This window comes from Engystomops pustulosus, chromosome 9 (genome assembly GCF_040894005.1).
Source record: "Engystomops pustulosus chromosome 9, aEngPut4.maternal, whole genome shotgun sequence".
NCBI classification, from domain to species: domain Eukaryota; kingdom Metazoa; phylum Chordata; class Amphibia; order Anura; family Leptodactylidae; genus Engystomops; species Engystomops pustulosus.
Window position 1 is genome coordinate 94,520,950 of NC_092419.1, and position 114,233 is coordinate 94,635,182.

The window sequence follows — 114,233 nt, forward strand, 5'->3', positions numbered from 1 at the left end:
ACGGAAGACACCGGCCAGTTACTCCTGCCGGCTGATCAAGAGGAGTCTGGACCAGGGAGACCCAACGCTGAGGGGGATGCTACCCAAATGGAGCTTTCTCCAGCACCCACCATCAGTTAGTATATGTACTATACAGCACTGGTTATATAGGCTGACATTTGTTAGGCTGTGACCATCAATGACGTCTATTTCACAATTTATTTTACAGCTTCTCTGTCTCCTGAGCGAGCAGAAGATTCTGATGCGCTTACTGCAGTGAGTAGTCAGCTGGAGGGCTCGCCCATGGATACCAGCAGCCTTGCGTCCGGGCCGCTGGAGGAAGGAGTTGGAGAGCCATCTGGGATTGTCCCTTCCGAGCAACCTCTAGTGGTCACCACCAGTATTGCAATTGGCCAGCAGCCTGTAGAACCTCCAATTGCTAATGAGGGTCAAGTGGTGTCTCAGCTCGGTGATGACAGGTAGGGGCATACACATGAACAGGTGTATTTGCTTTTTACTTTTACATTGTATAGGAGAGAGTGGTCTATTCCTATGTCACTTGTGCAACATAGCTCATGCACAGAGCACTTATAATTGGTGTCTTTATTACCCGTCTGCTTTTTCTGTAGTTATATTTTCTGAATTATTCATGCATATATCTTGCATTAGTTCTCTAGCTGCATCCCCGACTGATATGCCTTCCACCAGAGACCCCAGTGTAGCCTTGTTAGCCACAGATGCTAGTGGCATTCTGGAAGAACCTTTACCATCCACAAGTAGTGAAGAGGAAGATCCATTAGCAGGTGAGAGATGGCAATTTCTTAGCACACGGTCTGTATTTTTATGTAGAGAATCCACTGGCTAATACAATACCATTCAATTGTATACAAGAAAATCTCATATATTCACAGGAGGTCAATTTTCTTTTGCTGTCCTTATACAAATTTCTATTAGTAATTATGTATTTTCATAAACTGCCATTACAGAGCATTGCCTCTATCCCTTCATTGTCCTTCTACATACTTGTATACTTAAGCAATGAGGTCCTAAAGCTGTATGCAAATGACCTTTGAGATGTCCAATGAGTCATTATCATATTCAAGCTGTCCGGGTTATTCATAAGTTGGAGGTACAGCCACACCCCCAGTGCATGACTGACAGCCTGTATAATGATGTAATGGCTCCTCCATGTGCTTCCTGGTGCTGGCACCCCCTGCAGGCTGTGTGTGTGTGTATAGGATAGATACAACAGCTCCAGGCAGCCATGTTATAGCAGAACATGTCAGGTACTTGTGTAGCTCATGTCTGTGCCTTAGGAGGATGCAGCATGTCAGCAGATAAAGCACAGACACTAGCAATGCTTTACTATACATTACACACAGACATGAGCAGGGCGAAGGGGAGGGGTAACAGGGGTGACATCACTGCCTCTGACCATGTGACCAGCCTCATTTGATTTTAGAATGATTAGTGTATGAATTGACTAGTTAACGGCTGGGATGGATCCTTGTGAGCTGCTTCAACAGGTAGTAGTGACAGGACAAGTGACACAGACCTGAAGACAGGTGTCCTTTAAAGATTGAACTGAGCTCCAAAATCTTTGTCTAAATCATCACATGCTAAAATTGGATTTGGTCACACAGATTTGATTGCTGACCTTGACTCGACAATCCTTATTGTAATAAATTGCTTTAAGTATTTAATTTTGCCCACATTTTTACATGCTTTTTTTTTTTTTTTAAAGGTATTAACTTACCTGAGGGAGTGGATCCATCTTTTCTTGCTGCTCTTCCAGAAGATATCCGTAGAGAGGTGCTACAAAACCAGCTTGGCATCAGACCTCCAGCGCGGGCACCACCTACTGCTGCCCCAGTCATACCTCCACCTGTTGTAGGTAGTGCTGGAGTCACTGAAGTCAGCCCAGAATTTCTGGCTGCTTTACCACCTGCAATACAGGAAGAGGTGTGTGTATATATTTATATATAAAGATGCTTAATGCTACCTTTTATTTTACTACTTTATTTTCTAACTTTAATCCTTTTCTTGTGGAAAGGTTTTAGCTCAGCAGAGAGCAGAACAACAGAGAAGAGAACTGGCGCAGAACACAACGTCTGATACCCCGATGGATCCAGTAACTTTCATCCAAACTCTGCCCTCTGATCTGCGCCGCAGTGTCCTGGAAGACATGGAGGACAGTGTTCTGGCTGTGATGCCCCCGGACATTGCGGCTGAAGCTCAGGCTCTGCGGAGGGAACAGGAGGCACGGCAGAGGCAGCTCATGCATGAGAGACTGTTTGGGCACAGCAGCACATCCGCTCTCTCTGCCATCCTCAGAAGCCCAGGTTAATATTCTTAAAAGCTTACTTATGTACTTGTCCTCATTTAACCCTGAAGATGCCCATTTTTTATTTATTTTTAATTTTTTTGTTTCCATATTTTCTCCCCTCCTAAAAGTCTAATTTTTTTTTTTTTATGTAATTTTTTTGCAAATGCAAAAATCCCCCCCCCCCCCATATACAGCGGCTCATTTAGAGCTTGTTTTCTGCCTCAAAAATTGTACTTCCAAGTAATGGTCTTTATTATCCCATGCCGTGTGCTGGGAAGCTGCACCATTTTCTTGTTGGCTCTGTTTTTACAGCTTTCACTTTGCCCTGAATGACAGCTCCCTTTTATTCTCTGGGTTGGTACGATCAGATGGATAACAAATGTGTATATATTTTTGTTTTTTAAAGAGTTTTTTTTATAGATATTAAAAATATTTACCTAATATTTGGGTGCTAATTTCCATTACAGGGTTCACTGCTGAGAATAACCATTTTTAATATTTTGCTATATTTGGACTTTTGAGACGTGGCAATACCTAAAATGTTTTTTTTTTTTTTTAAATCTGTTCTTGAGAAAGAGGTGATTTGAACTTGAAAAGATTTTGAGCAAAAAAAATTTTTTTTTTTCCTCAGGCCCCCTAGGGAACACTATATAACCCTACTGGTTTTGTCGGTTCCCGTAATGTATTGCAAAACTACAGTGTTGGTGTAGATGGCACATTTGCACAAAATCTGTTTCAATCCAGGGCATGTGGTGATTGCCTCGCTTAGTTGGAGGCTAAATGGTGGGAGACTTGAACACCTCTCCATTTATTCTGGTTCTGGAGCCTGCCTTGTCTTGCAGAGTAAGGGTCCTTTCAGAAATGGAGTTTCTAGAGTTTGATATTGGGTCTTAGCACATTGAGTTTCTTTGGAAAAACATTTGCATTTTTATGGATTGCGCTAACTTATCCTGTCCTCCTCAGCATTTACAAGCCGCCTGAGTGGTAACAGAGGAGTACAGTACACACGCCTGGCAGTGCAGAGAGGAAGCACTTTCCAGATGGGAAGCAGCAGCACCCACACCAGGTATGGTGGATATCTATATCCCCCTAAAAATATTCTGCAAAGTAACTGCTTTTTGTTGCAATTGATCATACCATACACTTAAGAACTACTGCTGAAGTGGCCTTTAAATTTCTAAAGGGAACATTTCACTAGGGACCTCATTTTCACAGGTTACAGAAGCCCATTACAGCTGCATTGCAAATCTGCCTTTCTGCTTTCTGTAAGCATTTGCATTACAATATAATTGTGTGTTATAACTTGCCTTGCACCCTGACAGAATCTTCTGTGTAGTCCTTGGGGTTGGGCTTTGGTTTGGATGCATTTCATAAAACATGTGACCTGTCTGTGCTGCAGACTTCTCTGGTCTAGGTCTCCACCTTTGTGCTCCTGTGCAGCTCCTCCCTCCTGCTCCTTCAGAGGTCACAGCCTGGTGAGCTGACATCAGTGGGGGAGGGAAGAGCTGTACAGGAGCACAAAGGTGGGGGCTGAGGAGTCTGCAGCTCAGACAATTCACATGTTGTTTTTTTTTAAATACATCCAAACCAAAGCCCAACCCCTTGGGCTACACAGAGGATTCTGTCAGGGCGCAAGGTAAATTATAACACACAATTCTATTGTAATGCAAATGCTTAGAGAATGCATAAAGACCTATTTGCAATGCAGCTGTGATGGGCTTTTGCAACCTATCTTTAGTGAAAATGAGGTCCCTGGTGACAGGTTCCCTTTAATAAATATTAAAAAAATTACTATAACATATGAATGAAGATGTTTGTGGTAGGGTTGTTGCCCTGTAGTTGGATATAACTTACCCCCACTAAACAGATGATTGAAGGAGCTTGAACATATAAAGGAGAGCACTGGGTTCATTATTGGGCCAGTTCTGTTCATTCTGTAGCGGTGATGACCAGTCTACTACAGTCATCCGGTTAGTGGACCTTGCAACTGTACCCTGATATTTTTAAATAAGGAAGTTATTCTGACTTTGCTTTACACAACTTCAATGCAGATCTTTGATTGTTCCTTGCATCTCATCAGGCCTGCAGGCAGCAATGTGGACAGCTTGCTGCGTCTTCGGGGACGATTGTTGTTGGATCACGAAGCCCTCTCCTGTTTGCTCGTTCTGCTTTTTGTCGATGAGCCGAAACTAAACACCAGCCGTCTGCACAGGGTCTTGCGAAACCTCTGTTACCATGCGCAGACCCGCAATTGGGTCATCAAAAGCCTTTTATCCATCTTGCAGCGAAGCAGTGAGAGCGAACTCTGTATAGAGAGCCCCAAGACTTCTCTTGGAGGAAGTGATAAAAGGGCATCGGCCAAGGCTTGTTCTTCTGCCCATGACGGTCGCCCCTTGGAGCTTCTGCACAAAATGGAATCCAAAAACTCTAACCAGTTGTCCTGGCTCTCTGTCTCCATGGACGCCGCTCTTGGATGCCGAACAAACATATTCCAAATCCAGAGGTCTTTAGGGCGCAAGCACACGGAAAAGCATGCAGCCTGCGGCTCTACTGTTCACATTCACCCACAAGCTGCCCCTGTGGTGTGCAGGCATGTGTTGGACACTCTTATTCAGTTAGCCAAGGTATGGACTTCTTTGTAATAACTTTATCTTTCTGTACGGCTTATATACAAGTAAAGTTTATGGATGATTGGCTTGGGGCATCCGCTGTTATGACCACCACTGGTCATCAAAGGAATTGAAAGGGAAAATATTAGAAATGATCACAGGGTAGGGCAATAGTAATCTGGTCATTTAAAGGGATATTCACACAAACACAAGATTCTTAAATGTACCCAGGATAACAAAATAACATTCTAATTCAATGTTAACACAATACAGCATTTTACAGATATAATTCCAACCTGTACCTATCAGTCCTGGTGTTTACAATTTTGGTTGCACCTGCATCCAACTGTAAATCTTCTGACTATGGTCTGATTCGGTTTAAGAATAGCTTTTCTTGTCTGCCCACAGCACTACTCTCTGTCTACTGCATTACAAGACCAGCTCAGACACAGGCACTCCCTGTGGACATGCAGCTTGCAGAGACTTACTCTATAAGCTACAGGCAGAAATGGTCTTTATAGCAGGGAAAGGAGGCATATACCAGAGCTCACTGTGTGTTTTATTGATTAGGTGAGTTAGCCGAGATGAGAGTACCATTGTGTTATATCCATCTCATGGATCTCCTCTTATCTCTGATCTCTCTATTTCTATGTGTCAGATACTAGTACAATGTTCAGTAACTTCATAACAATATAGATAAAGCCTGAACCCCGATAATCTAAGCACATTGTCAGCTCACAGCACAAGAGGAATCATAGTGTCTGGTTAGAGAGTCCCCGCCCACACCCTGGAATCTTACACTGATAATCATAGTGATGGGAGCTTAAAACAGCAATAAAACTGAGCAACATAACGAGGTTACAAATGATCTTTTATTCACTAGGGGATTAAAATTTCAGAATTTTTCTTTTAAGGATTTGACTGCTGGGAGCCCCCCCACTGATCGCGAGACTGACCCCCCGCAATTCTCAAGAACAGCAGTCAGAAATATGTGTGTTGTGTGCTGCTAATCCACCTTCTTATCTTTCTTTTTCCCTTTGCAGGTGTTCCCAAGCCATTTCACACAGCAGAGGACCAAAGAGTGCAATGTAGAGAACAGTGAAAATAAAGAGAGGAGCATCAAATTGACTTGTAGCCCCTGTCCTACTCCCTCTGGTAACAGTGGGGCAAGTAACATCTCCACAGACTTCTGGGACTTGTTAGTGAAGTTAGACAATATGAATGTGAGCCGCAAGGGGAAGACGTCTATAAAGTCTGTGCCTGTAAGTTCTGGAGGAGAAGCGGAAAGCTTGCAGTGTAGCCTGGAGGCCTCTCCTTTGGGACAACTCATGAATATGTTATCTCATCCTGTCATTCGACGGAGTTCGCTGCTTACAGAGAAATTGCTCAGACTCCTCTCTCTTATATCTATTGCCTTGCCTGATAATAAATTACCAGACAGTATGGCTAATCCAAGTAATGCAATTGCACCTGCCCCTGCCCCAACGCCTGCAACAGCACCAGTACCTCTTCCTGTACCCGCTGTAACTGTGCCAACAGTTGCCAACACAAGTCTTGTGACAAGTAAGTATTGGTTTGCCTGCAAGGACTTTTAATGTCAGACATTCAAATCTGAATGCTAAATTGTCCAAACCAATTACACCGGGATCAAAACAATTGATTCTTTCTTTGCATCTGCATTTTCCTTGAAATTAGCCGAGCAATACTATGTGAGTGCTGCAGACAGTAATCTGGGTAATGGCCGCTTCCCACGTCATTGCTGAAGCAGAAGGCAGCAGAAGAGATGCATAGAAGTCTCAGAAGTGTAACTTCCTAATCACATTATGTATCATTCTTTCTGCATAGATTGCAAACTTGGCCGAAATTGCCAGTAGAGGGAGCTCAAGAGCTTTTTGCATACACTTTACCACATGCCTGGTCTGTATATTTTAAAGAGATCAGGTCCTATGGGCTAGTAATGTATAGTTTCCGGGGCACAGCAAGAATTAGACTAGAGTTTATAGTCTAAAGGTCAGCACAATTTTTTAGAACGACTATTTTCAGACCTTCATTTTAGATGTAATATTTAGATATGTTTTGGGTTCAGGCAGACTTTAAGCTGCTCATGCTAAAATCACAGCGAGTGATGAAATTAATCGGGTTTAGATTTCTGCTGAGTGTTGTGCTTCCATCGTAGGTTGTAACATGATCACTGGATCACAAAGATGCTGTGTAACCCGTAAACAATTAAACATGGACCTATCCTTGTCATTGATGCACTGTGTGATGTGTACAGTCAGGACACAATATACTTGATCCCTGGCGGATTGGTGAAGGAGCTGAGGGTTAAAGGGGTGAACTCGTACTAGCTCTAATGTAAAAATCATTCAGTGATTGTGGTATTTCGTTTTGCCAAAATACGGTTGGTGACATGTGTAGTTTGGAGATATACGGCACATTGGGCTTTCCATATGAGGCCAATGTGCCAGAACCAAAATGGGACGTGACATCCACAGTATATAGTGGGTCGGTTTTTCCATTGTGATCTACAAATTGACCAACTATCCAGACAGAACCCCCTGTAATAACACTGAACTTAAGGCTGGTGAATAATGCATGTTTAACATGTGTACGTGTTATGTGCGGGACTAATGCATTTTTTAATTCTTGAAGCTGTGATGAAAAGTACGAAGTCTACAGCAAAGTCAAGCGAGTCCAATGCACCGGACAAAATGGCAGCTTCAGGACTCACCGAAAAACAGCTGCAGCTTTCTGTGGAGGTAATTTATGCTTTTATTCTTGGAGTTCTGGAACCTTTCAATCTACATTTGACCTAAGGAAATGTATTGTGGATGCGTCCACCAGAGTTGGAGCTTTAGAGGTGGCCTCCATAGATGCATGCTCTTATGCCAAAGGTTTGGATCATGTGAAGAAGAACACAAGTCCATTCTCAGGGGCTTTCTGATTCAATGTCTGATTTTGATATTGATGTCCTATCCACAGTATAAGTCATCAGTTTCTCACTGACATCTAAGACCCTCTGTGTTCACCTGTTTGGCAATGACCCTTATAATGAGTGTGGAGGGTGGTCAGAGGGCTCCATCATTTGTATAGAGCTGCTGTTAGGAAGAAGGAGCTTTGCTACAGTTCTCCAATAGTTCTTACACTATTATTTAAAGAACCATCTCCTTCCATACAGCTACCCCCAAGATGGAGTATCTCCCCTCTGACCGGATCTGCTCTTCTTTTAGTTTCTTATAGCCTTGTTTTTGCCCAAAAAAAGCTTTAAAAATCATGCATAATCATTATTTTTTTTTTGCAAAAACGAGGGAAAACAAAATACAATCTTTCATCCTTGTGGTAGATTTCCTTTAGGGTCTTGGGTGTCCATGATGGGCCCCCATAGAAGTCCCTGTGGTCCATTGCGCATCATTCGTATTTTCAGTGAAACAAACTACATTTTGGTTTTCTCCCTCATGGATATGGCGTCATCATATACTGAGCATCCTGAATTTTTTCACAATCTTTTGAACTGGAATGCTATAAAATGGAATGGAATTCATTTAAGGGTTTTTTTTGTCTTTTTTACCTCCCAGGTGTTAACCTCTCACTCGTGTTCAGAAGAAGGATTAGAGGACGCTGCCAATGTGCTGCTTCAGCTCTCCAGAGGTGACCCTGGCACACGGGACACTGTTTTAAAACTGCTGCTGAGCGGTGCCCACCATCTAGGATACACCCTGTGTAAACAAATAGGTAGGGAATCATCAGTCTCTGGGATCGATTTGGTCATATTTAGTTTTGCTGACATTTAATTTTACATCTGCAAATGTCCTAGGCACATTGTTGGCAGAACTGCGAGAGTATAACCTGGATCAGCAGAAGCGCATGCAATGTGAGGCACTCTCTCCCGATGGCATGCCTGAGGAGCAGCCGCATAATACCAAGGCCAAGGGCAAGATGCAGAGCAGGTAAGTCTCAAGATCTGTGCTCAATATTGTACAACCAATTACTATTTCGCATTCTGGGCATAATTCAATCTAAATTGTCAGGTCTCTCCCCACTCCATCCCTGCGATCCAGGTTTGATATTGCAGAAAATGTGGTCATCGTGGCCTCACAAAAGAGGCCCCTTGGGGGCAGAGAGCTTCAATTACCTTCAATGTCTATGTTGACATCTAAGACCTCCACACAGAAGTTTTTCCTGCGAGTATTACAGGTTATCATCCAGCTCCGAGATGACACCAGAAGAGCCAACAAAAAGGCCAAGCAAACCAGCCGACTAGGTGGGAACGATTGATTTATCCTTATAGTGTGTATGCTTTCACAAACCTCAAATTCTGAGACCTCTATAGTCTCCTATTTAAAGGGATTATTACCCATCTATGTTATAGGTGGTTGTCCAGCAGATCCTAGTAATGGGAGGGGATTGGGTTAAGTATTACTTATTTAGTATATTGCGTTGTTAACATAAAACCAGTAAAATAACTAATGTTAGATAAGCACATTGTACTTTAATGCAGAAAATTTTGCTAAAGGTCACACACACACTATATTGTCCTTTTGAGAACATGTGCTTCTTTACTAGGATTTAGGCTGCATTTACACTGAAGTATACCGCGCGGCTAAGGCCAGGCGGCATATGTCAGCCGGGATGGAGAGGAGGGGGGGTGACCCCTCTCCATTGTAATGCATTAGGTACGGCCCATAACACGGGGAAAGATGGGACATCTTGTATCTGGGAAAGTGCGGCCATTGCCTTTTATGGGGGAAATATCTATGGCTGCAAGCTTGTTACAGTACATACATCCCCTGTACGGCCATGTGAATGCGGCAGATGTCCCTATGGCTGAATTCACACTGCCGTGTGTCTGCCATAATGTAGCACGGCGGACACACATCGGTGCCGTGCTGCTCTCCCCCGCCCCTCTTCATAGAGGAACATTGCGCACAGCGCCGAATGTTGTATCTTTTCACGAGGTACGGAACTTGTGCGGCACCGTTCCGCTCCCATAGGGCGCTATGCGCGCATTTGTCATCTGTGGGGGTCTTATATAGGCAGCATATACGGCCCCCATATATGTGCATGCAGCCTAAGACTGATGTTCCATGAGCTGCAAGTCATTGGGAAATTCACGTATGTGTGGGATTCACGGTCATACCATGGAACCACTGCCTTCTATAATTGGTCTTGAGTGTAATTTGTCATGGCAGATAGTGGGGTGAGGTTGCTGGCTGAGGGGCATCCTGGGACAGACACACAAACTATATTAGATAGATTCCCCATGTGAAGTGATGTCTTTGCTGGAGTGCACGAATGTTTTCTCATGGCACTCTTCTTCTTGCAGGGGCTGCCAGTCTGGCCTCGGCTAGCAGCATCCAGGCAGCTGTGCAGCAGCTGGAGGCTGAGGCTGATGCCATTATACAAATGGTACGTGAGGGTCAAAGGGCGCGGAGACAGCTGCAAACTGCAACGGTTAGCATGATGACTGGCGCTGGCAGAACATTCATCCTTAGTTTGTCCCCCCCCCCCCCCTTCTTTTTATTTAATTTATTGACATTTACCCCTTCCTATGTGTCCATCTTCTATCTGAGCCTCATTTATATGTATGTCTGTCTTGTGCATGTTTCCCATGATCCATTGCTTTTGCAGACATCGGCGAGCAATTGTCTCTGTATTGGTTGCATGACGTCTTCCTTCCCTGCGCTGCTTTGTGTGTGTCCTTTATCATTACCAGCCTCTTTACGTTTCCATGTGGTTCCTCCTCTCGCTTTTCCGCTAACTCTGTTTCTGCTGTTGTTCAGGCGGAAGGTTCTGCTCGGAGGGAGGAATCTCCTATGGATGTGGACCAGCCATCCCCGGCCACACAAGATACTCCGTCTGTCGGTCAGTGTCCGGATGTTGCGTGACTTAGAGCTTGTACTTGGTGTTTTCTTTGTATAAATCGTGAATCTGGTTATTTGTAGCCTCTGAAGGATCTCAAGCTGCTGAAAAGAAAGAGGAGGAGCGTCTGCCGGAGCTTCCCCTGCTGAGCGAGCAGCTGAGCCTGGATGAACTGTGGGACATGTTGGGAGAATGCTTAAAGGAGCTGGAGGAGTCTCATGATCAGCATGCAGTGCTAGGTACACAACCAGGAGGCTGCAAGTCTCAGCTTCACATTGCTGTTATCCTGTGGATATTCACTTTCCTCTCTCCTCTTTTTGCTCTGCAGTCCTTCAGCCGGCTGTAGAAGCGTTCTTCTTGGTCCACGCAACGGAGAGAGAGAGCAAGCCTCCTGTGCGGGATACACGGGAAAGCCAACTGGCTCACATTAAAGATGAGCCTCCCCCGTTATCACCTGCACCACTCACCCCCGCTACACCTTCTTCCTTAGATCCCTTCTTTTCAAGGGAGCCTTCAGCTATGCATATCTCATCTAGCCTGCCTCCTGACACCCAGAAGTTCCTACGATTTGCAGGTAGGAGTGCGGTGAGGCTTTGGGTATGGTTTGGTCAATGGGTCATGCTGCCATAGACTATATGACCCCCTGTGTATTTGGAATAGGCGTCTTTTAGTGATGCAAAGTAAAAGTCTTTATGTAATGTTATTCACAGAAATAACACATTTTGTGATCTTTCCCCTGCAGAGACACATCGCACTGTGTTAAATCAGATCCTCAGGCAGTCTACTACTCACCTGGCCGATGGTCCCTTTGCTGTTCTTGTGGATTACATTAGGGTCTTGGACTTTGATGTTAAACGCAAGTAAGTATGATCCCCAAAATTTCCTTTAACCCCTTGATATTCAAGTGTGTGATATTGTTGGTCAGTATTATTATTTTTTTAATGTTAATATAGTTGGCATTATGTGTTGTGTATTACATAATACTTTGTTTTCTCTGCTATATCTGGCACGTACAGGTCTCTTTAGCCACACCCAATCTGCTGCTTTATAGCACAATCCTGTATGATTAAGACACTTCATCTATGTAAAGATCCTACAGAGTTTGCACATGACACTAAACATGGCATTTATTTGGTGCAATGCAGGTACTTCCGTCAAGAGCTGGAGCGGCTGGATGAAGGATTGCGAAAAGAAGACATGGCCGTACATGTGAGACGAGACCACGTGTTTGAGGACTCTTATCGGGAACTGCACCGGAAATCCCCAGAAGAAATGAAGAATAGATTGTAAGCTGCAGATATTAGTGGATTCTAGCATTATGCTAATTCCAGCTGTCTGATGTTGAGAGATGTTATTTATTGTTCCCTCTCTTCTCTGTAGGTATATAGTTTTTGAAGGGGAGGAAGGCCAGGATGCAGGGGGGCTTCTCAGAGAATGGTACATGATCATCTCCAGGGAAATGTTCAATCCTATGTATGCTCTGTTCCGCACTTCACCTGGAGACCGGGTCACCTACACCATCAACCCCTCTTCTCACTGCAACCCCAACCACCTCAGCTACTTCAAGTTTGTCGGGCGGATAGTGGCTAAAGCAGTGTATGACAACCGGCTCCTGGAGTGCTACTTCACACGGTCCTTCTACAAGCACATCCTGGGCAAATCCGTCAGGTAGGAATTTCTACTTCCAGAGCTTTTCAGAAATCTTTTTTACTGTCATTTAAAAATCTCACAGAAATTATAATTCAAGGGTCTTGAAAGTATGTAGTATGCAGATACTGTGTACTCTGTAACCATGGAGCACAAACTGATCTTGTGTAGTCTGCTTCTGCTACCATCATATTCACTTTCATCTGTGAACTATAATAGAAAGAATGTAACACAATGGTTGCCTGTTCTGCCTTGCAGATACACGGATATGGAGAGCGAGGATTATCACTTCTACCAGGGGCTGGTGTACTTGCTAGAGAACGATGTCTCCACACTGGGATATGACCTAACATTTAGCACTGAGGTGAGTAAATATGTGATGTCATGTTGTTAAGGGGAGCTTGTGATTTATGTATACACTTTGTCATTCAGCATTGCTGGTGGCTTTTATCAATGGATGAAGTTTAAAGGGGTTTCTAGAACTTTATGGTGGACGTCTTCTATGCTTGGCCTGAGATTGCATTAGCAATCTCCTTTTATGGTCTATACATACCCTATGCCATGCATACAATTGTGACTGTGCCTGGTACTACAAGCTCTCTAGTCTCCTTTTACTCTTCTGTATTAATGATAAATGTTGCCATATTTGTAAATCTTTGTGTTATTGTTGGCGTTCCTTTCTGCTCCACATAGTCCAGAATTGTCGTCTTCTGTTCATTAGGTTCAGGAATTTGGGGTCTGTGAAGTCCGAGACCTAAAACCTAACGGCGCAAACATCCTGGTTACAGAAGACAACAAGAAAGAGTATGTTCACCTTGTGTGCCAGATGAAGATGACAGGTACTGATGTGATGGTGATACTGTGTGCGGTCTCTGTGGCTTCCTAGTCACCGAGTTATGTTCCTTATGTTCTCTCCTTTTTTTTATCACTCGTCTTTAAGGTGCAATCCGAAAGCAGTTGGCAGCTTTCCTTGAAGGATTTTACGAAATTATCCCCAAGCGTCTCATTTCCATCTTCACTGAGCAGGAACTGGAGTTGCTAATTTCCGGCTTGCCTACCATAGATATCGATGACTTGAAATCTAACACGGAATATCACAAGTATCAGTCTAACTCTATACAGGTGAGGGTTGTAGGTAGACATCGCGCCCCAGAGAAAATCTCTGTAAATGCCCAAGCATTGGGTTAGACCTTGTATAAGATGCCATAACGGTGGTGTCTGTCTGTAATGGGTGACTTATCTTGCCGCCATGTTTTTCTGCAGATTCAGTGGTTCTGGAGAGCGTTGCGCTCCTTTGACCAAGCGGACAGAGCAAAGTTCCTTCAGTTTGTCACTGGAACGTCCAAGGTTCCCTTGCAGGGCTTTGCAGCTCTGGAGGGAATGAACGGCATTCAGAAATTCCAAATCCATCGAGATGATCGATCTACGGACAGGCTGCCTTCTGCCCACACTTGGTAAGACACGGCACCGCCTGTATTATAGCTTCAATACGACATATAGAATGGCAATAGGACGAGGTGGTACCACAATTAAACAAGAGCCCAGGATGGAAACAAGGCACCTCGTGCTCCTCCATCACAATGGAGTAGAACGGACTACTGGCCTGTGAGCCACATCTTAGAGGGAATCGGGTGCTGAAGTTACTAAAACACCTTCGAGTCGTGAAGTGATGAAACCTGTAAGGGAGGTGTTAGGGGGCACATCACTTTAATAGGGACAGTCTTGGGACTGCTCTTTTTAAGGGTGGAAGCAATTAAGGGGATGCTGAGGCAGAACAATGCATGTTCCCCTCACCATACCCTACACCAGTAATGGTGAACCTTTTAGAGGTTGAGTTCCCAAACTGCATCCCAAAACCTGCATATTTTTTTAGCAATTCAAGCAGTAACTTATTGCAGTCTTCTTGCTCCGTGCTATACCACAGCTTTCAATGGGCCGGAGGGCACCAATATCTTTGTCAGAAGGAAAGGAAATTTGGATAGCCATTCACAGGGAGATTCAGGGGTCGCATAGAAGGAGCTCCAATGATAACCTGACCCTTTCCACACCTCCACTCTCTTCCTGCAGTCTCAGGTAGACCGGGATACTTCACGCTAAAATAATGCAAAGCCTGGCAAGTCCTGGGACTTCAGCAGGATCCCTGTCTGGTGAACTCTGCCACGCGGCAACAGCCAGAGTGCCCACTGAGAGGGCTCTGAGTACCACCTTTGGCACCACTGCCCTACACCAAAACGCCCATAAGACCATTGATGAGGTAGTGTGACTCCTCTGAATCATCATAAGATTTTCCCATATACATTGATGTACATTAAAATTTGGCTGAGAAGGCCCCTGGAGAGGCAGAATTTCTGTGCATATTAAACCTTGTATACAATGTAGATCACATAAATAAAAGTTGTTTTAATTGTGGTCCCACCTGGTCCTATTGCTATTCAATATCAGTCCTTAAAGGTGATGATTTACAGGTATGTGGAGAATAATGGAATAAATTTCTACTGTAAAAGTTGATGACTACATAATATCAGTGGATAAACTACTCTCACGTTTGTTCCCTCTCTCTCCAGTTTTAACCAATTGGACCTTCCAGCCTACGAGAGCTACGAGAAGCTACGTCACATGCTGCTTTTGGCGATTCAGGAGTGCTCCGAGGGGTTCGGCCTGGCTTAGGGTTTACCCCGCCACCTAATGTTTTCTACTGTTGGACATAAAAGAGAGGGCAAAAGCAAAAAAACCCCAAGCCATGCATCTATCTCGCTCACCCTGCTGGCACCGACAAGAGGGACTTGCCTTCTAAAAGCTGCCGCACGTCTCCGGTTCCCTTCCAGCAGCGAAAGCGGCTGCGCTGAGACTTGAAAACACTGCTCCGAGGAATGTAGAGAACGGAGAGGAGCAGGGGGGAAATGATATAGTATATAAATATATTTTTTCTTTTTTTTTTTTTTTGCTTCAGTTTTGCCTAAGGAAGAGTTAAGTTGGTTTGGCTCTTCTAAAAGAAATAAAAGAAAAAAAAAAAAATTAAATAAAAACCTCTGAATGCAGGGTAGAGAAGCTGGAGAGATGGGCTGAGAGGTCTATAAATATGTGAAAAGGAAACCAGTGGAAGAGGAGAAGACTTGGAGCACTCGTTCAGAGATGGCCACTATTCCAACGCTATTATTTTTCAGCTTCAATTAAAATACTGAGGTGTTTACCTGTAAATAAACCACTGAACGGAAAATACCCCATCCATGCAGTTTTTTTGTTTTTTAAAATTTTACGCCCCCTGGTGGCAGTCGAGTAAAACCGCAAAGAGTTGAAAACTGAAGAGAGTTGTAAGCAGCAGATGAAGCCTACGAGGGGGGTGATGTATGCTGTGTATATTCCTCCAGCCATAGAGAATTGCATTCTGGGATCTAACGCCACATATCGGTGGGGACAGTACAGTATGCAAATAGATAGATGTCACATGGCCCCGCCAAGGTTTATACCCCCTCCCCCTACCTGATATTTATTCATTTTCCCCTCTCATCATGATTTGAGGTTTGGATTGCTAGGATTTAGTTGTTTTTTTTTCCCCCTGAATTTCTCTTAAAATAAATGAAAAGAAAAAAAATATTTGACTTTAGTCTAAGCGTTCTGCAACTCTGGAGAGAAGTGGCTGGGGAGTGTTGTGGAGGGGGCAGCGCTTGGCCAGGAGACAGGTTGTCCCCCCCCCCCCCTCCTTTCTAGGAACCCTCCCTCATATGCTGGGGTGCCCCTGGTCCTCGCCTCCCTCACATGCTGGGTGCTCCTAGTCCTCCCCCCGCCTTACATGCTGGTGACACCCCCATTCCTCCCCTGCCTCACATTCTGGGGGCACCCCTGGTCCTCCCCCGCCTCGCATGCTGGGGGGCACCCCTGGTCCTCACATGCTGGGGGGCACCCTTGGTCCTCCTCTGCCTCACATGCTGGGGGGGCACCCTTGGTCCTCCTCTGCCTCACATGCTGGGGGGGCACCCTTGGTCCTCCTCTGCCTCACATGCTGGGGGGCACCCTAGGTCCTCCTCTGCCTCACATGCTGGGGGGCACCCTAGGTCCTCCTCTGCCTCACATGCTGGGGGGGGCACCCTTGGTCCTCCTCTGCCTCACATGCTGGGGGGGGCACCCTTGGTCCTCCTCTGCCTCACATGCTGGGGGGGCACCCTTGGTCCTCCTCTGCCTCACATGCTGGGGGGGCACCCTTGGTCCTCCTTTGCCTCACATGCTGGGGGGGCACCCTTGGTCCTCCTCTGCCTCACATGCTGGGGGGGCACCCTTGGTCCTCCTCTGCCTCACATGCTGGGGGGGCACCCTTGGTCCTCCTCTGCCTCACATGCTGGGGGGGCACCCTTGGTCCTCCCCTGCCTCACATGCTGGGGGGGCACCCTTGGTCCTCCCCCGCCTCACATGCTGGGGGGGCACCCTTGGTCCTCCCCCGCCTCACATGCTGGGGGGGCACCCTTGGTCCTCCCCCGCCTCACATGCTGGGGGGGCACCCTTGGTCCTCCCCCGCCTCACATGCTGGGGGGGCACCCTTGGTCCTCCCCCGCCTCACATGCTGGGCGCAACATAATGCACTTGTGTCTTCACAACTCCTCAGAAGGAAAGGAATGGTTGAAAGTGGATAAATAAAGGTTTAGTTTGAAAAGCCAAGAAGTTATAGTTTGTGTTTGTATGAAAAGTTGTGCAATTCTTTAAAGGGAAGGTAGACATTGATGTGGTCAGGGGTCTACAAAGACACAGGTCATGTGAGAAGGTTTGAGGACCCGTCACTTCTCCTGCATAATCTTCTGACACAAGCGAGGGCACAGTTTGTAGACTAAGCTTGGCCCTTACGCTGTATATTTGGTGTTACTATTCCCCTGTCCTTCCAGAGTTATTCATGATTGGACAGTGTAAGGTCGGGGCTGCACAAGAACGTGGAAACAGACTCGTATGCTGGTCTTATCCTACATACATTATGGGGAGTCCCTGCATCATACAGACATGATGCAAGGACTCCCTGCATGCTGGCCGGTAGGCTAAGAACTGTTAGTTTTGCTGCTGCAGTACAGCTGGCGGCTTTTTAAGGTGGGACCTGAACCTCTCATCTAGTTTTTGGGGTACAGAATGAGGACTGGCATTTCTTGCTCTGTGTGAAGTTTTAATAAGTTTTCGACTTGGTAAAGTTTAACTACAGAATAAGGGAACAAGTTGTGCATTGGTGGGAATCGCACACCTGCCTGGGCTTCCCGCTGATTATGTTATCTTTATAGTGTTGCAGTGACCCTCAAATTTCACACAGACTACAAGGTCCCCTGACGGCCCTTTTCATGATCACCAGGAAGCCGCCATCTTTATAACTGCGCCATATTGTCACAAGATGACACTTTCCTTTCAGATGAGCGTTCATATAAAAGCCTCAACTCTTCATTGTGGCTTCTGAATGGGGGTCTCAAGCATTGGGGGTGCACTCCCTCATGTGCATATGTTCCAGCTGGGGGAAGGACAGGTCTATTGGTCTTTCCCATGAGATCCAAGGGATGCAGGAATATTCTAGATGATACACAATCCTGGAGATTTTACTGGATTATTTGGTTCCTTATGTGATCCCGTTTGAAGATGTGGACTGAATTGATGGCAAAATTTTGTCAGAACTTGGTCTTCTGTATTGTGGGGGTGTCCACCCTTGAGTTACCCAAGATTTGGTGTGATGGGTCGTCCTCTGCCACCATCCCTGATGACCTTTCCTCTTGGATGTTGTCCGCACTTCATGGTTTCCAGGTAACTGGACCACAATTTGGGCGGCTCCTGGTGATGAGTTGTGACCCAAAATCTTGTATAAAAACTCCTATGAATAGGACCTGTATGAGAGTGACCTGCCGCCTCAGAGATCTGACAATATGGAAGAACAGACAAGTCTCCCATCAGTGCCCGGTCCTGCTCCATGTCACATTTACATTGTAGGTGCAGAATCCAGACTGCACATGTCGCGATAACGCATTGCACAGTCCTAGTGTCCAGTAAGACGCTGTTCACACTTGTGTTAGATCCTCTGCAATTAGTTATGTTAAACATGGAGCCACTACTACAGTGACTGGTCAGAATAGGAATATAATTGGGCATCGCACACATGCTGGTGCATAGGGGTTCGTTCACACTGTGCATTTAGAAACGCACTTAGCAGCTGGGGGCAGATTTTTTTTATTGTTTTAATCTCTTCTGCCGCTATTCTATTTATTTAAAAAAGGGTTTTATTTGCAAAACGGTGAAATAAACGCACGGTGTGAGCCCGGCATAAAACAGGCCTGCTAACATGGCGGCTTGTGGGATACTCGGACTCTACAGCGCCGGGTTATAACCCTGACTGAATACCGCAGGAGCTCCCTGACCCCTGTACACACTGTACATAACAAGACAGGGAGAGCCGTGCAGGTCACGTGACTCGCCCAAGTATGTCCCCGCCCACTTCCCGACATGCCCCGCTCTCACACAGTCAGCTGATTGGGGAAGTTCGGATGAGTCTGGGTGTTGTACTGTGTCAGTGCGGGACCCGGAGCCATGCAGGTGAGAGCCCCCTGCCCCATGTACCAGCCTGTTATACCCTGCACGGCGGCCACAACCCGAACCCTTACCGTAAAGTACAGCGACGCAAGTGCTGGAAACTACAACTCCCAGCATGACTTGCGGGTGCAGTGCATCCTATAACTCCTTCCCCGGGGAAAATGGGCATCTCTCTTTTACTCCTACTGCTGCATCCAGTGCAATGTCTAGGAGTGCCCACCCACAATGTATCAGCCCCAGTACACACCTGCACTAACAGCGCCTGCCATAGTACTGCATGAAATCTGCGGGACACCTCATACTTCCTATGTAATATTCCATGCCTTGTACTGGGAAGCTGGAAACAAAATCCCACATTCCCCTTATTCTTGGGTCACAGAAATGCCAAACGTATATAGTTTTGTTTAAACTATTGTCTAAAGCTTTTCACACTTTGGTGTATGAATCTGCGTAAGGTGTCATTTTTTTAAAGTGTCGAGTTGGCGTTTTCATCGATCTATTGGGGACAACAATTTGATAAAAAATTTTATTGGATGCAAAATGGCAAAAATTGTGACAATTACCAAATGGAATAGTTATCTTTATATTATTATGATGGATGTGGGACGTGTGGACACTCAACATGTTAGTCATCTAGTTTACATGATTATACATGTAAAGGAATGATTTGAATTTTTCCCGATTTTAAAAAGCAAAACATTTCCAACTATGCCTTTAAAGGGAACCTGTCACCATGAATGTCATTTTTAGGTGGTGACAGGTCCCAGCAGCCTGTGCTATGCTGATTTTTTTTAAAAATGCCTTTTGTCAGTATTCTGAATCAGTTCAGTACATTACATAAGTTTCATTCACATTACTTGGCTCCATGCAAGTAGAGTGTGGTGAGTCCCTGTTGCAGCCTGTGTCTCCTCATACATTCTTCTTCTCCTCCACACCATCCCCATCTCTCCCCTGCGTGCTCAATACACATGACAGGAAGGGGAAGGGATGAGGAGATTGACACAGCACACACAGACTGCGGCTGTCCCTTCCCTAGGACTCACCACACACTGATGGAAGGGAGCCAGGTAATGTGAAATAAAGTCTTATAAAGTACTGAAATGATTTAAACCGCTGACAAAGACATTTTTAAAATCAGCAGGAACCTGTCACAAATAACATTCCTGGTGAAACGTTCCCTTTAACTCCCTGTATTTCCGCTTCTGTAGACCACAGAACCACATGCCTGATGCCAGCTAAAAGATAAAATTCTTAGTTTTTATATGAAACCAGCAGCATGTTTCTAGGTACTACCAAGTCCAAGATAGAGATGTCTCATGTTACTTTCCCCCTGCAGCCTCTAAACTTGTCTCATCTCAGATGAATATGACTCATCTCTGCCCATTATCACATGAGTTTGAAGGAAATGTTCTATATGTAAATTGTTGTAAATTGCATTGTTATTGGATTTTATCTGTACTTTATATTGGGGTTCTTATTCCTACTTCACTTCCTCATCCATTCAAGGTCAAGGTTGTTGTTGTTGATCGCTAGTCTTCGCAATGAATAGACTGGTAGTGGCCACATCAGGTGACAGACGGCCTATTGCAGGATAACGGACTGATCCTTATCTGTATAGTTCTAGTCTTTGCTGCAGAAGCCCCTGTACTCCTCATTTCATGTCAATTTCCATGATGCTTTCTTCTATTAACAGCGCCCCACCTGACTATGGGTAGCAGGTGGTATTGCAGCTTAGCTACAGTCATCACTATATATAGGCACCTGGTCAGGTATGGAAGAAGGTGCCATACTTTTTTTGGCATTTAGGATGGCTCATAAATTTCATAATCAAATATTGCATGTAATAGAATACAGCACAGAGTGTGGCTATGAGTATGCTGTATTCACGAGCAGAGCCACGCTTGTGAATTCAGCAGACTCATAAGTATCAGGCTGCTGTATTTTGAGTTGGTTTTGTGCTTCTGAGGATAATAGTGTATACTTGGAACCGTTCTACTTTACTAAGTATGAGAGATTATTATATAGGAATTAAAGGGGTTGTCTACTTTAAGCACAATCAAGCAAAAAATGTATATTGTTTGTGCCATGAAAAGTTATAACATTTTCCAATATACTTTGTGCATCAATTCTTCACTCTGTATCAATTTCTAGATCTCTGCTTGCTGTCATGCAACAGGAAGCTTCATTGTTCCCTTTCTGTAGATAAACACCAGTCATGTGATATCACATAGATGCACTCAGTTTAATCAGATCTGTGTGATGCAACGAGCCGCGCACCTGTGTGACATCACATGACCTTGGACCGGTTTATCTACAGGAAGTGGACAATGAAGCTTCCTATTGCATGACAGCAAGCAGAGATCTAGAAATTGATACAGAGTGAAGAATTGATGCACAAAGTATATTGGAAAGTGCTATAACTTTTCATGGCACAAACAATATCAATTATTTGCTCGAATTTGCTTAAAGTGGACAATTCCTTTAACTGCTAGACCCCGTTACTTGGCGTCGCTTTGTTTTTCCTGACTTTGTAGTTCAAAAATCTATGAAGCGCTTTTACTTTTGTGGCTTTGACCCGACAATTTTATTCACACAATTTCTCCTTTCTTCCTCCTCAGATGTATTTCGTCTTCTCGGAGCAGGTGACCTTGTTGTTTGACTTCTGGTCGGTCCAGACCCTGGCAGGTAGGAGATGCCGTTCCTAATATTGAGGACACAAGCGCAGCGGGCAGGACCTTCTCCTAATGTCAGACGTGATTACCCGTGGCGCTTGCGTTGCAGATATTTGGAAGTACATCTGTGATTGGGCCAAGGCCCTCCCCCAGTGCCACGTTTGACCACGCCCTAAATGTTTGCAACTGGAAACGGGCAACAACGTGAACAATCCAAAATTCCCAAACGGAACCATTTAGGTGCTTGTATTGTGTTTCTGAACACATCATATGAATGCTCTCAGGCTGCAGTCACACGTGGCGTTTACTTTGCACTTTGAAACGTAATACAGCAGCGGAGGTTCACAGCTTTTAACATTTGTGTTTGCAAAACACAATGTTAACATATATGTTACAATGATGTCAACAAAATGTACACATTAACACATGTTAATATTTCATTAACACAATGTTAACATTGGGTTATGTAAACGCAAATGTCAACAGCAATGAAGTAGGAGTGAAGAATAAAAATCTTCTCAGCTGTTGTATTGCGTTACCAAACGCAGTGTAAACGCCTTGTGTGAACGCAGCCTTAGTGTGGCTGCAGTATCAGAGATTTAACTAGTGGGTTCCAGGAGAAGAGCCATGTATCATGTGGGCGATCTCTCACCCTGTATGAGCTCCACCTCGTTTTTCCCACTGTTCTCTCCAAACGACACCTCCCCTTTATCCTTTGGGACGGTATGATCATGGGGATACCAAAATTTGTCATTGTCGTCATGCTTTTTTTGCATCACATACAGACTTTTCCGACTGTCACATCTACGGATCATCCTTCCCCTTCTTACATCAATCCGTCGCTACAAAAATCGTCTTTTGTTTGGCCCAGGAGCCATATGCAAATGATGCCTGTGACAGGATCTTTTGGATTCTTGTAATCCGTCCCCCAGGCTGTCTGGATACACCCTCCCGCTCCTCTGCTTACCATAGTCACGCCCCAAATACCTGGCAAATTCCACCCTCTGATCCGCCACTCATTGGTAAGTTGTTGTCACAGGCGACTCTGTGTAAACAAAGCACATGGGCGGTGCAGGATAGGAGGGAGAATCGAGGAGAAGACCGACATCCAGGGTGCAAGAGCAGAAGTGAGAGGAGTGAAGGGGCGGATAGTGAAAGGAGGCGAGGGGAGATCCTGGACGGACTCCTCATGACTAAGGATGTAGTCACACGGTGCGTTTCTAAATGCATTTTTGCTTCTTTACCCTGTTTGAATCCATTTTTCTTAATTTCTGGAAGTGTAAGCAGCTGTGTTAAGACCTTCACAGCTACTTACACTTGGAGAAAGGAAGAAAGACTGATTCAAACAAGCATTTAAAAACGCCCCGAGAACGCACCCCTGCTGAGATGAGTTATTTGTTGTGAGTGGACAACCCCCTTAAAGGGAACCTGTCACCAGGGACCTAATTTTCACTAGAGACAGGTTGCAGAAGCCCTTCACACCAGCAGTGCAAATCTGCCTTTCTGCAATTTCTAAGCATTTGCATTACAGTATAATTGTGTGTTATAACTTACCTTGCTCCCTGACAAAATCCTGGAGTAGTCACAGGGGCTGGGCTTGATTTGCATTTCAAAAAACAACATGTGGCTTGTCTGTGTTACTCACTCCTCAGATCTCAGCCCCCACCTTTGTGCTCCTGTACAGCTCCACCTCCTGATCCTTCTCAGAGGTCACAGCCTGGTCAGCCTGACATCAGTGGGGCAGGGACAAACTGTACAGGAGCACAAACATGGAGGCTGCCTGCAACTCAGACAAGTCACATGTTGTTTTTTTGAAATGCATACAAACCAAAGCCCAACCCCTGTGACTACCCCAGGATTTGGTCAGGATGCAAGAGTAAGTTATAACACACAATTATATTGTAATGCAAATGCTTAGATTTCTGTCAGACTTTGTATGATAAATGTGGTGCACGGTCCGACTGAGCAGCGGAACGTCCATTTCAGTGCCGAAAGTGCAGCCGCGACACAAAAGGGTCACATGTGGCACATATGTGGTATGGACGCTTTGCACATAAAAGAACGTACAAGAGTCTGACCAGGGCCGGCTCCAGGTCTTAGTGGGCCCCTGGGCGACAGAGCCTTAGTGGGCCCCTCCGTGGGCCGCCCTCCAGTGGCCACACTGCCCCCCCCTCCCCTGCGGACACACTGACCCCCTCACCCCCCTGCGGACACACTGACCCCCCTCACCCCCCTGCGGACACACTGACCCCCTCACCCCCCTGCGGACACACTGAACCCCCTCTCCCCCTACGGACACACTGAACCCCCCCCCCTCCACCTGCGGACACACTGACCCCACCTCCGGACACACTGAACCCCCCCTGCCGACACACAGACCCCCCCCCTCTCCCTCCGGACACACTGAACCCCCCCTCCGGACACACTGAACTCCCCCCTGCTGACACAATGACCTCCCTGATGACACACTGACCCCCACCCTCTCCCTGCAGACACACTGAACCCCCTCCCCTCCGGGAAAGAAAATAAAAAAAAAGAATTCACCTTTCCTGGTTCCCCCGGCGCAGCGCCTGCAGCTGTCTTCGTCCAGGGCCTCCCGTACGCGCCGGCTCTAAAGCCGGCACACATGATCCAGTGACGTCATCATGTGCGCCGGCTTCAGAGCCGTCGCATACCCTGCGGAGCGCCGCATCGTGGGAACCGGGACAGGTGAGTTTTAGATTCTGCCTCTATGCTGCGCTCCCCACCAGCGCAGCATAGAGGCAGAAAAGCGATCGATCCGGATGGTGATCAATTGTACCAGTGTCTTATAACGACACTGGTACAATTGATCCGGGGGCCCGAGTGGGCGCCTCCAGTACCCCGGGGCCCCGGCACTTGCCCAGCTTGGCCGGGTGCTAGCGCCGGGCCTGAGTCTGACAATAAATTTGTGCACGGCCCTTAGTAAATGTGCCCTAATAAGTCGCTATCAGTCAAACAGTTAAATACTTGTGGCTGCGTCTTATGATTTCTTATCACTTCCTCTTTCTTTTCATATGAATTTCCACTTTTGCTATAAACTAATATTCGTTAATAGTTTTGGGTTAGGTTCATATTGTGAAAAACTTGGCCTTAAAGGGATTTTCCTGGTTTGAGATATTGGTGACTTATCCATGAGATGATGGGACTGCAGCGGAGCTTCTACTATTATTGATAATAAGTGGATGATACAAAAGATACAGAACAAATGATCCGTTACTAACAGCTGATCCACCTTATACACATATTCTATATCACAGAAGAGACGGGGTGTCCATACACATAGACCCAAAATGAAACATTTAAACAGAACCTGTCGTACAAATTACCCACCCAAAATAAATACTAGTTAACAACTATGGTTATAAAGCATTGCCCTTATTCCTAATGGTTCCTCTCCGTGGCTGCAATGTTACAAATATCAGTTTGTAAACTTCTATTCAAATCCCCTGATTCCAATATAAAATAACCATGCGGGTGCTGTATATGAATAACTATGGGGGGACTGCATATAAATAACTATGGGGGGGGCTATATATAAATAACTATGGGGGGGGGGGGCTGTATATAAATAACTATGGGGGGGGCTGTATATAAATAACTATGGGGGGGCTGTATATAAATAACTATGGGGGGGCTGTATATGAATAACTATGGGGGAGGCTGTATATGAATAACTATGGGGGAGGCTGTATATAAATAACTATGGGGGGGCTGTATATGAATAACTATGGGGGAGGCTGTATATGAATAACTATGGGGGGGCTGTATATAAATAACTATGGGGGGGCTGTATATGAATAACTATGGGGGGGCTGTATATGAATAACTATGGGGGAGGCTGTATATGAATAACTATGGGGGAGGCTGTATATAAATAACTATGGGGGGGCTGTATATAAATAACTATGGGGGGGCTGTATATAAATAACTGTGGGGGGGGCTGTATATAAATAACTGTGGGGGGGGGCTGTATATAAATAACTGTGGGGGGGGCTGTATATAAATAACTATGGGGGGGGCTGTATATAAATAACTATGGCGGGGCTGTATATGAATAACTATGGGGGAGGCTGTATATAAATAACTATGGGGGGGCTGTATATGAATAACTATGGGGGGGCTGCATATAAATAACTATGGGGGGGGGCTGTATATAAATAACTATGGGGGGGCTGTATATAAATAACTATGGGGGGGCTGTATATAAATAACTGTGGGGGGGGCTGTATATAAATAACTGTGGGGGGGGGCTGTATATAAATAACTGTGGGGGGGGCTGTATATAAATTACTATGGGGGGGCTGCATATGAATAACTATGGGGGGGGCTGTATATAAATAACTATGGGGGAGCTGTATATAAATAACTATGGGGGAGCTGTATATAAATAACTATGGGGGAGCTGTATATAAATAACTATGGGGGGGCTGTATATAAATAACTATGGGTGGGGCTGTTTATAAATAACTATGGGGGGGCTGTATATTAATAACTATGGGGGGTCTGTATATAAATAACTATGGTTGGGCCTGTTTGGGATGATAAACTTGATGAAATATTTTAGGGAACAGGAGACTGAACTCTTAAAAATTCAGAAACTAAAACAGTGACCAACTGAGGTTCTGCCGCCCAGGGGTCTACTGAGACCTGGAGCCGACCCTAAGTGGAGTAGGAGCACCTTGTCTCAATGATATGTTTGAATGCACCCTGAGTGAGTCCAATTTATGGGTTACTTGCATTGCCCCGCCTCCTTGTTCCTGATTGACAGGTCTCATGCTATGACATGCTGCTATGTGAAAAATTGAGAGATCACTCTGTTACATCATTGACCACTTCATGGCTTTTGACTATGGTGACATATCTAAGGTCCTGTTACATTGACAACCCTGTGTATGTATCTGATCACATGAGACCACAGCAGCCTCCATGGAAGATGGGGAGGAGTAGACGTCAATGGAGGCTGCTGTGAATTCATGTGATCAGATACATTCATGGGGTAGACATTGCAAATGTAAATGGGTAAAGGACCTTACATTACATCACCCTGGTCACATTACATTAAAGGGAACCTGTCACCAGGGACCTCATTTTCACTAAAGACAGGTTGCAAAAGATTAATACACCTGCATTGCACATCTGCCTTTCTGCCTTTTCTTAGCATTTGCTTTACAATATAATTGTGTGTTATAACTTACCTTGCATCCTGCCAAAATCCTGGGGTAGTCACAGGGGTTGGACTTTGGTTTGGATGTATTTAAAAAAACAACATGTGGCTTGTCTGTGTTACTCCCGCCTCAGAGCTTGGCCCCCACCTTTGTGCTCCTTTACAGCTCCACCTCCTGCTCCTTCTCAGAGGTCACAGCCTGGTGAGTCGTATTTGCCTGACATGAGTCATGTTTAGAAGCTACAAGAAACTTTGCTTCAGGTGGCCATATCTTCAGTTTTATAGTGCTGGGGAATATGTGGTGTCATGTTAAATATAAGAATATCTTCATTGTATCTCTGGTTCTGTAGCTCACAGAACCACAAGCCTCATATGAAGATGAGATCCTTATCTTAAATAATAATAATAATTCTTTATATAGCGCCTACAGATTATGCAGCGCTGCACAGAGCTTGGTCCCTAAATATGACACAAATTCATGATTCTAGGTGGTATAAAACTGAAGACAGAGACGTCTGCAGTGACATTTCCCTGCAGTGACTCGTTTTAGGCAAAATGTGACTCTTCTCTGCTCATTTTCACATGACTGGAGGAGATTTTTTTTATAGGTGAGCCTTCTCGTTAAAGAGGGAGTCTTATAAAGGACATTTCATACTCTACCTGAGAGGGCGAGTAGTTTAGTCAGGTAAAAGGTGTCAACAGGTTCAGATTAAATCCCCTTCCCGTGCATATAACCTAGACGGACAGACACACAAAACTGATTTTGCAGGAAGAGCTGAGCGGTCCTGGCGTTCACATTTGGCTGTGTGTCCTGGACCTATTGCTAGATTAGTGGCCAAACAGCCAATCCGGCAAATTGAGACCTGGTGCCCTTGGCCAATCACAGCCGGGGAGTCAATTCACCTTATTGGCTGTTCGACCGCCAATAGGTCTTGCAGCCGAACTCCAGGTCCGGTCTTCTATGTGTCCGGGATCGGGTGTGAGATGAGTAATGTTTTGGGGGTTTCGGTGTATTACTCCTGTGATTTTTCGTGTTCCCCCCTCCAGGTCTCATGCTCTCCTTCGTGGTGGTCTTGCTCCTCACCGTTCTCTACGAACTTTCAAAAGTGTGGAAATCCAACCTTCTCAGCCGGGTTATCCGGACGATACCAGTGACACCAGACGCTGCCCCTTACGCCCCACTCACCTCTGACACGGAGGCGAACCTGCCTGCGACCTCTGACCCTGGACACACCCATGATCCCTTGTTTCCGGGGGAGGACTCTGTTCCTCCTGTGCAGATCTCTTCTTCCTCTACGTGTCGGTAAGTGCCGGGGGTTTGGACCCCTCCAGTTCTGCATCCCCTCCCCCACTCACTGCTCTCTCTACACACAGGTGGTGGTTCCTACACTCCTCGGTCGCCCTCCTGCACACGGCCCAGGTTTTCCTCGGATACGTCTTGATGTTGTGTGTCATGTCCTACAACGCCACCATCTTCATCGCTGTGATTATCGGCTCTGCCCTCGGATACTATGTGGCCTTCCCTCTAATCACCAGATACCCAAAGCCTCACGATTTATAGGGGGCTCCCGGAGAATGAGCCCCACGTCTTCCAGACACTGACGGACAGCTGTAGGGGCACACGCTGGGGTAACGTGGGGTCTTCTCCCACTCTGACCGGTATAACCAGTTAGTGTGGGGTTTGGTTCTGATTGTGAGCTCTAATACCACGGTTCGGTGGCCTTATATTTTTAGTGTTTTATGGCTCAATTCTATAACTTTTTTACTGTTTTTATGATGCAGATGTAAATATTCATGTTCCTCGATAAATACAGACAATATCTTGTATCCTGGAGCCGTTGGGATCCATTCCCGGAATAATGAAGAAAACTTCCCAAATATCTTCTTTTTGAAGAATCTGTTTCAGATTTTAATTCTAAATCCAAAGCTGCTGCTATGGGGCGAGGCTGCTGGCGCCTGTATTACACATCGATGGCTGCTGCATGTAGAGCCGCAGTACACCCAGGTGGCCAGATATGTCTTACTCCATCACAAAAAATAGAGGATTTTGGGAATGTTTTCTTTGGGTTATTTTCACATTGCTGCTGCCTCTACAATTAAATTCCTTAAAGGGATTGTCCACTTTCAGCAAATATGTGATACTGTTAGTGTAAGGAAAAGTTCTACAATTTCCCAATATACTTTCTGTATCCATTCTTGTGGATAAACACCAGTCATGTGATTTCACACAGGTGCACTACTCGTTATATCGCTGGTCATGTGATTTCACACAGGTGCACTACTCGTTATATCGCTGGTCATGTGATTTCACACAGGTGCACTACTCGTTATATCGCTGGTCATGTGATTTCACACAGGTGCACGGCTCGTTATATCGCTGGTCATGTGATTTCACACAGGTGCACGGCTCGTTATATCCCTGGTCATGTCGCATCGGTGCACGGTTCATCACCTAGGATGTTTCCTTGAATATTCTGTCATTGCTTAAGGCTACGACTAAGTGCAAAGGACCCATTGGTCCGAAATTCACACCGGGTAATCAAAGCTGTATCACGTGACAATGAACACAATGAGCCTGTGAGACATCACATGGCCAGGGATATAATGAGCCATGCACCTGTGTGACATCACATGACCAGGGAACTGCGTTTATCCACAGGAAGTAAACAGTAAAGCTTCCTATAAAAATGTTAGGAGGCTGAGATCTAGAAAACTTTGAGAATTTGATAAAGAAAGTATATTGGGAAACTTAATTGATTTTGAAGTATTATAAATTTTTTCAAAAATTGACAACCCCTTTAAGAATTTTCTTTTTGGAGGGGTCTACAGTTCTGTACAAAGCAATGTATCTCCATGGTAACAGTCATCCAACAATCCCTGTGTAGTCTGATGCTGCATCCTAGTATCTTTCCCTCCTCTGCCCTCATGGTAACAGGGTAGAGGTACAGATCCTGTGTAGTCTTTCCCTCCTCTGCCCTCATGGTAACAGGGTAGAGGTACAGATCCTGTGTAGTCTTTCCCTCCTCTGCCCTCATGGTAACAGGGTAGAGGTACAGATCCTGTGTAGTCGCTCTTCTACGTCGGCTGCTATCATGGAAATGCAGGAGCTGCAGACCCAAAATCTATTTGTAATGATTAATTTGTTTTACTTGTAGCATTCTGTGTAGTGAGCGTCCCATCCTCTCGGCTCCGGTACCAGTACATGTATTTATCTAACACTTTGCACTGGATGGATACGCGTGCCTCTCTCAATGGAGAAGTTCTCCCTCCATGAATCCACACAGAAAATGTGTCACACGACCTTCATATTTCTTATAATAAAAGGTTTTATTTATTATTAATTAGAAGCTTTTTTCCTTATTTCTTTAAAACATTTAAAAGTTTTAATAAAATATATTTAAAAGAGGAAAATCCGCAGGTGTGGATCCGGATAGAAGGCACTGCTCGGCTTAGGACGTGGTGTGTGAGTGCTCCCCTAGGGTCAGTGACCCCCTCCGGTTACGGAATGGGCGCTCTGATTACCTGTGCAATGCTACACACAGGAACCAATAAAGATTTAGGAGGTAAGTGGTTGTGCTATAGGAATAACCCTTCCTCTGGAATGACTTATCTGCCACATTTTGGCAAATGTAACATATGTGATCCTTCCACCAGGGGGAGACACTGACGTTGGGGTTAGTGTTTATACGGGAAGTGAAGGTGGCAGTAATGGTGTAAGCTCTAGGACTCTGATCACCGGGAGGGTGGAAGTGAGATTTAGTGACTTGGTGAATCTATTGGCGTGACAGGACATTATAGAGCAGAGGTGCGACTGTGCTGGTGAATATTGAATACTTCCTCAAAAGAAAAGGGGGGAAAAAAAATAAAGCAAAAATAGCGTCCCTGGCACAGCAGAGAGTAGCAGAGCCAAAAAGCATTTAAATAAGTAGTTCTGTGCCCAGGAAGGAGAGCGTGGCGCTGCCCTCCAGAGAAGTTCATATACAAGCTCAGTCCCATGTTACCGGTCCTCAGAATTGGGTGATCACCTCATCGCGCTTGCGTGGAGCGGGTACAGGGATTTCTCTGTAGCCTTCTGCGTCCTCTTCTTCCTCGCTGAGGGGTGACTGGAAGCCGCTATCATCGGGTGTGGTGTGCACTGTGTGTGTATCGGGAGACAGCAGTGGCGGCGGCGGTGCTTGGCTTTCTTCTGTAGGGGTGACAAGGGAAGAGGTTTCCTCATGGCTTCCATGTACTGCCTGCTCTTCTGCTTCGGTTTCGTTGTGTTCAGCACTCGCACGTTCCAACACCAATTTAACCAGTTGCTGTGCCGCCAATGAGCTCTCCCGGGCTTGGTGTTGTTGCTCCTCATCTACATGGTCGCTGGTCTCCTCCTCAATATCTTCAGGCCCACGATGACCTAAGACGTCTGTAACATTGTCATGTTCTTCTATCTGCTCATCCTCCGGAGTTGCCTCTACACGTTGAACATCTTGCACATGGTCCTGAGAGGGCATCTCCTCTACGTGACTATGATCCACCTCATCTTCACAAGTCTCATGAGGTGAAACGTGCATTTCGGTTTCTGGCTCGGCAGGTTTCACTTGCTCTGTTTGGGAATGGTTCACATTGGTTGCCTCTTCTTGGGGTGTTTCTTGAGAAGATCCGTCTGCAAAGTCCGTAACTGGAACTTCCACATTAAATTCTTTGACTAGCATGCTACGGATGGCGTGGACATCGCTGGAGCCCGGTTCCTCAGGGATGTCTTCATTAGCTGGTGCCTCCTGACATGATTCTAAGTATTCGGGTGCCTCATCATCTTGTATGATGGAAACCACTTGGCGAGATCTGCCGTGCCGATCCCCAGCGTGGTCATTGCTATAGTCATCAGTCCAGTTTATGGGAGGCCCCTCGCCAAGAAGATGGAGGTTGGGGTCACTGTTGTGCATCACCATACTGTCCCGGTACAAGTTGTGTTTGCGCTGGGTGGCGGCGTCCTTCACCGCTGAAAATGATGAAAGATGCAAACAATTTAGTAAATAATACAGTTCCACCTCCACCGCTAGAGTAAATCCAATGCTTGCTCCAGCTTTACCTTGTATAATATCTCTCATCACAGTCTGTAGTACAACCTCTTCATAGATATTCTCCACCAGCACAAACCGCGACAACTCCTCAAATATCAGTTCCTGGTAACGGGGGAGCTCCTGCCGAGGACACAGAGCACAGTTATATGAAATGTCTCGCACTGTACCACATGGAGTTACAGATAACACGTCTGCAGTAAGTGAGAAGTCATTTATTAGCTGCCCGATTGGCTTATCCTGCGTCAGGAGGAAGCTGTCAAACGCTGACAACTATTCTGAATGTTGCATTTTGCTGTTGGGTTTACGACATTCTCATTCATTCAAAGGATTTTCACCCAATGAGACCCTAAAGCTCCACACAATTTTTTAGACATCTGAAAAAGGGGCCAAGGGCTTGACCCATTTGATATACGAATCGAGGTCTACTGATGTGTCCAATCTAGTAAGAGGCTCAGTATATAGAAGGCGAAATCTATATCAATCCCATTGGGGCTGTAGTGACGTTACAGCTAATTGAAGCCCCCTCCCCACCCACTTCTGGGTGATAAATCTGCCCCATTGTGTTTGGACTTCTGCTTTCTAGTGGTTTATAGTCCTGTTCTTCTTATCACGTCTGCCCACTGCTTCCTTTCCACTTCCTTCATCCTCTTATTTCCTCCCTTCACCCCACACTCACGGATTTGCAGGTCGGAGCCAGCTTCTTCAGTAGAAAAGGGATGATGATCTGTAGTAAAGCTTCTTGGAAGAACTTCTTCCGGACGGTGCTGCTGTCGTAATCGTATTTCTGTGAAAAGCGCAAGATATTAAAGTCCTCCTTCTATGAATACTCAATGACTTTTCCATCTGGGGTTCAGAAAGTATTTACTAACGTCTATATCACTATGCAGCTGTACACAGGACATGGCGGCCGGTCTCTCTGTCAGTCACTTACAGTCTCTATTTACTTGTATTACTGTAAGGCTTCTTTCACACAAACGTAAGCTGCGCCCAGGCATCACCTAAGTTCCGGTGAAGAGGCGAGCCCTCCTCACCCCTCCCCTCTCCATAGGGAGCCATGCTGCCAGGCCATACGTACTGAAAAAGATAGACCATGCACTATCTTTTCCGGTGACAGAACAGGTGAAACGATGTGTACTGGGCCGTGCACTATGCACTTATATGACGGCCATTCATATGTCTAGCATACAGTCACCATAAACGGTCGTGTGAAAGGGGCCTAACTGTTTTGAGAGCCTTTTTGCCACTAATATGCTGGATAGAATGCCAGTGCAGCATTTGGATCCAAACAGGCACCCCCCTACTTAAGAACACCCGACTTACAGACAACCCCTAGTTACAAACGGACCTCTGCATGTTGGTGATTTACTCTACATTAACCTTAGGCTACCATAAACAGCTGTAACGGTTATCACAGGTGTCTGCAATTAAGCTTTATTGTTAATCCTGGTTCTTATGACAATTGTCACAGAGACCAGAAAAATTTTGGCTGGGGTTACAATGATAAAATATACAGATCAAATTCAACTTAAGAAAAAACCTACAGAACCTATCTTGTACGTAACCCGGGGACTGCCTGTATTCAAGCCGAGATGGTGAGTATTTTTTTTACCTTCTGATTTGTGTAGTGGACGTCTCTTACCTTGAGAACACGTTCTAGTATACGCTGGATGTCTCGGCACAGGTTCTCCGTTCCTTCAGATTTGGCCAGCTCCTGATGTATGAGCTGCTCAAAGGTGAACGCTGCATTGTCTGTTTGCTATAATGGAAAGAGATCACTTTATTACAAGATCTTTTATAATTTTATTGACGCTATGAAGATGGATCAGAGGTCAGCAACATCTTCCCTGGTATTTGGGATTCACATTCAAAAGTTGCGGCCGCCCAGTATAGATGTGACGTGAGGTATGTGTTCATGATGATACTATCACACACCACCACTGGAGGGCGCCATGGTTCATCATTTCAGCAGGACAGAGGTGGATTAGATCTCATTATACACTGGGCCTTGTGTTTCTTAGCATTTCCTCACCTCTCTCATAAGAATCTGTGCCCTCTGCTTGAAAACAGAGGGACTTCCCACATCGAACCTCTGCTGCAGGCCTTCTAGGTTCAGGTGATCCATCTTCTCATAGCACTGCTGCATTTTCACTGGATGGTACGCCAGCTGGGATATCTTTTCCATATGCTGGGGGCACATACATATAAAAGTTATAATGACGCCTCACCTTGGGACAATTATCTCAGTTTGTAATCACTTGTAATGACCTTACCTCGCCCAGCTTGTCCCGTCCTCCCTCATTCACCAGGTTCTTGTTCATTTCTGTGGCCTCAGTGAAAACCAGCTCTCGGACTTCGGAAAAACCTTGACTTGTTGGCACCATCAAAGCTTCGAGAATAGATGGGATGTGCGACTGGACATGGTTTCTCACGCACAGTTCGGCTTTGGGCAGCACCGAAGCTGGGAGACAAAACAAGTCCAGTGAAGAGTCTAGTACAGTGATGGCGAACCTTTTAGAGATCGGCTGCCCAAACTACAACCAAGACACACTTATTTATTGCAAAGTGCCAGCATAGCAATTTAAGTACCGTATATACTCGAGTATAAGCCGACCCGAGTATAAGCCGAGACCCCTAATTTTACCACCAAAAACTGGGAAAAACTATTGACTCGAGTATAAGCCGAGGGTGGGAAATGCATTGGTCACAGACCCCCTCAGTATATAGCCAACCAGCCCCCTATAGTATACAGCCAGCCCAGCCTGCCCCAGTAGTATACAGCTTGCCCCCAGTAGTATACAGCTTGCCCCCAGTAGTATACAGCCTGCCCCCAGTGGTATACAGCCTGCCCCCAGTGGTATACAGTCTGCCCCCAGTGGTATACAGTCTGCCCCCAGCGGTATACAGCCTGTCCCCAGCGGTATACAGCCTGTCCCCAGCGGTATACAGCCTGCCCCCAGCGGTATACAGCCTGCCCCCAGCGGTATACAGCCTGCCCCCAGCGGTATACAGCCTGCCCCCAGCATTAAAATAAAATAAACTTATATACTCACCCTCCGATGTGCAGCGCTGCTCCCCCGATGTCGGCGCCGCTTGTCTTCAGGCGTCCGCGCCGCTTGTCTTCAGGCTTCGGCGCCCGTCTTCTTTCTTCTGCTGGGCGCCGCCATGTCTTCCCTCCGGGCGGCGCCTAGTGTGACGTCACCCAGCAGAAGGAAGAAGACAGGCGCCGAAGCCTGAAGACAAGCGGCGCCGACATCGGGGGAGCAGCGCTGCACATCGGAGCCACCGGAGGGTGAGTATATAAGTTTATTTTTTTTTAAGTATTTTTACTCGTATATTTAAGTATATTGACTCGTGTATAAGCCGAGGGGACGTTTTTCAGCACATTTTTTGTGCTGAAAAACTCGGCTTATACACGAGTATATACAGTAGTTATTTATTGCTACCTATTCTACCACAACTTTCAATTATATCGGCCTCTTGAGGATAATAAAAAGAAGGGCACATTTGGACTAATGTTGTAGCACCTCGCTATGATCCCCCTGTACAGGAAGAAGCCTAGAGGAGCTCTAAAGATACTCCTCCCCTTTCCACATGTTCTACCTCTTCCTGCAGTCCCAAGCAATCAAGAAAGTGTTGCATTTCTTGAGTCGCTTGGGACTGCAGGATGATTCTTTGAGTTCTATGTGGAGTGCTATGTTGATGGCTTGGGTGCCCAAAAATAGAGCTCCGAGTGCCACCTCTGGCACCCGTGCCATAGGTTCGCCACCACTGGTCTAGTAAGTGTATAGTGATCCTTAGGAAACTATAGTTGTAAATCAGATCAAAGTATAGGAACGATTGGGAGTGGTGGACAGAAGACAAGACATCAGCAACTCACTACAATCAACCTAATAAACATCCATGCACACTCTGCTGAACCGTGCTTGCACGTCTATGCGGAAGTCAGGAAGAATAGCTGCTGGGCAAAGGAGAATTTAGTAAAAACTCTGGAAAGTGTAAATCTAGATTAAAGAGGCTTGCTAGAATTATGTTATTCCCAAAAGGCAGTAACTGTAAGATAGTGACTCATTTATTCCAATACTCCTCAGGGCCACCATTAGTAAGCTCTGCTTTGGCTGTAGTGATAATGTCTCCACATGGTCGCTGCAGCCAAACATCAGCCAAACAGCTTTAAAAGGATTGTAAATCAATCACACTGACATACTAGTGTGTGCCCCTCTGGCCTTTAAAATTATGCAAATGATTCCTGATGGCCTCCAGACTCTATTAACATCTATGGAGCCTGGAGCCCCTCAGGCTCATTTACATAATTTTAGAGGGGCTCCAGGCTCCATAGATGTTAATAGAGTCTGGAGGCCATCAGGATCATTTGCATAATTTTAAGCACAAAACACAAAGGAGTACAAAGCTTAAAAGAAGAGCGGATGCTACCAGAGGGATCCCACCTGGATGTCAGTATACTTGGTTTACAATCCTTTATCCTGGTGGTAGATGTCCTTTAAGGTTTTAAAAGGATTGATATTGTTTGTGTAATGAAAAGACAATTTTCCAATACACTTTCTCTATCAATTCCTTAAAGTTTTCTAGATCTCTCCTTTTACCTCGAATCTTGTTGGACACATGCTCCTTGCAGGCGATGATCTGGTCCATGTCGGTTCGTATCTGACTCTCCATCTGTGCTCTCCTTTCGCTACATTTCTTCTCCAGGCCTTCATAAAACAGCCGCGCCTGCTCATGTACCATCCTATACACCGTATCAGAAATCTGAGAAGAAGAAATTATTTCAGTGACATATTTCTGTTGTATTCCAGACCAGCCTTTGTCTTTTTACAGACGTCTTTTTGATAAACTTGTGTGTTCAGCTCGGCCCGTGCTCACGTGGTTATGTCCAAGTAGATAAAAGGTGGAGCACAGGTAGATTATATATGGAGACAGCTTATCGCAGCGGAAAACTTGTAACGAAAAATCCAATATAATTAGATGTTGCCCTGTAAGAAGTTGACCACCAGTGGCATCGGTGACTTGCAATTTGCAAACATATTAGGAGTAAGAGCAGCCAGACGTATAGATTGATGCTAAAAATTAGTCTCCTAGAAAAATCTGATGAACCTGGACGGGTAGACTATTCCCAGTCTCTTTCTCTTCCATATAAATCATGTTATATTGTGTGAAAAGCTCTTGTGTCAGTGAAGTGTGTCCTCTCGTCTTATCTCGCTGAGCACCGTACTTGCAGATAATAGCCGGCACATACTTGAGCCTCATACAGCCGTATCAGGAAGAAGGGAGAAGTCTCAGGAAATCAAGTGACAGCCTCAGACATTTCTTCACAAATGACTTTAAATGGCAAATTCTACATAACAGGTGCAGTCGCCATTCATGTACGATGACACTGAAGCTGGCGGATTTATCGTACACATCAGCGTTAACCTTTACATACATCAGTAATAGGATATTTTGTCTGAATGTGTAAAAAAAAATAAATAAAATAAAACGACCAGGTTATGCCACAAAACATGGCATTAAAGGAGTTGTATCAACTATTTAAGTCTGTGAAAGCTGCAGATTCAGGGGTCTCTTTCAGGTTGTGCTGCTTCATTCAATTGTAAGGGGAGCTTTGGAAATTGGTGAATGAGCAAGTAAACTCAGTCTAATGTAGTAAATGTATTCTACCGCTTTGTAGTCTGGGCATTGTTACATGATAAATATTGTTACATTGTTAGATTAGTGCATAAAATATGAAATGTTGCAATCTCTGCATCTTATGTTATTGACTGCAAGCGATTCCCATTGATTTTCCTACAGTTTCCACAGGAGGAATCTATTCTAGAATGAAAACTAGAACAGAGGCCGTATCCAATATCTGAGTGTGGAACTAATTCCTGGAGAGCTTGGATAAACACATGTGTCTACTCGCTACTCTCCGTGTTGGGTCTGAGCTTGCAGCAAAGCATCCGGAACCCTTCCCCTAATCTTCCATGTTGTCATCATGACATATGGGGGCAGATTTACTTACCCGGTCCGTTCGCGATCCAGCGTCGCGTTCTCTGCGGTGGATTCGGGTCCGGCCAGGATTCATCAAGGTAGTTCCTCCGCCATCCACCAGGTGGCGCTGCTGTGCTGAAAAGCATCTGAACGCGCTCAACTTCGCCGAGCCGGACCAAGTGAAGGTAAGCGCGTCCCAAGCGACACTTTTATTGTTTTAAATGCGGCAGTTTTTCCGAATCCGTCGGGTTTTCGCTCGGCCACGCCCCCCGATTTCCATCGCGTGCATGCTGGCGCCGATGTGCCACAATCCGATCGCGTGCGCCAAAATCTTGGGGCAATACAGGGAAAAGTCGGAAATATTCGGGTAACGCGCCGGGAAAACACGAATCGGGCCCTTAGTAAATGACCCCCATGATATGTTCCCTTGTGTATCATGAGACAGAACTTCTTGTGACAAAAGTGCTCACACAGACAAAAAGTCAGATGGATGCTCACAACATGAACTAAAATGTGAGGAAAGAGAAGTCCACATGGATCCTCACAGTTCACAAAGCCATAGGGGCTTCCAATGCACTTGTGTAGTATAGGAGGATCTGTAAACGTATATGGAATAAACTATATATGGAAAAGTCATCTTTATTAGCTCCTATAACTTTGTTTCATTTCCCCTGCACATTTTCTTTCTGCACATTTTGATTAACAGGAACTGATCCAGTGACTCACCAACAACCAGGTCCTCTGTCGTTCTTGTGGTTTTCCTCTTAATTTGGGGCCAATGATGTTTTTCAAGTCAGGAATAAGATCCTCCATCACCAGATTGCTGAGGACCTGAACCAAAGAAGGCAAAAACTTAGTATGTTTGTATGTTGTATCATAGTATATTGTATGAAGGCATAGCAATGGAGAACATACAGTAGAATTCGATTATGCAGCGCTGAACGGAACTTGCCAAATCGGTCCCTGTCCCTATGGGGCTCTCAATCTAATCAACCTACCAGTATGTTTTGGAGTGTGGGAGGAAACCGGAGGACCCGGAGGAAACCCACGCAAACAAAGAGAGAACATATAAAAATCTTTGCAGATGTTGACCCTGGGACTTGAACCCAGGTCTCCAGCGCTGCAAGGCTGTCCCTTGGGAGTCCCTTGCCCGGTACTGTGCTCAATTCATGTAAACCTAGAGATTGTAATAATGCTCTGTACCTGTACTTGGTTGCCACACAGCATGTCCCAGGTCCCATACTGATCCCGTGTTTGCCTATAGAGCCTGACAGAGTCTGTGAAAGCTGCAGATTCAACGCGAGCATCTTCAGGGATACCTGACAGGGAGAGAGGACTTGGTTATTTAACTCATGTATAGGCAAATACTTTATGTCATGCTAAAAAGGTGCTTTCTGTTATACAATTTCCCTGTCCCCTTGTAAGGCCATTGCCCCCAGACCAGGGAAAATGTGTGAATGACATGAACCCCGGCCATGCTCTGTACAGATATTAGCCCCCTCCTAGTAGTACAAAAAAAAAGTTTGACATTTACTTTAAAACAAAAAAAAAAAAGGACAGAAGAAAACGATAGCATTTCACCCCTGTGTGTATCAGGCCCTTCCGTATCACAGGTCTCCACCCCCTGCAGACGGGGGGTTTGTATTTACAGGTGTGCACTATAGAAGTGTAACTGTGTGTATCTAAGTATACAGCGGAGAGCACGGCTGCGGAGGACACGGCGGAACAAGTGGGAGATAAAAGAAGACAATGGTCTAGTGAGATAACAATGTACGGTTCATGGAGTGGGTATGTAGCAAGGAACAAAGAATCTTCTCCTATTGTCATGAGGTCAAGACTCGTTGACCATGAAATAAAGTAGATGCTGGGCTTTATCTGGTCAAACCTGCACAATCTGAAGGAGAAGGTGGGGGGGAGGGGGGCTGTCAATATTAGATTACGATGAAGCAATGTTTGCACCAGTGGCATAACAAGATACCTATGGGCTCCTATAACAACTTTGGTCCCATATACCTAAACTCTTGCTGACACCGCTCATCCCGCACATTACACTTGATAATACACATATATGCTACATATATATCATACTTGTGCACCATAGATTATATAATATATATACTATCCAGCAGCCTCCCCTCATTAATAAAATGTCTAGAAGCAGCGTCCCCTCCCTCTTTATATATAAAAATGCATGTATTCATATATGTCCATACACTCTGCTTGCGTACTGCATGATGAGGCGGTGACGCTGTCCGATGACATTATACATTGTGCGGGGCAGAGTGCACAGATGTGTGGCTGCCTGTGCCCACCTATAGTCAATTGTATGCATATATTACACACATACAATTGATTGTTTTCTACCAGATGGCAGACTGCGGGCCCTCTCACTCCTGGGGCCCGGTCGCAGTCGCACCCTCTGAGTCTGCGATCGTTACACCACTGGTTTGCACTATAAAATTAAAAAGGTCCAAAGAGGAGATCCATTTAATAAAGGTCCCAGCTGGGGTATAAACATAAAAAACACCCAAAACTCAACCCCCTCCATCTCTCTGGTTCAGTGCACCGCCACCAATCACAGTCAGTCTCAGTTTGTATACACACGCTCAGCAGTGATGTCATTTCAATAGCTGTGCACCTGCTACAGACTGCAACTGCTGCTGTAGCACATGTGGGCTTGTTGACACTGCATCACTGCTGAATCTCTGAGGCTGGGGATGATGGAGGGTGCCATGCTGAACTGAATCATTGAAGCTGTTTGAGTATAGCACCCCTGATCACAACCCCTTTATTTTTCATGTTTCTATTACCATCTCGATTTCTCCTAATGAATGCAAGTTTGAAGTTTCTTTCTCACCATTATTGCAGTGACGTATGCAGTCCTGGAACACGGCGCTCCACCGCTGCTGCTCACGCTCGGTCATAAAGCAGAAGTGGTAGTGACGGCAGTATGGGTGCCACAGGATTACAGGGAACTCGGTTGCACATTTCATCTGTGAACCAGATGCTTTCATTTTTACACCTAAAAATAACAAAAAGGGAAAATCAAGATAAACCTTCAAATGTATCCACTCTATTTGGTCGAAATTACAACCTTACATGCACAACAGAACTTGATTGTGATCGTGTTACATCAATGGTAGATCATTAGAGGTCTGACTGCTGACAACTCCACCAATGAGACGATGAAATATATTTGTTATAAAACAACAAGGATGACAAAAGATGAAAGAACATACCTGGACTTGTGTTATTAAGCATTTCCGTGTACTGATCCAGTGAGGTGAGAACCTTGTATCCAGCACAGTTGACCCCAGCTCGGGGTTGCAGGCCGCGGTCATAAGCCTAGTATGACGAATACAATGTTAGGTCGCTAGGCCAGACTGTAGGTTAGTGAGGAGGACAAAGGACTACACTTACTATTTTGTTGTCATAGAGCACTGGTCCATAATGGTGAGGAACAAGGCAGAAACGGTTCCTCCACTTTTTTGTATCCTCCAGATACTGGAATAGGTTTCCGGAGAAGATCACCCGATCTTTTAGTGGGAGCTTGTAGGGAGAAAAAGGACACTTTTTCTACATCCAATACATAGAATGACCATCACATGACAATCCACCATTGACAATATTCTAATTCTTGGTGTTTTTCCATTTTTACCTTCCGGTGAAGTAGTTGTGTCTGTGGACCTCCGTTCCCTTCAATCTCATAGCGCACGCTATTGAACAAGGCCACTCCATATTGCTCCTCGTAGAGCTTCCCAAATTCTGCCAGAAGTTTTCCTGTCCGTTCTGTAAGATCAAAAAGCAGACAAGTGGTCAGCATCTTATATAATAGGTTCAGAATTTCATAATTTTCATGGACTCTATGTCACAAGAACCTCTGAGGAGGGGCTCATTTACCATTATATGATTACATGACTATTCACACAGACTGAATGGAAAACACAAGTTCTTTTTATTCTGATTTATAATGAATCTGCAACACTGAACAGCAGTATGTATGTATGACCTCAGACATCGCACATCGCTGGAGATGGATGTGATTCATCCGATCCAAAAGAATACACGGGGACAGGGGCTTAGTGTAGATGTCCCAGAAGAACGGCTCAGAAGGATTAGCTTTTGACTACTGTAAGCAGAAACATAATCCTGGCAGCAGCTGAGGCAACGTGTGAGCAGACACCATCTCATATAAGTACCGGTGTTCCCAATCCACCATCCGTCCGGACGGTATACATCACTGGTCATTGCCGATTCCTTCATGAATAAGATGCAAAACATCCGAAAATTATTCAGTTTATTCACTACATGAGTAAATCTCTTAACCAGCTATAGAATTCACAGGAGAAATAGGTATATGGGAACTCCTCATGCTATTAAGAACAGGCTGAAAACATGGTAGAGGGCAGCACGGTGGTTCAATGGTTAGCACTATAGCCTTGCGGCGCTGGGGTCCTGGGTTCAAGTCCCAAGTCTTTGTGTGAGTTTCCTCCGGGTCCTCCGGTTTCCTCCCACACTTCAAAACATACTGCTTTGTTGATTAAATAGTGAGCACCATGGGGACAGGGACTGATTTGGCATGCTCTGTGCAGCGCTGTGTAATCGGTGTGCACTATATAAAGAATTAGGAGTGTGTTACCCAAATGTATTCTATGGCACACAATGCAGTGTACATGGCAGGGTGGTCTTTGGACCCTCATGTCATGCACAACCTCCTGCAAGACCCTTCATACAATAATTTCTAGGTGCGGAAATCACATGTATTGTGCAATTCACAGCAAAGTACATGGCATATTTCCCATGGGTTACACCCTGCTTCCCTGAAATCCCAAAAGGGAAACATCACCAGTTAAAATGTCAAACCAAAATCTCAGCCCTAGAAGATTTCTGCGGGTTTGTAAATTAGGCCTAAAGGAAGAAAAGCAACGTATAAAGTCCTTTCTGTGTTACAGATTGCATTGTTCCCACCTCTTGCTGTATTAACAATACCCGATTATATGGCTACATGTTCATTATCACATTAATCTGAGCTATAATTGAGCCCTACCTGCCACTTAACACTGTCACACCCCCTATATATTGCATGACTGCTCACAATTCTTGTCTGACACGCTGTATTAGGTCTACATGAAATGGCCGATACCATCAGAAATGTGTCAATAGTGAGGGCAGGCTACACCATGAGAGGGTAGAACGCCAGGGCCCAGTTCACACCTTGTGCTTGGGAGGTGGTTTCAGAGGTGCCATATGTTATGCACCATCCCTGTCATACTTCTTGCTGGATCTTCAGGGTAAAAAAAAAAGATATTTAGATTTTCCAGCCCAAAACTTGCAGTAATTACTAAATACCAGAAACTTAATCCTGTTATATAACAAGTGTAACCCTTCCCATGCCAACTCTTCCAGAACCCCCTCCCCACTGCGCTCCTAAACATATTATTCAGGGTAGTCACAGAATTTCTATGTACCATGACTCAGTATAGTAACATGCGAATAATCCAACTAATGCTAAATTATTTCTTGCATCACTGCACCCGAGACCAATCTATGGACATACAAAATAGACTAATACCAGGCTCATAATTCTCACCAGGTCCATCCCACCTAATGCCATGGTGATATCATGAGGTTACGGGGTCTACTGTCCCAAATAATGGGAACATATATAAAGTGATTGTATAGAGACATAAGAGACGAGGTGGTTTTGTGCCTGAACGCCTACACACATACAATAGAAGATGGAATATAATGAGAAGCAGAATATCATCCTGATGTGGCCTCTGCAATATTACATATGGAGGACAGATCTCTGGAGCAGAGGAAAACAGCACAACCCATAAATAAGTAGAACAAGTGTATGTAGCCTCATCTGGCGATCAGTCACCAAGGTTAAAAAGTTCCCTAGGACTGAGGTTCCTCTGATATCCAACAACTGCATTGAAGGTAGGGGCGTAACTACAGGGGTAGCAGCCATAGCAGCTGTTATGGGGCCCACAGCATCATGGGGGCCCCGGCATCTGGGTTATTGGATGTGAATATGCTGTATGTGTGTATATGTGATGTGTATATGATGCATGAGTGTACGTGGTATTGTATGTATGTGTGTATATACTGTATGTATATTTTTAAGGGGTAAGTGGGGCCCCATTCAAAAGTTTGCTGTGGGGCCCTGCCTCTCATAATTACGCCACTGATTGAAGGCCAATGAAGGACATTGTTTTGTTGTCTTCCATACATTCAGTGTTCCAATGTTATTACCTCCAATCCCTAATTAATCCAACAGATCCTGAAAAATCTTCAGTATTATGTAACACGACCAAAATGACAATCATTAGATGGTTATATCGTCATCTGTATTGGGATCCGAGAATGAAGATGACGGGTAAAGGTGAACCTTGATACTAGACATATTTTGAGCAGGTCTCGCTTCTTTTGGATGACCTCTTTACTAATAACCAATGAAGTTGCAAGCAGAATATAAAACCATTCCAAGTACCCTGTTTCCCCTAAAATAAGACATCCCCCAAAAGTAAGACCTAGTACAATTTTGCTCCGGCTTAGAAATTTAAGGCCTCTCCTGAAAATAAGACCTAGCTGTCGCCATTGCTGCAGCTCCCCCCGCGCCATACATTAGTATTAGGAAATCTTTTAGATGCTGAAGAAGGATGTGACATGGGGAAGAAATCATGGAAGTAAATCACCGGCTGTTGTGCTGCAAATGTAATACCAGCAGCTTCCAGGATAAGAAGGGTCATTTATGGAAAGTGCTTTTACTAAACATGAGAGATTGGGGCCAATGATTCTATTAGAAAAGGAGTCACAAGAAATACAGCATGAAATTCAGAGTTTGGAGAGTCATAAGAGAAGTAGATTTTTTGTTCAACGATAAATGTAAATTCTTGTTCATGGAAAGATAAGACATCCCCTGAAAATAAGACCTAGTGCCTCTATAGGAGCAAAATTTTATATAAGACACTGTCTTATTTTCGGGGAAACAGGGTATTTTGGAAATTACAACATGCTAGAAGCCTCCCGCCCCGGCCATCATGACACATATACACGACAAACACTACACTCATAAAGGAAGCTATTACCTTGTCCCCCGGCCCGGAACAAGACCCGAAATTGTTCTGTAATTCGACACAATTTTGCAATTCATCGTTCTTTGCACACAATCTACAATGTCCATCTGTGGGTGGCGGCAATATAGGATATTGTTGGCAAATCAAAGGTGTTTATCTAATTTGTTCTGTGTTGTACGGTTCTAACCACTTACTCTTCCGGTTCTAGAATTTATCAGATTATCGATAAAGCCGGGAAAACAAAGTCATGTCAGCCAGATCTGCCATTGTGCCGCTTAAGATTTTACATGAAGTTACTTTTGTTACAAACATTTTTGGCAGCGCTTCAATGCTCCGTCGTGGTCACATTTACTCACATTACTGCAGGCGTCTCAGCGTGACATGCCGCCCTGTGGTCTAGCAACATAAAATCTAGATGTCACCCCAGCCTAAAGGTAATCATGTATTGGGCTATTGCAGTGATGGGCAACCTTTTGAGCTTGGTGTGTCAAAATTCGCCAAAAAACCGAGCATAACTCGCGTGGTGTGTCACCTTCACAAAAAAAAAACATAATTTTGTGATATTTATAGTTTAAATAACAAATATGTATACCATTTAACTTCTAGGGTACTTTAACCGTAGGTTGTCTGATTGATCCTACCATGTACTGCCATACTACATTATGGCAGTATATGGGGATTTTCCCAATCATCTATTACAATGTGTAAATCGCACATTGTAATAGATCGGTTACAATCAGACAGGTGTGGAAATGCTTAGTAACCTGTGAACTTTCAGTCATGAAACTTCACAGGTTATAGCGAGGGCGCAGACGCCGCTGTCTGCATCTCCCTTATGCCCTCTTGGCATGAAGAAGGTGTGAGGAGCACTGATGACGGTCTTCTATCATACAGTGCACTGACCTTACTTACTATATGATGAGAGTAGTTGTCCTCCCTGGTCCCTGCTGTGGAGATGGTCAGTGTAGAGGTGGCAGCTGCTGGGACATCACACAGGGCAGCAGCGATGTGACCTCTGACTGTGCTGCCATCCTCCCCCCATCACAACTATCAGGAGCTGCAGAGGAGCCTCCTGGGTGTATGGCCGGGTCACCTCTTCTGCTGTGCCCCATGCTGATACCTGTTGTGACTGGAGACACTAGGCACAGCTCACACATGGGGAGAGGTCGGCCCGGGGAGGAGGAGGAGGGGGGGGAGTGCTGGAAGCTCAGTGCAATCTTTCAGCCTCCCGGCTACGGCACCTGGTCATGTAGGATGAAACATAACTCTCAGGCAGCCGCGTGTCAGTGAAAATGGCTACGCGTGTCAGCACTGACACGCGTGTCATAGGTTAGCCATCACTGGGCTATTGTGTACAAAGCTGATACAATATTGGAATTGTCACTGTATTATCTCTAAGTACGGACCGTTCTTGTGCAGGGTGTCCCCATTCACTGAAATTAGGCTGGGATGCCACTATGTAACAGGTCTCTTCATGTTTAGGTGTATTTTGGGAGGTCCTATACATCAGACCTGCATTAGGACGATTAGAAACGCTCCATAATGCTGAGTTGCAACACTACAAGAGGCAGAGTGACGCATGGGGTACCCTTGGTGGTCAACGTTGTCGTGCCCAAGAACCGAAAAGCAATAACAATACACGATACACGTTGTGTATGTAAACAATGCAAAACACGTGATCGGGCCAAGACCCGCCCCATTGCGTTCGAATAGCGTTTTGAAACAATCTGAATACACCATATGAACACGGCCTAAAGTGGAATAGGCGGTTAATTTTTTGGCGCCTGTAATATTACAGAGATCCTGGAGAGACCCATTTAATAAAACACATTCAGGAAACAGAGCACATAAAGTATTCATGGCAGAAGTAACAGTATCCCATAAAGAATAACTACGAGAAATTAAGGAACGTTCAGCATTCACCGAAGTTTCTTATCTTAAATCACAGGGCCTGAAATATGTAATATTCTTGGATGTTTACCTTCTGTGGTCACATGAAGAATAAATGTTAGATGGGGGAGGTGTGGAGTTTTTTATAAACTCTGCTCTGATCTATTCTTGGTTCCTGGGAAACCACAAAAAAAACAGCCACATAAAAACTCAAAAAGTGGTTAAAATGATCTCCACCCATCCACCTACACCTGCAGGAGCTTCCTTACTGGTGTAAGGTATAAAAGGCTTCTCTGCCAACAATACAATGTTACTAAATATCTTTATCACAAAGTGTCCCCATAATGGGACCAACAGCTCCAGGTCAATCCTGTAGTAATCATTTTGCTGCACATGTGAACAGAACCTAAAGAGGTCCAATAGGTTTCATAGACCGAGCTAGACCTTAGCTGTAGACAATCTCATATTCTTCCCCTTTAATTACCTGAATCTCTCAATCTCCTCCTCCGGGGAACCATTAAGTACCAAGTTGTGAGAATGCTATTAATGGACATCCCCAAAGCGAGAATTAAAGCGGGGATCCCTAGAGTCTACGCCATTTTATTGTTCACATTCTCATTGTGTGATAGGATAAGTTGCATAAACCATAAGCTTTATGAAAGCAAAATGGGGAACCCCCGGGAAGGAGGAAGGTTCTCAAACTAGTAACACCTGCAGCTTAACCACAAGCGGCAAGTTCTTTCATTTTTAGAATCAATAGATGTCTCTGATGTTATATATGCAGCTGTGTATATCATACATACATATATATATAATATATATATATATATATATATATATATATATATACACACATACATACATACATACATACATACACACACACACACAGGCAGTTCCCGGGTTATGTGCATGATAAGAACAAACCTATAGAACCTAAGTTGTATATTTATTGTTGTTATATATATTGTAGAAGTGTTAATTTGTATGCAAGTCAGAACTGTATATTTTATAATTGCAACCCCAAAGAAAAATATTTTGGTCTCGTGACAATTGGATTTTAATTGGATCCACATGCTGGATTGTCATAAGAACCAGGATTAACAATAAAGTTTAATTGAAGACACCATTGATAACTGTTACAGCTGATCATTGTAGCCTGGGGCTAAATTACAGTAAATTACCAATATCCAGAGGTCCGTTTTTAACTAGGGGTCGTCTGTAAGTCGGGGACCTCCTGTACTTGAACAATTAGAATTACTAAAAGCCCCCAGCTGAATGTAGTTGCACCATGTGTGATACAAGCGCAGACTGACAGCAGGATCCACTGATGGGAAATGTATATTTAGGAAGGACACTCATGCACATCTGTGATGCAATCTTATAGCAGTGATAGTGACTCACATCTTCATCATCCTCGCCATCAGACACGCTGTCACAATTTTATCTAGTGTCTTTGAATAAATGGATTCATTGTTCCCGATCCACATGTAATAGGGAAAAACAAGAAACATATTGACAAAAGAAAACTTTGATTCGATATAGAGATGTTTTTTTGGATGAATGAGGCAGGAAGAGGGAGTTATACTGGGCGATGTGATTCACTACCACCCTCATCTGACTCATACAGACATCTGTTCCTAGTCCCATGACCGACCAATGGGTGCAGAGTCATGTAAAATACAGTGTATGGAGAGGAGACCTCACTATCAGCGGTCCATGTGCAGAGGCTTGTACTAGGCAGCCAGGAGCTATTTCTGGCGCTGTATCTGTATAGGTGCGCCCTGTACTATGTCCACACAGGGACACACAGTAGCCCTACTGATACCCCGCTGTATGTGTGGCAGCGCTTATCCCCTCTCTCCCTGACTAGAGGCACATAGACAGGTAGAGGCCCAAGTAATGAGATGCAGCAAACATGCCAAGAATGTAACCTTGTGGCAGAAAGGTCAGAGACGGGATGGGACAGGGAGCGCTAAACACGGAGAAAAACATTGTACTAGTCTACTAATAGACCTGCCGTCAGAAAAAGCAAAAGATGGAACGGCACCGTGTAGAAAATAGGAGGGTGCAGGTCTTCGTCGGGGTCCGACCAACCCAGTTAGTCGTAGCAGTAAACAGTAGACCTGCTGTCAGATGCTCAGATAAGGACCTACCTACCACCCAAAATATATAGGGGAACAGTGGATTTTATATATGTGCAACATCCCCCACCGGGGCCTGGAGGCAGCCGGGGCCCAGAATATCGGAGTGGCTGGCGGTTGCGGCCTAGGCACACTAGTGTCACGGTGCTTGGTATGGGGACCGGAGGGCTGTCCTACAGCCTGGCAGTGCTCCAGCAGGTGGTGTGTGCAAGAAATTAGGTGAGGGAGAGGCCGATGTACTGATTCTCCCTGGGGCAACCCCTTAGTGTCTGTAGGATGAGTCCCTGGGTGATAGATAGGGGCACCCTTGATGGTGACAGCCGTAGCTGAGGCAACGTTGTGCAAAAATAACTTACCGTTCTTTATTCGAACCAACAGCAGGTAACAGGCCAAACAGTTCTGTACAGAGGCAGATTACTGGGAGTGCTCTTGGAGAGTGAACCTCAGGAGTTAGGTCGCCAGCCTGGTTGCAGATGCAGGCTGGGATGTAGCTGTGTCCAATACTGGAAGCTGCAGCTTTGTCCTGGTTGTTCTGTGTGAGCTCACTAGAGGCGTGAGGCACATGCTGTCTCTGGTCACTCATTGTAGGGTTGCTTTGCTCCTCTGTCAGGAGCTGGGTTCCAAGAGCTTGTGCTCTAAGAAGTTTCTGGAACGCAAGACCTCTCTGGTGAGAGGTGGCTGGAAAGAGATGCTCCTCAGTCAGGAGCTGGGCCTAAGGGTGCATTCACAAGCGGTATGCCCGCCGTGTGGGCATACCGCCGTGTGCTGGAGAGGAGGTGACCCCTCCTCCCTCCATAGAAAACAGCGGCGCACAGCCGCACACTCGCTGAAAGATAGAGCATGCTCTTTTTGCGGTGTGCGTGACGCTATTGCCGTCTATGGGGATGTACATGCGGCCGCATGTACGTCCCCGCAGACGGCCATGTGAATGAACCCTAAAGAGGATTTGTCACTTCCTGTCCAGGGGTTTTGTTATTCCCTGGTTAGGCGGTCTCACTCTACAATCACACTCCAGTTCACAAGGAAGCATGTAATTAGACAATAACATTAATAAACAAGATTAACTCTTGCCTATCCAGGCAGAATCTACCACTGCATATTACCTCTGTATGTACTGTATGGTACAAGGGGCTTATTTGCAAACACTCCTCTGCCTTGCGCATTGGCAGGGGTGTTGCATATGCAGCCGTCAGAGATGAACAAACCAATCCCATCATACTGCTATACATCATTAAAGGGATGGTCCCAAGTGTAATTGGGATAACAATATGATTGGTCGCTGTCCATTCAATGACAATAGGAGGGATAGAAGTTGATGATGGAAGTGCCCTATAGATTCTAATATTTAGTCAGAACGGGGTTATCCACAATTGTTCTTTGCAGATTGTGTGTGGTTGTGCAGCTCAGCCCCATTCACTTCAATGCAGGAGACATGTAATACCAGTCACAGCCTGTGGACTGCTGTTTCTGCCTTGTTAAACCAGTACAACCTTTATGACCAGTCATCAACGTAGGATCATACGTGAATGTGTCGCTCCATGTGACTAATGTAACAAGCTTTCTTGTCCCTTATCTGACCTGGGATTGATTGTCGCACATAGCGCATGCTATACGGCCTTAGATCTGACCCCAGTGAATACAGGCAAAGAGTTTATACAAGAAAACGTTCCATACACAAGAATGTCATTTCAGAACTATTTCAAGGACTCTACATTTTTAAGGACTCTTGTGTCAATCTCTCCACACCCCACACTTTCCCCCAATCATATATATTATTATGGGTTTTATAGAAGCTACAAAATATTTCAGAAAATAATGCGAGACCGAGATCAGGAAGAACTGAAGAACTTTACAGACCTGTTCAGTGTTTGACAATAGGAATAACATACAACACAAGTGACTCCAGGCAATTCCACTATACCAGGGTCTGAAATTCCTAAAATAGCTCCTGTGTGCTCCTCCTGCTTCCACATCTACCCGCGAAGCAATGATCATGCAGAGAGAAGAAAAACATATAGAAAATAACCTTGAACCTACCTCAGCCACAAGGAGAGTGTATACAGGTCTATAGAACGGATATAGATCGGGCCTAAGGGTGATGTCACACATGGCGTTTTTGGGCCGTTTTTAGTTAGTGCGTTTTTAGATCTTAAAAAATGCATGCATTTTTGTCTGTTTTTCCGAATTTGTGCAATCAAAAACGGACAAAAACGCATGCGTTTTCAAAAAACGGAAGCGTTTTTTACGATCTGAAAACACCCAAAAATGGCCTAAAAACGCCATGTGTGACATCACCCTTACTAGGAAGATTTACCTTTCAGGAATGGTTGGTAATAGGTTCTGCAATAGTGGCCATATTGGTGGTCACCCAGCTTTCTCAGAAGAAGATATGCCCGCACGGCTACTAGTGGGCATACATCGGGAGCGATCGAGACCTCTCCCCTCTCCATAGAAATGCATGGCATATGGGTTGTATACACGGGAAATATAGGACATGTCCCATCTTTTCCCAGTGTATGGAGAGGTACAGTGCCGCACGTGCGTGGCACCATATCGCTCCTTGCGGCCATACGTACATACGCCCCCCCCCCCCCCCATACAGTCGTCTGAATGCAGTTTATTCAGATTAATATTCCAGATTTCTGCCCTCATATGACTCCTCTGGCAGCGGCTTATCTTCCTTTAGAGCTATGAATGCTATCAATTCTTCTTGTCCCCCAAAATCTGCTTTGGATGGGAGTCAGGATCCCCTAGATGGTTAATCGTTCTTACGATGCGGGTGTGAAAATTGGAATCCCTACTAAAATATGATTAAAGCAACACATTTTAGTCAATTGTTTAAAGTTGCAATACCATGTACAGCCACTACACACTGTACAGCACTGTGCTTGAGCAGTAAGAAAACTGGTGATTGGTGGGAATCAGGGGAGTCAGACCCCTCTCAATTAATACTGATAATAAGCAATCAATAGCTAAGTCCCAAAAAACAGAAAAGATAAAAACTATCCCTCTTACTATGTAAGAAAAGATCATAGAAATCCCTGTCAATCATCCTCCGAACACTTCAAAAGGCACGTCAGCGTGTAGCCGCCTTAGGTCACAAAGCGTAGAGACAATCCTTGACATATCCGTCATCTTCCAACCTGAGACATAACAGGATGTTACAGACACAGCAAGTAGGGATAGAAAATCCACTTTTTGCCAAAATGCATTTGATTGCTGCACGTTTCGTCCACGTGAAACAGTGTTGAAGGTTTTGTCTTCCACCCTCACCCTCCAGCCCTGCTCCAGCAGACATGTGACCGAAGGGGTTGTGTTATCTTCTACATCCTATCCACCGCACACATCAGTAAAATACAATAAGTTACAAGGATGCACTAAACAAACAGACACGCCAACACAAACACATATAATGAAATGAAAACACGCGGCAATATTTCCCAAGATGCCTGTGAAGCAAAGGAACCGAGACATAATATAGACACATATTTATAGATCTGAGACTTTATAGAACACTTATGTCTGAAGGGCTTGTACACACATGGGACGATGTTCTCTCCTGTGCTATACATTCCACCAGGAATCATGGATGAAATCCTCCTGCAGGCTGCACATTATTGTTCAGTAAAGTCATTGACAGCTACATGGACCCCTTATAGTCACTAAAGTCAATTTAAAGGGAACCTGTCACTAAATTTTTTCACAAATACAGCTAATGACAGGTTCCCGTAGAGCCCTAGTAATTATCTGACCCCCTTCTTTTAGCTAAAAATAGTTTCCCTCAGATCCCCATAAAATCAGAGAGTTATAATCTTGCCTGGTATCTATGAATCTTTGGAGTGAGTTGAGCGGCGTGGCCTAATGTCATGTAATGTCATCATAGGGTACAGTTTGCTAATGTTAAGAAGCTTAAGGACCTATGTACATATCAGACCACATAAAACAATAAAACAATCTCAGCAGCCTACATGGACTTCTACTCCTCTCCATGCAGGCTGCTGTGATTTCATGTGATACAATATGCTGTGATTTCATGAAATATAGGCTTGGTGTACAGTTTTCTAATGCTAAAAAAGCTGAAGGACCTGCGATTATGTCACCCTGGTCACATGACATTACAGCTGCATACAGAGATAGAATGGGGAGGAGCTACTGGATTCAGCATGAGGAGACCACGCCCACCTCGACTCCCTGCAGCCATGCTTAGATACCAGGTAAAACTATAAAGTTGAATACATGGGGATTTCAGGGGAACAATTTTTAGCTAAAAGAAAGGTGTCAGTTAGTTAGTTACTAGGGCGCCATTGGAACCGGTCACTACCTGTCTTTGTGATGTGGTTCCCTTTAACACATCAGTGGCTTCAATTTTTTACTATCCCTCCTCCTAATATAAGACTGGTCAAGCAGAGGATTATCCGGTGGGCCCTGACTAACCCAATACTGAACCCAAGAGGTCCAGGAGTAGACAACACAATTAGGAGGCTGATGGGGTCTATTAATGGAGAGTGGGCCCCAAGAATAAGTTTCTCTGGAGGGCCTAAGGTATCCCTTTCTGACAATTCCTCCTTCTATAATTAACCAAAACAATAGAGGAGGGGTCCATAATGTGACCGGTGAAGTCTTATCTGCAAAAACAGGTCAATATATGGAACTGATTTTCATCTCAAATCTCACATTTTTTTGCGATGTATTGGATGACACCTAGGACAAGCACACTGCATATAACACAGTTTTCCCAAATTCCTCTGCAAACTTTCAGCCACATTTATAGTGTGATAATAGGTCCCACATTACAGCTACATACAAGCTACCAGCCAAGCATGAGAGAAGACACATAGAGATGAATGTCCCCGTCATGGCGAGGTAACTCTATTGTCAGGTGTCTTCTGGCTGTCACTATTATAAGAGGAGAACTTGCTGAAGGCTTTTGTTACAGGCCCAGACCTGTCTCAATGGTCTGGTCCAACCTGTAACCCTTTACTACGAGTCTATGAGGTGGGGCCTCCCTGAACGTAGGAGACACATCTCTATACCTTACATTAGCTGTTATTGACTTATTCTTAGGATAGGTGATCAATAACAGATTGAGTGGGCAAACTTTTTGAGGGGGAGGGAGGGGGGGGGGGTCACTTGTTTGTGCTAGTCTACAGCTATGATGGAAACCAGACCCCCATCAATCTGATATTCAGATCTCATTACATGCTAATCGATCAGGGATAAAAGTGATGTGCGGCCAATTTACTGAGAATGAGAAATTTCCTTTTATTATGATTTTGGACAACACATATTGACGATTATTGGCAACGCGTCAATACTTACCTGGATTTTCATTCCACTCCTACCACATCCCTTGGCTAGTTGTCCAAACTGGGATAGAGGAGATGCAGCAGCCTTCATCTTAAAGGGGTATTCCCGTTTCAGCGAATTAATGTTATTTTTTTATTATAAAAAGTTATACAATTTTTCAATATCCTTTCTGTATCAATTCCTCATGGTTTTCTAGATCTCTGCTTGCTGTCTATAGAAAGCTTCTGCATTTACTTCCAGTGGACAGAAATCTGCCCATGGTCACACAGGTGCACGGCTCATTAGTGTAATAATCAGAGCTGTGTGATATAACGAGCCGTGCACCTGTGTGATATAACGAGCCGTGCACCTGTGTGATATAACGAACCGTGCACCTGTGTGACCATGGTCAGATTTCTGTCCACTGGATGGAAACATACAAAAGCTTTCTAAAGAATGACAGCAAGCAGAGATCTAGAAAACCATGAGGAATTGATACAGAAAGTATATTGGAAAGTTGTACAACTTTTTATAATACAAACAACATCAATTTGTTGTAATGGGAACACCCCATTTAAGGTTTGTTCTGCCCTCGCCAGTGTTGTGCCAACCACACAACCACCCAGGGTGATCAATCCACTGACTACTGCTAGTAACGCCTTATCCAAACCCAACTATGCTACGGTACGCTGTGTGTATGCACTTCTCATGTAAATAACATGTTAATCTATGGCAGTGACATAACTATGGAAAGGGCAAAACTAGTATATACATTTTGGGTGGAGGCTTTGCCACCCGGCGCCCTTGCCCTGGTTCTTTTACACAAGTCGCTTTGCACGGAGAGGCCGATTCCATCCCTGAAGGTGTTACATCATAACTGAAGTAGCCTCTCTAGATTCCTCACATAGTTATAAGTAGGGATGATTGACAATATGACAAGCTACATAACTTATCATCACTGAGTGCCCAGAGATCTTCTGCCCAGCAGGCCTGGCACCTATAAGCATTGCTGCCCAGCGTGCTAGATGCAGCACAGGAATCTTACCCAACCAGACCTGGATGAAAACAAATAAACCTGGAGCCAAGATCAGCTTCTCCACCCTAAATCCTGTCACAGAGAGATGAAAAGCACATTCTGTGCCAATACCCAACCACACGCCTGCTCATTAAATGACGACAGCCCTCAATTATTGGACCCGCCCAGACCCCGGGGAGAAAACCGAAATCACAATGAGAAAAAATGCTCATTCCTCTGTTCTCAGAGTAATTTCCGATATAATCCTGACCTCCTACAGGTACAGTGACTTTCCTCTAGCTCCTTGTGAAATGGGGATTTCTAGGTATTATCTCTTCCTAAAAGTTCTGGGCTCCTCCCTTACCCTGTGTGTATTGTAATGCAGCGCGGAGCCTCTCATATATACTACACATACATGCACATATACGTTCTCTATAGGGGGATATCAATATAGGGCACACTTTCTGCACCATGGTCAGATTTCTGTCAACTGGATATAAACATAGGAGCTTCCTATACAGCAAGCAGAGATCTAGTGTACAGTGAATGAATACAGAAAGTGCATTGGAAAGTCGTATAACTTTTTATTATACAAACAATGACATTTATTTGCCGAAATGGGAATAAACCTTTAAGTCCATGTAGGCCAGAGAAAAAATTGCACAGGCTGCAGTTTTATTTGTCACTGCCTGAACATGCGAATAGTCGGATAGAAAACATAGGCTCGGTATGGTGTTTGCGAAAAGAACAAAGACAGAGCACAAATATGTAAAAGAGCCCTTGTGGGCAGCACGATGGCTTAGTGGTTAGCATTATAGCCTTGCAGCGCTGGGGACCTGGGTTCAAGTCCCAGGGTCAACATCTGCAAAGAGTATGTTCTCTCTGTGTATATGTGGGTTTCCACCGGGTCCTCCAGTTTCCTCCCACACTCCAAAACATACTGGTAGGTTGATTAGATTCTGTTGCATGAAAGCCTGCGCAGCCGCGCCACAATCCCCAGTTAAATACCTGTCACGTCACAGCGGCGCAAATCCCGAAAACTTTGAAAATCCGACAAAAGTGTCATGCGCGGACCCTTAGTAAATAAGCCCCAATGACTCCACAGGATTATAGAAGGGTTTATAACCTTCCACGGTGACTAGAGAGAGACTACGGTAAGAGTTCTGCTCTGATACTGGGGCATCTGCTTTAGTTTATGGCCGTCTATAAGTAATAGGAGATTGATGATTTAGCACATTCTGGCGCTAATAGGGACTGTACAACTTTATTGGCTGCATTAAGCAATTTACTTCAAAGAATCAAAAGCAAAGAAACTCTCAAGTGAAAGTTGCCATCATTACATTACGGCCGCCCCCTCTGTGCTGCGGGTTCTTGTGAAGTTAAATTGCGGGAGGGAGGGGAGGTTTTCTAGGTGGGGTCAAGGCCTCTTGCAGAATTATATCACACACTATGGCATCCCGATATCTTCAAGGGTTTACACACTGCACTCCTTGTGTGGTTTTATCTGGGGACACCTTTAGATAAGATGTAAGCCGCCCTAGGATGTTTGATTATGGTTCATCATTATACATAGGACCCGTGTCCGCGCTGCAATACCAGGCACAACCCAAGGATAGGGGTGGCGCTGTGTTTTGCAGCAGCATTTAGAAGAGAAAGTCACCAACAAGGAACATATACAAACCTTTTTTATATCGTAGGATCCACTCTTAGTTTGGGCTTGTAAAAACTACTGTGTGAAAATGGCTTCTTACTTTTTTGATTCCCCTTCTAAGTAACATTACAGTTAAAACCTGCACCAAAAAGTTGAGTAAACGTGTGGACACTTCCTTTTGCTGATCTTGAACGGATACCGAGCCATGTGCTATATACTTCAAAAGTGAAAGCAGAATTTCTGCTGGTCCCATGCGGCTCAGTCATGTGACCCAATAGAGGACATGTAACCCTGTAAATGCCATGGGGGCTCCCACAAAGCACCGCTCTCTAGTAACAGGGAATCATGACCCCATTGCCTCACCATAGCGGCAAATAAAACATCATAAACTTATCAGCTGATAAGATCCCGACCCATCTATGCTCTGTTCTCATCCGTCAGATGATCAGAAAAACAAGACTGGCTTTACTTACAATGGAAACAAACGAAAGACTTTCCCTTTACTACAATATAATCAGAACATTCCTTGAGGGATCTGTACATTTTGGAATATAAAGCATGGTAGTAGTGAGACCAAAACAACCAGCGGAGAAGCAGCAATGGATCCCCATAGGGAAAAGGAAAGGCGAGTATTTTTTCCAATAATAGTTTATCTGCAGGAACTTCAAACAAGGTTATAATCAAAACCAGGGGCGCAACTATGGGGCCCACAGTGTCAGGGGGCCCCGGCATCTATTGGGTGTGTATATGCTGTATATGTCGGTATTTGATGATGAGTACATGCTCTATATGTGTGTGCATATGGGGTGTGTATATGCTGTATGTCTGTGTATGGAGCATTTTGTATGTGTGTATGTGCTGAATGTATGTATATATGCTGGGTATATACTGTATACATGTATAAGTTGTATGTAATAGAAGTATATAATTGTATGTATATATATACATACATATATATGTATTTATGTGTATATGTATATTTATTCTTTTAAATATGAAGAGGGGCCCCATTTACCAGTCTGATATGGGGCCCAGCCTCTCCTAGTTACGCCCCTGTTCAGGAAAATCAATTTAAATTTACAATTAAGTGTTACAGAGCAAATTAATAGGTGATAAATGCCTAAATCCCACTCCTTTGTAAGTCACTGTTGTATAAAACTCAGAAGAATCCCAGCACTTTGCTCCGTCCGTGATAATCCACATTACTAAATGCACGAGACTTAGAATTGCTTGATTCACAGGGCTCTGGCCGGACGCCAACAATAATAAAGCGTCATATCATACGAGAAAGGTTATGGAGTTGTCAAGAACTAGTAAAGGAGAGATATGCGAGCGCTGGGCTGCGTCACACCTTCACATTGAGCATGACATCAAGGACAGTGGCCCCAGGTCCTCGTCCCATACCATGATGATGATGGATAGAGGCCCAGTCACAGGTCACTGCATACACAGGCCGCCTGCTTGTCCCGTACAATCCCCCATTATCTTATCCATGTGACCAGTCAACAGGATCTCTCCAACCAACTCCACCTTGAGCTCCAGAGGGAAAAAAAAAAAAAACCCTCATTACTAAATATTTCCACCACTCCCAAAAATTTCTACATCTTATACTAAACGTACACAAACAGCGAGCTGCTCTGTGCAACAGAGGTGTCATTGTGACGCTGTGTACAAGGGAACTTGTGACAGGCCCAGCGGGCAGGACCCAGGACATCGCCACCTCCTCCAAATATCTGAAGGACTCACAAAACAAACAGAACCAGTTTACACCAAACACCGGCGCTGCAGTTAACCTCTTCGCTGGCAGAGATGTGCACATACAGCAGCTCCTGTGTACAGGGTATGAATGGCGGCGTAGAAAGCACATGGGTGGAGCGGCTTATACCTCGTCCATACAGTAGGTGTATGGAAAAGCATCTGCTGCCCGGATTTACCCTTAGACATCAGCGCCGTACGCTAAGAAAACAATGGACTGTGCAGGAGGATCTTGTAGACATTTGATGCTGTAACATCTACATATAAACCTACAATTTTCGAAAGCTTTCAACGCTAGTTATAAAGCACAACTGAACGCAATTTATTTTCAATAAAGTTTTAACAAAACTGCACAGTGTGAACGCACACTAAACGGTTTTCTCGTCAGTATCAGCTTTTGTGCACAGCCACCGGGTCAGTCACCAACTATGAAGCTTAGAATTGGTACCAAAAGGAAATGTAATCGCAAAGCACTTTCTAAGGGAAAACGCATGCTTTAAAACGGTCCAAAAAAACTGAACGTGTGGCATCACCCTAAGGCCGCCGGTGTTTCGCGTTAAATTAACGCAAAACACCGGCGGCTCGTTCCCGATCGCAGGCGGTTCCATAGAAACGCCGATGCGATCGGGCCGAGGCCCGCCCCGGTGGGCGCGACTTTGTCTGCGTTTGCAAGCGCAGACAAAAGCGCCACGTGGGGCGCCGGCCTAAGGGTCTATTCAGCTGGTGCAGTTAAAAGGTTGTACCAAGTCTGCATGTGAACTCCTTTCCATAGGTAACAATCTGAGTGGTGAGCGTCCTAATGTCAGCATAGGTTTCCTAGCGGTACCTTTATCACTAAGGCCGGTGACGTACATGGCGTTTTTTGTTGCGTTTCTACTACGACTTGAAATGCATTGAAAAACATTTTTCAAATGTTTGTTTGCCTTTGCGCTTTTAAAAACGCAATGCCCGATGTGTGTTAATTTCAAAACGCAGACCACAAACGCATGTGTTTTCACAAACGCAACTGCTTTAAAAAAAACGCAATGAAAATGCACCCAAAAAAAATGCAGGGGAGAAAACGCAAAGTTAAGACACTTTAACCAAAAAAACCATTGAAAAGCAAATATGATGCGTTTTTCAAGGCTACAAAAATGCAATGAAAAACGCAACAAAAACGCCACGTGTGTCACCGGCCTAATGGGTGTAGCGTCATGTACAGCGTGTGTCCTGCCACACCATCAATAGTGTGGGAATATTGGAAATTGCTGAGTACTGAGCTCAGCTATCTTGGACCACTCCCATAGGCAGTGAATGGGAGTGCCGGAGATAACCCTTCGCTGTGCTCAGCGATTTCTGACGCATCCTTTCCCTGCGGTTTTACCCACCAGTGAGAATGGGTCTCACGTTCTCCATATTGCTGGGTGTCTGTACTTCTCATAGGTGGCGGTCCCAGCTTTCAGACCCTCGCCAATCAACTCCATGCAGTGTAATGTTGAGCCACCGATATCGGATCATATGGGATCCAGAGCAGTACTGATTTTTACCACCATGGTTGGGTCTCCGGTAAAATGTTCTCTATGGACATTCCACAGCAGCTCTGAGCTGTGATATACAGGGTTTCTTTATAAAGTTACTTTGCAGATTTGACATGTGAAATATTTATTTAACATGTAATTTTTTTTTACTTTGAAACAGAAATGGAGTTTTAACCGCACCCAAACAAGGTGTCTGTAGTCTCCCTGAGGCATGTGGCACATGATCTGCTTAAACTATGACCAAAATAATGTACTACATGCAGAATCACAGAGGATTCATCTGATACCATTGAGAAAGGAGAAAACCCCTTCAGATCTGCCACAGGAAGAAAAAAACCCAACCTTTATGCAAATTTTAAAACCTGCAGCACCAGCAAATTTCTATGTAGGAGATCTGGCGGTCCTGGTCAGCACCCAATAGATTGGCCTTATTAGGGACACTCAGATTTTGAGAGAGTAGCGTAGGTGACAGACTTCTGGTGACACAAAATCTAAAAAGATGAGAAGTCTCACTATTCAGCCGGGTCATAACACAGCAGTTTCTGGCTGGATATCTGATAGTTAATGCTCATTGTGTGCGCTGACATTTCATCTGACAGCGTGGCTCGTAGGAATTTAGTTGCCACCGACTGTTTCACAAACATAAACTCAGTGTCTGTAGAAGGAGAGCAGATGTCTGTACATTCATATACTGTGTACATGCCGGCTTTCTCCGCTAGTGTATTGATATGTAATGGCAATGGGATGCACCACTAGTAACAATGGTTGGGTAAGGCCATATGAATCTTGGGCCCCAATCCACATGAAAATCCTGCTCTTCTAGGATGTAAAAATAACTCTCCGGAAAAAAAATGAAATTATTGGCAAAAGCATCCAAGGAAAGTGTAAAGAGAACTTCCGTAAAAGTCATCTCCACAAGAAGCCAATGTATTCTGGTAATCCTGCCACATAGAGAGTTGTAATTGATAGAACATTTTTCTGTAATGAAGAACAGTCCAAAGAATATTAAAAGCATCTGGAGATTTGGGACTATAAACCAGCCACAGGTCTTTAGATACTGAGAGTTTAGTGTCCCCCCCATCGCCTTGCGTCGTCCAGCCTGTATATATATAAAAAATAAAAACACTTAGGCCGGCAAGTGGAAACGGACATGTATGTTGGTCCAATCCCATGGACTGCACACATTGCACAGGACAGGAGTCTGTGCATCATAGAGAAACATGGTGCTAGAACTCCCTGCCTGCCACTGTAACAACAGTTCTTACAATTCCAGTAGAAAGTAGGGAGTCCTTGCATCATGTTCCTCTATGATGCAAGGACTTCAATCAACTGCACTGTGCTCTGTTTGTGGGATCAGACGTATGGGTCCATTTCCAAAGGCTGCACCCTTGCCTTATACTGACCCAGAGAACAATCTTGGCTAGAAGCCAGGCCAGATACCAGACGTTCTGCAGCCGAACGGTCATCTCTGTCCATGGCCTTCAGCGGATGGCTTACAGCAGACCGTACCGACCCTCTCTGGTTCAGCACAGCACTGGCTTCTCTATAGTAGCTTCAGGCTGTAGTAGGTGCCCGACTGTCCACGTAACATTACCACCACAGCCTCTGCATACTATACAAAAAGTGGGCAGCAATGACAAGTTGTGCCACGTTAAAACAGAGAGTATACCACAACCCGCAAAACCCCCTGATCTCAGACAACCCCTTTAAGATCTCAGCAAACTATCATATTCCATATTGAGGTGGTAGGACATGTGCCCTGGTGCTTGTCTACTTCGCTTCTATAGTAAATCTCAACCTAAGCTCCATGGAGGAGCCAAGCCTGGAGCATCAGTGTCAAATCTCAAACGACCAAGCATTGCCATCTCGTATATGTGCCAAGTTCACCAACACATGTTGGCACTTACAGCACTGACATTTTTGACAGCACCTTCTCTTTGGGATGCAAATTACTTTGCAAAATTTTAGGTTACCACAATTTTTCTTCTCCTTCATAGGAACAGCAGCTGAACTGTAAGTAGTCAGGCACAATAGCAAAAAAATAACTCATATCTAAAAAAAAAAAAAATGTCATCTTTCCATATACTGGTAAATGTTGTTTTCAATCAAAACAGAATTAGAACATGAAAGGAAGAGGGCGATTAACTTGTCTCCGTGTTTCAGCCTCATATTGTTACCATGGGAATGGCAGCGGCGGCTTCGTTACTAACTAACGAGCAATGATTGGGAGTTATTCCACGAGCCGTACTAAAAACTACTGGCAGAACAAAATATACAAAAAGTGAATCTTTGCTTGAAAGGGTTAAGAGGTTTGACAAATTAATGCAGCAAATACAGAAAATCGCCCAGATTTTACCCAATTCTGCTGTGTGTGGGGTTAGATTATCGGACATATACTTTATATCACTGCATTGGTTACACATTATCATAGGCCGGGATTACAAGCAAGCGATTCTCAGACGGATCTGACCGCAAGTGTCCCGCCATAGTGATAATCGCTCTATGTAAATGAAGAAAGTGATAGGTTACTTCAGGTTCTGTGATAATCTGATTTTTACAATCATCTTATCGCTACAGTTGTGGGATTAAGACTGCAATAAAATCGTACAACGCCATTGTAAGGAGAAGGAGGCTTTATTCTACTACGATAGGAATGATTCGTCTCCTGATTTTATCTGCTCCAGTGTAAACATAGCAGCTTTTCCTCGTAGAGAAGAGATAGTTTGCATACTTTTTCCAAGAGATCAATGCCCCGAAGACGCCCTGCCAGCAGGAATTGTGCGAGAAGAGTCTGTACCTTCAGAGATGGTAAACACTCCACAAGGAATTGTCTGGCTGTGTTCACACAGTGCATCTGCAAAACTTTTTGTCAAAATGTGCACCAGTCTAAACCATAAGGTTATGTTCACACGCTGCGCTTAAATTGCATTTAGAAACGTAATTCAAATGCAACGGAGAAGAGCTTCTCCTCATCGCAGTTGGGTTTTGACCTAAACGCTTCCAAACGCAGAGCAGCAACACAACTTTCGTATTGTTTACTGGTAAAGATGTGTTGCTTGTACTCAGTTGCAAGTGTTTAGGTCTTAGGCTATATTCACACGAACGTATGGGGGACGTATATACGGCCGATATACGTCCCCCATACACTTCTATGGGCGCACGGCACCCTACGGGAGCGGTACGGTGCAGCACACGTGCGGCACCGTACCCGGGTAAAAGATAGGACCTGTCCTATCTTTTCCCGTAATACGGCGCCGTGCGCCATAGGTTGCTATGGAGAGGGACGGGGGTGAGCTGCGCTCACCTCCTCCTCCTCTCCCCGTACACTGCCGTTGCCCGCTACGGTACGGTGTGAATATAGCCTTAGGGTGATGCCACACATGGCGTTTTGAGTCTGTTTGGAATCCGTTTTGGCCCATTTTTAAGCAAAAAGCATGTGTTTTGCTTAAAAACGGGCCAAAAACGGATTCAAAAGGGTGTTTTAAGGGTGATGCCACACATGGCGTTTTTGGTCCTTTTTTAGTCCGTTTTTCCCAATTATCTTAATAGATAAACAGGTTGTAAGCAGCCAAACGCATAATAAACTGCCAAAAACGGATGTTTAAAAACGGACCAAATACGCCATGTGTGACATCACCCTAAAGCATGTGTTTTCAGTCCGTTTAAAAATGCATTGGTTTTTGAATGTTCGCCATGCGTCTGGCTGCTTTGAACATTTCTAGAAGCGTAGGCAGCCGTGAAACAGATCAAAACCAGCCAAACACAGGGCAAACATTGAAAAAACGCATGCATTAAAACGGTCCAAAAAACGCCATGTGTGGAATCACCCTAAATCTAATGATAGATCAGAAGCTCTTGCAAGCCGGGCCCTCATTCCTACTGTATCATCTGACTATGTCATTACTCTGTAATGTGTTTGTATCTGTGTCCCATAGTCTGTAAATCGCTGCAGAATATGATGGCGCTATATAAAGCGGGGGGAAAAACATGGCCTGAAGTTGTCATACACATTATATCAGCTGACCATCCAACTTTCCTCATTGCGGGTAGTATAGGAGAAGAGTCATCCGTGTTATGTAGACATACTGTGGGACCCCCACCTATCACAAGAACAAGATCTGCATTTCCACTAGCCTGCATGTGTCCTGCAGCTCCATTCACTGTCTATGGCAGTGGTCTGCGATAGCCAAGTGCTGCGCTCACCCATTGTCGTGGTCTCATACAATTGAATGGAGTGGCAGGATGCATGCACGTCCAACCACTCCATCCATTAGTGAGAACAGGATCCTCCTTCATGTGCATGGTGGCGGTTCCAGCAGTCGGGCCCTCACCTTGTTAGCTCCTTATCCTTTGTGTAGAGGAGAACTTAAATACTTAGGCTGCGTTCACATTGTGTTTTGACTTTTCTAATAAAACTGCTGTTAACATTTGCGTTTACAAATCATGATGTTAACACGTTGGTTAACATTTTTGTTTTGTTAGCATAATGTTAACACAGCAGCAACAGGGGCTTCCGATCCCAGTGGTGTGGCTACTGTACACACAGAGGTACTGTAGCTGCACAAGTTTAGCTCTCTCCATCCATAACTATGGCCGCACAACTGTGTGAAAGGGGATTGGTACACACATTTATAGGACATCATGTCCTGAGAATATGCCACAGATATCCGAGAGGGGAATGCCAATCAAATGATATCTTACAGAAAGTTGGGGGCTGAACAGACTAGATTTATTATTAGGTATTAGATAGCAGGTCCGCTGTACAAACCCCAAGTATAAAAGGGGCAAAGTTGTTGGGGATCCCGAGACTTTCCTTTATAGTCTTCACAAATAAAGTCACCTCCCCCTCCCCATCCATACCCTGGAATTTCCGTCCTCTGCATCCTGCCCTAACCCATGGAAACGGCTGGCTCCTTCCCCCACCTTCCCTCCTTGCAAAACGCTCACTGACTACGTGGTACTAGAAAATACTTCCACTTCTTAGCCGAGCCCTGTTACGGATAGACATACGATACACACCAGTATATTTGGATGTAAGAATCTTGCAGTTACTTGTGAAGCAGCGTAACTTTTATTATGTTCAGCAGAAGCAGCTGTATTTTTAGCATTCATCACAGATTGGAAACCTGAACGGCTATCGGTCACAACCCGAAAAAAGACAAGGTCTGTGATTGTAGTAGGTATTGCACAACCTCATCTTACTATATAAAGTATCGGCTCATAATATTGTGCGTCCATAGATGAGGACTTGGACGTGGACGTAACATGTGGATCCTGCTATAAGAGGGACTGGCTATCGGACATTGCAGCATTATATAGGGGGAAAGAAGCAAACTTCAGCTCTGAATCACAGTTCAGCAACAGCCCAATAGACTGGATATTCTTATAGAAACGCGATGAAAGACAAGTCTTGTTTGTAAAAGAAACTTAAAAAAACAAAATGAAAACCTTTAACCTCTTTGATGAATCCTTGTGAGAATAATCTTCAATGAATATTCCCAGAATCCCCTGCCCACAATTACAGTAAGCGCTGGCACATAAAAGATGCACTAGAAAAGATGGCTTTTGATCAGCCGAGTGAATAACGTGTAATATCCCACATTCGCTGCTTACCTACCACAGACATCAGATTTGTGTTGTTTCTTAGGTCACGCTATCATTCTAATAAAAGAGGCAAAGTAGCACCACAAATTCAGACAGGTTCCCATTGTGGTCATGGACCAACGGGTGATAAAAACATCAAAAACATCACACACGAAAGCTCACGCAAGCAGTGGTTTCCAAAAGTGGCATCTTTTAGCTGCGCTGATAATCATTTTCGAAAATCACAGCTAAACATCCAGTCACTGATAAGATATCTTATGACCAAAGCAAAAACACAACAGTGTCCCATCTGTGAAGATATTCCCACCTAGGGCCAGGGACACAATTGTTGGAATTGCTATGGGACATCCGGTTGAATTCCGTTCATCGCTGCAGCAATTCGGTTCCGTGTATCCCTGGCCTTAGGATACATCAAGAATAGGGTGAGTGGGCGATTCCCGACCCGGCTGGTGAGTGTCCATCTAGATGAAGAATGAATGAAAAGGTAATTGTGTGCACCTAAGCTCACACGTCTGTCTGCTCACCTTACAAAATACACCTCTATGGCGGCTGTGAGCTAGCTGACGTTTTTGAGGATAGCTCATGACCGCCATATACGCACATGTGAATGAAGCCTAGAGGCAAATAAGAAGGTAAGAAAAAACAGATACCACACTCTGGCTCCCATGTCACCATGTTACTTCCGGTATCAGGCCATCCGCCTGTATGAAATTGCATGAGGTCACAGAACCTGCTTCATCCAATGAGCGGCCTCCTTGGACCAGTGGATAACACAGTGGGGCACATTTACTAAGGACCATGCGCCAGTTTTCTGTCGGACTTTGCACGTTCTTTTAGGTGCAAAATGCTTGCACAGGTATTTAAGAAGTGCCCGAGACGTATGTGTAGCATGCAACCGTTTGGTTGCGCAGCTGCACTATTCTTCACCGTGCGCCAGATTTACAAGTCAAACAGATACGTGTTGCACGGCCCATGTTAAAAGTACACCAAAAAAAAGTGGTGCACTCTGTCGGAGTAGTACCGATTCATGAAGAACATGCACCAGAAATCATTAATCTGGCACCCTCTGCACACTACATAGTTTGCACTGTTCTTAGTAAATGTGCCCCAGGAAAATGGAAGTGACATCCTGTATCTAAGGAGGCCACTCACTGGATGAAGTGGGTCCCATGACCCCCATGGAGCTTCCATTAGGGCACAAGACTCGAAACGGGAAGTACCAGAACAACGCAGGAACCCAGAGAGGGGTAAGATTGATAAACCCCTTTAACATAATGGCCATTGGTCAACAATGCAATGAACACAGTTGCCATATACTGGTCATACCCATATATCGATCACAACAGGTGAAAACTTCAATACCATGTATGGCTCCATCCAGACAGCAGTATTTTCCATCAGTATTTGTAAGCCAAAACAAGGAGTCCAGCTACAAATCTCTCCAATATAGTTTTTATTATGTGCCATTCCCCAACATCCACATCATCATCACTGAGAGGGGAACAGGGGACCCTTGTTCTCATGATAGATGTGAGTCCAGTGGATGGACGACCCCCATCAGTCTACAACTTCCCCCACATATAACCGAGTTGTTTTAATTGAAGAGGTTTGCATAAACATTTGTCATATACATAGTTTATCCCCTTCCATCAATTCATCTCCTCCTCTGATATTAATATAAGTTACCTATTAGTAATTTAACATAAAGTGAGTGCTGCCAATTGAGAACAAGTTTTGCAATCGATCCACAGCGCTGCTTTCCTTTCACGCCCAGCACGGATGAAATTCGTCATGAATTATCCCCTGTAGGTGGATGACACATAACCATCAAAACCTCTCTGCTTGTAATAGGTTCACATATGGGAAACGGCATCAAGTAATTACCACACATTATCTTCCCATCCAAAGATTTGTTTCAAAGTCTCCAAGAACTTTGTGGCTCCTCAGTTCACAGGACCAGCCTTGTTCTCCCATGTCAAGCCTCATTACCCCACAAGCAAAACCTAGCTATTATTCCACTTATTGCTAGGGGATAAAAATGGAGACTGGAAACCAGAACGACCTGCACTGACCTTCTAACACACACATACAACAAATAGCAGGGCTTGTCATAGCTCTACATGTCATAGTTTCAGCATGGCTGCTGCATTACACCTGTGCATAATGCTCATATATGGCGGTGTGCCCAAGCTGATGCCCGTCATTCTTAGGGATTCTCAATAATTATTACTCATGGTCAAAGAAAAGACCTGGAAATGTATTGCGACCATCCCTTAAAGTGACCATCAATGCTCCAATATACTCCTTAGGGCTCCCACTCACTGCAGTGCAATTTCACAGACCATCCACAATGCTGGGAAAGTGACTCTGAGCATCTTTGTGATATAAGATGCAAGGAGTCCCTGCTTCCCTGCAGAACAGCAGCTCCAAAGTGTAATCACTATAGATCAATATGATGCCATTCCTTAGCAATTTGTTCGGTCTGTAAAGTCCTTCCAGCGGACAGACCACGATTGTGCGTCTCTGGCCTAGGATGGGGTCATTCAGGAAAATACTATACGCAGAAAATTATACAGAAAGCAGCATCTAAATCTCATCCATGCTCAATCACGCTGCAGAAATTTAACCTGCTTGGAAAAGTTTCCTCTTTGGTATAATTTTCTATAAAATCCACAGCAATTTCCAGCAGATAGAGACCATCTATAGAGTGTGCGTCCTGTATGGACATATCCAAAAAGACATTTCTGAGCTTGGCACGTTGCTTTGGCACATTCTGTGACTGGCACATCTACTTGTTTACTTTGGTAATGGAGGGAAGTGTTGACAACCCGTAATGTTTCCTGCACGATTTAACATATGAGCCATTTGCACAAAGCAATCCTATATACAACGCTGAAAAGCTTTTATATATAATAGCTATACTGCAAAATCACGAAGCGCCGTCCTCATACATACAGACACCTGCTAGAGAATGTATGAAGGCAGCCAGCACCCACTCATTCCCTAAAGAAAGATGTTCTACAAGACAGCTCCGCTTCACACAAGGAACCCACGCAAACAAGGAAAGAGTTGTGCAAGAATCTGGTGAGACATTCACTTCATCAGCTTAAAACAAAGATGTTCTACAAGAAGTCATATCCCAAGCTTACCTGTGATGTACTGGCGTCTGCTCTCATCCAGGTGACTTGATATTACATCCCCCATGGCCTACCACTGGTGATCACAGCAGGTCCTGCCTAGGGGAGACAGCTGAGATTTAGAGGAGGTGACAATAACGCTGAGATCGGAGGGTGTGCGTAGAGGTGGGATTAGCGGTGGACGGTGGGTGTGAATTGGAGAGTAGAAAGAGTTGTCATGGCACTGAAGACAAAAAAAGATGGCAAGTGAAACCAAGAGGAGATTTTTTAAGGGGAATGAAGAAACGAAGAGATAGCTGGCATCAGAGGATGCCAATGTAGACAGCTGGTGGCAGAGAGATGTGTCACACAGATAGATGCTACCACAGCAGAAAAGATTATATTAACTCTTTCAGCAAATGTAGCTGTACAAAGCTAAAATACTTCAGATTCTACAGATCTTCTTATAATATACGCTCTATGTCCATATAGATAAGCGGATGTATATAAACACAGACCCTGGTCATCTCTAATGATATAATAAGTATGATTTATATAAGGACAATATTTAGAAATTATAATGTCAGAAGGGATATAGATCAGACCCAGAGAGAAATCAGACAAAATTGGATTATTATTGGAAAGGAGTTTATCCCACAAGCATTACACGTGATCACTAAGTAAAAAAGTCAATATCCCCTCCTGGCTAAAAATATACTCCAAAAACAAGCCACCCTCCAGTGAGAACAAACAGAGGCGTAGATGCCAGGGATCGGATGAAGTCTGGCATCTACCATCCATAGGGTTAAAGAGAGGGAGCATGGCTTGTACTGGAGTCAGGGGGGAGACGGGTCTGGCTGCTTCCCAGGGAGACAGGCTGGGAGCAGAATGTGTCTGACCTCCACACCCAGGCTGTCTCATTCATTGTCTGACTCTTTCCTTGTCTCCCCATATGCAGACTCTGTATAAGGGACAAGCCCTAGAAACCGCAACCTCTCCCCAAGTCCACATCCCATTCCCATATTACATCAGTGCTAAATCACAGACATTGGAGTGAATGGAACTTCTCTAACTCTTCAGCACACGTTCTGGGTCCTGCCTGTAGTGTCCCTCCCTGTATACCGTCCTCCGCCCCCCATCATACATAGCACATGTACACTGTGTCCCCTCAGTAGTAGGGATCAGTCCCCCATTGTACATACCTAGCACGGGGAGCCTGTCTCTCTGGCTGCCTCTCTCAGTGTGACACACCCAGCAGTCTCTCTACTCTCCCCTCTGCTGCCTCCTCCCCGCTCTGTCACTCCCTCCAGTCCCTCTCCCCTCCCTGTTCCTCTCCACAAACACTTCTGGATCTTATTCTTTTCTCTCAGGCCTTATGTGATACAATGTTTCCTGAGCACAATGTTACACGTCTGACATTCTGTGACATTTTCTAGCAGTTTATGCTCTGCTGTGATAAGTGATCATAGCCGCCCATGCTACAGGAATAGAGGGGTCCTGGTCACACATCCTGTTCCCCTTGTATTCACTATATGACCCTGCACGGGACCCCCATTGATACATCGCAAATAAAGACTTCAAACGTGGTATTGGCAACATGGAGCTTTTGGGTGTAACGTGCAACCAAGGAACGATGCTATGAATGGGGCACATTGCTACCCCAAAGATTGACGCAACTTAGATTTGCAGAAAATTAAAGTACAGGATTTTTTTGTGACTTATGCCGCACAACCTAATACAGTCAGACCTCTGGAGAGGACTTTGCACATCATAGTCAAATTATGATACGATTGGGGAGATTTAGGCCAAGTTCACATGTGGTATTTTTGTGGCATGGTAAACATGCAAAAAAATGCACCAAGAATGGACCAAGAATTTGATCCATTCTTGGTGTGTTTTTTTTAACGCACTGAAAACGCATGCATTTTTACATGTCAACCATGTGTTGGCTGCTCTGAATCTGTTTTACTTAATTTCTGGAAGTGTAAGCAGCTGAATTAACAATTTCACAGCTGCTTAAAGGGGTTGTCCGAGAGTTACGAAAAAAACTATATGTGGCCGGGAGGGGGCTGCTTAAAACAATAAAGATGTACTTACTTTCCGGTGCCCTCCGGTATCCAGCGCTGCTGTCACTCCGGTCCGGGCGCCATGTAAACAAACAAGGCCTGCATTCGGCTTCCGGCCGGCTGTGGCCGGGTACGCCTATCCGTCCCTATACACAGCATTGTGAATGCGGGCCAGAAGGTTGTCAGGTCCAGCCGGAAGCTGAATGCAGCGCTGCTCCGGCGGCCATGTTTGTTTACGTGGCGCCCGGACCGGAGCGACAGCAGCGCTGGATACCGGAGGGCACCAGAAGGTAAGTACATCTTTATTGTTTTAAGCAGCCCCCTCCCGGCCACCTATAGTTTTTTTTCAAAACTTGGACAGCCCCTTTAAACCAGCCAGACGCATGGTAAACATGCAAAAATGCAAGCGCTTTCAGTGAATTTAAAAATGGACCAAGAACATGTGACAGCGCCCTAACTGAGGAGAAGGAGAACGGTCTGGATCAAGCCTCTCAGGTTGCATTTACACATTGGGACACATTTACTAACAACAGTGCAAACTGCACTGAGTGAAGTTTGCTTGTGTAAAGTACAGGGGGCGCCAATTTCAAGACTTCTGATGCACATTCTTCATGAATCTGGTGCCCCCGGCACTGCCCTGACAGAGTGCACCCCTTTTTTTGGTGCACATTTAACATGTTAAATCTGGCGCACAGTCTAACGGAGCACCGAAACGCCCCTAATTTGTGTTGCATGATGCCTAGAGCAGCTGCGCCACAAAAGTGTTACGTGCGACACATATGTGGCGTGGACACTTCTTAAATACATGTACAAGCAGTTTGCACTAAAAAAGAACATGCAAAGTCCGACAGAAAACTGGCGCAAGAGCCTTAGTAAATGTGCCCCATGTGATCGGTAATGTGCATCAATATTTTTTCCGATCCTTGCCCACTTACATTTGCATTCCATTTCTAAACACAATGCAAACACAGAGGGGCACATTTACTTACCCGGTCCTGCGGAGTTTAGGAAAGTGCATTGTCCAACGATAAGAATAAAGATTGTGCGCCCGATATCCTGCATGTGTCGCTCCCCGCTCAGGTCCGACAGAGTTCACCTTCTTCTTCCCAGTGTATGTAAGTGCTTGAGCTTGCGACTCAGTCCGAATCAGTCAGCCCGCCCCCCATTTCTGTCACATGAAAGCCAGCGCAGCCGTGCCACAATCAGATCTCGTGCTACACAATCGCCAATTAAATACATGTCCAAATGGTGCAAATTCCGAAAATGTCGGAAAAAACGACAAAAGTGCGTACCCTTAGTAAATAGCCTCTTTAGGGCCTCAGTGAGCCACTGGTCAGACTTCGGTCCCTTGTCCATGAATGATTTACCTGGAGGCCGCGGTAACACATACCGCTAGGGGTCCGTTCATAACGCAACGCTAGCGCACAGGGGGGCGGTCCTCGGCCTGAACGCACATGCGTTTCCAGAGAAACGCATGCGATCGGCTTATCAATCGCATGCGTTTCTCTGGAAACGCATGTGCTTCAGGCCGAGGACCACCCCCTGTGCGCTAGCATCATGTGACCGCGGCCGGAGAGAACTCTGACCCATAAATATGTGTGCCACTCGGATGTCATCAGTTTTTTGTGCTACTCGCTGGATTGTTTGCTTCGATTTCAAGAGAAAAATTATACAATTGTGTAATAATATCTGTCTGAACCAACCCAGAACTTCTGCTGCTCACATATTAAATGTCTCGCAACCTTTGAAGAATGTAAGCTAATTTTACCAGCATGGACCTATTCCAGGCCTCCCGAAAGCTCTCTAAGAGGGGGACTGGCAGAAAAGCAATCCACAAAACCTGCATAATGAGGTCACATATGAAGAACTTAAATGTCATTTCTTGCTTTAAATCTATAATAAGTCAATTTAGTCCTTGAATTTTACCCCTTGCAATGTAATTGCAATAAAATTTAGGCTAAATACATAAATTAGGCATGCAGAATTTGCTGTTCAACCTCTTGGGCCATTGGACATGACTAGGTATGGTCCATAACGCGACGCTAGCGCATAGTGGGCGGGGCTTGGGCCAATCGCATATGCGTTTCCCGGGAAACGCATGCGATTAATAACCCGATCGCATGCGTTTCTCTGGAAACGCATATGCGATTGCCCCAAACTCCGCCCCCTGTGCGTGTGAACGCGCCCTTAATCTTTACTCTACTGGGTTCAGGTAAGTAAGGCCCCTTCCACACTAGCGTTGCATTTCACGTCAGGGTGCAATGCGTGAAAAAGTGACGTTTTTGGCTGCGTTTTTGTTCCATTTTTCCTTGGAGTCATTAGCGTTTTTGCGTTTTTCACGCGTGTGTTATTCGCGTTTTTTTGCGTTTTCGGTGCGTTTTTCACGCGCTTTTTTAAGTCAATGGGACTTTTTCAAAGGGACCATGGTTCGGGAATAAAATGTTTTATTTAATTGAAAAAGAATGTCTTCTGATAAGTTAGCAGATGTATGCAAACATCTACAATCTTTTCTTCACTGTTCCGCGCGAATATTATCTCCCGACAAGTTATCAGATGTGAAGAACAGTGAAGAATAGAATAAAAACAGTGACCACAGGATCATTTAAGTGAAAAACACAGTGAAAAACACAGTGAAGAATAGATTACAGATGTTCGGCACATCTGCTTATTGTCGGGAGATACGCGCGGAACGGTGCGCACAAAATAGCATGCGAAGAACAATATATATGTGTGAAGAAGACATTGCAGATGTGCATATGTGACGTTTTGAACCCGTTTTTGGGACGTTTCACGTTTTTTACCAATTATCTTAATTAAAACGGGTCAAAAACCAATGCTTTTTTTTAACAAACTGCTTAAAAACGGCCCAAAAACGGGTTCAAAACGCCACGAGCGCCGCCGGCATCAGGTTTTATTCGCACATGCTGGGTTTGTTTCAGAAATTACTGCAACTTTCCCAGAATGGGACATTGAAAACAGCCTTCTCTATAAATGCCAACATTTTTGTGACAAAGCTGCTGTATGTAAATATACCATTTTAAGTCATTTTACTGCAGAAGAAAGTGTTAAAAAACACATAAGCAACAAATCGCCAGCGAGTCTGTCCCATAGAATGCTATCTTCATTCAATGTTTATTATCTTCGGAAAAAAATCCCTCAAAAAAGGCCATATTTTCTGCAGGAAAAAAGTGTAAAGGACTCGCATCACAGGGTCAACATGGCAACTTTCCGTCGTGGCCATACAACCTCAGCTACATGGGGCAAAGTGATTGGCAGTATTATGGGGACACTACAGCTGGCAGTGTTATGTGGCACAGGGCCGGCGCCAGCACTGGGCATACACGGGCAAGTGCCAGGGCCCACAGCTACTTTGGGGGCCCAAAATAAGGCTGTACATAAGAAATCCATAGGGTGTGAGTGGGGCTTTATATAAAATAATCATGAGAAGGCTGTTTCCTATGATAAACTAGGGAATATTTTAGGGAAGAGGAGACAGGAGGAGTTTGAGTTTCTGAATTTTTAATGCCGCCACATGAGTCCACTGCAAAGGGGCCCACTGAGGATCTGTCGCCCAGGGGCCTACTGAAACCTGGAGCCGACTCTTATGTGGCGCTTCTGCTGGTATCGCAGAAGCTGGCACAGTGTACCGTATACAGTGGCACCATTATTGGAGCACTGTGACATCCCAAAATTTGCAGCTCTTGGTGGTGTACTATTCTTTAGCAAAACTTGAAAGATATACAAGGAGACGTAATGCATAAAATGTTTATTAACTTATTATATTCTCTTCATAGATTGTAAGCTCTTGAGAACAGGGCCTTTATTCCTATTATTTCATCTGACAATAACCCAGTAATGTCTTATTTGGTTTGTATATGTTGCCCTATAATCTCCACATAGATTGTAAGCTCTTGAGAACAGGGCTTTCATTCTTATTGTTTGATCTGACAATAACCCAGTATTAATGTCTTATTTGGTTTGTATATGTGCCCTATGATCTGTACTGCACGGCGGCCTATGATGGCGCTATTTCAATAAAAATGTATTTCAATTGCTCTGTATGAGGCATGAACAAAAGTCATGCCACAAGTTACCTGATATGTAATTTTTTATAAATACTTTGGCTGTGTTATGGCAGGTATATACCTCACAATATCACCATGATGTAGACCATAAATATACAAGATAATTACCCACATAGGAAACCCGCCATGATGAGCTCTGAGGTAAAGGGGATTTTTCCTCCATACAACAAGCGCCATCTAGTGGGCGCTGAGTGAAGTAACCACAAAACTCTGTCACTGCCAGTTGTGGTGAACTACAACTCTCAGCATCCTCCCCATCTCCCTCAGCCCTGGAATGTACAGTAGTATTAAAGTTATGGTTTCTAGCAGTAGAAAATGTCTGCTGTCACATAATAATCAGCAGAGCGGGAGGGCGGCATTCTGACAAGATGGCGCAGACATGAGGCAGTGACGCAGTAAGGAAACAAGTCACCGAGACAGGAATGTCTGGAATGAAGTCAGCTCAGGGGGACGAGAGACATGAAGGATGAGCCGTGACAGCTCCTTGTAAGACTGCACGGTGACATTTACTGAGATAAGACGCACAATGTAACCTACAAGTGCAGGACAATGAGGGAGATGACCCTCAGATAACTAAGAGACTGCTGCTCCCTGCTAATTACTACTACAAAATGGGCTCTTTACTTTTGTTCCCCTGCTTTTATTTAGCTCCCCTTCACTTATATAGAATATAACAAGCCCCAAAGCAACTAGCGAAGGGGCTGAGGACTGTAGGGGGTGGTTTCAAGCCTTCTGGTAGGCTGGTGGGGCTTGCCCCTTTACTCCTCCCGTGTGAGGTCACAGGAGGTGGTGTTTGGGGGCGGGTAAGTACCCGCCCGGTGGTTTTATAAAGTCCGAGAGCACGTGGGGGGGCCTCTTTCCTTCTGCCCCCTGGACCGAAGAGGCGAGAAGTCAGAGACACCTCTGCAAATACCCAGCATGGCTTCCCTAGAAGATCTAGTACTCTAGCAAGTGGCCCTGGATGGTTCAGCCATGCTGGATACCCTCCTGCAGCGCCTTGCTGCGGGGTCGGTTCAAGAAGTGGACGTCCCTGAAGAGGACACCCATCTCCTAGGACCGAATCCTCCTGCAGTGGCTTACACCCCGGAGGGTACAGCCACCACCCCCGCCCGGCGGCCTGCCACCCTGTCACCACCACCCACCCAGTGCTCCTCACCTCCTCCACGGGAGCAGCTGGCAGAAGATGGAGGACGTCCCCTGAGGAAGATGAGGCCTCCTGTCCGCCTGAGCCCAGGATCTCCAGCACCAGCCAGGAAGCGCGGCCCGGGCCAGAAGAAGATGGCGTCGCATGGACCATTTGGGACGCCGACTGCACTGAAGGATCTTCGTGGGATCACTGTGTGAAGACCACAAGGGGTAAGCAGTTTGCATCCCCTGCCCTGCACCCCAGTGCTGCTGCCTGCTCCCCTGCCCTGCACCCCTTCATCCCAGCTCTGTTGCCCACTCCCCTGCCCTGCACCCCAACGCTGCTGCCTGCTCCCCTGCCCTGCACCCTTTCATCCCAGCGCTGCTGCTGCCTGCTCCCCTGCCCTGCACCCCTGCACACCAGCGCTGCTCCCCGCTCCCCAGCGCTGCACCCCAACGCTGCTGCCTGCTCCCCTGCCCTGCACCCCTGCACTCCAGCGCTGCTCCCCGCTCCCCAGCGCTGCACCCCCCGCCCCCGCTCTGCCAGCGCGCCCAGCTCCGGTCACATCACCTCCAGGCCAGGCCGCGGCCTGAGTAGCATGCAGGCCTGCAGCGTGGCCTCCCGAGCACCCGACCGGTATGCGACCCGTCCACCTCCGCGGCGCCCGCCATTCCGCTCCCCCCCCCCCCCCCCCCCTCCCCTCCCCTCCCCCACTGCTCACCTCCCCCACTGCTCACCTTAACTCCCGCGCCAGCCGGAGCCTCACATCCGGCCACACTCCGGTTTGGGCCTTTCACAAGCCCAGGCGCCCTCCTCTCCAGCGATCCTCCTCCTGCTCCTTGCTCATGCGGGGCCGGCCCTCCCCCAGCCTTTACAGCAACTCCTCGGACCCCCCTCGCCGTGCGGCAGGCTTCAGGCCTACTCGGTGCCTAGGCCCGGGCCTTCTGGTAGGCCTCGGGCCTATACTCCCTCAAACCCCGGGCACGCCACCAGGCCTCGGGCCTATACCCCATCTAACCCCGGGTCCGCCACCAGGCCTTGCGCCTTCCCTGCAGTCGGCCGAAGGCCTCGGGCCTACACCCCAGGAAGCCCCAGGCCCCATCCCAGGCCTCGGGCCTACTCCCCAGCCAGCCCCAGCCCCCTCCCCCCTGCTCAGCCGACACCACAGCTCTGGATCCCTGGGCAGCTCCACTTCCCTTCTCCCCTCCTATTCCCCCGAGTCCTCTCTGCATACCCTTGATGCGGTAGAGACCTCTATGCCCACGGTGCACCACAGAGACCGGAGCCACAGATCCCCGTCCTACAAGCAGCAACGGCACAGCAGAATGGACTCCCAGAGGCCATACCGCAGGCGGGCTGCCGATACTGGCTCTGAGCTCCTCTCACCAGGCCGCAGCCGCCATCATCATCATCACGGAGGACGTCGCAGACACTACAGCAGCCCATCGTCACCGGGTTCCAGTGGCCGCGAGGAGGCGCACTCACACACCCGCATCAGTCACCGAGACTACTGACAACGGCACAGAGACTTCCCTCACCGCCTGACCAAGCGCTCCAGGCGGACATCAGCATCCAGCAACTCACCAGGAATCCGAAAACCGTTCCTCAGCTCATCTACAGCCACCGCAGTCCCAGAGGTCATCCCGTCATGGCAGCCAAGGCTCTCAAGCTCCACCTCGCAGCTCTGACATCGTCAAGCAACCACCTCAACGCATCACTTCAGCTTCCGAACATCACCAACTATCTGAACAGGACAAAGCACAGTCTTCTCATCAGGACAAGTCAGCTCCACCAGCGAAGACTTCATCCGGTGAGTTCAGTGGCCTCCCCTCGTGGTCGGCCATTACCTCATCACACAAGAACACAGAGGTCATCACGTCCATTATCTCGTCACACAAGAACACAGAGGTCATCACGTCCATTATCTCATCACACAAGAACACAGAGGTCATCACATCCATTAGATCACTACTCACACAATTAGAAGGCAGTCAGGATACACCTGTGGGCTTAGGGAATTTAGCTAACGCAGGACAGGGTAACACATTTAGGGATCGCAGCCCAGGGACTGCCAGTGCCCGGGGCTGCGCGATCCTCCTTCCGGGAGCCGGGTCCGTGCCTTCTGGCAGGACCCGGCTGTAACACTGAGCATGCGTAATAGATTGAGCATTACACAGGGTAATACATCTGTATTACACTGTGTAAGGTGTAGAATATCTTGAACAGGCAATAACTTAGTAACATTATTGGACCCGCTTGCTGAACGCCGTAAAAACAAACCCGAAAAACTCGATAAAAATGTAAATTTTTCATATAATCTCTTCACAAAAATGTTCTAATACATGATCAAAAAAAAAAAAAAAAAAAAAAAAAAAGAGCGCCAAAATGGTATCAATTGGAAAGACAACTCAACATGTAAAAAATAAGCCCTAAACTAGCTCTGTCAACCAAAAAATATTAAAGTTATGTCTCAGAAAAGATGGCGATGCAAAAACAAATGAGATTTCCTCTATATTAGTTTTTTCCAGTAAAATTGTAAATATAAATGAAAAACTATATAAATGAGGTATCACCGTGATCATAGTGATCTGTACGTTATAGATAATATAGTATTGTTAGTGTTCGGTGTACGACCCCCTCCGGAAAAAAAAAAAAAAAAAAAAAAAAAGGAACCAAAATTGACAATTTTCCTTTCACCCATACATTCAAGAGTTAATAAAATCCCATCAATAAGCCAATGACCCACTAAAATGTAGCACGGAAGTTATAGCTCAGTTGGTTGAGGCGCTGTGTCATTATTGTTCATGGACACTGCGGTTTCTAGGTTCAAATCCCAGTCAGAATAATTTTTTATTTGTAAAGTGCATCGCATGTCGCAATAAATACGCCCTTATATGTCCAAATTGCCTAAAAACTAAAAAAATAAAAAAAATGAAAATAAAGATTGTATAGCCAATAAAAAGTGACAATGCATAATCTGCGCTGAATGGCGCAGCTTCCCTTCGATGCCCTGGCGTGTGCCCGTACAGCAGTCACCACCACATATGGGGGATTGCTATACGCGGGGGGGTTTGGGTATCAAATTTTGTGGAGCGTTTTGGTATTTTATCCACTGAGAATTTGTTCATTTTTTGAAAGACACATTAATTTAGCCAAAAATATGTACTTTCATAATTGTATCCGATTTTGTTTTAACGCCCGTAAAACAATTAAAGGGTTAACAAACTTCATAAAAGTTGTTTCACATACACTGAGGGGTGTAGTTTCTATAATAGGATAATTTATGGGGTTTTCCTTTATTTAGTGATTTGAAACCAGAGCAGGTCCCTCAGGATTTTGCGGTTTTTATGAAAATGTAAAAAATCGCACCTAACGTTCAAAGCCCCAGAACATCTTATAAAATCAGAGTATGTATAAAAAACCACGGAGACATAAAGTAAACATTCGGTGAGTGTTGGTTACTAAGTTTGTTTTGCGGTTATGTCGATGTGTGGTCAAAGTAGAACATTTTGAAGTCCGAAAATCGAGAATTTTTTCCAAATTTTCACCAAGTATCTGATTTTCTCTTAAATAAATGCCAAACATTCCACCAACTAACATGAAGTACAAGGGGTCACGAGTAAACAATTTTAAATCACTTGGATATTTTAAAGCGTTTCATAGTTATGTCCACTTATAGGGGCACAGGGCAGATTTGGAAAAATGGCCCGTGTCAGGAAGGGGAAAAGTGGCTTCGGCGTTAAGGGGTTAATGTCAGTGAAGAATATCCTGGGCAGCACATAAGGCACTTCTCACCCCATCCACTGCATCAGGATAACCACCAGCCCACCGCAATGTTGGTTAATGTGGTAGTTTAATTTCTTTCAATCCAGTATTAGCACTGGAGAAGGTCGGGAATGAGGTTTCCCCGGTAGGATGGCCGGTCCCTTATAGAACCGCCAGGCTTAGTTCCCAAAAGGAGCCCGGAAAGTTCAGATTAATCGACCACCTGTCTTTTCCCAAGGGTCCATCGGTCAATGACGCTATATAGGAGGTGGTGGCGGTTTCGTACGTCTCCTTTGATAGGGCGGTGGACTTAGTGCAGAGAAAGATGGAACTGTCCAAAACTCTCCATAACTAGTTACGAGCTTTTGCGGTCTCGGTCCCTGGTTTTGGGTAAATGCAGTAACTTAAAGTCGGTAAAGGATAATCCTGGGTTGCGTAAAAAGGCACATCTCACCCCGGATAACTAGTCCCTTGCAGGAAGTCTTGTGGGTTTTGCAGGTATGTCTTCGAGTAGTTAATAGGTCAGGCATCCTATTCACAGCTGCTTTACAGAGAGCAAGGAAAGTCCTGGTTATCAAAAATACCTGATGTCCCTGGGAGGAGTGACGTATAGGCATGAGAATCTGCGGGGGATAACCACCATCCCTTATTATGCGACGGGGTCCATCTCAATGCCATTGAGGTGTATATTTTTCAAATATTTTCCTTCTCGGCCTGCAGGAGCAGGCTGAGAAGGCCATGGCCTTGGTCCGTGTGGGGGGTCGCAGCCGGTGGTAGGAGGGAGGAGGCTGCTCCGTGGCGGAAGTTACACAGGCCCTAAGGCGCTGGAAGATGCCCACATGCCGGCTGCAGGGACGCAGCCGCCATTTCGGGCGAAGTTGGTTCTCAAGATTTTGAAGATGCCAAGCGGGCCTAGCAAGTTGGGAAATGTTTTAATTTATAACGTTATTTAATTATTTATCTTAGTTGTTAATAAACGCTGTGGCCTTCCCACATTACCCAAACATTTAGTTTCCCGGTCTGTTTATGGGTGGTTAGTCTAGGTACACGGTCAAGTACCAAACGGTTGGGTGGTTAGTGTAGGTACACGGTCAAGTACCAGGCGGTTGGGTGGTTAGTCTAGGTACACGGTCAAGTACCAGACGGTTGGGTGGTTAGTGTAGGTACACGGTCAAGTACCAGACGGTTGGGTGGTTAGTCTAGGTACACGGTCAAGTACCAGACGGTTGGGTGGTTAGTCTAGGTACACGGTCAAGTACCAGACGGATGGAAGGTTTATCAAAGTACAAGGTCAAGAACCAGACGGATGGAAGGTTTATCAAAGTACAAGGTCAAGTACCAGACGGTTGGATGGTTGATCAAGGTGCAAGGTCAAATACCAAACGGTTGGATGGTTGATCAAGGTACAAGGTCAAGTACCAAACGGTTGGATGGTTGATCAAGGTACGGGGTCAAGTACCAAACGGTTGGATGGTTGATCAAGGTACAGGGGCAAGTACCAAATTTAAGGTTTGGGTTTGTTAATCCCTGCAGTCTAACAAGCCCCAAAGCAACTAGCGAAGGGGCTGAGGACTGTAGGGGGTGGTTTCAAGCCTTCTGGTAGGCTGGTGGGGCTTGCCCCTTTACTCCTCCCGTGTGAGGTCACAGGAGGTGGTGTTTGGGGGCGGGTAAGTACCCGCCCGGTGGTTTTATAAAGTCCGAGAGCACGTGGGGGGGCCTCTTTCCTTCTGCCCCCTGGACCGAAGAGGCGAGAAGTCACCCTCCCACCCTGCCCTCAGAATTATTTCTTTTCAGCTCTTCTTTCCTTGGTTCTGGCTGTTTCCTTCTGTTTTCCTACAGTTGTCACAGCGAAGGCGGAAGTTACACAGGCCCTAAGGCGCTGGAAGATGCCCACATGCCGGCTGCAGGGACGCAGCCGCCATTTCGGGCGAAGTTGGTTCTCAAGATTTTGAAGATGCCAAGCGGGCCTAGCAAGTTGGGAAATGTTTTAATTTATAACGTTATTTAATTATTTATCTTAGTTGTTAATAAACGCTGTGGCCTTCCCACATTACCCAAACATTTAGTTTCCCGGTCTGTTTATGGGTGGTTAGTCTAGGTACACGGTCAAGTACCAAACGGTTGGGTGGTTAGTGTAGGTACACGGTCAAGTACCAGGCGGTTGGGTGGTTAGTCTAGGTACACGGTCAAGTACCAGACGGTTGGGTGGTTAGTCTAGGTACACGGTCAAGTACCAGACGGTTGGGTGGTTAGTCTAGGTACACGGTCAAGTACCAGACGGATGGAAGGTTTATCAAAGTACAAGGTCAAGAACCAGACGGATGGAAGGTTTATCAAAGTACAAGGTCAAGTACCAGACGGTTGGATGGTTTATCAAGGTACACGGTCAAGTACCAGACGGCTGGATGGTTGATCAAGGTGCAAGGTCAAATACCAAACGGTTGGATGGTTGATCAAGGTACAAGGTCAAGTACCAAACGGTTGGATGGTTGATCAAGGTACGGGGTCAAGTACCAAACGGTTGGATGGTTGATCAAGGTACAGGGGCAAGTACCAAATTTAAGGTTTGGGTTTGTTAATCCCTGCAGTCCATTCTGTACTCCTGCTCCCTCCATTCTCCTTTTCCCATTGTGGCCTCTGTCTGTCATTGTGGCCCCCCTTCATAAATGTGGCCTCCTTTTCTTCATCCCCTTCATATTGTGCCCTCCTGTCCTCCATCTTCCCTCATATTGTGCCCTCCTCTCCTCAATCCTCCTCATATTGTGGCCTCCTCTCCTCCTTCCCTCAGATTGTGGCCCCTGTCCTCCATACCCCTCATATTGTGACTGCTGTCCTCCATTTCCCTTATATTGTGACCTCCTCCATTCCCTTTATATGGTGGCCTACTGTCCTCTAACCCCCTCATATTGTGGTCTCCTGTCCTCCATCGCCCTCAAATTGGGGCCTCCTGTCCTCCATCATCTCTCATATTGTGGCCTACTCTCCTCCATTCCACTCATATTGTGACTTCCTGTCCTCCATCTTCCCTCATACTATAGCATCCTATCCTCCATCCCCCTCATATTGTGGCCTCCTCTATCACCTGCATATTCTGGCCTTCCTCCCTCATATTGTGGCCCCTGTCCTCCATACCCTTTATATTGTGAACATTGTCCTCGATTCCCCTTATATTGTGACCCTTGTCCTCCAGCCCCCTCATATGGTGGCCTCCTTACCTTGATATTCCCTCATATTGTGGCCTCCTTTACTCCATCATCCTTCAAATTGGTACCTTCATATCAGTAAGTGTCCCTGATTTTGCACACTTAATACTAACTTTATTATGGCGCTTTATGAACAAAGATTATTATATTATTATATGTTGCAGGGTAAATGAAGCAAACTTGTTTGCTAAAAGGGTTACTAAAAGTTCATTAGTAGCTTGTGTGTGCTATTAAAAACTACAATTTGCCACACAAAAAACAAGACCCCATACAGCTATGATGACAGATAAATAAGAACTTATAGTTTGCTACAGACGTAAAAAATATCTTGGTCATTAAGGTGCAAATCTGGTGTGACAAGATGGGGGTTAAAAAATGGATTTGCACTAGAATTTAGACCCCACAGTCCTGAAAGTGTCCATTTGTTTTTCTCTCAGTCACTTCTGGGTACCCATGAGACTGAAACACATATATGGCCCGATATGAGCTACAGAGGTTACGACCTCTCCATTGGGTCTGATTGGACTTGTAGTAGCGGCATATAGCCAGTGTCTGCTTCATGTGATAAGCACTGCATTCCCTATAATCATATGGCAGCGCATGTGAACATGGCCTAACCAGGATACACAGTCCTCTAATAACAGTCTGTCTTATCCTCTTCTGCAAAACTCTATCACCAAAATATTCTACGTATTCTGAATTAAGAACAGCTTCTGCGTGGAGAAAATGTCCCGGTCACGCCATCTGCTCCTTTTACCAACAGAGAACTGGATTGTCTCCAGATACAATACATTGAGGTCTGTGTGTTGCACAGATGACACATACTGGACAGCGCTCAGACTGTCTACTAACAAAGACGCCAGAGCATCAAGCTCTAGGGCCGTCACAATCAGCTGCTCTGCATCTACAACCAGTTATGAACTCAAATGGAACCACCTTACAGACCAGTAAAAATCACACATCTATCCGGCAATCGTCTCTATTTTATGACCTGGAGCTCCATTGCATAGCCATGAAGTCATAACATCATTGTTCTGGATCCCTAACGGTACCACTAGAGGGAGCTGTGGAGCGTATTGCATACTCGTCACTCAATCATAATACAGTATGTGGTGAGCTTGGTCTAGTGTTGGGTTATTGGTGTTATAGTTTTTGTAAATTTCTAGGGATCGCATTCTAAGGAAAATAAAAATTTTCAATGAGAACTCAACACTTACAATTAAGAATTGAAGTCAATGGGGCAGATTTACTTATCCGGGCCTGTCGCGATCCCATGGTGTGTTGTCCGACGAGGATTTGGGTCTGCCGCAATTCACTAAGGTCGTGCGTCCAATTTCCTGCATGTTTCGCTTCCGCGCTGAGGTCCACCAGAGTTCACCTTCTTCTTCCTGGTGCATGTAAGTGCTGATCCTGCGACACAATTCCGTTTTTACATTCCGCGGTTTGTCTGAATCCGTCGGGTTGCCTGACGCCACACCCCGCGATTTCTGACTCATGCGCCAAAAACCCGGGGCAATTCGGCGCAAAATGGAAATATTCAGGAAACCCGCCGGAATCGCGATCCGCGGACCCTTAGTAAATGAGCCCCAATGTTGTGCTCTCAGCATCAGTGCGGATGCGCCACAGTTAAAATTACACAGCTAAAACTTAAAGGAAATCTACCGCTTGGAAAACCACAATTTTAAGGACACCTGTCACAGGAATGAAAGTCCCACAACAAAACAGGATTCCTAAACCGTCTCCTCAGCCCCTTTCTAAGCCTATGCATTATGTGTATATATGTGTTGTGTAACTTTTATACCTTCAGCTCCAACATGGGACCCATAGTATGTTAATTAGCTACTATGGACCTCTCTCCTCCTGTTTTGCTCCTCCCCAACCCCCCAATTTCATCCCAGTTCTTGCGTCCAGTTAGCACCTCTTTCTGTGGCTGTGCATGTGCCAAGCAATACTTCCATGGATCAGACCCATCGTAGCTAATTAGCATACTATGGATCCCAGGTTAGAGCTAAAGTTATAAACATTACAGAAAATGATATTATCATAATGCATAGAAAGGGGCTGAGGAGATGGTTTAGGAAGGCTGCTTTGTTGTGGGCTGTTGATTCATGACTTTAAAGGAAGCGTACCTTCTTGTGGCTGTTAGTAATCTGATGCAGGATCTTATCTGGATTAGTCATAAAACCTTGTTATTTCAGCAAAAATTTGTTTTTTAAATATGTTAACTAGGCCAGGGCACTCCTGGAATGTCACCCAGGGTGCTCCAGCGCTCTCGCTGCCGCTACCTATGCACGCCTCCTGCATGTAATCCACTCCCTCCCTTTCTGCTTCTTCCTGACAGCTGATTTTAAAGCATATTTTAAAAAAAAAACACATTTTTGCAGAAATTACAAGGTTTTATGAGTAATCCAGATGAGATCCTGCATCTGATTACTAACATCCACAAGAAGTTATGCTTGCTCTAAATAGTTGCTTTCCGAGTGGTAGATTTGTGCAGGAGTTCCCAGTGTGGATTCACCCTCCTTGCAGCATCAGGATATCATTCTTAAGAAGCCGTTTCTAAAAGATACATTATTTCTTCTTTACGCAATGTAATTGCAGAGGCTGCTGGGGGTGTGGAGTAGCCTCAGAGAGCTTTGGCGGCAAAGGCTACTCCACGTCCCCAGTAGCCCCTGCAGATAGACCTGCTTGCTCATCTTTCCCTCTTCGGGTGCATAAGAGCTCTGCGCAGGTGCAGTAACTCCTGTTGTGTAGTCTTTGACATGTCTACAGCTGGGGTGCAGTAGCTTCAATTTGTCTGTATGTTGTCGGTAGCGGAACAGGAGCTATTGCCCGAAGAGGAAAAGACGGGCAGGTGGGCGGATCTGCAGGGGCTAGTTGGGGAGCGGAGTAGCCTTCGCCCCCGGAGCTCTTTGAAGCTATTCCACGCCCCCCAGTAGTTTCCGTAAACAATTTGCATAAAGAAATAATGTTTATTTTAGAAAAGGCTGCTTACCAGAGTTGTCCTGTCAGGTGCTGGTTTTATTAGTGAAATTGTGCTGACAAGTTCCCTTTGACTTCAGAGAAGAGATTTGGAATAGGTAGGCCACACCACTCCAAGAATGAAACTATAAAAGGAGGAGAATTACAAGTAGGCAAAGGAAAATATCTATGAGGTAGGTAGATTGCTCTGGATGAGGACAGGCTGCACTAGGCAAGTAACTTACACAGGTCCGGGCAGGTAGAGAGAGGAAGAAGGATGGGTTGGTAAAAGGCCAGGAATAATAAAACAGTGCACCTTAAGTATAGGAATGCAATAAACCTTTCTTTTTGGCATCCAATTTGCAAAAGGAAGGGGAGATAAGCCATCGCTAGAGGTTTTTGGCAGCGGCTTTTTGTGTGATAGGGAAGGTATAGCATTCAGCTGAGTGTATACATCACCTTTCTACATACTTTTCAGTAGTCTAATGTGCGAACATGAGGAATAGCACTAATCATTATGTTACATGTAATCATCATTTTTCATCAATGCTCAGCTTGTTGATTTGTAACCCACTTTTGGCTGGTAAGTAGAGACCTAGCTGCTGTGACTCACTGCTCCTCCTCCCCTCTCCATAGACTTCTAATGAATCTGACATCGGTGTATTTCTGTCCCTCTTGCTGGTATTGTGACAGAATTCACAGAGATTTCAGAGTGAAAAGCAAATCAGAGAACATTGCTCTCATAAGATATATCGTTGTTTTTTTCTGTTCAATTAGTTTTACAACCAACATACATAGAAGATGCAGTGAGATGAGTTAAAATGAACATATAATAGCTGCACAAAAGATATTACACAAAAGTGTAAGAGGATCGATCTTCCTGCATCTTAGTGCGTTCTTGGACTGTTTTTAAAGGGATTGAAAATATGCGTCTTTGCACGTTTACTATGCGTTTGGTTTGAATCGAGTATTAAAATTTTCACAGCTACTAAAACTTCACAATGAAGAAAACAGATTCAAACAAGACAAGCACATGGTAAACATGGAAACACATGAGCACCAATAACGGACCAAGAAGGCACTGTGTGACAGCACCATCAACAACAGTGGGGCACATTTACTTACCTGGTCCTATGCGATCTCCGATCCGGAATGTCCAACAGAATGCACATCTACCGCGATTCAAGAAGATGGTGCGCCCGATTTCCTGCTTGTGTCGCTTCCCCGATCAGATCCCCTGGAATTCACCATCTTCTTCCCGGTGTATGTAAGTGCATCGGATGCGACACAAATTTAAATGTTAAATCCTGCACTTAGTCCGAATCCATTGGATTGTCCGACGATCTGCTCCCCGCCCCCGATTTCTGTCGCAAGAAAGCCGGAGCCAATGCACCAAAATCCGATCACGTGCGACACAATCCCCGAGGCGATCCCGGAAAGGTTGGGAAACCTGACGAAAATGCGCCGAAGGGACCCTTAGTAAATAAGCTCCAGTATCTAAAACTACAACTAATAAGTAAATGACCATTTAAATGAGTAGAACTACAGAAAGACAGCGCGTAGACAAGAAGGGAGCGAAAGGAGACAAGAGGAAAAAACACAAGGGAAGTTGAAGAAAATTTGTAGTAACAAGAGGGGAACGGATAGCGCCCAACAACGGCCATGACCATGGGAATGATTCCCCGGTGAAAAAGATAGGGGAAGTAGGTGTTAAAACAAACTGCCCCACTACCCAAGGACCAAATTCTGCAGAGCTGCGGAAATCTATCCAGGGAGATATCACTACTTTTTATTTAGTTACACAATTGTTACAATGTATGAAAAGTTGAAGTGGCCATGTAAAAGGGTAGAGCCGCTTTAAGGGCGAATAGTAACCTAACCGTAAAAACCTGTTACCTAGAAAGAGCTTCCAGTCAGGAAGAGATAATAGTGTGCAATGGGTTGTAAATCCTATAAATACAAATGGACTGAAAAGCAGGATTGCTGTCGGAGGAACGTCCAAAATAGCAATTGTACAAAGAAAGAAGAGAAGAAATTATACTAAATAAGGGAAACTGGCAGCAGGCTCTGACTACATCACAATCAGAAGAGTTTATTTTTAGTTTACTCCTTACCCACATCACTCCTGGTGACAGTGGGATGACAGCACACAGGGTCCGAGCCTGCAGAGAAGAATGACATCATTTCCTCTTATTGTCACACGGAGATAGGATACTATTAGCTTTACTCTCATGGATTCCTTCTTGGTGAAAGAATGAACAGCCACATATATGTTGGGATGATTCAGAGGAGGGGGCCCCTTTTGGTTCACCCTCGAAAATCTTGGAAAGATAGATGGATGGCAGCTCCCCAGCCCACGTCTCAATACCACCTGTGGAGGTTCAGTTCACATGAAGACAGAGAGTGGAGTATGTGTCCCTACGTCGTAGAATCGTAGAGGTCAGCTGCAACATGGACCAGGGAGTCTTCTATGAAAAGCGCTCGGCTACCTTCATCAGTCCCATACACTCTGAATGGAGCAGCGAGGCGCATAACTTGCTTGGTGGCACAGAGCTGCAACTAGACTCAGGTGTTAATGAAGCCCAGAGCCCCTTAGGGTGGTGACACACTTGGTGTTTTTAGTAAGTGTGTTTTCAGATCGTAAAAAGCGCAATTGCGCAAATTCGGAAAACGGAAAAAAATGCATGCAGTTTTTACGATCTGGAAACGCACTAACTAAAAACGGCCTAAAAACGCCATGTGTGTCACCACCCTTAGGCTCATTTGTATTCAGTCTTTCATCCTGGTGGCAGGATACCACAATGTACTTACTACCTAAACTAACTAAATCACTAAGTATTTAAAAGAAGTACATCACTAAAATTTACTTACTACCTGCTATCGTATATAGGAATATGCCCACGCATGACATTCATACCTTTGGTTTTATAGTGCAGCTGCCTTCCATGTCCAGGCGGACTACAAGACTCCAGCAGTTATTTTTAAAAAGGCAATTTTGGAGTCAGAGTTTGTGTTGAGAAAGGCTGTATGCCAAGCTCCATGACTAGCTTCGATTTACTTGTCTTGGATTTTTTTTTTTAGTTTAGAATTATTTTCGGGAATCATGTGTTCCAGCTAAGATTTAGTCCTCATAATACATTCTATTGCTCCCCCCTATAAATCTGTATTTGGAAGGTGCATCCAATTATCCATAAAAAACTGGGAAAACCTATTGACTCAAGTAAAAGCATTGGTCACATGCCCCCAGTATATAGCTAGCATATAGCCGGCCCCCAGTATATAGCCAGCAAGCCCCCAATATTATATAGCTAGCATATAGCCGGCCCCCTGTATTATATAGCCAGCCAGCCCCATGTAGTATATAGCCTAGCAGCCAGCCCCGTGTAGTATATAGCCTGCCAGCCAGCCCCCTGTAGTATATAGCCTGCCAGCCAGCCCCCTGTAGTATATAGCCTGCCAGCCAGCCCCGTACAGTATATAGCCTGCCAGCCATCCCCGTGTAGTATAATTCCAGCCCCGTGTACTATATAGCCTGCCAGCCAGCCCCGTGTACTATATAGCCAGCCAGCCCCGTGTGGTATATAGCCTGCCAGCCAGCCCCCTGTAGTATATAGCCTGCCAGCCAGCCCCATGTAGTATAATTCCAGCCTTGTGTAGTATATGCCTGCCAGCCAGCCCCGTGTACTATATAGCCTGCCAGCCCTGTGTAGTATATAGCCTGCCCGCCCCGTGTAGTATATAGCCTGCCAGCCAGCCCCGTGTACTATATAGCCTGCCAGCCAGCCCTGTACAGTATATAGCCTGACAGCCAGCCCCGTGCAGTATATAGCCTGCCAGCCAGCCCCGTGTAGTATAATTCCAGCCTCGTGTAGTATATGCCTGCCAGCCAGCCCCGAGTACTATATAGCCTAGTACAGTGATGGCGAACCTTTTTGAGACCGAGTGCCCAAACTACAACCAAAATCCACTTATTTACCACGAAGTGCCAACATGGCATTTCAAGCAGTAACTCATTGTAACCTGCTCTTCAACATCATTCAATTGTATTGGCTCTCCTAAGGCCACCAATACAGTTGAAAGAAGGAGGGAAAATTAAGACCATCATTGTAGCTTCTCTCCAGGAAGAATGGAGAGTCCAGCAGGATGACCTCCAAAGAAAATGCAGTCCAGTCAACACCTTCTTACTTCTCCTGCAGTTTCAAACAGCCAGTAAAGTGTCACTTTAAAATAGCGCTGAGAGCAGCATCCCTTAAGTTGCTTGGGACAGCAGGAAGATTTGATGGATGTGGTCCTGTTTGGTGAAATTGGAGCAATGGCCTGAGTGCCCACAGAAAGGGCTCCGAGTGCCACCTCTGGCACCCGTGCCATAGGTTCGCCACCACTGGCCTAGTATATAGCCTGCCAGCCCACAGTATGGCCAGCACATATTTAAAAAAAAACGGAATGCACAACATTTCAACGCCAGGGCAGCTCCTCTTCTTAATTCATGTGCACACAACTATGATTGGAATAGTGAGTACTCTTAAGTTTCTTAATTTTTTTTTGTATACTCGGATATAAGCCAAGTAGGGAGTTTTCACTGAGCTTATACTTGAGTTTATACGGTATGTTGTGACATATTGTGGCAGATTTATCAAGTGTCTGAAAGTGAGAATATTTCCAGTTGCCCATGGCAACCAAACACAGTTCCCATTTAAAATATTCATGAGCACTGGTAAAATGAAAGCTGAGTTGTGATTGGTTGCCATGGGCAACTGGAAATATTCTCACTTTCAGACACTTGATAAATCTGCCCCTATGTGTGCATTACATTGTGGTAATAGATGTGTCCTATTCATACAGGGTAGGTGCCTGCTGTATTATACACCAGACACTTGCCGTTATCTGCTGCAGCTGGAGATGCTTATTAACCTGTTGGGTGCCACAGTGGCGACCACAGCACCTAAATAGCAGCAGCGCTGTCATATTCACGCCGATCAGTGTCTCTTATGATGTCGATCAGTTTCCATGACTGCCGGGAGCATCTACCTATTAATAGATAAGCAGTACATTCATGATATACAGTTGTATCGCAAAATATTGGATATTGTACGAGCCAATGGTGTAAAAAAACTGTAAAATAAAGACAAAATGTAAATAGCAGAGAACCTAAGTAGCATATTGAATGCTGAAATTAATAGCAATGATAAGTGATAACAGTGGGAGCTGTAGTATGGCGGGGATACATCGGCACTGGGGAGAGGTGGAGGGGGAGAGAGCGCCGCTCACGCCTGCCCCTCTCCATAGCTTATCATAGAGCCCGGCGCCGTGTTTCGAAGAATGTCCAATTTCTCTACATGCTACGGAAAGGTACGGTGCCGCATGTGTGTGGCACCGTAACGCTCCCATATGGCGCCGTGAGGCCATTGCGATATATGGGGGACGTATATACGCCGTATATATGTTGGCCGTATATAAGTCCCCCATACGTTCGTTTGAATGTAGCCTAAGAAGAAGGTTTTTTCTTACAAACAAGTATTGGGAACAATGGGGCACATTTACTTACCTGGTCCTGTCGCGATCCCTGATTCGGACGGTCAGACGAAGATGAAGTCCGGCACAATTCACGAAGCTCGTGCGCCCGAGTTCCTGCATCCGTCGCTTCCCCGCTGAGGTCCGCCGGATGTTCAGCTTCTTCTTCCCGATGCTTGTAAGTGCATGTCTTGCGATACAATTTGAAATATTAAATCCTGCGCGTAGTCCATGTCCGATCGCGTGCGCCAAAATCCATTGTTAAATGCAGCGCAAAAGGGAAATCATCGGGAAACCCGACGAAAATGCGCTCCGCTGACTTCGTAGTAAATGAGCCCCAATGCGTTTGATCTGGTAAGGGTACATTGGGGCAGATTTATCAAGCTGTCTGAAAGTCATAATATTTCTAGTTGCCCAATCACAGCACAGCTTTCATTTTATCAGTGCTCATGAATATTTTAAAGGGGAGCTGTGATTGGTTGTCATGGGCAACTAGAAATTTTCTGACTTTCAGACCGCTTGACAAATCTGCCCCATTGGGGCACATTTACTAATGGTCCGCGGACCACATTTTCATTGGGTTTCCCAACTTTTTATGTTTTGCGCCGCATTTAACTGGGGTTTTTGGCACACGCAATCGGATTTTGGCCAACTTTCATGCAACACAAATCGGGGCGCGTGGCCGTCTGACAACCCGACTGATTCGGACTAAGTGCAGGATTTAACATTCAAAATTGTGTCGCAAGCCATGTACTTACATACACCGGGAAGAAGACGTGGAACTCCGGCGGACCTGAGCGAGGAAGCGACACATGCAGGATATCGGGCGCACGATAAGTAAATGTGCCCCATTGTGTCCTTCACCTATTACTTGTATTGGTGTTCAATCACCTATTTAAGTAAGATTGCGTTGACATCACGTTTAGCAATGTAATTTTACTTCAATATGCGATTGCTGTAAAAGACCAGCAACATACCCCACCGGGGCCTTGCCTTTTCTTGGGGCCTGGAGGCAGCCGGGGCCCAGAATACCGGAGTGGCTGGCGGTTGTGGCCTAGGCACGCTAGTGTCACGGTGCTTGGTATGGGGACCGGAGGGCTGTCCTACAGCCTGGCAGATCTCCAGCAGGTGGTGTATGCAAGAAATTAGATGAGGGAGAGGCTGAGGTACTGATTCTCCCTGGGGCAACTCTTAGAGTCTGTAGTATGTGTCCCTGGAGGATATATGGGGTGCCCTTGATGGTGATACAGCCGTAGCAGGGACCAGACAGAGGCAACGTTGTGCAGAAAAATAACTTACAGTTCTTTATTCGAACCAACAGCAACAGCAGGCAACATGTCAAGCGATTCTGTACAAGTGCAAGATACTGGGAGTGCTCTTGGAGAGGGAACCACTGATCACCAGCATGGATGCAAGTGCAGGCTGGGATGGAGCCGTGTCCAATGTAGGAAGCTTCAGCTTTTGTCCTGGGTGTTCTGCAGTATCAGCCCTAAAGGTGGACTGACACTCTGTAGCTCTGCAGTGAGAGCTGAGGCCTAGGAGGCCTGTGGTCAGAGAAGGTGCTCTGAGGTGTCTCTGGTAAGAGAGCTGGATTCCAAGAGAGTGTTTGTCACTTCCTGTCCAGGGGTTTTGTTACTCCCTCTGGTCAAGTGGTGGCTCACTCTCCAATCACACTCCAGTTACAATTAAGTGCATTGAGGCATATCATTGGATGATAAACATTAAATACATTTTAACCCTTGCCTATACAGGCAGAATCTACCGCTGCACAACTACCTGAGTATATGTATAGTGTCCTGCAGAGGAGCTGATCAGACTCTCTACCAGGGGAACACACATATTAGGGGCTTATTCGCAACAACTGTTCTGCCTTGCATTGGCAGGGGTGTTTCACACCACATGTGAACGTGGCCCGTTTTTGGCCCGTTAAGCAGTCCGTTAAAAAACGCATGCGTTTTGTGAAAACGCATCAGTTTTTGACCGGTTTTAATTAAACATGTAAGAACCGGACAAAAACGGATACATTTTCTAAAAAGCGTTTAATGGACTGCTTAAAAACGGCCCAAAAACGGGGTCAAAGCGTCACGTGTGCCCCCACCCTTAGGGTGCGTTCACACGTTCCGCTAGCGTCGCTAGGGAGGCATTCCAAAGGCTTCAGCCTTAATTACATGCTAAGGTTACATTGCTTTTCCTCTGCATCTGCTAAAACGCAATGTAACCTCAGCATGTGATCAAGGTTGAAGCCTTTGGAATGCGTCAAAAATGCATCAAAAACCGTGACGCAACGCATCGTGTGAAAGCGCCCTCACTGTGAAGCCCCTCATCCCCCTCTGCATGTAGACTGACACGATTTATGAAATCAGAGACAAGTGGAGCGGTTCCAGCTATGCAATACAGCGATCTTTATCAGAGCCGTCCAAATCTGCTCCACAGGGAGGGCAGCAGTCATGTCACTTCTGTTCCAACATGTTCTCTAGAAGGATTATTCAAAACATGATCTCATGTAATAAAAAAGTTATGACTTATAATTTGCATGTGAGAGAACTCGCTGCAGCCTATGTGAGCAAGTCTTGTACTTGGGTTATTGCTTAGTAGGCAACATCTGAAGGTCTGATCATTGAAGGGCATTTTTCAAAAAGGTTTACTTCTTTAAAACCCTTTTCGTTATCTTACCTGGCTCCCTGCCAGACTCCTTAGCTGAGTCCCTGTGGTGGGGGGCACTTCCGATCTAAACGTCTAGTCATCTGCAGGGGCAGGGAGGATGTGGGAGGGGCTTGTTTGAGGAGGAGTGAGGAGAAACGCTGAAGGGAGGAGAGATGCGAATGAGCAGACGACCATTTAGATTCAAAACACACCCCTCCCCCCTTGCCCGAGACTCAGCACAGGAATCTGGCATGGAGCCAGGTAAGCTACACTAAAAGATTGTAAAGAAGTAAAATGATTTAAGGACTATCCAGAACATTTATATTCAGCATTACATCCCCTTTTGAAACCTGTCATGACTGAAAAATGCCCTTCATGATGACAGCTTTCCTTTAAAGAGGACCTGTCACCGCTCCTGATATGTTGATTTTTGCCATAAAATAACAAGTTCGGGGGCGGGTGGGTCAAAATATGTTATGTGAGGGGTATGGCCAGATGGCCAGTAGTAGTAAATAGAAGGAGGAGAAATTCAGATTATCATCGTAGCTTCCCTGCAGGGTCCAGAAAGGGGGGGACCCAGAGAAAAGAGCTTCATCGATAATTTAGGCCGATGGCCTGGGTGTCCACTGACAGTGCTCTGAGTGCCAGGTCTGCCACCCGTTCAATTTGCCACCACTGGTCTAGGGGATCCTCAGAGTAGAAGTTAGGGTACCCAGGATTCACTAAGAGGAACCAGCCCAAACTGAAATCATAGAGGAAAGCTCTGGGAAAGGGGGGAATTAGCTAAGGATGTGTTCACGTTATGCATCCAAACAGCTGAGAAGAGGAGATTTGCCAAATAACATTGCTGTCAAAACACATATGTTAACACTATAGTGTTAACAAACGAAAGCGTTAACGTGATATACAGTTCAGGGGAAATCTCCATCTTGTGTGCTTTTATTTACCAGGTCAGTGATGGGATGTAATACACGGACCTACAACATGGGAGGTAGGAAGATCAGTGAGACACAAGCTTTTTGGGCTGATTTTTTTCACACCACTAAAGGGCTTAAAGGAAACCTGTCAGCAGAAATTGACATAATAAACCACTACCAGAATGTTGCCAAGCTGCTGAAGACCTTCCAGAACGTGTTTCTTTCATGATCCAGTGTGGTGGCATCATCCAGAAAATCTAGTTTGAAATGAGATATTAACTGGATGTATGAAGTCACGGAGGATTTTAACACTGAAGTCAACCTCTCTCTTCCTCAGAACATCCCTTCATTATAATTTATAGTCCTGCATTAAGAGACATCATGAAACAGATCTGCTGAAGTCCAATGCATGATGTCAATCACAGAGGAGGAGGCGTTCAGAGCTCCCACCTTGACTTCAGTGTTAAACTCTCCGCCTCCTTGACTTTATACAACCAATTTACATCTGCATCTCACTTCAAAGTTGATATTCTGGATGAGGCCATCACCAAAGTCCATGAATGAAACAAAAGCTAGAAGGTGTCACGGTGCTCGACAATATACTGGTAGTGGTTTAATAGGCCAAATTGCTGATGATAGGTTCCCTTTAATATTTGTATTTTTCTTGACTAGCATAATGTACATTGTAGGTTTAGGGCAGGGGAATAACTTGATGTTGTTCAGAGAGGCCCAGGATTTTAAGGTGTCTAATTTCTATATGAGGAGACTCATACAATATTATAATAGATTATGCGATGGGGGTCTGGTAGTGATAACACACTGGGACTAAGTAGATTTAGTGTGATTCGGTGTTCTATTGTGGTCCTGTATACTGGTATTTGGTACTAATGTTTTGGTGAGTATAGGGACTTTCTAGTAGATTTAGGCCTCACCTCTGCCCTTGTGTGGACAGCCACCCCTCTTACTTGCAGACTGTGTCATTTCTTTGGAGACAAGGGGGCTCATTTAGTTACCCTGTACATTCGCGATCGTGCGGCGCATTGTCCGACGTGGATTCGCATCCTGCTGGGATTCACTAAGGTCGTGCGCCCGATATCCGGCAGGTGTCACCGCTGCGCCGAGGTCCGCCGGAGTTTACCATCTTCTTCCTGGTGAATGTAAGTGCGTGTCAAGCGACACATTTTTTAAAAATACGGCAGTTTCTCCGAGTCCGTCGGGTTTCCCGAAGGCCACATCCCCCGTTTTCCATCGCATGCAAGCCGGCGCCGATGAGACACAATCCGATCGCAAAACCGGGCAATTCGGTGCAAATCCGAAATAATCGGAAAAACCCAACGGAATCGCGGCCAAAGGACCTTTAGTAAATGAGCCCCAAGGAGTCTTGCATAGATTTTGGCCATCTAATAGCAAAAAGCAATCTGGAAAATCTTGAGCAATTGCAACACAGATGACATTAGGAAGTTGGCGGAGTTTCTATTATGCAATGACACTATACACAACCTTATTAAGGATTCATGTATGTGCTTGGGTGACTCCGGAGAAGATGAATAGGTTGCAGAGGATGACATGAACACCAGGCATGTATGTCTGTTACCAGCGCTGTACTGATACTAGTCAGGTATGAATAAAATCCAGTGCTGGTTTCATACACCATGAATCAGCCTTGGATTGTGTATTGCAGGACAGTCCTCCTATGTAAATATAGCAGCCATGTAGATCATAATGACAGGTTGCATAAGTAAAGACGTCCCTGTAATGTATACTGCGCTCTCTGCTACGTTGTAATGTAATCATAATGGTAAAGTTTTATGGACCCATAAGCACTCTGTTTAACAATATGAAAGCTCTGGGCCTGAGTAAGTTGTTTTTATACTTAATTTGCATACTTATACTTTATTTTCATTGCCAAGGGATCATCATTTCATAATTTTCCCTCTTACCCCATCCCATTATCGGCGGAGAAGGAGGAAGCAGGAACAAAAGTCAATAAGTTCAGCTCAACTAAGTGTATTAAACCAGTATGACTGCTGCATGTAAAACGTAGTCAATTGCCTTTGCTTGTTATATCATCTTTTTTAGCATGTATGCATGCATTGCATTACAAAGTCCCGAACTTGTTCTTCAAGGTAAATGCTCTTAAAGGAAATCTACCATTTGCTTTTATGCATTGTGAACCAAACATACCCTTGAGAATGCTGTAGCGACACTGATGCAGAAACATATCTTGTTTAATCCCTGAACTGAGTGGTTTTGCTGAAAAAAAAAATTATAAAATTCAGCACCTTGGGAAAATGGGATGCAGAATGATGAACACATTACACGGAGCTTTCCAGTCCAGACAGGACTAATCAACCTGAGCTGGATGACTCATGCACAGCAGCTGGGGAATGGTGCAGCGATTGATTACTTCTGCTTGTCAGGGATAACACAGTGATGAGGTATTTTTGGCTTATGGTGGGCAGGACAAGGCTGGAGCAGTGCATAATTAGGGTAATAGGAGAGTGCCCGGGCAGCCACAGGAGTGACAGAGACTCATTATCATAATTTTATAATTGTTTTTTTCAGCAAAACCACTGGCTGGATTGGGCGGGCTAATTGGGGCCCGTCCCGTGGTTTTAAAAGCATTGAGGGCACCTTTCCTTCCATTGAGGGCACCGAGCGGTGTGAAGTCGCCCACCCACCCTTGCCCTCAGGTTAATTTTCCTTTACATGTGGTTTTCCGGTTTCTGGCTGTTCTTTCTGTCTTCCTTTCAGATGTCACAGCATTGGCGGATTTTCACATGCCCGAAGGCGAGATGAAGGTGCCCACATGACGTCTGACGCCATTCGGGTGAAAGGTTTTTGCTCAAGAAGAAGCGAAGCGCCCGGATGGGCATGAATTTTGTTCCAACTATTTTGCATTTTTTCTATTGGTTATTTAATTAATTAACTGCTTCTCTAAAAATAAATGCTGTGCCCACCCCCCACCCCCCACATACCCACAACAAGAAACACGGTGTGGTGTCCATTGATGGCTGGTTTAATTTTGGAGGATTTAAAATTTCCGGGTCAAGAGCCTGAATATTTTGGGCTAAGTTTACAAGTCCCTACAGTCTGCAGAATGGGGCCATGACAGGATGGGCTGGGAGGGTTGGAAAACCATTCCAACTATAAGTTGTGTGTGTGATTTATATAGTTAATGGGTGGTAGGTAGATCCTTTTCTCTTCCCTGACGGCTTTTCCCCGGACTCAGCCCTGTCCTGGTCCCGGTCCTGGAATTGGGAGTCAGACTGCATGACAGATCCTGGCTTACATGCCAGCCTTTAGAAGAGGGTAGACAGAAGGTTGGTGGATGCCTTGGGGCACTTACCTGTTTTTCCCTGCCTGTCTGAGACGGTGAGGAAAATTATGGTTACTTCTGACTAATGGAACAATAGATCAGACAAGACATTACAATTCTCCGGCTCAGATTGTTCCGTCTTCCTTGTACATAGTTGGTTTGTCCTGACCAATATCCCACAATTCCAAGTATGTCAACCACTTACTGCTATAAAACCAAAATAATTTAAATGGGGTTTCCTGCATGTAAACATCAGGTGGCATTATATGGCTTTATAAAAATTGGAAAACTTATACACACCTTTCTGCCGGCCCACCAGTTAAATGTCCAATGCTCCCATTAGACGTCATGGTGTCATGTTCCTTGTGCGTATGATCACTGAGCCAATCACAATCATTCACTTTGGCTCAGTGATCATGTGCACAATCAAAGGGACTGGACTGGAAGCCCCTGAGCCCCATAGGGGTTTTCGCCATAAACTACTGTTACTATACAGACCTTGGGTTACTAGACTGAATGCTACTGTTATTGCACCCACCATTTATGTCCTGCAAAAGTTGCACCAGACACAGTAGCGTAATGTAATGTATGATAGACATAAACCCGGCTAGGAAGTGCTTGTGGCTTTGGTTAGGTGCACATTTCACACTATTAATATTAAAATAGAAATAACAATGTACGAGATTTCCTAACGACATGAGTCACTGATATTTTCTTCGTATTTACACGGTTACTAGGGTGACTGGTGTTTGGAGGAACTATACACAGTGTTGTAGCATGTATAGGTCCTCCTTACCATTTTGCAATGCTTTTTCAATTTCTTTAGATGATTAATATTATTTCTTGGACTATTTTGAGGGAATTGAGTATGCTAGTACAGGTGGTCCCCTACTTAAGAACACTCGACTTACATACAACCCATAGTTACAAACGGACCTCTGGATATTGGTAATTTATTTTACTTTAGTCCTAAGCTACAATAAACAGCTGTAACAGTTATCAAATGTGTCTGTAATGAAGCTTTAGTGTTAATATTGATTCTTATGACAACCCAACATTTTTAAAATCCAATTGTCACAGAGACCAAAAAAGTTCTGGCTGGGATTACAATGATAAAATATACAGTTCCGACTTACATACACACTCAACTTAAGAACAAACCTACAGACCCTATCTTGTATGTAACCCGGGGACTGCCTGTAGTACATCGAGCCATAGGCACATGAGCCTGGCCCTGATATGTATGGCGCCAAACCCCTTAAAGTGCCGGATTTTGGTACAACACCCTTGGCCTGTGTAGCTTACCAGTAACTCAGGTCTAACAAATAACAAAAGAAATAAGCAAATAAACAACTATCACAGGTAAAAACATTGGGAAAATAGAAAAATTAAAAAAATTACCAAAACTACATTGGTTACCCCTTGTATGCCCTAAAGATAAGTTGGCACGTTCTTACTCCCCTCCAAATTGGTGTCAGTAAACAGGACAGGATGATCTTATCTTTAAGGAATTCTCTTATATAAGTAGTCTATTAATACTTGTATCAGAATATTCATGTGCCTGTCTATATAATTGTCCATCGATAAATCTGATGTCAGCTATGTGTCATTTTTAGGTCAACAACAAACTCAAAAGCGTTCTATTTGGGACCTCACCTACTTCATCCTAAATCTTCCTGAATATTGTGTCTGTCCAAAAATAATCACTGCAGTGATGGGACTGCTGGCCATCATATGGATGAAGGGGTGTCAGACAGGGAGACCTCCAGGTTACTCTGGACCATCCATGGACAGCTCTCCGACATCCAAAACCTAGTGGTGTCATCACTCATCATATAAGGCTGAAGTGACACCTTGCATAGACTTTACCCAAATAACCTATAATATTCACTAGAACAGGCAGTCCCCAGGTTACATACAAGATAGGGTCTGTAGGTTTGTTCTTAAGTTGAATTTGTATGTAAGTCGGAACTGTATACTTTATCATTGTAACCCCCAGCCAATTTTTTTTTGGTCTCTGTGACAATTGGATTTTAAAAATGTTGTATTGTCAGGATTAACAATAAAGCTTCATTGTAGACACCTGTGATAACTGTTATAGCTGTTAATTGGAGCCTAGGACTAAAGTACAGTAAATTGCCAACATCCAGAGGTCCGTTTGTAACTAGGGATCGTATGTAAGTCAGGTGTTCTTAAGTAGGGGACCGCCTGTCTCCTCTCGTCTGAGGTCAGGGAATCGTTAGAAGACAAGAAGCAGAAATAAATAACCAACCTATATGCTAAGGATACCTCAATAATCACAATTTTCCATATGGAAACTTCCATCTTTGTAGGAGTCCACATCCCCCATAGCCCCCCTGACTGTGATGACATGAGGAAGGCTTGGTGTATGTTAATGTCCTTTAACAACCAAGTATTTTACACCTTTTTGCCTTAAAGTGTTTGGGCATCCGGGTCTTATCTCAATCTTCTCTGCCATAATGTCCCACATACCTACATACCTACATGACAGCAGTAGTAGTAATTTAGGAATTAGGGCCTAACTTGCTGAGAACTAACTTGCGAGAACGTGGGGTCCGACCAATCCCTTGCTGCTCCTCAGAGACTAATGGAGCAGAATGGTCATGCGCGGCCCTCTGCTCCATTAATCTGATAGAGCAATGAGGGATCCGTCAGCACTGAGACCCCCACTGATCAGCAAGTTAGGCCTCTTTAACATGGGCCTGCGACGGACTTCTGTCAGACATTGCTTGATAAATGTGGGGCACGGTCCGACTGTACACTAGAATGGCCCTTTATGTGCAGAATTTTGTGCCGCGCCAGGAATAGTGCAGCCGCGACACAAATGAGTTGCGTGTGCCACAAATGTGTCTCGGACACTTTATAGATACCTGTGTAAGCAGTTTGCAATACTAAGATTGTGCTAAATTAGACAGAAAACTGGTGCAGGGACTTTAATAAATCTGGGCCAATGACTGACATTCCCTGTAGAAACAAGACAAAGAAAGAGGAAAAACCATCAGCATGAGCGGATGTGTCGTAGGACCTGACTCGTAGGAAAATAAAAATTTATTTTTCTAAAATAACAGACCACTTGGAACAAGTATCATAAGCAGTGCCTTATACAATGCTGCTTTTACCAGTGTAGTGATATTGGAGCTAGTAGAAGCAGGGCTTGGATAGCCTACATTTCATGAGAAGACCTGTATTTGATGTTGCACCTCATTGTGGTCCCCACAAAAGCTACAAGGGCTGCTATATTGATATGTATACCCATTCCTTACCCAGTCATTATTAACCCTCTACCCTATAGCATATGTTTAGTGATCAAAAGCCTCATCATCTTGTGGGAATGAATTTTCTATCAAACCACCCTTGTAATATAAAGGGCCAGATCAGACCTACACAGAATAGAATTAGCACAAATGATCCAGTATGTTCCCTTCCCAGTCCTGCTCTACCCTCACTATGACCCACACGGCTTGTTTCATACCTGTATAATCCTGCCAACCCTCAAATTATAGGATTCTGTCATTAATCAAATGCAACGCCCTTATTGATTTTTCTTCCTCTAATCCTGATGACTCCCGAAATGAAAGGTCATAGAGATTTTCATGCCGACTATCCGTGTCATTCTATTGTCCTGCCGCTTGTATGACTTTCTTTTCCTAGGAAACTAAAATATAAAATAACACTTCCTAATATCGTTTCCTATATAGATAAAGTTATGATCTTGCCTTTCTTTAATACATTATTAGTTTCTATATGTTGGACGCATACATTTTGTTTGGAGCTGTTAATAAACTGCCCCCTAGTGGCAGTGAGCTGAGAGTGCATGTTTATAGGTCATTCAGTAGGATTAGCTGTTTGGAAGTTATCAATAAGTGTCGACACAAAAATGTAATCAGCAACTTTTTGTTCCGTGCTCTGCCGCAGCTTTCTATCGTATTGGCATCAATACTATTAAAAGGAGGATAAATTAGATAGTTTGGCTCTGATAATTCCTGACCTTGCAGAACTGATTTAGTTATGTGCAGAAATCCTTGAGAAATACCCAGTGATGACATCTAAGGAGCACATATAAGTCTACACAACTATTTATTTCCTATTTGGATTCATATCCAGCATTAAAGCGAACATTGGATAACTATGTTTGCAGTAGTGGTGCTAGATCTCAGGATGTATTCATGCGGGGCTGAAATAGCACAGAATTCCTGTGCCAAACGGGTTAATACCCGTGATTAGGTGACCAGTGGGTGTTTGCTGTAATATGCAGCAAACACCTGCCTTGCATGGAGAGGGCTCTACCCAACAACCCAAATACTCCCTTAACAAACTTGTGATGTACTAGTACTGTCACAAGTCATTAAAGGGTTAAGAAACTCTACCCACAGTAATTGCAACAGAGTTAAAAAAAAATTGAGCAGAAAACAAACAATCAAACAGAAAAGATCTGCAGCATTTCAATCCTGTTTGGACATAACCATATGTTATTTTGATACACTTACCAACATTGGGTAGTATGAAGCTGGTTTTTCAAAGCAAGAACACATGCAGCACATTAAGTGCCCAAATCACAGGATAACAAGCTAATCGGAGAGGGTCAGGCGACTGTGACCATCCCCAATCACAGGACCCCCAATAATCTGTTCTAATGGTGTTTGTACATGTTGTTCTTTGCTGCACCGCGCAGGCGCCGAGAGCACCAGAGCAGGTTAGTATTAAAGGGATATTCCCATTTCGGCAAATTAATGTTATTGTTTGTATAATTAAAAGTTATACAATTTTGTAATATACTTTCTGTATCCATTCTGACAGCAAGCAGAGATCTAGAAAGAAGTGAAGAATTGATACAGAAAGTATATTACAAAATTGTATAACTTTTTATCATACAAACAATAACATTAATTTGCCGAAATGGGAATACCCCTTTAATGCTTGTCTTTTTTTTACTGCCCCCCACCTTGGAATTCATACAGGGACATAAGAACCTATGGGTGGTTTAGTGTCCCGAAAGGTTCCTTTTAAAGGGAACCTGTCATCAGAAATTGGCCTAATTAACCATTACCAGTATGTTGTGAAGCAGCTTACCACCTTCCAGATTGTGTCTCTTTCATGACTCAGTGCAGTGGCATCATCCAGAAAATGATCTGTGAAGTGAGATATAAATTGGATGTATAAAGTAATGGAGGTGGAGAGCTCAGCATTGAAGTCAAGCTCTCCTCACCTCAGAATGAAAGGAGATCTGGTTAGTGATATGTCTGGATGCAGGACCATCAATTACAGTGAAGGGGCTTTCTGAAGTGAGGAAAGCTTGACTTCAGTGTTAAACTCTCCGTCTCCTTGACTTTATACAACCAAATTACATCTCACTTTTCTGGATGATGCCACCGCGCTGGGCCATGAAATAGACATGATCTAGAAGGTGTTTAGCTGCTGATGACATATTGGTAGATGTTTTATTAGGTCCATTTCTGCTGACAGGTTCCATAAGTTCCAGGTTCCATCAAGCATATGTTTTGACTGCTCTTATCTTGCCCTTTTTTGTAGGTCTGAAAAGTTGACTTGACTTTCTGATTGGATCCCAAAAAAGGTTGAAACAACCTCCTTACCTTCCATACTCCAAACATAAAACATGGCAAAAACTGGTAAGTTCAGAGGTTTTTAAGCTGGTTCCTGAAACAACCATTTCATTTTCATTAGAAGGCATACGGTTTATGATCTTATCCTTTCAGTGTTGATGGGATAAGTGGTGGAGGGAGTCTGTGATGGGCTATTATTGTGTGTTAGATGTATGGCTGGGTTATGGTTTCATTGGGTTTATTAGTCCTAGGCTTAGAATGCAGTGGCAGTCCAAAACTCTTTCCTGAAACTACCATTTAAAGGGGTTATCCGTGTTTTAAAAATGAGGGCAGGGCTGGGGAGGGCTATTTAAAAATAATAAACATGTACTTACCTCGTCCGGCGCCGCCGATGTCCCGCACCGCGGCCTGTCTTCTCTGTGCGCCGGAAGCTCCCATCCGACACCATCTCTCAGAGCTTACACCGCTGAGAGATAGGGACGGATGGGAGGAGCCGGACACATCGCGGACCGGAAGTTCCCTGTGCGCGGCTTCTGTGCCCCTGTAAACAAACAGGGGCACGGATCAAATGGAGGTGGTAAGTACTTGTTTATTATATTTAACTAGCCCAGCCCTCAGTAATTTTTAAAACCCGGATAACCCCTTTAATGTTTATTGGAAGGTCCATGATTGCCTCATTATGGATCTTATCTAGTGATGGGCGAGTATACTCGTCCGAGCTTGATGCTCGGTCGAGTATTAGCATACTCGGACCGGCTCGTTGCTCGGACGAGTATTTGCCCTGCTCGATAACGAGCATTTAATTAAAAAAAAAGAAGTGAAGAACAGTAAAAAAATACAATTAAAACATTTAATTTAATCATTTAATTGAAGAAAACAGTGAAAGAACACAGTGCAGAATAGATTGCAGATGTTCGGGAACATCTGCGATCTGTTCCGGAGACACGCGTGCAGAACGGTGTTCTCCGCAATAGTATTTGAAGAACAATATGTGTGAAGAACACATTGCAGATGTTTGGCAACATCTGCAAGTTGTTCTCTACACATATTGTTCTTCAAATACTATTGCGGAGAACACCGTTCTGCACGCGTGTCTCCGGAGCAGATCGCAGATGTCCCGGAGACACGCGTGCAGAACGGTGTTCTCCGCAATAGTATTTGAAGAACAATATGTGTGAAGAACAACTTGCAGATGTTGCCAAACATCTGTAATGTGTTCTTCACACATATTGTTCTTCAAATACTATTGCGGAGAACACCGTTCTGCATGCGTGTCTCCGGAACAGATCGCAGATGTTCCCGAACATCTGCAATCTATTCTGCAGTGTTATTTCACTGTGCTCGTTCAGTTTGTAATTTTACTGAAAAATGCTCGGGTCTCCCATTGATTTCAATGGGGCTCGTTACTCGAAACGAGCACTCGAGCATCGGGAAATGTTCGGCTCGAGTAACGAGCACCCGAGCATTTTAATGCTCGCTCATCTCTAATCTTATGCTTTCTGTGTTGATGGGATGGAAGGGGAGGGAATCCATGGTGGGCTATTATTGGGTATGTTAGGTGCATGGTTGGGTTTTGAGCCTGGGGGTTAGTCACTTATGTCCTAATAAAGATTTTCTTATTTTCTTTTATTATTCCAGGATCTTTGTGACTGGAGAAATTATTGCTGTTATTGTCTATGAAGAATGTGTACCATGGAGATGTGTCTCTACTGGATCATTTTACCAACATCATTGAAAATGCCTGCACCTTCAATTTAACTTGTTTTTCTCTTGTCTGAAATTTTGAATGTTCATTTTTACTGTTCTATGAATAAAGATTTCTCTTTTTAAAGGGAACCTGTCATCAGAAATTGGCTCAATAAACTGATACCAGTATATTGTCAAGCTGCATAACACCACCAATTTTTGTTTCTTTCCTGGTCCAGTTTGGCGGCATCATCCAGAAAAATCAACTTTGAAGTGAGATATAAATTGGTTGTATAAAGTCAAGGAAGAGGAGAATTGAACAGTGAAGTCAAGGTGGGAGCTCTGAGTGCCTCCTCCTCTGTGACTGACATCATGCATCTGACTTCAGGAGATCTGGTTAGTGATGTCTCTGGAGGCAGGACCATCAATTACAGTAAAGGGGCTTTCCAAGGAAGAGAGAGCTTGACTTCAGTGTAAAAATCTCCATCTCCTTGACTCTATACAACCAGTTAACATCTCACTTCAAAGTTGATTTGATCTGGATGATGCCACCACAGTGGGTCATGAAAGAAACATGATGTGAAAGCTTCTCAGCTGCTTGACAACATATTGGTACTGGTTTATTTGTTTGATTTGTGCTGACAGGTTCCCTTTAAGTATTTTCGTACAATGTTTTCATCTTCATTAAACATTTAACATTTCTCAACATTCGTAAAATTCTGTAAAATTTGTAGTATCCAGTATTGGTCACTATTTTCTTATTTTCTATTCACAGCAAGTAAGTCTTTGTTGCATATTGCAGCAAACACTTACCGGTAACACCCGCGATTGGTGCTAGCACCGTTTGCGGGTGTTTTCCCGTCCATCAATGCTGGCAAAGCTGATGAGCGGCGATGGACGGGATATCACCCGCAAACGATGTTAGGTGAAAATCGTCGCTCCCTGTGATCGGTTGATCTTCCGAAGACCTGAGACTGTCTTGTTTTAACCCATTCATTACAATGTGCGATTTGCTTATTGTAATGAATGAGGAGGAAAATCCCCATATACTGCCATACTGTAAAAATACCTCCCCAGCACACCTGCAGGGTTTTCAAGAGAGTCGGACGACCCAGTTAAGGTAGATATCATACTATTCTAGAGTATGGCATAAGGAGCAAGGCAATGGGCATGGCTTAGGATGTAAAATTTGCATGTATTGCATGTGCCACCTCTTTTATCCTTCATTCCCTGTTCCATAAGTTAAAGGAAACCTACCATTTAAAAAGGCAGGGGTAAGCTGTAAGTACGGAGCACCAGCTCAGGGTGAGCTGGTGCCGGTACTTACTTTTGTTAGTGTTATAAACCGCGGTATCGCGGTTTTAACACTTTTTAAACTCTAGACCAGAACAGGCTTCGGCGCTGCGCGCTACCGTGCGCGCGCAACAACTCCGCTATTTCCTATGTAGGCACGCGCACGATCGTGCGCACGCAGCGCTGAAGCCTCTTCTGGTCTAGAGTTTAAAAAGTGTTAAAACCGCGATACCGCGGTTTATAACACTAACGAAAGTAAGTACCGGCACCAGCTCACCCTGAGCTGGTGCTCGGTACTTACAGCTTACCCCTGCCATTCTAAATGGTAGGTTTCCTTTAAGAGTTTTGGTCTACCCCTTTAATAATCTATATACAGGTGGACACCCCGGAGCTTTCTGTACGCCTGTCACCTCTGGCAAGTTTTGTCTACATAAAATTAGATGAAAGTAAGTGATTTCTCGGCTCATTACTCTGTTTTGTTTCTCCGTCTTCCCGGGCACGTGAGTTTGCTCAGGAAGCGCTCGTCTATGACTTACATCTTATATCTTTTTTCCTTGCAAAGCAGCTTATCGCACTAAATATAGCGCAGCCTGGCAACCGTGGCGTCAGGCCAGATATTTGGGCGTGTTTGACGGTGAGTAACTTACATAAACAAAGCAAATCCATGCTGCCCCCTAGTGGCAGAAGCTAGCACAGGCGTGATAAAAAAAATTATAATTCAAATTATTTATAGATTTAGCAATGCCTGGAAAAGTAAAAAACGGAAGATATTTAATGGACTTAACATTTTTCAAGAATAATAAACCAAATACTTATAAGGTTTGTTTATAAAAACATTGACTTCAATATGGTATTCTATTTTTTTGCAGTCATTTGTCATGGAAGGGAAGTGAAATACAGAACTAAGTTTATCTGCTTCATAAACTAGGGGAAAGGCTAAAGAGATGCATATTAGATAAGTTTCTTGATTTATAATTATAATTCAACTTTTGCCTAAAGTTTAGGTGACCTAGGTGCAGTCACACTCAGGGCCTGAGAGCCTTAGGGCATAACCCACTGTGCTGGACAATGGATAAGTCCCAACTTCCAGTCCATATGCATCATCAGTAATACAGTGAACAGTGTCGGACTGGCCCACCAGAGCACCATAGGATCCTCTAGTGCAGTGATGGCAAACCTTTTGGAGACCGAGTGCCCAAACTACAACAAAGACCCGCTTATTTATCGCAAAGTACCAACACAGAAATTTAATTTGTGATTTACACTCCTTCTCTGTCACAGTTTTCATTGATACCAGCACTCTGAGGACACCAATAAAGCAGAAAATAGTCCCAGGTAGAGCTGTCACTTTAAAATACCTCTGTGCACAGCAAGTCCTGGGCTGTGTGGGACTGCAGGAAGATACATGGAGTCCTCTCTGGTGATGGCCTGAGTGCCCACAGAAAGGGCTCTGAGTGCCACCTCTGGCACCAGTGCCATAGGTTAGCCATCACTGCTCTAGTGGGTTCAGGCCCTAACCTAATATTAGACCCCAGATATATAGGGTGTACTTAATAGGAAATAATTAAAGGTGGGCCCCTAGAATATTTTTTTGTGGTGGACCAAAGGGCACTGACAGAAAATACATAGTAGAGAGACATATGGGGGTTATTTATTATTAGGCAACTCGATCGGACAGTTCTATATCTGTTCTTATTTCCAGCTGGAAAAATATGGGATGTATTGGAAATAATATATTTTATTGTATGTTGTAGTGCTACAGAATTTGATTGCGCTATATAAATCAAGATGATTATTATTATTACCGTAATATGGTGTCTTTTCCACATATGAGGAGACCTTTACTACAGCAATAATAGGGGGTCCTGGTGCAGACTTTCCATTTGTCTTACCTATGATCCTGGCTGTTGATGCATCTGAAAAATACTGCCAGGGAATCATATGGCTTTACAGACGGTTGCCTATAACATGCCATATATTAAAGAAACACATATACATATTTCTTTCTATTTCTTATATAGAGCCAACATGTTCTGCAGTGCTGAACAGAGATTGACATCAATTGGTGTTATTTCCAAGTTCATTTTATGGGAATTTTATAGGAAGCCAAAAACCTATGGCCTCATTTGGGGAAAATCCACTCAAAAACTGTGAAAACCCACCAATTTTAACTAAACTAGACAAGTTTCTAAGTTGTTTGGTTTCCTTCCTACTCTCCCCTGATGGCAGATATTGTGGTTTATTCGGATGTTACAGTTACATTTCAGCTTCCAGATACTTTTGTTGGAGGATACAAAGAAATACATTACAATTAAATATTAAATAGCAAGAGTTGTGCTGCCCTCTGCTGGAAGCATATGGAAGTCCCGGTAGTGTCTAATGGGCATTAACCCCTTAAGGACGCAGCCATTTTGTAGCTTAAGCCTCAGTCCCATTTTTTGGATTCTGACTTGCGTCGCTTTATATGGTTATAACTTTTGAACTCTGTTGCTTATCAAAGCGATTCTGAGATTGTTTTTTCCCCACATGTTGTACTTCATTTTAGTGGTAAATTTTGGCTGATAAGTTTTGCGTTTATTTACAAAAAAAGAAAAAATGATGAATCTTTTGAAAAATTTGCCATTTTCGAAATTCAAAATCATTGTTTTCAGACAGATAGATTTACCACCTAAATAACTTGCCGAATAACATTTCCCATTTGTCTACTTTACATTTTCATCATTTTTGAAATGTCTGGATAATTTATTTTGATGTTGCGCAGCTTACAAATCGAATATCGATTTTCTGTATTTTCAGAATTAACTATTTTGGGGATAAATACTGTTTTGAATGAAATTTTATATATTTAGCATCAAAACCACCCTATTTAACCAACCCATTTTGAAATCTGCACCCCTCAAGCTATCAGAAACAGCTTTTACAAAGATTGTTAACCCCTTGAGATCTTCATAGTAATTGAATCAAAATGGAGGTGGAATTTAGAATGGTCAAATTGTGTCGGTTATACGTTCATTTAGCCCTAAAATTTACACATTTTCAAAAGATAAAAAGAGAAAACCCACCATACAATTTGTTCTATAATTTCTCCCGAGTACAGAGACCCACCACATGTGGCTGTTACTTGTTTTATGGGGGCACAGCGTGGCACAGAAGGGAAGGAGCACCCTGCAGCTTTTACCAGGATTTTACTTTCCTCATTGGCCCTTTCTGTAGGCTATAAAACTCTCGCTTTTTCGTTATTGGGGCCATGCATTTTTTTTTGCAGGATGAGATGCTTTCTCCAGTGTTTCCATTTTGGGGTTGGTATCACCTATTGTTGAAAATTTAGGAACTTTTTTTTGAGGGCAGAAGTAGAAAAACATCAATTCTCTACTGGATTTTTTACTTTTTTATTTTTGGTGTTCACCGTATAGCCTAATAATCATGTTATCTTTATTCTATGGGTCGATACAATTACAGGGATACCAGACTTATATTTTTTTCACATGCTCAAAAAAAATGATGGGTTTATTTTTCTTTTACGTTTTACTAAATTTGTCAAATAAAACCCTAAAGTGGGAAAAGCATAGCATTGTTACTTTTTTGGCTACGGAGCTGGTTGATGGCTTGTTTTTTGCGGGACACGTTGTACTTTGCACCAGTATCATTCTGGAGTACATATGTTTTTTTATCACTTTTTATAGCATTTTTTGTGGTATTGAATAGGTAAAAATCATAATTTTTGGAGGGTTTATAACAGTTTTTTTAACAGTGTGGGTTCAATAATTATTTACTGTTGTTCTACGGGTTGTTACGGAGGCGGTGATACTATATATGTGGGGTTTGTGTTATGATTTAGACTTTTTTTTGCGTTATATGTCTCTTTATTTGTTATGGGGCTTATGGGCACTTTTATTGATTTATTACTTTATTTTTTATAGAATAACATTTTTTTTTACTTTTTCCACCATGGGACTTGAACAAGCAATCATCTGATTGCTTGTTCATGATAATACCCCGCAATACTGATGTATTGCAGGGTATTAGCAGTGTCAGCCTTTGCCCATGCATAGGCTGATTCTGTGCCTGTAAGATGTTGTCACTGACGCCATCTCACAAGCAGTTCTTACAACCCCAGAGTTGCCATAGCAAATGGCAAATGGCTCGGGGGGGGGGGAGGGGTTGAACGTTCGTGGGGGAAAGACCCCCCAAATGCAAGTTAAATGCCGACAGTTATCAGTCACAGCCGGCACCCCATGTTTCCCGATGCCGGTTCGGCTCAGATCTTGAGATTTATCGGACGCTGCGCTGGAGGGGGTAAAAGGGGGTTTTCCCACAAACTAAAGTTAGGTCCTATCCATTGGATCAGGCATGCAGCCCTCGTCCGAGAAGCCAGAGTACTGCGCATGAAGATGTCAGGGTAGGAGGAACAAAGACGCTACTGGGGCGTGGAGTAGCCGCGATGTGTAGCCTCATGTTCGGCTACTCCACGGAGGATTAGCTCTAAAAAGGACCAACCTCACGTCCAATACATTCATCTACCACCCGTTCTACCTTTATTGGTAGATTCATGGTGGTAGGTTCCCTTTAATCCATAAGGTACTTTGTGTATCTCTTGGACTGGAAATTAATATCTTAAATTCGGGCTAGGAAAACTTGATGCAGGCATGATAAAGTATCCATAATGATAGTAAAAATATGAGATGAAGAGTCCATAACGGGGTTTGTACAAACTCCACAGGATAGGATACAACAAGGTGATTGGTGGGGTCTGACTGCTGGGACTTCCACTGTGAACAAGAACTGGAAGTTAATTGGAAATTGACGGACTAGGCACTCACCTATCTCCGGCGCTCCCATTCCCGGTCTATGTGAATGCTGATCCTGCAATTGTGTCCTTGGACTAATTGCTCCCTGGGCCGGGACTGCTGTAGAAGACACCAAAGGATGTCATGAACTAATTATAGATGGTGTGAATCTCCTCGCTGTTTTGCATAGTGCTCCCTCCTGCAACAAAACTTATATCTTCGGTATCTTTTTGAGTAATTATAGACATACATATTATAATATCTATCCAGCTAAACTGGAGACATAAGTTAACTTTTTATTAATAAATACAACTTTTTCGGACTATTTTACACAACTCGTGCTTTTTATTTAAACTCATTTCTTATACCAGAATGATGCTGCTACCCCCGAACTGTACTTCCAACACTCGGATTTAAATTTCTGGTTCATGGACTTTCCCACCACAATTATTGAGAGACCCGTGCCTCTGAAATGTGGGGGTGCACCTGGCACCAGGGGTCTCTGCACTCCTTTGTGCATATATAAATGTTTTGATGCATTGGGGGTCATTTACTTACCCGGTTCTGTCGCGATCCAGCGGCGCATTCTCCGACGAGGATTCGGGTATTCCGGCGATTCACTAAGGTCGTGTGACCGATGTCCACCAGGTGTCGTGCTGCGCTGAGGTCCGCTGGAGTTCACCAACCTATTCCTGGTGCACGTGAGTGATTGATTTTGCGACACAATTCATTTTTTAAATTCCGCAGTTTTTCCGTGTCCGTCAGGTTTTCCGACGGCCACGCCCCCGATCTCTGTCGCGTGAAAGCCGGCCACGTGCGCAAAAATCCCGGCAGAATTCAGCGCAAAACGCAGCGGGAAAAACGCGATTCAGACCCTTAGTAAATGTGCCCCATTGACTTGTATGTTGTATCCAATAAGGAGTGAATTAGTTCATTTCCTAAAATTCTGCAGCCTCTTTTTGTGTGGTTGTTTTTCTTTTCTATAACTGATAAACATATATGTGATAAATAGCAAAATATGTAAAGAAAGAATTTTTTTTTTGGTGTGCTGCTTTTTCTTCACTATAGATAATATAATTCCCCACTTGGAGCCCTTCATTTCCCCCTCACATTGTGTCCCACAGCTCCCTATTACATTGTAACCCCTCCGATATTGTGCCCCCAGCTCCCCTTCATATTAAAACCCCCTCTTGTTGTGCACCCCAGTAGGTTCCCCTCATAATGTGCCCCCCCCAGCAGATCCCCTGTTAATGTCCGCCCCACCAGCAGCATCCCCTCTTATTAAGCCCCTCCAGCTGCTTCCCCTCTTATTAAGCCCCTCCAGGAGCTCCACCTGTTATTGCTCTACCACCAAGCAGCTCCCTCGGTTATTGTGCTCCCCACCAGCAGCTCCCTCAGTTACTGTGTCCCTCGGGTGCTCTCCCAGTTATTGTGGCCCAAGCAACTCCCCCTGTTATTGTGCCCCACAGCAGCTCCCCAAGTTATTGTGCCCCCCAGTAACTCCCCTTGTTATTGTGCCCCCCAGCAGTGCTCCTTCTTAAAGTGCTCTCCACCTATTGTGTCATCCAGTAAAATAACAGACACAAATACTCACCTTTCCCCATTCCTCAGCAGAGGCACCCCTTACCTCTGCTTCTGCTTTGTGTAGCAGTAAAGTCCTCAGGGATGACATCATCAGATGAAGTCATCAACTACCGACTCTGCTACATACAGAAGCAGAAGAACAGTAGGAGTGCTGGGAGCTGTCTGCAACCTGCATCATCACTGCAATCAGCTCTGTCGGCGTCCAGAGGATGTCCCAGGAACATACCTCCCACTAGGCAGGACAGAACTAGAAAACTGGGACTGGGCAACCAACTGGGCCGTGCAGAAAATAGATTAGAAACCCATCATTTTTTTTGAGCATGTGAAAAAATGCATGACATACTGACTGCACACGGATATCACACATCCGCATTTTGTGCATCTGAATAGGTAGATAGAAACCTCAGTTTACATCAGCGCTATTTACTGTACATATTGAAGATGAATCAGCCTTGTTTTTTTTCATAGGGTTACCTGTGTACTGCTTCCGGTATTTATAAAAGAAATATCTTTTTTTTCTGGGGATAATAGAAATAGAAAAGCTACATAAGAGATGTCAGACAAGTATGAGAGAAAATAGAGATCAATAAAAATAGGTAGGAAAAGAATTGAGATGGATAACTATAGTAGATATTAAATAGAGATAGATACATAGACAATATATAGATGGCTAGATATGAGATAGATACATAGACAATACATAGATGGATACATATGAGATAGATACATAGACAATAGATACATAGATGGATAGATAATTAGATACATAACAGACAGATGGCT

At 44.7% G+C, this 114,233-nt stretch overlaps 3 protein-coding genes and 1 long non-coding RNA gene across 17 annotated transcripts in view; 3 read left to right on the forward strand and 1 right to left on the reverse strand.

The window, feature by feature from the left end:
* The window catches only part of HUWE1 (HECT, UBA and WWE domain containing E3 ubiquitin protein ligase 1), a 59,589-nt gene extending 43,950 nt beyond the window's left edge, over positions 1-15,639 (forward strand). For 5 of the 11 annotated variants that reach the window (XM_072123835.1, XM_072123834.1, XM_072123842.1 and 2 more), the window contains 24 exons: positions 1-115; positions 209-458; positions 649-782; positions 1,724-1,941; positions 2,033-2,321; positions 3,269-3,371; positions 4,386-4,929; positions 5,958-6,477; positions 7,567-7,673; positions 8,490-8,646; positions 8,729-8,861; positions 8,943-9,175; positions 10,238-10,365; positions 10,695-10,776; positions 10,857-11,012; positions 11,102-11,347; positions 11,516-11,633; positions 11,919-12,059; positions 12,154-12,441; positions 12,679-12,784; positions 13,142-13,259; positions 13,361-13,542; positions 13,684-13,874; positions 14,985-15,639. The exon at positions 1-115 is cut by the window's left edge and continues 164 nt beyond it. In XM_072123835.1, coding sequence (XP_071979936.1) covers positions 1-115; positions 209-458; positions 649-782; positions 1,724-1,941; positions 2,033-2,321; positions 3,269-3,371; positions 4,386-4,929; positions 5,958-6,477; positions 7,567-7,673; positions 8,490-8,646; positions 8,729-8,861; positions 8,943-9,175; positions 10,238-10,365; positions 10,695-10,776; positions 10,857-11,012; positions 11,102-11,347; positions 11,516-11,633; positions 11,919-12,059; positions 12,154-12,441; positions 12,679-12,784; positions 13,142-13,259; positions 13,361-13,542; positions 13,684-13,874; positions 14,985-15,087 — 4,662 coding nt within the window. In that variant the 3' untranslated portion in view covers positions 15,088-15,639. The remainder of the gene's footprint in view (positions 116-208; positions 459-648; positions 783-1,723; positions 1,942-2,032; positions 2,322-3,268; positions 3,372-4,385; positions 4,930-5,957; positions 6,478-7,566; positions 7,674-8,489; positions 8,647-8,728; positions 8,862-8,942; positions 9,176-10,237; positions 10,366-10,694; positions 10,777-10,856; positions 11,013-11,101; positions 11,348-11,515; positions 11,634-11,918; positions 12,060-12,153; positions 12,442-12,678; positions 12,785-13,141; positions 13,260-13,360; positions 13,543-13,683; positions 13,875-14,984) is intronic. The other 6 variants (XM_072123837.1, XM_072123843.1, XM_072123844.1 and 3 more) reach the window with 3 other exon arrangements.
* A 3,218-nt stretch (positions 15,640-18,857) lies between these two features.
* On the forward strand, positions 18,858-30,158 carry SLC31A2 (solute carrier family 31 member 2). 2 transcript variants are annotated; one of them, XR_011849686.1, is made up of 5 exons: positions 18,858-18,963; positions 21,579-21,645; positions 27,865-28,120; positions 28,192-29,759; positions 29,868-30,158. XR_011849686.1 is itself a non-coding variant. In XM_072123866.1 (4 exons), exons 1-4 carry the CDS (start codon positions 18,958-18,960, stop codon positions 28,376-28,378), a joined length of 516 nt encoding a protein of 171 aa, XP_071979967.1. In that variant the 5' UTR covers positions 18,858-18,957; the 3' UTR covers positions 28,379-30,158. The 2 variants fall into 2 exon arrangements, 1 of the variants encoding a protein (XP_071979967.1); XM_072123866.1 differs by having other exon boundaries at positions 28,192-30,158.
* Positions 30,124-75,430, reverse strand: LOC140077022 (protein Niban 2-like). 3 transcript variants are annotated; one of them, XM_072123865.1, is made up of 15 exons: positions 75,186-75,430; positions 68,956-69,042; positions 41,521-41,651; positions 41,283-41,411; positions 41,102-41,207; positions 40,720-40,884; positions 39,066-39,181; positions 38,589-38,693; positions 36,482-36,644; positions 34,151-34,338; positions 33,910-34,065; positions 33,520-33,636; positions 32,557-32,664; positions 31,889-32,000; positions 30,124-31,798 (listed from the first exon to the last, which is right to left on the reverse strand). In XM_072123865.1, the coding sequence occupies exons 2-15, from the start codon at positions 69,008-69,010 to the stop codon at positions 30,825-30,827; spliced, it is 2,625 nt and encodes an 874-aa protein (XP_071979966.1). In that variant the 5' UTR covers positions 69,011-69,042; positions 75,186-75,430; the 3' UTR covers positions 30,124-30,824. The 3 variants fall into 3 exon arrangements, with proteins under 3 accessions (XP_071979966.1, XP_071979965.1, XP_071979964.1); XM_072123864.1 differs by having other exon boundaries at positions 75,182-75,430; XM_072123863.1 differs by lacking the exon at positions 75,186-75,430 and adding an exon at positions 70,125-70,253.
* Positions 75,333-106,011, forward strand: LOC140077024 (uncharacterized). Its single transcript, XR_011849687.1, has 3 exons — positions 75,333-75,559; positions 104,069-104,166; positions 105,739-106,011. It is a non-coding gene; the product is annotated as an uncharacterized lncRNA (long non-coding RNA).
* Positions 106,012-114,233: the final 8,222 nt, after the last annotated feature.

Excerpts from the sequence above, each read along its gene's own strand:
- SLC31A2 (XM_072123866.1), top strand. Across the intron at positions 21,646-27,864 it reads GTCGGTCCAGACCCTGGCAG|GTCTCATGCTCTCCTTCGTG; the intron begins GTAGGAGATGCC and ends TCCCCCCTCCAG. Across the intron at positions 28,121-28,191 it reads TCTTCTTCCTCTACGTGTCG|GTGGTGGTTCCTACACTCCT; the intron begins GTAAGTGCCGGG and ends CTCTACACACAG.
- LOC140077022 (XM_072123865.1), bottom strand. The coding sequence starts at position 69,010 with ATGGGGGATGTAATATCAAGTCACCTGGATGAGAGCAGACGCCAGTAC. Across the intron at positions 39,182-40,719 it reads CATACGTCACTGCAATAATG|GTATCCCTGAAGATGCTCGC; the intron begins GTGAGAAAGAAA and ends TCTCCCTGTCAG. Across the intron at positions 32,001-32,556 it reads TGGCTCCGACCTGCAAATCC|GAGCTCCCCCGTTACCAGGA; the intron begins GTGAGTGTGGGG and ends TGTCCTCGGCAG.